Source organism: Carettochelys insculpta, chromosome 30 (assembly GCF_033958435.1).
Source record: "Carettochelys insculpta isolate YL-2023 chromosome 30, ASM3395843v1, whole genome shotgun sequence".
Lineage (NCBI taxonomy): Eukaryota > Metazoa > Chordata > Testudines > Carettochelyidae > Carettochelys > Carettochelys insculpta.
In genome coordinates, this window is record NC_134166.1 from 13,348,715 (window position 1) to 13,492,893 (window position 144,179).

At 47.6% G+C, this 144,179-nt stretch overlaps 2 protein-coding genes, 1 long non-coding RNA gene and 1 pseudogene across 47 annotated transcripts; 2 read left to right on the forward strand and 2 right to left on the reverse strand.

Annotated features, from left to right (window-relative positions):
* Positions 1 to 26,333: 26,333 nt before the first annotated feature.
* Positions 26,334 to 37,218, forward strand: LOC142003972 (uncharacterized). The gene is made up of 8 exons (XR_012642920.1): positions 26,334 to 26,357; positions 26,798 to 26,854; positions 27,937 to 27,960; positions 32,909 to 32,965; positions 33,357 to 33,380; positions 34,035 to 34,091; positions 35,306 to 35,329; positions 37,004 to 37,218. It is a non-coding gene; the product is annotated as an uncharacterized LOC142003972 (long non-coding RNA).
* A 9,045-nt stretch (positions 37,219 to 46,263) lies between these two features.
* LOC142003716 (uncharacterized) lies at positions 46,264 to 105,490 on the reverse strand. 45 transcript variants are annotated; one of them, XM_074980900.1, is made up of 30 exons: positions 105,427 to 105,490; positions 100,617 to 100,655; positions 98,484 to 98,516; positions 96,126 to 96,158; positions 94,748 to 94,780; positions 94,237 to 94,269; positions 92,561 to 92,593; positions 90,505 to 90,537; positions 89,042 to 89,074; positions 87,580 to 87,612; positions 85,524 to 85,556; positions 84,061 to 84,093; positions 82,599 to 82,631; positions 80,543 to 80,575; positions 79,082 to 79,114; positions 77,027 to 77,059; positions 74,974 to 75,006; positions 72,920 to 72,952; positions 70,866 to 70,898; positions 68,812 to 68,844; positions 66,758 to 66,790; positions 64,705 to 64,737; positions 62,653 to 62,685; positions 60,599 to 60,631; positions 58,545 to 58,577; positions 56,500 to 56,532; positions 54,447 to 54,479; positions 52,393 to 52,425; positions 50,337 to 50,369; positions 46,264 to 46,547 (listed from the first exon to the last, which is right to left on the reverse strand). In XM_074980900.1, the coding sequence occupies exons 4-30, from the start codon at positions 96,140 to 96,142 to the stop codon at positions 46,514 to 46,516; spliced, it is 876 nt and encodes a 291-aa protein (XP_074837001.1). In that variant the 5' UTR covers positions 96,143 to 96,158; positions 98,484 to 98,516; positions 100,617 to 100,655; positions 105,427 to 105,490; the 3' UTR covers positions 46,264 to 46,513. The 45 variants fall into 45 exon arrangements, with proteins under 45 accessions (XP_074837001.1, XP_074837009.1, XP_074837007.1 ...); XM_074980908.1 differs by lacking the exon at positions 90,505 to 90,537; XM_074980906.1 differs by lacking the exon at positions 87,580 to 87,612.
* A 21,547-nt stretch (positions 105,491 to 127,037) lies between these two features.
* Positions 127,038 to 128,405, reverse strand: LOC142003996 (chemerin-like receptor 1; annotated as a pseudogene).
* Positions 128,406 to 134,260: 5,855 nt separating this feature from the next.
* Positions 134,261 to 135,388, forward strand: C30H8orf90 (chromosome 30 C8orf90 homolog). The gene is made up of 2 exons (XM_074981417.1): positions 134,261 to 134,309; positions 134,616 to 135,388. Exons 1-2 carry the CDS (start codon positions 134,261 to 134,263, stop codon positions 135,386 to 135,388), a joined length of 822 nt encoding a protein of 273 aa, XP_074837518.1.
* Positions 135,389 to 144,179: the final 8,791 nt, after the last annotated feature.

Consider the following 144,179-nt stretch of genomic DNA (forward strand, 5'->3'; position numbering starts at 1 on the left):
TTCGGGCACCCATGAAATATCTCCAGAGGATGGTTTTCTGTCAACACACAACCTGCACTGTTGCTAGAAACCAAGCTAAGACGGACTCATTTCTCTGGCCCACCAGATTAGGGAGAGAAGTCAGGATAGGTCAGTCTATGGTTCTGATCGGGTGTGGCACTTCTTGAGTTACTCCATGACAAACCCCTGGTACCTTGGTAGGAAGCTGAACAATAATTGATAACGTTTCCTTTTACTGTAGCAGAACAACCAGTTCTGGTCAGTGGTAACTCTCAGAGCTCTTTGCTATCAGAAAATCATGCTTTGCCTGAGACATATCCTGCATCGCTGCTCACGAACACCAGAATCTTCTGCTGGCAAAACTGTCCAGACAATGACAATCCTGCCTGCCTTGGCTCCATCTGTCAGGTTGGGGCAACAAATTATGCAGCCTTGGGAAATCTGAGCTTTTCTGACAACTCTCTCTCGGTGTCTAAGCAGTGGATGAGAATAATGTTGGGTCCAGAGCCCCAGTTGATATAAATTTGCCATAGATTCATCACTGGAATCAAAGTGGCCAGGTTCCCACGGGTATAAATTGCCCAGAGAAGCACTGGAACAAACATGCTGCAACCCCAGATGTTATAAATTGTCCATTGACCCATTCGGTCAATGGAATGTCCATGAGAGCCCTGTAGGCATTGCCACAATACACATAATCAATATGCCCCTTCTTGCAGGGCTCCGGTAGCTTAAACACTGGCAATGTGGGTGACAACAACAAGAAGTCTTGTGGCACCTTATAGACTAACAGATATTTTGGAGCATAAGCTTTCGTGGGCAAAGACCCGCTTCCGCAGATGCATGAGTGGGGGGATGGTTTCAGAGGGGTATTTAAAGAGTGGGGTCCCAGTAAGAGGGAGGGCCAGAGCTGACAAGGTCTATTCAGCAAGGCGGAAATGGCCCAGTATCAACAGTACTTATCAAAAGAGAAAAAAACAAGTCAGACCAGACGTGGGATGTGAGCCTTTGTCAGAGTCTGATGTGGGTGACAGCAGTTTTGACAACAACAGCATAAGTACCTGAGTTTTTCTCTCCAGACCATGCAGCTGCACACACACCAGGTGAATGGACACCGTTCCAGCTAGTTTGAACTCTGGTGACATTTGTCTGCAACGATCACTGGTTGCATTTTTTCCATGTGGTGAAGGCAGCATGAAAATACCTCTCACTGGACTGGGCTTGTGAAAATCTCCAGAAGTTTATGGCTGGTTGACCAACACCCACAGTCCAGAGAGACCACATGCCAGGCAAGGCTTTTTGATGTCGCTCAGAAGACATATATGCTAGGAGCTACCTCAGTGGGTCCCCAGGTGAACACAAGTTTAAGCAGTTTATATGGGGTTGCCTTGGGTGATATGATGGTGTCAGCTCCACAGTACCTTTGGGCACCCACGAAACATCTTAGAACTATCCAAACATCTGCCGGGAAAATAACAAAGCAGGGCACAGATTACCCAACAAGTTCTGGGAATGCACTGGAGACAGGCTTTTTTTTTTTTTTTCCAAATGATGGATGAAGCTACTGGGGGAAAGCTGTTTTAAATTTGACTTTAACAAATAGGAAGGAACTGGCTGAAAATTTGAAAGTGGGAGGCAGCTTGGGTGAAAGTGATCATAAAGTGATAGAGTTCATGATACTAGGTAAGGGCCCATGGGAAGCGAGACTAAAAGGAAAAACAACTGAAGAGAGTTGGCAGTTTTTCAAAGAGACATAATTGAAGGCTCAAGAGCAAGTTACACTGCTGTGCAGGAAAGACAGAAAGGCTACGTCTACACGTGCACCCAACTTCGAAATAGCTTATTTCGATGTTGCGACATCGAAATAGGCTATTTCGATGAATAACGTCTACACGTCCTCCAGGGCTGGCAACGTCGATGTTCAACTTCGACGTTGCTCAGCCCAACATCGAAATAGGCACAGCGAGGGAACGTCTACATGCCAAAGTAGCACACATCGAAATAAGGGAGCCAGGCACAGCTGCAGACAGGGTCACGGGGCGGACTCAACAGCAAGTCGCTCCCTTAAAGGGCCCCTCCCAGACACACTTTCATTAAACAGTGCAAGATACACAGAGCCAACAACTAGTTGCAGACCCTGTATATGCAGCACGGACCCCCAGCTGCAGCAGCAGCAGCCAGAAGCCCTGGGCTAAGGGCTGCTGCCCACGGTGACCACAGAGCCCCGCAAGGGCTGGAGAGAGAGTATCTCTCAACCCCCCAGCTGATGGCCGCCATGGAGGACCCCGCTATTTCGATGTTGCGGGACGCGGATCGTCTACACGTCCCTACTTCGATGTTGAACGTCGAAGTAGGGCGCTATTCCCATCCCCTCATGGGGTTAGCGACTTCGACGTCTCGCCGCCTAACGTCGATTTCAACTTCGAAATAGCGCCCAACACGTGTAGACGTCACGGGCGCTATTTCGAAGTTACTGCCTGTGATGAAGTGGGGGATACCTGTGTGTGTGTGAGTGGCTCACAGAGGGTGTGGGGCTCCTGCTGAGGGTAACCTTGACGACCAGGTAACACCTTTGTACTGCAGACAAAGGAGGAGGTGGAGCCTGAGGGGTTTGAATTGGAACTGGGAGTTGGAAGCAGTTAGTCTGGGCTGGGAGAGAGAGACAAAGGAGGGGGCCAGGCCCCAGCTCTGGGGGCCCCGAGGGGCCTCCTCTCCCCAACATGGATTGGACTGGCTGTCTCTGCCGGCTGTACTGACTCCTCTGAACGATGCTGTGTCCTGTCGGCTAATAAACCTGCTGTTCTCCTGCTGAGTGAGAGACTCTCCTGCCTGCAGACAGGGTGCAGAGCATTGGGGACCCCAGAACCCCATCACACTGGTGTCAGGAGTGGGATGTTCTGCACCCCGAGGATGGAGCATCCAGCAGTAAGTGACCGGGGCCCCGGAAGAAGTGGGGCCTGCGAGACCCAGGTGTGCTGAAGGGCAGTGAGGTGCAGTTCCCCAAGGCGGAGGGGCCTGCGGCCGAACCCAAGCAACTGCGGTTGTGGTCCTCGAGAGGGGGTGTCGCACCTGAGGAGGGGTTACTCCTGGGAATCTGTTGGAGTCGGTCCCAGAAGGTGGAGGGGCCGAGAGCCCAACCCCCAGGAACAAGTGACCCCTGAGGAGGCTGACGCTGAATGAGTTCTTCCCAAGACAGTGTGCTCATGGTCCTTGAGAGCGGGTGTCACACTGAAGAAGGGGTTCCTCTGAGAGTCTGTTGGAGTCGGTCCCAGAGGGCGGAGGGGCCTACGGCCTAACCCTGGGCAGCTTGTGACCCGCAAGGAGCCTGGCACACTGAAGGGATTCTTCCAGGAAGCGTGGGGTGCAGAGGGCATCAGCCTGAGAGCCTGCAACCACGCTCAGCAACTTCGCTGTGAAGTGGCAGCACCTGGAAACTGAATCGAGATTAAAGAAGCTGGACAAGGCAGCGTGGATGTGCAGTGGCGGAGCTGAGGGCTGGGGAGAATCCTGCAGAGGTGAGCCTGGATCGGGGCAGGGAACCCTGGACTGCATGGAGCTCTGAACCAAGTGGCCTGCCACAGCTCAAGGAGGGAAGGAGCGATTCCAACCCATCATCTACTAGTGGCCAAGACAGACCTGCGAAAAGTTTTCCAGGCCTGGGCCGAGGAAGGTGCCTGTGTGTCTGTGCAGGAAAGCAGCTGATCCACTGGGAATGGCAAGTTGTCTGTGAGAGAAGCTGCTTCACCTTCTGTGTGTGTGTGGAGACCAGCCGGGGGGCTGGGACAAAGGAGAGAGTGTCTCCCATTGTCTGTCTGTGTTGAACAGCAGCAGCAGCCTGGGGAGAGAGCAGAGCCTGCGTTTGGAAAAGATGCCAATGAGGAAACTAGCCCATTGTCTGAGGAAGATTCCCCAGCCTGGGGTGGCTGGAGAAGGAACCACCAGAAAAGAGCATTCCAGTCTTGCAACCTCTGACATGAGAAGGAACATTCCAAACCTATTGTGTAGCATGGAAGGGGAAACTGAGGCACACAGCCATTGTGGTGGTCTGGCTAAATGCCAAGGATGGAAGCATTTGTACCTTCCGTTACTGGACTGTAACTGAATTCCAGACATTGGCTGGAGCAGCTGTATGGACTGGTGGTCAGATGGGGCAGGACCCAGACCACAAAAGACCTGTTTGATCTGTTGGTGCTGCAGCGAGACCAACCAACCCAAGGGAACTAAAGGAACTTGCCCGGCTGCATCACATGAAAAGGGCGAAGACCAAGCTCCTGACTTGGAGCCTCCCCCAGCAGGACTATGATGTGGAGGTGGTGCACATCGAGGGGAGAACAGAGGGTACAGCCAATGCCCTGTCACAAGGGGAGAGCCCCGAACTTCCCCAGGTCACCAGTTGAGTGACCCCGCTCAGTTCGGTCTGGAAGGGGGGAGAGATGTGATGAAGTGCGGGATACCTGTGTGTGTGTGAGTGGCTCACAGAGGGTGTGGGGCTCCTGCTGAGGGTAACCTTGACGACCAGGTAACACCTTTGTACTGCAGACAAAGGAGGAGGTGGAGCCTGAGGGGTTTGAATTGGAACTGGGAGTTGGAAGCAGTTAGTCTGGGCTGGGAGAGAGAGACAAAGGAGGGGGCAAGGCCCCAGCTCTGGGGGCCCCGAGGGGCCTCCTCTCCCCAACATGGATTGGACTGGCTGTCTCTGCCGGCTGTACTGACTCCTCTGAACGATGCTGTGTCCTGTCGGCTAATAAACCTGCTGTTCTCCTGCTGAGTGAGAGACTCTCCTGCCTGCAGACAGGGTGCAGAGCATTGGGGACCCCAGAACCCCATCACACTGCCGCTACTTCGAAGTAGCGTGCACGTGTAGACGCAGCTAAAGTGTGGCAAGAGACCACCTTGGCTTAACCAGAAGATCTTGAATGGCCTAAAAATCACCCATTAGGGGTGATGAGAATTTCCTATTTCCTCATCTGAGGATGACTTGTTCTCCTACACGTTGGATCGATGGGAATGAAGCGCCCCACAGGTGTTTTGGGAGACAATGTCATTTCTCAGAAGGGATCCTTCAGATTGAGAGGCAGTGCTTTGGTTTTGGCCCCTTTACTCAGAACTTGGGTAAACTGTGGCCGAACAAAGACAACCTGGCTGACTCCTTTGGTATCGGAGTAACTCTGCAACATGTCATCTGAGTGGGAAAAACATACGGCCTGTTTCCTGTAGACTAAATTAGGAGAATGAGATGTCTAGGAATAGGAAAACATCTTAGCTGTGAGGGGACCTCAGCAAAGCATAAGAGCTTAAGTAGCATTGGGGTGACATGTGACATTGCTGAATCCAGCACTGGAATAATGGGCCTTGTTGGAAATAGGACTGAAGGGTTCATATCCCTGTGCTGGCCCAGGGAGGAATATGAGATTAGGCTGGCCTCCTGGACTGATTTCTTCTGTGATTTCTCACGTCACTGGGTAGTACAATCTCTGGTACAGGAGCGACGTGCGGAACAGTACTCATTCCTAACGTCTCTTTCTCTTCTAGCAAAACAACCAGTTTTGGTCAGTGGTGAGTATCGCAGTTCTCTTTGATATCAGATTATTACGCTTTGACTGACTGCTATTCTGTATCCCTGCTCACAGACAGTGTTTGTTGGCAAAACTCTCAACGCATTTGTCATCCAGTACCCATTTTTTGGGGTTTGCTATAACAAATGTGAGGAATTGTGCTGTTGGAGCTTTGTCAAGGATTATCTCTTGGTTTCCAGCATTGGGTGACAAAGATGCTGGAGCCAGATCCTCACTTGATGTAAACATTCCATAGTTGCATTCCAGTCAACAGTGCCACATTCCCAATTATGTAAACGCTCCAGAGAACCTCAGGAATCAAAACACCACATCCCCCCAAGACATGAATTATGATACCTGCACTGAGTTGATGGAATATCTGCTGGAAACGTACAGGTTTTACAAGAATAGAGGTAATAAAATATTCCTTATCTTGCAGGGCTCTGGTAGCGTAAAAACTGGCAACGTGGGAGACGGCAGCTTTGATGACAACAGCGTAAGTATCTGAGATTTCTTCTCCAGGCTGCGTGGCTGCACACAACTGGGTGAATGGACCCTCTTTTAGCTGGTGCGATCCGTGGAAATCTTGCCTCAGAAAAACATTGGCTGAGCTTTCCCATCTTCTGAAGGCCGCATAGAAAGTCCTGCCAACCCACAGTGTGGATGAAAATCACCAGAGGCTTGTGGCAGGATGACCTGTTCCCTCTCAGTTGCAGAGAACCAGAGAGGCTGGCTAGGTGAACCTTTGCGATATCACGCAGAAGGCACTGTTGCTGGAAACTGCCTCAGTGGGTCCCTAGGTGAAAACAAATTTGCACGTCTTATATGAGCTTCTCAACTATGGTAGGATGGTATCATCTCCACAGTTCTGTTGGGAATACATGTGACATTATGCAACACAGTCTTTGAGAATCACTCATAACACATTGCACCTGGGAAATATTCCAAGGTGTTTTGGATATATCCCCATCCCCATTAGGAGGTAACAAGAGTTTCCTATGTCCTCATCCGAGGAAGACTTCTTCTCCAACACGTTGGATTGATGGGTATGAGATGCCCCACAGACGTTTGTGGCTGACAATGACATTTCTCTGAAGGGATCCTCCAGATTGAGAGGCAATGCATTGCTTTTGTCCCCGTTTCTAGGAACTTGGGTAAACTATGTTCGATCAAAGACAACCTGACTGACTCCTTTGGTATCAGAGTAAATCTGCAACATGTCATTTGAGTGGGAAAAACATACGGCCTGATTCCTGCAGACTAAATTAGGAGAATGAGATGTCTAGGAATAGGAAAACATCTTAGCTGTGAGGGGACCTGAGCAAAGCATAAGAGCTTAAGTAGCATTAAGGGAACATGTGACATTGCTGAATCTAACACTGGAATAATGGGCCTTTTTGGAAATAGGACTGACGGGTTTCTATCCCTGTTCTGGCCCAGGGAGGAATATGAGATTAGGCTGGCCTCCTGGACTGATTTCTTCTGTGAATTCTGACGCCATTGGGGGGTACAATCTCTGGTACGGGGGTGAGGTGCGGAACAGTATTCATTCCTAACGTCTCTTTCTCTTCTAGCAAAACAACCAGTTTTGGTCAGTGGTGAGTATCGCAGATCTCTTTGATAACAGATTATTACACCTTGACTGACTTGTATTCTGTATCCCTGCTCAGAGACAGCATTTGATTGCAAAATTCTCGAAGCACTTGTCATCCAGTACCCATTTTTCTGGGGGTTCCTATACCGAAGGGGCGCAATTGTGATATTGGAGCTTTGTCAAGGATTATCTCTTGGTTTTCAGCATTGGGTGACAAAGATGCTGAGGCCAGATCCTCACTTGATGGAAACGTTCCATTGTGGCATTCCATTCAACAGTGCCAGGCTCCCAATTACGTAAATTGTCCAGAGAACCTCAGGAATCAAAACACCACATCCCTACAAGACAGCTATTATGCGTGCCTGCACTGGGTTAATGGAATATCTCCTGGAACCTTACCGGTGTTACAAGAAAAGACAAAATAAAATATCCCGTTTCTTACAGGGCTCTGGTAGCGTAGACACTGGCAACGTGGGTGACGGCAGCTTTGATGACAACAGCGTAAGTATCTGAGATTTTCTCTGCAGGCTGCGTAGCTGCACACAACTGGGTGAATGGACCCTCTTTTACCTGGTGTGACCCCTGGAAAAACTTGCCTCAGAAAAACAGAGGCTGAGCTTTCCCATGTTGTGAAGACCTCACAAAAAGTCGTGCCCACCCACAGTGCCAGTGAAAATCACCAGAGGCCTGTGGCAAGTTGACCTGCTCCCCCTCAGTCCCAGGGTAGCAGAAAGACCAGCCAGGTGAATCTTTGTGATACATGCAGAAGACACTTCTGCTGGAAACTGCCTCACTGGCTCCCTGGGTGAAAACTAATTTCAGCATTTTATGCGAACTTGTCAAGTGTGACAGGATGGTGTCATCTCCACACTTTTGTTGGACATCCATGTAATATTTCGCAATACAGTCTTTGAGAAGCACTCATAATACATTGCACCTGGGAAATATTCCGAGCGGTTTGGGATACATCCCCATCCCCATCCCCATTAGGGGTGATGAGAATTTCCTATTTCCTCATCTGAGGATGACTTGTTCTCCTACACGTTGGATCGATGGGAATGAAGCGGCCCACAGGTGTTTTGGGTGACAACGTCATTTCTCAGAAGGGATCTTTCAGATTGAGAGGCAGTGCTTTGGTCTTGGCCCCCTTACTCAGAACTTGGGTAAACTGTGGCCGAACAAAGTCAACCTGGCTGACTCCTTTGGTATCGGAGTAACTCTGCAACATGTCATCTGAGTGGGAAAAACATACAACCTGTTTCCTGTAGACTAAATTAGGAGAATGAGATGTCTAGGAATAGGAAAACATCTTAGCTGTGAGGGGACCTCAGCAAAGCATAAGAGCTTAAGTAGCATTGGGGTGACATGTGACATTGCTGAATCCAGCACTGGAATAATGGGCCTTGTTGGAAATAGGACTGATGGGTTCATATCCCTGTGCTGGCCCAGGGAGGAACATGAGATTAGGCTGGCCTCCTGGACTGATTTCTTCTGTGATTTCTCACGTCACTGGGTAGTACAATCTCTGGTACAGGAGCGACGTGCGGAACAGTACTCATTCCTAACGTCTCTTTCTCTTCTAGCAAAACAACCAGTTTTGGTCAGTGGTGAGTATCGCAGTTCTCTTTGATATCAGATTATTACGCTTTGACTGACTGCTATTCTGTACCCCTGCTCACAGACAGTGTTTGTTGGCAAAACTCTCAACGCATTTGTCATCCAGTACCCATTGTTTGGGGTTTGCTATAACAAATGTGAGGAATTGTGCTGTTGGAGCTTTGTCAAGGATTATCTCTTGGTTTCCAGCATTGGGTGACAAAGATGCTGAGGCCAGATCCTCACTTGATGGAAACGTTCCATTGTGGCATTCCATTCAACAGTGCCAGGCTCCCAATTACGTAAATTGTCCAGAGAACCTCAGGAATCAAAACACCACATCCCCACAAGACAGCAATTATGCATGCCTGCACTGGGTTAATGGAATATCTTCTGGAACCTTACCGGTGTTACAACAAAAGACAGAAAAAAAATCCCATTTCTTGCAGGGCTCTGGTAGCGTAGACACTGGCAACGTGGGTGACGGCAGCTTTGATGACAACAGCGTAAGTATGTGAGATTTTCTCTCCAGGCTTCATAGCTGCACACAACTGGGTGAGTGGACCATCTTTTAGCTGGTGTGACCCCTGGAAACTCAGAAAAACAGAGGCTGAGTTTTCCCATGTTGTGAAGACCTCACGAAAAGTCGTGCCCACCCATAGTGCCAGTGAAAATCACCAGAGGCTTGAGGCAAGTTGACCTGCTCCCCCTCAGCCCCAGGGTAGCAGAAAGACCAGCCAGGTGAATCTTTGTGATACCATGCAGAAGACACTTCTGCTGGAAACTGCCTCACTGGCTCCCTGGGTGAAAACTAATTTGAACATTTTATGCAAACTTGTCAAGTGTGAGAGGATGGTGTCATCTCCACACTTTTGTTGGACATCCATGTAATATTTCGCAATACAGTCTTTGAGAAGCACTCATAATACATTGCACCTGGGAAATATTCCGAGCGGTTTGGGATACATCCCCATCCCCATCCCCATTAGGGGTGATGAGAATTTCCTATTTCCTCATCTGAGGATGACTTGTTCTCCTACACGTTGGATCGATGGGAATGAAGCGGCCCACAGGTGTTTTGGGTGACAACGTCATTTCTCAGAAGGGATCTTTCAGATTGAGAGGCAGTGCTTTGGTCTTGGCCCCCTTACTCAGAACTTGGGTAAACTGTGGCCGTACAAAGACAACCTGGCTGACTCCTTTGGTATCGGATTAACTCTGCAACATGTCATCTGAGTGGGAAAATCATACGGCCTGTTTCCTGCAGACTAAATTAGGAGAATGAGATGTCTAGGAATAGGAAAACATCTTAGCTGTGAGGGGACCTCAGCAAAGCATAAGAGCTTAAGTAGCATTAAGGGGACATGTGACATTGCTGAATCCAGCACTGGAATAATGGGCCTTGCTGGAAATAGGATTGATGGGTTCATATGCCTGTGCTGGCCCAGGGAGGAATATGAGATTAGGCTGGCCTCCTGGACTGATTTCTTCTGTGATTTGTCACGTCACTGGGTAGTACAATCTCTGGTACAGGACAGACGTGAGGAACAGTACTCATTCCTAACGTCTCTTTCTCTTCTAGCAAAACAACCAGTTTTGGTCAGTGGTGAGTATTGCAGATCTCTTTGATATCAGATTATTACACCTTGACTCACTTGTATTCTGTATCCCTGCTCAGAGACAGCATTTGATTGCAAAATTCTCAAAGCACTTCTCATCCAGTACCCATTTTTCTGGGGTTTCCTATCACAAATGTTCGCAGTTGTGATATTGGAGCTTTGTCAAGAATTATCTCTTGGTTTTCAGCATTGGGTGACAAAGATGCTGAGGCCAGATCCTCACTTGATGTAAACGTTCCATTGTGGCATTCCATTCAACAGTGCCAGGCTCCCAATTACGTAAATTGTCCAGAGAACCTCAGGAATCAAAACACCACATCCCCCCAAGACATGAATTATGATACCTGCACTGAGTTGATGGAATATCTGCTGGAAACGTACAGGTTTTACAAGAATAGAGGTAATAAAATATTCCTTATCTTGCAGGGCTCTGGTAGCGTAAAAACTGGCAACGTGGGAGACGGCAGCTTTGATGACAACAGCGTAAGTATCTGAGATTTCTTCTCCAGGCTGCGTGGCTGCACACAACTGGGTGAATGGACCCTCTTTTAGCTGGTGCGATCCGTGGAAATCTTGCCTCAGAAAAACATTGGCTGAGCTTTCCCATCTTCTGAAGGCCGCATAGAAAGTCCTGCCAACCCACAGTGTGGATGAAAATCACCAGAGGCTTGTGGCAGGATGACCTGTTCCCTCTCAGTTGCAGAGAACCAGAGAGGCTGGCTAGGTGAACCTTTGCGATATCACGCAGAAGGCACTGTTGCTGGAAACTGCCTCAGTGGGTCCCTAGGTGAAAACAAATTTGCACGTCTTATATGAGCTTCCCAACTATGGTAGGATGGTATCATCTCCACAGTTCTGTTGGGAATACATGTGACATTATGCAACACAGTCTTTGAGAATCACTCATAACACATTGCACCTGGGAAATATTCCAAGGTGTTTTGGATATATCCCCATCCCCATTAGGAGGTAACAAGAGTTTCCTATGTCCTCATCCGAGGAAGACTTCTTCTCCAACACGTTGGATTGATGGGTATGAGATGCCCCACAGACGTTTGTGGCTGACAATGACATTTCTCTGAAGGGATCCTCCAGAGTGAGAGGCAATGCATTGCTTTTGTCCCCGTTTCTAGGAACTTGGGTAAACTATGTTCGATCAAAGACAACCTGACTGACTCCTTTGGTATCAGAGTAAATCTGCAACATGTCATTTGAGTGGGAAAAACATACGGCCTGATTCCTGCAGACTAAATTAGGAGAATGAGATGTCTAGGAATAGGAAAACATCTTAGCTGTGAGGGGACCTGAGCAAAGCATAAGAGCTTAAGTAGCATTAAGGGAACATGTGACATTGCTGAATCTAACACTGGAATAATGGGCCTTTTTGGAAATAGGACTGACGGGTTTCTATCCCTGTTCTGGCCCAGGGAGGAATATGAGATTAGGCTGGCCTCCTGGACTGATTTCTTCTGTGAATTCTGACGCCATTGGGGGGTACAATCTCTGGTACGGGGGTGAGGTGCGGAACAGTATTCATTCCTAACGTCTCTTTCTCTTCTAGCAAAACAACCAGTTTTGGTCAGTGGTGAGTATCGCAGATCTCTTTGATAACAGATTATTACACCTTGACTGACTTGTATTCTGTATCCCTGCTCAGAGACAGCATTTGATTGCAAAATTCTCGAAGCACTTGTCATCCAGTACCCATTTTTCTGGGGGTTCCTATACCGAAGGGGCGCAATTGTGATATTGGAGCTTTGTCAAGGATTATCTCTTGGTTTTCAGCATTGGGTGACAAAGATGCTGAGGCCAGATCCTCACTTGATGGAAACGTTCCATTGTGGCATTCCATTCAACAGTGCCAGGCTCCCAATTACGTAAATTGTCCAGAGAACCTCAGGAATCAAAACACCACATCCCTACAAGACAGCTATTATGCGTGCCTGCACTGGGTTAATGGAATATCTCCTGGAACCTTACCGGTGTTACAAGAAAAGACAAAATAAAATATCCCGTTTCTTACAGGGCTCTGGTAGCGTAGACACTGGCAACGTGGGTGACGGCAGCTTTGATGACAACAGCGTAAGTATCTGAGATTTTCTCTGCAGGCTGCGTAGCTGCACACAACTGGGTGAATGGACCCTCTTTTCGCTGGTGTGACCCCTGGAAAAACTTGCCTCAGAAAAACAGAGGCTGAGTTTTCCCATGTTGTGAAGACCTCACGAAAAGTCGTGCCCACCCACAGTGCCAGTGAAAATCACCAGAGGCTTGTGGCAAGTTGACCTGCTCCCCCTCAGTCCCAGGGTAGCAGAAAGACCAGCCAGGTGAATCTTTGTGATACCATGCAGAAGACACTTCTGCTGGAAACTGCCTCACTGGCTCCCTGGGTGAAAACTAATTTGAGCATTTTATGCGAACTTGTCAAGTGTGACAGGATGGTGTCATCTCCACACTTTTGTTGGGCATCCATGTAATATTTCGCAATACAGTCTTTGAGAAGCACTCATAATACATTGCACCTGGGAAATATTCCGAGCGGTTTGGGATACATCCCCATCCCCATCCCCATTAGGGGTGATGAGAATTTCCTATTTCGTCATCTGAGGATGACTTGTTCTCCTACACGTTGGATCGATGGGAATGAAGCGCCCCACAGGTGTTTTGGGTGACAACGTCATTTCTCAGAAGGGATCCTTCAGACTGAGAGGCAGTGCTTTGGTCTTGGCCCCCTTACTCAGAACTTGGGTAAACTGTGGCCGAACAAAGACAACCTGGCTGGCTCCTTTGGTATCGGAGTAACTCTGCAACATGTCATCTGAGTGGGAAAAACATACGACCTGTTTCCTGTAGACTAAATTAGGAGAATGAGATGTCTAGGAATAGGAAAACATCTTAGCTGTGAGGGGACCTCAGCAAAGCATAAGAGCTTAAGTAGCATTGGGGTGACATGTGACATTGCTGAATCCAGCACTGGAATAATGGGCCTTGTTGGAAATAGGACTGAAGGGTTCATATCCCTGTGCTGGCCCAGGGAGGAATATGAGATTAGGCTGGCCTCCTGGACTGATTTCTTCTGTGATTTCTCACGTCACTGGGTAGTACAATCTTTGGTACAGGAGCGACGTGCGGAACAGTACTCATTCCTAACGTCTCTTTCTCTTCTAGCAAAACAACCAGTTTTGGTCAGTGGTGAGTATCGCAGTTCTCTTTGATATCAGATTATTACGCTTTGACTGACTGCTATTCTGTATCCCTGCTCACAGACAGTGTTTGTTGGCAAAACTCTCAACGCATTTGTCATCCAGTACCCATTTTTTGGGGTTTGCTATAACAAATGTGAGGAATTGTGCTGTTGGAGCTTTGTCAAGGATTATCTCTTGGTTTCCAGCATTGGGTGACAAAGATGCTGGAGCCAGATCCTCACTTGATGTAAACATTCCATAGTTGCATTCCAGTCAACAGTGCCACATTCCCAATTATGTAAACGCTCCAGAGAACCTCAGGAATCAAAACACCACATCCCCCCAAGACATGAATTATGATACCTGCACTGAGTTGATGGAATATCTGCTGGAAACGTACAGGTTTTACAAGAATAGAGGTAATAAAATATTCCTTATCTTGCAGGGCTCTGGTAGCGTAAAAACTGGCAACGTGGGAGACGGCAGCTTTGATGACAACAGCGTAAGTATCTGAGATTTCTTCTCCAGGCTGCGTGGCTGCACACAACTGGGTGAATGGACCCTCTTTTAGCTGGTGCGATCCGTGGAAATCTTGCCTCAGAAAAACATTGGCTGAGCTTTCCCATCTTCTGAAGGCCGCATAGAAAGTCCTGCCAACCCACAGTGTGGATGAAAATCACCAGAGGCTTGTGGCAGGATGACCTGTTCCCTCTCAGTTGCAGAGAACCAGAGAGGCTGGCTAGGTGAACCTTTGCGATATCACGCAGAAGGCACTGTTGCTGGAAACTGCCTCAGTGGGTCCCTAGGTGAAAACAAATTTGCACGTCTTATATGAGCTTCCCAACTATGGTAGGATGGTATCATCTCCACAGTTCTGTTGGGAATACATGTGACATTATGCAACACAGTCTTTGAGAATCACTCATAACACATTGCACCTGGGAAATATTCCAAGGTGTTTTGGATATATCCCCATCCCCATTAGGAGGTAACAAGAGTTTCCTATGTCCTCATCCGAGGAAGACTTCTTCTCCAACACGTTGGATTGATGGGTATGAGATGCCCCACAGACGTTTGTGGCTGACAATGACATTTCTCTGAAGGGATCCTCCAGAGTGAGAGGCAATGCATTGCTTTTGTCCCCGTTTCTAGGAACTTGGGTAAACTATGTTCGATCAAAGACAACCTGACTGACTCCTTTGGTATCAGAGTAAATCTGCAACATGTCATTTGAGTGGGAAAAACATACGGCCTGATTCCTGCAGACTAAATTAGGAGAATGAGATGTCTAGGAATAGGAAAACATCTTAGCTGTGAGGGGACCTGAGCAAAGCATAAGAGCTTAAGTAGCATTAAGGGAACATGTGACATTGCTGAATCTAACACTGGAATAATGGGCCTTTTTGGAAATAGGACTGACGGGTTTCTATCCCTGTTCTGGCCCAGGGAGGAATATGAGATTAGGCTGGCCTCCTGGACTGATTTCTTCTGTGAATTCTGACGCCATTGGGGGGTACAATCTCTGGTACGGGGGTGAGGTGCGGAACAGTATTCATTCCTAACGTCTCTTTCTCTTCTAGCAAAACAACCAGTTTTGGTCAGTGGTGAGTATCGCAGATCTCTTTGATAACAGATTATTACACCTTGACTGACTTGTATTCTGTATCCCTGCTCAGAGACAGCATTTGATTGCAAAATTCTCGAAGCACTTGTCATCCAGTACCCATTTTTCTGGGGGTTCCTATACCGAAGGGGCGCAATTGTGATATTGGAGCTTTGTCAAGGATTATCTCTTGGTTTTCAGCATTGGGTGACAAAGATGCTGAGGCCAGATCCTCACTTGATGGAAACGTTCCATTGTGGCATTCCATTCAACAGTGCCAGGCTCCCAATTACGTAAATTGTCCAGAGAACCTCAGGAATCAAAACACCACATCCCTACAAGACAGCTATTATGCGTGCCTGCACTGGGTTAATGGAATATCTCCTGGAACCTTACCGGTGTTACAAGAAAAGACAAAATAAAATATCCCGTTTCTTACAGGGCTCTGGTAGCGTAGACACTGGCAACGTGGGTGACGGCAGCTTTGATGACAACAGCGTAAGTATCTGAGATTTTCTCTGCAGGCTGCGTAGCTGCACACAACTGGGTGAATGGACCCTCTTTTACCTGGTGTGACCCCTGGAAAAACTTGCCTCAGAAAAACAGAGGCTGAGCTTTCCCATGTTGTGAAGACCTCACAAAAAGTCGTGCCCACCCACAGTGCCAGTGAAAATCACCAGAGGCTTGTGGCAAGTTGACCTGCTGCCCCTCAGTCCCAGGGTAGCAGAAAGACCAGCCAGGTGAATCTTTGTGATACCATGCAGAAGACACTTCTGCTGGAAACTGCCTCACTGGCTCCCTGGGTGAAAACTAATTTCAGCATTTTATGCGAACTTGTCAAGTGTGACAGGATGGTGTCATCTCCACACTTTTGTTGGGCATCCATGTAATATTTCGCAATACAGTCTTTGAGAAGCACTCATAATACATTGCACCTGGGAAATATTCCGAGCGGTTTGGGATACATCCCCATCCCCATCCCCATTAGGGGTGATGAGAATTTCCTATTTCGTCATCTGAGGATGACTTGTTCTCCTACACGTTGGATCGATGGGAATGAAGCGCCCCACAGGTGTTTTGGGTGACAACGTCATTTCTCAGAAGGGATCCTTCAGACTGAGAGGCAGTGCTTTGGTCTTGGCCCCCTTACTCAGAACTTGGGTAAACTGTGGCCGAACAAAGACAACCTGGCTGGCTCCTTTGGTATCGGAGTAACTCTGCAACATGTCATCTGAGTGGGAAAAACATACGACCTGTTTCCTGTAGACTAAATTAGGAGAATGAGATGTCTAGGAATAGGAAAACATCTTAGCTGTGAGGGGACCTCAGCAAAGCATAAGAGCTTAAGTAGCATTGGGGTGACATGTGACATTGCTGAATCCAGCACTGGAATAATGGGCCTTGTTGGAAATAGGACTGAAGGGTTCATATCCCTGTGCTGGCCCAGGGAGGAATATGAGATTAGGCTGGCCTCCTGGACTGATTTCTTCTGTGATTTCTCACGTCACTGGGTAGTACAATCTTTGGTACAGGAGCGACGTGCGGAACAGTACTCATTCCTAACGTCTCTTTCTCTTCTAGCAAAACAACCAGTTTTGGTCAGTGGTGAGTATCGCAGTTCTCTTTGATATCAGATTATTACGCTTTGACTGACTGCTATTCTGTATCCCTGCTCACAGACAGTGTTTGTTGGCAAAACTCTCAACGCATTTGTCATCCAGTACCCATTTTTTGGGGTTTGCTATAACAAATGTGAGGAATTGTGCTGTTGGAGCTTTGTCAAGGATTATCTCTTGGTTTCCAGCATTGGGTGACAAAGATGCTGGAGCCAGATCCTCACTTGATGTAAACATTCCATAGTTGCATTCCAGTCAACAGTGCCACATTCCCAATTATGTAAACGCTCCAGAGAACCTCAGGAATCAAAACACCACATCCCCCCAAGACATGAATTATGATACCTGCACTGAGTTGATGGAATATCTGCTGGAAACGTACAGGTTTTACAAGAATAGAGGTAATAAAATATTCCTTATCTTGCAGGGCTCTGGTAGCGTAAAAACTGGCAACGTGGGAGACGGCAGCTTTGATGACAACAGCGTAAGTATCTGAGATTTCTTCTCCAGGCTGCGTGGCTGCACACAACTGGGTGAATGGACCCTCTTTTAGCTGGTGCGATCCGTGGAAATCTTGCCTCAGAAAAACATTGGCTGAGCTTTCCCATCTTCTGAAGGCCGCATAGAAAGTCCTGCCAACCCACAGTGTGGATGAAAATCACCAGAGGCTTGTGGCAGGATGACCTGTTCCCTCTCAGTTGCAGAGAACCAGAGAGGCTGGCTAGGTGAACCTTTGCGATATCACGCAGAAGGCACTGTTGCTGGAAACTGCCTCAGTGGGTCCCTAGGTGAAAACAAATTTGCACGTCTTATATGAGCTTCCCAACTATGGTAGGATGGTATCATCTCCACAGTTCTGTTGGGAATACATGTGACATTATGCAACACAGTCTTTGAGAATCACTCATAACACATTGCACCTGGGAAATATTCCAAGGTGTTTTGGATATATCCCCATCCCCATTAGGAGGTAACAAGAGTTTCCTATGTCCTCATCCGAGGAAGACTTCTTCTCCAACACGTTGGATTGATGGGTATGAGATGCCCCACAGACGTTTGTGGCTGACAATGACATTTCTCTGAAGGGATCCTCCAGAGTGAGAGGCAATGCATTGCTTTTGTCCCCGTTTCTAGGAACTTGGGTAAACTATGTTCGATCAAAGACAACCTGACTGACTCCTTTGGTATCAGAGTAAATCTGCAACATGTCATTTGAGTGGGAAAAACATACGGCCTGATTCCTGCAGACTAAATTAGGAGAATGAGATGTCTAGGAATAGGAAAACATCTTAGCTGTGAGGGGACCTGAGCAAAGCATAAGAGCTTAAGTAGCATTAAGGGAACATGTGACATTGCTGAATCTAACACTGGAATAATGGGCCTTTTTGGAAATAGGACTGACGGGTTTCTATCCCTGTTCTGGCCCAGGGAGGAATATGAGATTAGGCTGGCCTCCTGGACTGATTTCTTCTGTGAATTCTGACGCCATTGGGGGGTACAATCTCTGGTACGGGGGTGAGGTGCGGAACAGTATTCATTCCTAACGTCTCTTTCTCTTCTAGCAAAACAACCAGTTTTGGTCAGTGGTGAGTATCGCAGATCTCTTTGATAACAGATTATTACACCTTGACTGACTTGTATTCTGTATCCCTGCTCAGAGACAGCATTTGATTGCAAAATTCTCGAAGCACTTGTCATCCAGTACCCATTTTTCTGGGGGTTCCTATACCGAAGGGGCGCAATTGTGATATTGGAGCTTTGTCAAGGATTATCTCTTGGTTTTCAGCATTGGGTGACAAAGATGCTGAGGCCAGATCCTCACTTGATGGAAACGTTCCATTGTGGCATTCCATTCAACAGTGCCAGGCTCCCAATTACGTAAATTGTCCAGAGAACCTCAGGAATCAAAACACCACATCCCTACAAGACAGCTATTATGCGTGCCTGCACTGGGTTAATGGAATATCTCCTGGAACCTTACCGGTGTTACAAGAAAAGACAAAATAAAATATCCCGTTTCTTACAGGGCTCTGGTAGCGTAGACACTGGCAACGTGGGTGACGGCAGCTTTGATGACAACAGCGTAAGTATCTGAGATTTTCTCTGCAGGCTGCGTAGCTGCACACAACTGGGTGAATGGACCCTCTTTTACCTGGTGTGACCCCTGGAAAAACTTGCCTCAGAAAAACAGAGGCTGAGCTTTCCCATGTTGTGAAGACCTCACAAAAAGTCGTGCCCACCCACAGTGCCAGTGAAAATCACCAGAGGCTTGTGGCAAGTTGACCTGCTCCCCCTCAGTCCCAGGGTAGCAGAAAGACCAGCCAGGTGAATCTTTGTGATACCATGCAGAAGACACATCTGCTGGAAACTGCCTCACTGGCTCCCTGGGTGAAAACTAATTTCAGCATTTTATGCAAACTTGTCAAGTGTGACAGGATGGTGTCATCTCCACACTTTTGTTGGACATCCATGTAATATTTCGCAATACAGTCTTTGAGAAGCACTCATAATACATTGCACCTGGGAAATATTCCGAGCGGTTTGGGATACATCCCCATCCCCATCCCCATTAGGGGTGATGAGAATTTCCTATTTCCTCATCTGAGGATGACTTGTTCTCCTACACGTTGGATCGATGGGAATGAAGCGGCCCACAGGTGTTTTGGGTGACAACGTCATTTCTCAGAAGGGATCTTTCAGATTGAGAGGCAGTGCTTTGGTCTTGGCCCCCTTATTCAGAACTTGGGTAAACTGTGGCCGAACAAAGTCAACCTGGCTGACTCCTTTGGTATCGGAGTAACTCTGCAACATGTCATTTGAGTGGGAAAAACATACGGCCTGATTCCTGCAGACTAAATTAGGAGAATGAGATGTCTAGGAATAGGAAAACATCTTAGCTGTGAGGGGACCTGAGCAAAGCATAAGAGCTTAAGTAGCATTAAGGGAACATGTGACATTGCTGAATCTAACACTGGAATAATGGGCCTTTTTGGAAATAGGACTGACGGGTTTCTATCCCTGTTCTGGCCCAGGGAGGAATATGAGATTAGGCTGGCCTCCTGGACTGATTTCTTCTGTGAATTCTGACGCCATTGGGGGGTACAATCTCTGGTACGGGGGTGAGGTGCGGAACAGTATTCATTCCTAACGTCTCTTTCTCTTCTAGCAAAACAACCAGTTTTGGTCAGTGGTGAGTATCGCAGGTCTCTTTGATAACAGATTATTACACCTTGACTGACTTGTATTCTGTATCCCTGCTCAGAGACAGCATTTGATTGCAAAATTCTCGAAGCACTTGTCATCCAGTACCCATTTTTCTGGGGGTTCCTATACCGAAGGGGCGCAATTGTGATATTGGAGCTTTGTCAAGGATTATCTCTTGGTTTTCAGCATTGGGTGACAAAGATGCTGAGGCCAGATCCTCACTTGATGGAAACGTTCCATTGTGGCATTCCATTCAACAGTGCCAGGCTCCCAATTACGTAAATTGTCCAGAGAACCTCAGGAATCAAAACACCACATCCCTACAAGACAGCTATTATGCGTGCCTGCACTGGGTTAATGGAATATCTCCTGGAACCTTACCGGTGTTACAAGAAAAGACAAAATAAAATATCCCGTTTCTTACAGGGCTCTGGTAGCGTAGACACTGGCAACGTGGGTGACGGCAGCTTTGATGACAACAGCGTAAGTATCTGAGATTTTCTCTGCAGGCTGCGTAGCTGCACACAACTGGGTGAATGGACCCTCTTTTACCTGGTGTGACCCCTGGAAAAACTTGCCTCAGAAAAACAGAGGCTGAGCTTTCCCATGTTGTGAAGACCTCACAAAAAGTCGTGCCCACCCACAGTGCCAGTGAAAATCACCAGAGGCTTGTGGCAAGTTGACCTGCTGCCCCTCAGTCCCAGGGTAGCAGAAAGACCAGCCAGGTGAATCTTTGTGATACCATGCAGAAGACACTTCTGCTGGAAACTGCCTCACTGGCTCCCTGGGTGAAAACTAATTTCAGCATTTTATGCGAACTTGTCAAGTGTGACAGGATGGTGTCATCTCCACACTTTTGTTGGGCATCCATGTAATATTTCGCAATACAGTCTTTGAGAAGCACTCATAATACATTGCACCTGGGAAATATTCCGAGCGGTTTGGGATACATCCCCATCCCCATCCCCATTAGGGGTGATGAGAATTTCCTATTTCGTCATCTGAGGATGACTTGTTCTCCTACACGTTGGATCGATGGGAATGAAGCGCCCCACAGGTGTTTTGGGTGACAACGTCATTTCTCAGAAGGGATCCTTCAGACTGAGAGGCAGTGCTTTGGTCTTGGCCCCCTTACTCAGAACTTGGGTAAACTGTGGCCGAACAAAGACAACCTGGCTGGCTCCTTTGGTATCGGAGTAACTCTGCAACATGTCATCTGAGTGGGAAAAACATACGACCTGTTTCCTGTAGACTAAATTAGGAGAATGAGATGTCTAGGAATAGGAAAACATCTTAGCTGTGAGGGGACCTCAGCAAAGCATAAGAGCTTAAGTAGCATTGGGGTGACATGTGACATTGCTGAATCCAGCACTGGAATAATGGGCCTTGTTGGAAATAGGACTGAAGGGTTCATATCCCTGTGCTGGCCCAGGGAGGAATATGAGATTAGGCTGGCCTCCTGGACTGATTTCTTCTGTGATTTCTCACGTCACTGGGTAGTACAATCTTTGGTACAGGAGCGACGTGCGGAACAGTACTCATTCCTAACGTCTCTTTCTCTTCTAGCAAAACAACCAGTTTTGGTCAGTGGTGAGTATCGCAGTTCTCTTTGATATCAGATTATTACGCTTTGACTGACTGCTATTCTGTATCCCTGCTCACAGACAGTGTTTGTTGGCAAAACTCTCAACGCATTTGTCATCCAGTACCCATTTTTTGGGGTTTGCTATAACAAATGTGAGGAATTGTGCTGTTGGAGCTTTGTCAAGGATTATCTCTTGGTTTCCAGCATTGGGTGACAAAGATGCTGGAGCCAGATCCTCACTTGATGTAAACATTCCATAGTTGCATTCCAGTCAACAGTGCCACATTCCCAATTATGTAAACGCTCCAGAGAACCTCAGGAATCAAAACACCACATCCCCCCAAGACATGAATTATGATACCTGCACTGAGTTGATGGAATATCTGCTGGAAACGTACAGGTTTTACAAGAATAGAGGTAATAAAATATTCCTTATCTTGCAGGGCTCTGGTAGCGTAAAAACTGGCAACGTGGGAGACGGCAGCTTTGATGACAACAGCGTAAGTATCTGAGATTTCTTCTCCAGGCTGCGTGGCTGCACACAACTGGGTGAATGGACCCTCTTTTAGCTGGTGCGATCCGTGGAAATCTTGCCTCAGAAAAACATTGGCTGAGCTTTCCCATCTTCTGAAGGCCGCATAGAAAGTCCTGCCAACCCACAGTGTGGATGAAAATCACCAGAGGCTTGTGGCAGGATGACCTGTTCCCTCTCAGTTGCAGAGAACCAGAGAGGCTGGCTAGGTGAACCTTTGCGATATCACGCAGAAGGCACTGTTGCTGGAAACTGCCTCAGTGGGTCCCTAGGTGAAAACAAATTTGCACGTCTTATATGAGCTTCCCAACTATGGTAGGATGGTATCATCTCCACAGTTCTGTTGGGAATACATGTGACATTATGCAACACAGTCTTTGAGAATCACTCATAACACATTGCACCTGGGAAATATTCCAAGGTGTTTTGGATATATCCCCATCCCCATTAGGAGGTAACAAGAGTTTCCTATGTCCTCATCCGAGGAAGACTTCTTCTCCAACACGTTGGATTGATGGGTATGAGATGCCCCACAGACGTTTGTGGCTGACAATGACATTTCTCTGAAGGGATCCTCCAGAGTGAGAGGCAATGCATTGCTTTTGTCCCCGTTTCTAGGAACTTGGGTAAACTATGTTCGATCAAAGACAACCTGACTGACTCCTTTGGTATCAGAGTAAATCTGCAACATGTCATTTGAGTGGGAAAAACATACGGCCTGATTCCTGCAGACTAAATTAGGAGAATGAGATGTCTAGGAATAGGAAAACATCTTAGCTGTGAGGGGACCTGAGCAAAGCATAAGAGCTTAAGTAGCATTAAGGGAACATGTGACATTGCTGAATCTAACACTGGAATAATGGGCCTTTTTGGAAATAGGACTGACGGGTTTCTATCCCTGTTCTGGCCCAGGGAGGAATATGAGATTAGGCTGGCCTCCTGGACTGATTTCTTCTGTGAATTCTGACGCCATTGGGGGGTACAATCTCTGGTACGGGGGTGAGGTGCGGAACAGTATTCATTCCTAACGTCTCTTTCTCTTCTAGCAAAACAACCAGTTTTGGTCAGTGGTGAGTATCGCAGATCTCTTTGATAACAGATTATTACACCTTGACTGACTTGTATTCTGTATCCCTGCTCAGAGACAGCATTTGATTGCAAAATTCTCGAAGCACTTGTCATCCAGTACCCATTTTTCTGGGGGTTCCTATACCGAAGGGGCGCAATTGTGATATTGGAGCTTTGTCAAGGATTATCTCTTGGTTTTCAGCATTGGGTGACAAAGATGCTGAGGCCAGATCCTCACTTGATGGAAACGTTCCATTGTGGCATTCCATTCAACAGTGCCAGGCTCCCAATTACGTAAATTGTCCAGAGAACCTCAGGAATCAAAACACCACATCCCTACAAGACAGCTATTATGCGTGCCTGCACTGGGTTAATGGAATATCTCCTGGAACCTTACCGGTGTTACAAGAAAAGACAAAATAAAATATCCCGTTTCTTACAGGGCTCTGGTAGCGTAGACACTGGCAACGTGGGTGACGGCAGCTTTGATGACAACAGCGTAAGTATCTGAGATTTTCTCTGCAGGCTGCGTAGCTGCACACAACTGGGTGAATGGACCCTCTTTTCGCTGGTGTGACCCCTGGAAAAACTTGCCTCAGAAAAACAGAGGCTGAGCTTTCCCATGTTGTGAAGACCTCACAAAAAGTCGTGCCCACCCACAGTGCCAGTGAAAATCACCAGAGGCCTGTGGCAAGTTGACCTGCTCCCCCTCAGTCCCAGGGTAGCAGAAAGACCAGCCAGGTGAATCTTTGTGATACATGCAGAAGACACTTCTGCTGGAAACTGCCTCACTGGCTCCCTGGGTGAAAACTAATTTCAGCATTTTATGCGAACTTGTCAAGTGTGACAGGATGGTGTCATCTCCACACTTTTGTTGGACATCCATGTAATATTTCGCAATACAGTCTTTGAGAAGCACTCATAATACATTGCACCTGGGAAATATTCCGAGCGGTTTGGGATACATCCCCATCCCCATCCCCATTAGGGGTGATGAGAATTTCCTATTTCCTCATCTGAGGATGACTTGTTCTCCTACACGTTGGATCGATGGGAATGAAGCGGCCCACAGGTGTTTTGGGTGACAACGTCATTTCTCAGAAGGGATCTTTCAGATTGAGAGGCAGTGCTTTGGTCTTGGCCCCCTTACTCAGAACTTGGGTAAACTGTGGCCGTACAAAGACAACCTGGCTGACTCCTTTGGTATCGGATTAACTCTGCAACATGTCATCTGAGTGGGAAAATCATACGGCCTGTTTCCTGCAGACTAAATTAGGAGAATGAGATGTCTAGGAATAGGAAAACATCTTAGCTGTGAGGGGACCTCAGCAAAGCATAAGAGCTTAAGTAGCATTAAGGGGACATGTGACATTGCTGAATGCAGCACTGGAATAATGGGCCTTGCTGGAAATAGGATTGATGGGTTCATATGCCTGTGCTGGCCCAGGGAGGAACATGAGATTAGGCTGGCCTCCTGGACTGATTTCTTCTGTGATTTCTCACGTCACTGGGTAGTACAATCTCTGGTACAGGACAGACGTGAGGAACAGTACTCATTCCTAACGTCTCTTTCTCTTCTAGCAAAACAACCAGTTTTGGTCAGTGGTGAGTATTGCAGATCTCTTTGATATCAGATTATTACACCTTGACTCACTTGTATTCTGTATCCCTGCTCAGAGACAGCATTTGATTGCAAAATTCTCAAAGCACTTCTCATCCAGTACCCATTTTTCTGGGGTTTCCTATCACAAATGTTCGCAGTTGTGATATTGGAGCTTTGTCAAGAATTATCTCTTGGTTTTCAGCATTGGGTGACAAAGATGCTGAGGCCAGATCCTCACTTGATGTAAACGTTCCATTGTGGCATTCCATTCAACAGTGCCAGGCTCCCAATTACGTAAATTGTCCAGAGAACCTCAGGAATCAAAACACCACATCCCCACAAGACATTAATTATGATACCTGCACTGAGTTGATGGAATATCTGCTGGAAACTTACAGGTTTTACAAGAATAGAGGTAATAAAATATTCCTTATCTTGCAGGGCTCTGGTAGCGTAAAAACTGGCAACGTGGGTGACGGCAGCTTTGATGACAACAGCGTAAGTATCTGAGATTTGTTCTCCAGGCTGCGGGGTTGCACACAACTGGGTGAATGGACCCTCTTTTAGCTGGTGCGATCCGTGGAAATCTTGCCTCAGAAAAACATTGGCTGAGCTTTCCCATCTTCTGAAGGCCGCATAGAATGTCCTGCCAACCCACAATGTGGATGAAAATCACCAGAGGCTTGTGGCAGGATGACCTGTTCCCTCTCAGTTGCAGAGAACCAGAGAGGCTGGCCAGGTGAACCTTTGCGATATCACGCAGAAGGCACTGTTGCTGGAAACTGCCTCACTGGGTCCCTAGGTGAATTCAAATTTGCACGTCTTATATGAGCTTCTCAAGTATGGTAGGATGGTATCATCTCCACAGTTCTGTTGGGAATGCATGTGACATTATGCAACACAGTCTTTGAGAATCACTCATAATACATTGCACCTGGGAAATATTCCAAGGTGTTTTGGATATATCCCCATCCCCATTAGGAGGTAACAAGAGTTTCCTATGTCCTCATCCGAGGAAGACTTCTTCTCCAACACGTTGGATTGATGGGTATGAGATGCCCCACAGACGTTTGTGGCTGACAATGACATTTCTCTGAAGGGATCCTCCAGATTGAGAGGCAATGCATTGCTTTTGTCCCCGTTTCTAGGAACTTGGGTAAACTATGTTCGATCAAAGACAACCTGACTGACTCCTTTGGTATCAGAGTAAATCTGCAACATGTCATTTGAGTGGGAAAAACATACGGCCTGATTCCTGCAGACTAAATTAGGAGAATGAGATGTCTAGGAATAGGAAAACATCTTAGCTGTGAGGGGACCTGAGGAAAGCATAAGAGCTTAAGTAGCATTAAGGGAACATGTGACATTGCTGAATCTAACACTGGAATAATGGGCCTTTTTGGAAATAGGACTGACGGGTTTCTATCCCTGTTCTGGCCCAGGGAGGAATATGAGATTAGGCTGGCCTCCTGGACTGATTTCTTCTGTGAATTCTGACGCCATTGGGGGGTACAATCTCTGGTACGGGGGTGAGGTGCGGAACAGTATTCATTCCTAACGTCTCTTTCTCTTCTAGCAAAACAACCAGTTTTGGTCAGTGGTGAGTATCGCAGATCTCTTTGATAACAGATTATTACACCTTGACTGACTTGTATTCTGTATCCCTGCTCAGAGACAGCATTTGATTGCAAAATTCTCGAAGCACTTGTCATCCAGTACCCATTTTTCTGGGGGTTCCTATACCGAAGGGGCGCAATTGTGATATTGGAGCTTTGTCAAGGATTATCTCTTGGTTTTCAGCATTGGGTGACAAAGATGCTGAGGCCAGATCCTCACTTGATGGAAACGTTCCATTGTGGCATTCCATTCAACAGTGCCAGGCTCCCAATTACGTAAATTGTCCAGAGAACCTCAGGAATCAAAACACCACATCCCTACAAGACAGCTATTATGCGTGCCTGCACTGGGTTAATGGAATATCTCCTGGAACCTTACCGGTGTTACAAGAAAAGACAAAATAAAATATCCCGTTTCTTACAGGGCTCTGGTAGCGTAGACACTGGCAACGTGGGTGACGGCAGCTTTGATGACAACAGCGTAAGTATCTGAGATTTTCTCTGCAGGCTGCGTAGCTGCACACAACTGGGTGAATGGACCCTCTTTTACCTGGTGTGACCCCTGGAAAAACTTGCCTCAGAAAAACAGAGGCTGAGCTTTCCCATGTTGTGAAGACCTCACAAAAAGTCGTGCCCACCCACAGTGCCAGTGAAAATCACCAGAGGCTTGTGGCAAGTTGACCTGCTCCCCCTCAGTCCCAGGGTAGCAGAAAGACCAGCCAGGTGAATCTTTGTGATACCATGCAGAAGACACTTCTGCTGGAAACTGCCTCACTGGCTCCCTGGGTGAAAACTAATTTCAGCATTTTATGCGAACTTGTCAAGTGTGAGAGGATGGTGTCATCTCCACACTTTTGTTGGGCATCCATGTAATATTTCACAATACAGTGTTTGAGAATCACTCATAATACATTGCACCTGGGAAATATTCCGAGCGGTTTGGGATACATCCCCATCCCCATCCCCATTAGGGGTGATGAGAATTTCCTATTTCCTCATCTGAGGATGACTTGTTCTCCTACACGTTGGATCGATGGGAATGAAGCGGCCCACAGGTGTTTTGGGTGACAATGTCATTTCTCAGAAGGGATCCTTCAGACTGAGAGGCAGTGCTTTGGTCTTGGCCCCCTTTCTCAGAACTTGGGTAAACTGTGGCTGAACAAAGACAAGCTGGCTGACTCCTTTGGTATCGGAGTAACTCTGCAACATGTCATCTGAGTGGGAAAAACATACGGCCTGTTTCCTGCAGACTAAATTAGGAGAATGAGATGTCTAGGAATAGGAAAACATCTTAGCTGTGAGGGGACCTCAGCAAAGCATAAGATCTTAAGTGCATTAAGGGGACATGTGACATTGCTGAATGCAGCACTGGAATAATGGGCCTTGTTGGAAATAGGAGTGATGGGTTCATATCCTTGTGCTGGCCCAGGGAGGAACATGAGATTAGGCTGGCCTCCTGGACTGATTTCTTCTGTGAATTCTGACGTCACTGGGTGGTACAATCTCTGGTACGGGGGTGAGGTGCGGAACAGTACTCATTCCTAACGTCTCTTTCTCTCCTAGCAAAACAACCAGTTTTGGTCAGTGGTGAGTATCGCAGTTCTCTTTATTTCAGATTATTACACCTTGACTGACTTGTATCCTGTGTCCCTGTTCACAGACAGCATTTGTTGGGAAAACCCTCTACGTACTTGTCATCCCGTACCCATTTTTCTGGGGTTTGTTTTAACAAATTTGCCGAATTGTGATGTTGGTGCTTTATGAAGGATTATCTCTTGGTTTCCAGTAGTGGATGACAAACATGGGCTACGTCTACACGTGAACGCTACGTCGAAGTAGCTTATTTCGATGTAGCGACATCGAAATAGGCTCTTTCGATGAATAACATCTACACGTCCTCCAGGGCTGGCAACGTCGACGTTGAACGTCGACGTTGCGCAGCACCACATCGAAGTAGGCGCTGCGAGGGAACGTCTATACGCCAAAGTAGCACACATCGAAATAAGGGTGCCAGGAACAGCTGCGGACAGGGTCACAGGGCTGGCTAGCGCTTCCGGGGCAACAGCTAGCTGCTCCCTTAAAGGGCCCCTCCCAGGCACATGCAGCCTGCACAGCACGCAGTCTGCAGAGCCATAGGCACGCACACACCTCGAGTGACGCATTCATGGACCCCCAGCAGCAGCAGCAGCAGCAGCAGCAGCAGGAGCAGCAGCAGCCAGAGTTCTACCCAGCCGCCCCTGCAGGAGCAGTGCTCGCACTGCTCTGTGCCATTCAGGAGGCAGCTGAGCACCTCCTTGCCATAGAGGAGGAGCTGCCCGCAGGGGAGGAGGATGCAACCCCCAACCCTGCAGCACCCCGCGCCCCCCCCGCCCCCGCCGCTGGCTGTGGAGCTACCCCACGAGCATCGACTGGTGGGAGCGGCTGGTGCTCGAAGAGTGGGACGACGACCGCTGGCTCCAGAACTTTCGCATGAGCCGGCAGACATTTCTGGAGCTATGCCAGTGATTCACCCCCGCACTGAGGCACCAGGACACCTTCACGCGGCATGCCCTCAGCGTCGAGAAACGGGTCGGCTTCGCTGTCTGGAAGCTGGCCACTCCAGACAGCTACTGATCCGTGGGCCAGCAGTTTGGCATCGGCAAGGCCACCGTCGGGGCTGTCCTCATGGAGGTAAGAGGACCCATGGGGGGAGAGGGAGGCAGCCCTGGCAGGGGAGGCGGGGGGAGGGGGACCCTGGCAGGGGAGGGCCACACACTCCCTGCACACCCCTCATTGGTGCTGTCCCATGTGCTTCCCCTGCAGGTCGTCCGCACCATCAACGCCCTGCTCCTCCACAGGCTCGTGAGGCTGGGGGACCCGGATGCCGCCATCGCGGGCTTTGCCACCCTGGGCTTCCCCAATTGCTTCGAGGCTCTGGATGGGACTCACATCCCCATCCGTGCCCCGGAACACAGTGGAGGACGCTACTTAAACAGGAAGGGCTACCACTGAGTGGTCCTCCAGGCCTTGGTGGACAGCTGGGGCCGTTTCCTGGACATTTATGTGGGCCGGCCTGGCAGCACCCACGACGCCCGGGTATTCCGGAACTCAGGCCTGTGCTGCCGGCTGGAGGCGGGGACCTACATCCCCCAGCGGGAGATCCCTGTGGGGGAGACCACCATGCCCCTCTGCGTCATCGCAGATGCGGCATACCCCCTCCGGCCCTGGCTCATGCACCCGTACACAGGCCATCTCTCTGCCAGCCAGGAGCGCTTCAACCAGCGCCTGAACCACACGCGCCAGGTGGTGGAGCGCACATTTGGCCACCTCAAAGGGCGCTGGAGGTGTCTCCTCACCTGCCTTGATGCGGGCCCCACCAACATCCCCCAGATTGTGGGCGCGTGCAGCGCCCTACACAACCTTGTGGAGAGCAAGGGGGAGGCCTTCTTTCAGGGCTGGGCTGTGGAGGCCGGCAGGGCCGATGTGCAGCCACCCGCTGCCCCCAGTCGCCAGGTGGACCCCGAAGGGACCCGGGTCTGGGAGGCCCTGCGGGCCCAGTTCGACGAGGCCGCAGGGTGAATGCTGGCAGGCCCCCCAATGCCCCCCCCCATCCTCCACAACACTCCCTGCCCCTACGCCCACACCACAGAGCACCCAAGAGCCCCCCGCCCCACTTTTCTTGTAAATAAAAGCGGACAGTTGTTCGTCAACTCAGATATCTTTAGAACTCTTATTATTATTATCAACAAAAGACTATTTACAGGGAAAATCTAACGTATATATATATATATATATATATATATATATATATATATATTATAAATAGGGATAAGATGAAAGGGGAAGACAAGGAAGGGGAGAACTATTTACATGGGGGGGTAAGGATCAGCATTGTAACAGGGGTCAAATATATAAACTATTTACAACAAACTAACTTAAAACTGGGGGGAATATATACAAATGGAGGGGGGGGGCCACGTCCTGGGCCCCACACCCCTAAAGTCCAGCACTGGGAATGGGCAGCCGGGATCCCCGCCTCGGCCTCAGCCCTGGCCGGGAGATATGGCCGGCGAGTGTCAGCTGGCCCCAGGTCCCCCTCGGCGGAAGGGCCCTCGGTAGCGGGTGGCGGTGCGACGGCGGACGGCGCAGCGGCTGGAGCAGCGGGTGGAGCAGCAGGTGGAGCAGGCAGGGCGGGCGCAGCGGCGGCCGGCGTGGCATGGGGGGCCAGGTAGTCCGCGATACGGTTGAAGGTCCGCATGTAGGCCCCCCATGCCTCCTGGCGTCAGGCCAGCGCCCGCTCCTGCAGCTGGAGGCGGCATTCCTCCACCCGCAGCCGCTGCTCGGCGACCTCCAGTGGCCGACGGTGGAGGGCCAGCAGCTGGGGGTCCGTCGCCGTCGGCTTGTGGTGCTGGGTCCGCTGTCTTCTCCGCCATGGGGCTGGTCAGTCCTCCGCTGAGGGGCTGGCCTGGAGTGATGGCCCCGGAGGGCTGTCCGGGACCACTGACACCTCGCTGGCACTCTCTGGTCCCTCCGATGGTGCAGCTGCGGAACACAGGAGGTGGGGAAGAAGAGTGGAGACAGCCGTTAGTGTGGGCCCCAAGCCATGGCCCTTGTCCCCCTACCCCTCTGCTGCAGGTTCCCTATCCCCGTCCCCGGGAGATGCTGCTGTGATGGGGTTCAGGGGTCCCCCTGCACTGCACCCCGTCCGCTGGCAGGAGTGACTCTCACTAAGCAGGTACAACAGGAGGTTTATTAGGCAACAGATGCCCAGTTTCTCACAGAAGCGACAGTACAGCAGTCAGAGACAGTCCTTCCAAGCTGTCCTGGGGAGAAGACCCCGAGGGGTGCCCCTCTGGGGTGTAGCTTTCCCCCTCCTCAGGCTGGCTGCCTTCTATCTCTCCCTTCCCTTAGCCTCTAACTGCCACCCCGCCCCATTCAAACCCAGCTCGGCTTCTCCCTCCTCTTTGTTCAGGGCAGAGGTGTAACCTGCCAGTTGTAGCCCCAGGGTCATCCTTAGCCACTGGGAGCTATTCAGCTTGTTTCTCATATCAAGCCTGAGTCTCGCATTTGCACTCCCCCAACTCCATCACATGCTGCTGCTGCTGCTGGGTGTCCCACCCCCTCCCCCCGGGGGACCCTAGAGGTTCCGCTCCCCCCAGCCCCGGGGATGGGGCATGGCACTGTCATGCTGGGGGGGGGGCAGGGGCTGATGCACTCTTCTGAGGGACATGCCACTGATGTCCTTGGGGCCATGGTCATCTGGGCATGTGGAGGGCCCTGGTTATATCTGTTACCCCCGCCCCTCAACCCTGGGGGTGTGCACCGGGGGGGTACATACCTGACGGTCCACTCCCACGGTCGGGGGACACCCGGGGGGCGGATGCCCGGGTGCAGCTCCTGGATGGCAGGACGATCCTCAGGCCAGTGTCGCTGGAGGAGGACTCCCCCTCCTCCTCCGGTGCCCCGGGGGTGGGCTCCTGAGGGGGCCCCCAGGGTGCGGGGCTTGCCTCCGGGATGGACTCTCCCTCCGGGGCCTGCTGGGGCTCCTCGGCCGAGGTATCAAGAGTGGCCGGAGGGGAGAAGGTGTGCTGGGGGCCCAGGATGTCCCTGAGCTCCCTGTAAAAGGGGCAAGTGACGGGGGCGGCCCCAGATCGTCCGGCCGCATCCCGGGCCCGGGCGTAACCCTGCCGCAGCTCCTTCACTTTACTGTGGACATGATCCGGAGTGCAGGCAGGGTGACCCCGGGTGGCCAGGCCCTCGGCCAGCCGAGCAAAAGCATCCGCGTTCCGCCTCTTGCTCCCCATTACCTGGAGCACCTCCTCTTCGCTCCAGAGCCCCAGCAGGTCCCGAAGCTCGGCCTCCGTCCAGGAGGGGCCCCGCTGCTGCTTCCCCGCCTGGCTGCTGGGCTGGGAGCCCTGGCTCCCCTTGGGGGCACTTAGGGGGCTAGCATGCAGCCATCGCAGCTGGGAGGCGTGTCTGGGGCAGCTGAGGGATGTGGAGGCCGGCCGCGTGTCTGGGCTGCTGCCTGCACATTCTCTCAGCTTCCTGCACAGGAAGGGAGGGGGCGGGGAGCTTTAAGAGGCCGCTCCACGTGGCCACCATCGAGCTCAGAGGCTGGAGAGAGCGTCTCTCAACCCCTCAGCTGATGGCCGCTATGGAGGACCCCTCAATTTCGATGTTGCGGGACGTGGATCGTCTACATGTTCCCTACTTCGACGTTGAACGTTGAAGTAGGGCGCTATTCCCATCTCCTGATGGGGTTAGCGACTTCGATGTCTCGCCGCCTAATGTTGATGTTAACTTCGAAGTAGCGTGCACGTGTAGACGCAGCTATGGTGGCGCCAGATCCTCACTTGATGTAAACATTCCATAGTTGCATTCCAGTCAACAGTGCCAGGTTCCCAATTATGTAAACTCTCCAGAGAACCTCGGGAACCAAAACACCACATCACCAGACGACATTAATTATCCATGTGTGCCCTGGGTCGATGGAATATCTGCTGGAATCTTACAGGTGTTAGAACCATAAATATAATAAATATTCATCATTTTGCAGGACTCTGGTAGCGTGAAAACTGGCAACGTGGGTTCTGGCAGCTTTGATGACAACAGTGTAAGTACCAGCGATTTTCCCTCCATCATGTGTGTAGCTGCATAGACATCAGGTGAACGGCCCATTTCATCTAATTTGATATGTGGTATAATTTGGCTACCAGGAGCATTGACCACATGTTCCCATTTGGCAACAGCATACAAGCTGAAGTGCTAGAGTGGGGTTGATGGGATACAACCTATGTCTATTGCATTGATGAGGCCAGCTCTGGACTCAATGGACTTTTTACGGGCCAGGACTCGGGGACCCTTTCCTTGGTTCCAACCTGAGGACAGATATTCAACTAAATTGGCTGGTTGGTCTGATCTGATGTGGCTGTCTTGAAACTACAACCTCTGCTACCCTGAAGGGTGTTTGAACACTGCATTCCTACCTTCTCTTTCTGTTCTAGCAAAACAACCAGTTCTGGTCAGTGGTGAGTATCAGCGGTTATCTCTCCTATTGGGCTATCACACTTTGCCTTGATTCTTTATTGCTGCTCACTAGCAGCCCAATCCTTTGTTGGCAAAGCTCTAGATACCCATGCTGTGGGGGAGGCATAGCTCAGTGGTTTCAGTATTAGCCTGCTAAAGCCAGAGTTGTGAGATCAGCCCTTGAGAGGGGCATTTAGGAGCCTGGGGTGTTTAAAAGAAAAGGGGGGACGGTGCTTAGTCCTTCCAAGAGGGCAGGGGACTGGATTCAATGACCTTCCAAGGTCCCATCTAGCTCTATAAGATGTGTATCTCCATATATCTATTTAAAACCTTTTATCCCTCCAGTCAAGTTTGGCATAAGAAAGGTGCAGAATTGGGATATCGCAGCTTTACCAAGAATTATCTCTTGGTTTCCAATAGTGGATGAGAATGATGTTGGGGCCAATCTGCAGTTTATGTTAATTTTGCCGTAGCTCTATTATAATCAATGGGACCAGGCTCCCACAGGTGTAAATTTTCCAGACAATAATTGAAATAAATGCACCACATCCATAGACACCAAAAACTGTCTGTTGTCCCATTGGGTCAATAGAATACCCTTTGGAGCCCTACAGTTGGTACCAGAATATACTTCATAAATGTTCCCCATCTTGCAGGAATCTGGTAGTGTACACACTGGTAACGTGGGTGCCGGCAGCTTTGATGACAATAGCGTAAGTACCAAAGATTTCCTCACCATGCTGTGTAGCTGCACACAATCAGGTTGGTGAATGGCTCCATTTCAGCTAGTTTAATGTCTGGTATCATTTGCCCGCAAGGAGCATTTGTGATATTTTCCCATGATGTAAAGGGAGCACGGAAAAAACTCCCACTCCACAGGGTTTATGAAAATATCCACAGATTTACAGGAGCTTCACCTCCTCTGGGTAGCATTGAGATTGGGTTACCTAAAGAGGTGGTGGACTCTCCATCCCCTAGAGCTTTTTAAATCCTGCCTTGACAAATCCCTGGCTGGGATGATTTAGATGGGATTGGTCCTGCTTTGAGCAAGGGGCTGGACTTAATGACTACTTGAGGTCTTTTCCAGCCCCAGGATTCTACGATTCTATGAGACATGCCAGAAGATGTTTTTTTTCATATCATGCCCAAAGCACGTCTACTGGGGTTCACCTCAGCAGATTCTCAGATGCACACATATTTGCAAGGCTTATGTGAAACTGCCAGGTCTGATGGGATGGTGGCATCTCCACAATTCCTTTGGGCACACATGAAATATCTGTTGAAGAAGGGCTTTGACATTGACCCACCATGCATTACGCATGGGAAATATTTACAGCATTTTCGGATACTTTTTATCTCCAATGGGGCGGCCTCATAAGAATTTTCCATGGCATCATGCGAGGATGACTTCTCCTTCTACAAGTCCACTACACAGGCATGAAGTGTCTCACAGCTCTTTTGGGCCCTCCTAGTTAATTTGTCATGAGGGATCCTTCCCTAATAACTGGAAATGCTTATCTCTTGGCAGCAGTCTTAGGAACTCAGGTTAGAGTGTGTTCCATCATGAACACCTTGGCTGACTCCTTTGCTGTTAAAGTTGATTCCTGTCATCTGAGTGGGAATAACACATGGTTTGACCCTTGACAACTAAAATAGGAGAACCAAAGGTCTATAAATATGAAAACTATTTAGCTGTGAGGGAATCTTAACTTAGCACAGGAGATAAAATGCTAGATGTTACTTATGTCTATGGCATTGGTGAAGTCACCCATAGAATACTGACCTTTTAGAAAATAGGATTAGAGGACCCATTCCTTTGTTCCAATCTGGGGAGGGACATGAGACTAGACTGTACTGACCTAATGTGGCTAGTCTGAAGTTACGACCTCTGAACACTATGCATTCCTATCTTTTCTTTCTTTTGTAGCAAAACAACCAGTTCTGATTGATGGTGAGTATCAGTGGTTCTCTTTGCTATTGGACTATGACACTGTGCCTCAAAAGTACTCTGTACCACTGCTCACTAACATCCCAACTGTTTGTTGGCAAAACCCTCTATATAAACTGGCATCCTGAGCACTTTTATCCCATCTATCAGTTTGGTGTAACAAATGTGCAGCAGCTCTGATTCTTATCCTGAGGAGTGAGGAAATGCCCAAACCTTGTGGGGTTAATCCCAGCACTGAGAGAGAAGGCCAGGGAAATTTTGATTGTGTGAGGCCAAGTCTACACTACAGATTTCTGCTGGCATAGTGGTATCCGTCTGGGGACTGAAGATGTTTGATAGACTCAGGGGGGTAGCTGTGTTAGTCTGTAGCTTCACAAATTAACAGGCTGTCCTCTAGTACAGTGGTGTCCAAAAGGAAGACACCCGGTTGCCACATGCCCCCCACCAGCCAGGTGATGCCCCCTGGCCAGGCCCCTTACCCCTCTCATCCCCACAGCCAGGCACCCTACCCTGCTGCCCCCCAGTGACTCACTGGAGCCACCCACTGGAGCTGCCCAGCCCCAAGCCAAACAGCCCCAAAAGTGGGTGCAGTGGCTCAGGTGGCAGCTCAGCGGGCTTGCGTGGTGGCTTCTTGGGCACCATGCAGCGGTGGCGGCTCGGGAGCTTGAGCACCATGTGGATGGCTTGGAGGCTGCATGGTGGGGAGCTCCTCAGGTGCTGTGCAGCTCTCGGAGCTAAGAGGCTTGGGACTGGGCAGCTCCAGCGACTCCTGAGGAGCTGCCATGCCACCGCGTGGCCCCCAAGCCAGCCACGCAGCACCCGAGCTCTCGAGCCACCAACACATGGCACCTGAGGAGCTGCTGCACAAGCCCCCAAGCTGCTATGGTGCTGGGCTGCTGCCCAGACCACTGCACCAGCCCACTGAACCGCATTCACCACAATATGCTTCCTCATTCACCACATGTGACAAACTGGGAGCATACTGGACACTGCCGCTCTAGCACCTAAAATACTAAAAAAATATTTATTTATTAGGTAATGAGCTCTCAGGGGTGAGACTCACTTCCTCAGATTTGGAAAAGACAATAAGAACCCAGGGTTTATATAATGGGAAATGGTGGAAGGAAGGAGGTCAAAAAACAGGCGGGGGAAGTTACCTGTCACTAGTAGGACCAGAAGAAGAAGCAAATTAGTAGGATGGGGGATGCACACATTTGCTTCTTCTATTGATCCAATCTATCAGTAAAAGAGTTTGCAAAAGGCACAGATGTAAAATGAACACAGCTGGGTGTGGATAGAAAGGGATGGAATCCCTCCAGGGTATGGGGGAGAGTACTTGTCTTAGGCTATGTCTATGCTAGCTTGGAAGATTGACCCGCTCAGAAGCAATCTTTCAGGGTACGATTTTGTACATCTGATTGGGATGCATGAAATTGACCTCTCAGACCTACTTGTGAGAAGTAAGTGAGGTCGACGGGAGAAACCCTCCCATCAACCTTCTTCAGTAAGGACGGCCAAGTAATCCGAGTGCAGATCTGTCAATTCTAGCTATGCAATTCCTGTAGCTAGAATTGTGTATCTGCAGTTGACTTACTTTGCCTCGTGTAGATGTAGCCTCATTCTCAGTGGGTTACTGGGACCATAACTGCTGTTTGTCATCTCTCCCTGGCCTTGCAGAACAGACAAATTTAATGTGACACACTGATGAAACTGGATTTGCTGACCACAGCAGCGATGCTGGTTATTACTCTTCCTCTGCTGGCACCTGACAACTCTCCCGGTCAATCAAATGCTACATCAGAATCATAAATCGCATTGATTGGGGATCTAAATGATTCCTGTGATGTTCACTGATTTAGGAGCCTTCTGACATAACAGAGAGCAAAGACCTCGTTCCATCTCTTGCCCTGGGGGACGGATGGCAAGAGCTGTGCAAAAATAAAACTAAAGGCTGATGCCCCAAAAGAGTTGTGACTTTGTTTTTTAAACCTTTCTCAGTAAATTAATTCTGCTTCCAGACCAGCATGGGATTTGCTCCATCCTTAGGGCATGTCCACACTACAGCTCTGTGTTGACCTATGTTAGTAATTAGTGCAGTGGCCAATATGCACGCTACCTTCCTTCTGTCAGCCATGCGTGCGCTCCCTAGGAGCACTTCCACAGACTAAGGTGGGGCAGTGTGTGGGACTGAGAGCCAGGGTTCCCAGTTCCATGCAGCTCCCCTCCAGGAGCCCAGCTGGAGAGGAGCTGCATGGAATGCATTGGAGAGGGTCCAGCGGAGGACAAACAAAATGAGTAGGTGGCTGGAGCACATGACCTACAAGAAGAGGCTGAGGGATTTGGGCTTATTTAGCTTGCGAAAGACAAGAGTGAGGGACGATTTGATAGCAGCCTTCAACTTCCTGAAGCAGGGACTCTAAAGAGGATGGAGTGAGGCTGTTCTCAGTAGTGACAGATGGCAGAACAAGGAGCAATGGTCTAAGTGACAGTGCGGGAGGTCTAGGTTGAATAGTAGGAAAAAACATTTCACCAGGAGAGTGGTGAAACACTGGAATATGTTACCCAGGCTACGTCTACACGTGCAGCCAACATCGAAATAGCTTATTTCGATGTTGCGACATCGAAATAGTCTATTTCGATGAATAACGTCTACACGTCCTCCAGGGCCGGCAACGTCGATGTTCAACTTCGACGTTGCTCAGCCCAACATCGAAATAGGCGCAGCGAGGGAACGTCTACACGTCAAAGTAGCACACATCGAAATAGGGATGCCAGGCACAGCTGCAGACAGGGTCACAGGGCGGACTCAACAGCCAGCCGCTCCCTTAAAGGGCCCCTCCCAGACACAGTTGCACTAAACAACACAAGATACACAGAGCTGACAACTGGTTGCAGACCCTGTGCCTGCAGCATAGATCCCCAGCTGTCGCAGAAGCAGCCAGAAGCCCTGGGCTAAGGGCTGCTGCCCACGGTGACCATAGAGCCCCACAGGGGCTGGAGAGAGAGCATCTCTCAACCCCCCAGCTGATGGCCGCCATGGAGGACCCAGCAACTTCGACGTTGCGGGACGCGGATCGTCTACACGGTCCCTACTTCGACGTTGAACGTCGAAGTAGGGCGCTATTCCTATCTCCTCATGAGGTTAGCGACTTCAACGTCTCGCCGCCTAACGTCGAAGTTAACTTCGAAATAGCGCCCGACGCGTGTAGACGTGACGGGCGCTATTTCGAAGTTGGTGCCGCTACTTCGAAGTAGCGTGCACGTGTAGACGCAGCTCCAGAGAGCTGGTGGACTCTTCATCCCTAGAAGTTTTTAAGTCCCAGGTTGACAAAGTCCTGGCTGGGAGGATTTAGTTGGGATTGAACCTGCTTTGGGCAGGGGGCTGGACTGGATGACCTTGTGAGGTCTCATCCGTCACTAGGATTCTATGATTTAAGCCTCTGGGCAGCAGCCTGATTGGGAGGAAGGAAGCAGAGGTAGCCCATCTCAAGACAGCCAACTGCTAACGAAAATAATACAGTGTCTGCACAGACACTGTGTCACCCTACCTAACCAACATAAGTGCTATGCCTCTTGGGTGCTATGCCTCTTGGGGAGTTAGGATGTCAGTGTAGTATGGGCCTTTCATTGGCAGAATAAAGTGTAGTGTGTACACTGACATAATTAGGTTCAGGTAAACTGCCTTATGTTGACCTAACTGTGTAGTAAGACTAAGCGTAAGGGGCAATTATGAACTTTAGGTAGGAGAGACACAGGGGAACAAGTTGCGCTCTCCAATATCCTCTCCTCTCCCTCGATTGGGAAACATGAAGGGAAGCACTGAGAAAAAATAAATAACTGAGCAAATCAGAAATCCAAGACAGCAGGAAAGAAAAGGGTCTGTAAACTGAACTACAAAGCAACAGCCACCAAGGCTGTGACTGGCAGAACACACGGCAATTCTCTTTTCAGGGTAGATGTTACAGCATATAATCCCCAGAGGTCTTATGCTGTCTCCTTGCACTCTGTAAAACAAACCCTTTCCTGAACAGATATTACAGTTTTTGTCCTGAACATCACATTGGCTTTCACTCCCATCAAAACAACCTAGAAACTGCACCTGTCCTGCTTATTCAAAGGACACAAGTTATGGCACAAACTAATACGCAGGCTTAATTTATTCTAAATTATTTTGGGCTTCAGTCCTTTTCAAAGGCTTCTCAGCCTCATCCTTCCCTGCTCTCCAGGCCTGGACTAGTGCTATCTATCCTTCAGAGGAGTAACACAAGCTTTTCAGAAAAAAGGCATTAAGGCAATATTTCAAAGAAGCCTAAAGGAGTTAAAGGAGCAAGACACCTTACTTCCTTCTGCTTGTCTGAGAATCCCAGCCTAGGGCAGTAGAACAATGTGTTTTGCAAAGCAAACAGGAGCACGGCTGCTGTTTGGATCACTGCAGGAGGAGCAATGTCGCACACTATGGGGAAAGAAAGGATATCTCCTTCCTGAGCCCCTCTCCTCTTTTCCTCACTCGCCTGGATTATGACAGCAAAAACAGCAATTCCTACACAACCTGTTAGGGAACATCTCCAATTGAGCGTCCCAGTCACCACACTGCAGTATGGAGACCCAGCAACTCCCTTCCAAGTTTTAAGAATAGGGCAAATGTTTTGGCCCAAGGACAACACCAAGATTCAGAAATTGTAGGGAGGGACAGGTAGGGGCCAGAGCCAGGCGTGGCCCACCCCTACTCCAATCAATTCCTTAGCTCTCTACTCCCTGATGACACACCTGGAAAACTGCCCCTTAACCAACACACCCCATTCAACATCACATATCCAATCCCTTTGCTCTCTGCCCCGACCATGCTCTAGGGACCCCTACCCTCTATCAAATCGCTCTGTTTCATGTCCCCTGGCTGCCCCCTGAAGAACTCCACCTTCTCCACAGCTCCACACTGCCTCCCCCCTGACCCTCCCTGGAACTCACCCTGATGCCCACCCCCTGACCACACCTCCCAGAGCACCAGAGCTATCACTGCTGCACCCATGTCACCTGACCAGAGCTGGAATCGCACTGCCCGGAGCTTCAGAGCTGGAGGCATTACAGCCATGCTGCCAAGCCACAGTTGCAGCCATGCCGCATGGAGCACCAGGTCAGGTGGAGCTGCAACTGTGTCACACAGCCAGTGAAACAAGTGTGCCACCCATGTTATGGGGAACCTGAGGCTGCGGGCAGAGGGAATGGAATGGGAGGGGCTGGGGGCTACCCTGCCTGGGTGGGAGCTTGGGATCTGGACAGAGGAGCCAGTGGGTCCGACATGGCCCATGAGCCATTGTTTGACCCTCTTTGCTTCTGAGTCTGAACAGAGCCCAGGCATGCCCCTGTCTTGAGGTCCTTATGCAGAACTTTTTGGGTGTTTCTCCTCTATCTAGCATGCCTTGTTAAGAGCTGCAATGCAATCCAGCCACCCAGCCCCTGGCATTGGTGCTACATCTTCAGCCTATCCTATATCTTAAAAACATCTTATGCCTTACGGTTATCAGAGGGGTAGCCACGTTAGTCTGCATATGCAAAGACAATGAGAAGTCCTGTAGCACCATATGTACTGACAGAATTACTGGAGCATAAGTGGACTCCGCACTGACTCCCACGACCAGCCTCATGCCCCAACTGCAACACTGGAGGGTTCACACCAGATCTCGCAGCCCCTGTCCCCATCCCCCAAGCTGCCTCCCAGCTGCAAGCTGTACACTGTCCATCCTCAGCAGGAAGGCCAAGTAGCACGAGTGTGGGCCAGAATACTGTGGAGGAGCAGGGTACAGCCATGCAAGCAGTGGTTTCTCCTTCAAAGCACTGCTTCTCTGCATCTGCCAGCTGTGCAGCTACGCCTGCCCCCCAAGTCCCCTTGGCTGTCACTCGCACTGCTTGTTGCCTCCTGGTGAACACAGGCTGGGCTGGGGGTGAGGTGGGAGGGTGTGGCTGTGAGATGAGACAGGGGACTGCCAGAGTTCATGCTGAGTCTGCAGAGGGGGTTACCAGGGGGAGGGTGCGGTGAAGTTGGCTACAGTTCTTTGGCCAGTACTCACACAGCATGCCACCATGTGCTTCTTGCCTGCTCTCCTGAGGCTGCAGTGAGCTTTCGTGCATATGTGTGGATGTTTGGAAGTCAGATGTTCGGAAGTCAGATGTTCGTAGTTTGGGGAGTGCTTGTGCACTGTTTTTTATCAAAGATTAAGGGATGACTTAATGACAATCTGTAAGTAGCTACAAGTGGACCCGATATTTAATATGAACTTTTCATCTATCAAAAGAACTTATAACATGATCCAACAGTTAAAACTTGTATCTAGACATATTCAGATAAGAAATAAGGTATGCATTTTTAACAGTGGAAATAATTAGCCAATAGAACAATTGTTCAAAAGGTTATGGTGGATTCTCCCTCCCAGGCAAATTTTAAATCAAGATTGTATCTTTATCTAAAAGATCTACTTTGGGAATTATTTTGCAGGAGTTTTATGGCCTGGGCTGTAAATGTGGTCAATCTAGATGAGTACAATTGTCCTTTCTGGCGTTGGAATCTATGACTAAGGTAGAAAGACCAATCATAGGGTTCTAAAGTGCTCCTGCCATTTACTTCAACATGGGAAATACACAGATCAAGCAGATCATATATAAAACCTGCAACATCCTGAAAACAATGCCCCTCACTCAGGCTCCCACAGGAGTCCTTTGGGGACCATCTGTGTTCAGCTAGACCAGGGTTTGGCAACCTGCGGCTCCAGAGCCACATGGAACTCTTTAAGGACTTCTTTATGGCCCTAATGCTATAATTGCAAAGTTTGAAAAAAAAACAAAAACAAAAACCACCACCACTCTCCTGATCATTTTGGTATTTCAGTAAATGTCTCAAAGCTGAACAACAAACAACTCATATCTAAATAGCAAACAATATGTGATCTCAAAACATTGGCTAGCTAATATGTGCAGTGTCGTGAGGTATGTGTGTGTGCTGTTTTTAAAATAGGGAGTTACAAAAAGCATGGTTTGATGTTAGTATTAAGGACCATCTCTTATTCACATGCATTGCAGCTCTTGAATTACTGAGTTTACCCAATCCAATGGCCAAAGATCAGAGACCAACTCCTGCCTTTTTAACTCTCCACTCCCCCTCAGTTGTTTCCTGGATCAGTCTTCTTAGAGCCTTCCCCATAAGCTTCCTCAAAGCATGTCCCCTCAGGCCGTACTTCCTAAATTTCCTCACAGAACCCCATGTGTCCCCTCAGGCCCTGCCCCCTCCCAGCCCCCCCATGTTTCCCCTTAGGCCCTGCCCCTAAGTCCTCTCACAGCCCCCTTAGTGTCCCCCCTCAGGGCCTGCCCCCATGTGTCTCACAGCCCCCCCCATGTGTCCCCTCAAGCCCTGCCCCTTCACAGCCCCCCAATCTGTCCACTCAGGCTCTCCCCCCTAAGTCCCCTCAGGCCCTGCCCCCTCACAGCCCCCTGTAGTTCATCACTGTGTTCCCGTTGGCTTCTAAGCCTCACAGCCCTTTGTGTGTCCCTGCAAGGTTCCCCCCCCACACTTTAACTCCTCTTCCCCCGTCTCTGAAACACGCCCCCATATAATTCCCCTGGTGCCTGCCCTCCACAGCCCTTCATCGCTCCCCACCCGCTCCCGCTCCCGACTCCCCCAGCCAGGGGCGCCCCGGGGGCAGGGGCGGGGGAGCACAGGCAGAGCGACCGTTCGAAAAGGCGGGAAAACAACGGCCGCCTTCGCGATGCTGGGGGGGAGGGGACACGGAACAGCCTTCCCCGCCAGTTCGGTCAGCGCGGGGGGCGCAAAGGAACAGCCCCCGCCTCGGCAGTCTCTGGTCTCCTGGTCTCCCCCAGCGGGGTCACTGCGGAGGGGTGACGGAACAGCCCCGTCCTGCCCTGCAGGGAGCCCTGGCAGAGAGGCCATTCAGCGGGGGGCGGGGCAATGGAAGAGCTCACTCCTTCCAGGCAGGCGGGAGCAGTAACAGAGGGAGGGGGGGGGGGGTGGAACAGCTCACTCCTTCCAGGCAGGCGGGAGCAGTAACAGAGGGAGGGGGGGTGGAACAGCTCACTCCTTCCAGGCTGGCGGGAGAAGGAACAGAGGGAGGGGCACTGGAACAGCAGCTTTCTGTTGCCTCCCCACTGCTCCCCTCAGAACATGGGGTAGGGAACCAGCTTCTTCCCTCTGTTCCTCTTTCTGTTAATGCATGAGGAGCAATGTGGGGGTTGGTGGGTGCTCCCCACCCCCCAAACTCGTGGGTGTCACCCCTGTTGCCCTGCTCTCATGGAGAGGGGGCACGATACCCTCTGAGTCGGGGGTTGAGGTTTGAGCCTCTTTCCCACAGAAAGGCATTATGGCATTGGAAAGCTTTTGGTCACCAGATCAACGCACCACCCGCATCCATGGCTGGACTCAGGACCAAGCCTCCACCCGCCATGCTCCATGTCTGGCCTGTGGTATCCAGTGGTCTATGTGGGACTGTAGTGTCTTGTCTCAGGCTTCAACAAAGAGGCTCTTTTAGCCTCCTTCCCCTGCCATCAGCATTTGGAGTGGAGGTCTGGTGTCAATGGCTGATTTCTGCATCCATTTAAAACATCTGGGCTCAGCATCTGGCCTGAACATCTGCTCTCAATGCCACCCAACTGCAGGCTGCATATTAACTCTCTATCCGCCATCCACGTCTGGCAGGTTTTTTAGATGCAGTTCTCGCTTTGGTCTCATTTTAACGATTTTGCTGAGTATCTGGTTTAATAATGAAAACTGGCTGAAGTGGCAGCATTCTTGCAGGTCTCTGGCACCTTCTGAGCTACAACATTAGTTTTTGGACTACTGTACACAATGGGTCAGCACCTATTATTTACACAATAACACTAAGTATGTCTGTACAGCCAATGTAAGTAAGTCTGTACAGAGGATGGGGGCTCGGCAACCTCTTGGTGGGTGTGTGTGCGCTCAGGATATGGGCTTCCCAGCTTCCCAGCAGGGGGGGACAGGGAACAGGGCAGCCACCCCACAGAGGAGCTTCCCTGCAGCAGGAGTTGCCTCACTGAGGCACGGGGTACCAGGCAACAAGGCAGCTGGCCCATGGCAGAGCTTGCTGGCAGCAGGGGCTGACACCATGGGGTGCCAGGGACCAGGGCAGCTTCCCCATGGAGGAGCTCCCCTGCAGCAGGAGCTGCTGCCCCAAGGCACAGGGCATCAGGTAACAGGGCAGCCTTACAACAGACGATCTTCTGGGCAGTGGGGGTGCTGCCCCAAGGCACAGGGTGCTAGGGAACTGGGCAGCTGCCCTGCAGAGGGGTTCCCTGACAGCCAAGGCTGCCACCCTGAGACCGTGGGAGCTGGGGAACAGAGCCCTGCAAAATATGCAACAATTTGCCCATTTTCTTAAAAAAGTTGGGACACCTGTGGGCAGCCTAAACAAGGGACTGTCCCGGGAAAAATGTCATTGCCACCAGTTCAAGCAGAGAGTAACTGCTGTAGGAGCTGGATGAGCAGAGGGAACCCGGCCTGCCTGAACACATATGGTCCCAAAAGGGCTCCCAAGGAAAGGGTGAACCAGAGTGAAGGGTATTGTGTTTAGTATATTTGTAGGTTTATATATGAATTTTTTGTGCTTAGGTAAAGTGAAATAGTGTGTTAGATTCCTGTGCAAAATCCATCTGTTGTATTTCACCTTATCCTGGGCCTTCTGGGAGAGCTGAACTGTAAGAACAAGGTCTTTGGTGGGATTGTGTAAGAGGGCATGTTTAAGCTCCAGTGGAGTCAGCTCAGCGCTGATTCCTGCAAATGGGCTGCATCGTCACAATTGCAACTCGAAGGAGGTAGTGCTAGATGGATGTCCCAGGAGTTTGCATAAGGACCCCAAAAAGGGCCTGTGTCTGGGTTCAGTTCCAATTTTGGAGGCTTGAAAGACATGCAAACCAGTGACTGGGTCCCCTCACAGCAATCTGGTGAAGCACTGAATCAGGGCTGTGACAGCTTCCTGATAGTCTGTGCAGAAATAGCCACTTCTGCTGTCACAGTTCAGGAGAGTCATGAGAACATGGAGTGGGCTTCTGGGAGAGCTACCACTTTTAGCTTTCTTTAGCCCTAGGTTGGGATTTTCAGGCAGACCAAAGGAACCAAGGGATCCAGCTCCTCTAGGATTCTTTGCAAATCCTGGTCCTAGTGTCTGGGAGAGAAATTTTGTATCTCAAATGAAGGCGAGAGAGTGACTGTCCAGACATAGTGAGATGAGCTGCATGAGACTCAAAATCCAGTGGAAGGGGCTGAAGCCCTTAATAATTTAGAATAAAACAAGCTGTTATATATTTGTGCTGTGACTGTAAGGAGGTGGGGCAGATGAGGCTGAGAAGCCAGTGGAAGGGACTGAAGCCCAAAATAATTTAGAATGAAGGAAGCCTTCTGATAAATTTGTGCTGGAGTCTATATCCTTTGAAGAAGCAACACTGAGGTGCAGTTTCTGAATTGTTTTATGGGAGTGGTTTCTTGTCTGATGTTGAGGCCAAAAGAGAGTAACTGTTGTAGAAAAGGATCATTTCATGGAGTGTAAGGAAGCACCTCAGTTTAGTTGGGGATTGTGTTCTGCATTCTACCCTGAAAGGAAAGCTGGCCATATGTTCTCACATTCACAGCCCTGAGAGTGGAGTCCTGTAGCTCAGTTTACAAATACTCTTCCCTCCTTTCCAAGGTGTGGGCTGTGCTATTCTTTATTTTTCCCAGTGTTGCTGCTTTCCTAGTTTCCCCACCAAAGGAAAGGGAGGAGTACTGGAGGACAGATTGTCTCACCTCCATATGGTGATCACTGCCTAGAAAGAATTGAGAATTGACTAATGGAAGTGTCAGACTCAGCATTGACAGTGGAACTAATCCTCTGCCAGCCTGGAAAAAGAAAAAACAACACTCACCAAAAGGTTTTTTGGGCATTTGTGTTTATTTTAAGTTTCGCAAAGCTCTTGCCATCCCCCAGGGCAGCTGTGGGGCCAAGGTTGGTGTCCATCTACCCTATTACATAAAAAAATCAAAAATCAATGGCTGTCACAGTAATCGGCCAGAGGCCCTATCAGTCTGATTGATTGTTTTCATTCAGCATTTGATTGGTGGAGAGTTGTCAGGCCGTAGCAGGGGAAGTGTAATCGCCAGTGATGTCATCAAAGTCAGTCAATCCGGTTTCATCACATTGGAGTTTTCCATGCCGCATTCTTAGACCTGGGGAGAGATGGAAAACAGACATTGGGATCCCCAAAAGCCACAGGGAATTGGAAGGAAGTTCGTGTCTTTCTGCCCCTGGGCAGTGTTCTACTTGCAGTGTTGTGCATGGCACAACAGTGCCCTTTGCAAACTGTTATTGATGGCACTGGAGGAGGAAGAGAGGGAGCAGGGATGGGAAAATGCGGGGCTGGAACTGAGCCCTTGGATTTGTCAAAGGCTGAGGGGTTATTCTAGTAGTTAAAACAGTCTCTTGGGGATCTAAGCTGCCCGTGAGATGGGCTGGTTCACACCCTTCTCCTACCCCTGCCGCTGGGTCAGTGCTCACCCTGACAGAGAGTTCATTCTCTCTGCCAGGGTATGATGTTTTGAGCACTGCACTGCACGTCCCAGCCTTACAGTCAGTGGGGGCAGGGGTGAGTGGACGAAGGGGGAAGAGAACCCTTTAGAGAGAAAAGAAAACAAACGTTATTGGTTTCCACTCAGGTCGTGGGTCCTTGGGACCAGGGTGGGGAGCTCCTGTCCAAAGCACAAATGGCTGAGCTGCTTGCATCACAGGAAATGTTTTTTGCTGTCCCAAAGGTTCTACTGATTCTACTGCAGCACAGGGCATTTGGCACCTTACAAAATTGAGGCCCCAGAATCCATACTTGAGCCTCAGAAATATGAGGCCTCCTAAATGATGGCCCACTTTGTCTCTTAGCTAGTGGCAGAAATGTGTAGTGGAACTGGCCAGTAAGCCATTGTCAGCCAATGAGGGCCTCTCTGTTTCTCCAGCACACAAACTACATGGACATGTTGAATCAGGGGTTTGGACAGCAGCTGCTTTTAATACATATAAACATGGTAACAGACGTAAAATGAGGCTGGGATGTTCAGCAGCTCCTTTCATACCATGAGTCAGCTCTGATTACAAGCCTCAGAGAAACAAGGACTGCCAGGGATCTCTCACTTAGCAGAATTGCTAACCCTGTCCACTAAAGGAATGGGCATCCATTGCTAAACGTGATTGGGGCAGCGTAGCAGACTCTAAAGCAAAGAGAATTTGCAGAACACACAGGCACAGCACCACCGGAGCTGCTGACCGCTGCTCTGACTCCAGGGCATCACTGCATCAGAAAGTGGTTATAATGAATAGAGATCACAGATACTCAACAAGCGGCCTACTTGCATAACGGGAGAATTAAAATGGCAAAGACCATCTGCATCACTTCTTAGACATCCCCATCAGACTCAGAAGCTCATTAACTCTGTATTTTCCCTCATTCTATCCATGTGTGTCTTGGCTATTCCAGCAGAACGCTGGGCTCAGGGTCCAGGCCTGCTAAGAGGTACTGAGATAGTATATAACATCGAGACAGGAAAGCAATTTTGAGTGCTAAGTGGAAGTGGATGTTTATCTGGATGGAAGCCCCCCTGTAAGGAAACAGAGCAGGGTCAGGAACTCATTTCTCCAATATCAATTCAAGGTAGCTGATTTCTCACAATGAAACTGGCAATATGATAACCAGCTGGTTCTGCACTAGGTATACTTCATCAGTGCCATTCTAGCAAGCACACCAGCATATTCTCCTCTGCAAGCAAAATGGTCATGTGTGGGCTACATGGCCTATGCCACATAGCTCCTAAGGGAGGTTCACCACCTTCCCAATTTATGTTCTCTAAGCCAATGGAGTCACCATTGAGTGTTTTGGGGGAATTGTCTAAAAGAGTTGTGTCAACGCTTTTTCCAAAAGGGTTAGAAAGATGAAATAAGAAAACTGAAATTGTATTTTGGTTGAGTTTTCATTCCTTCCACTGAGAATCAGAAAAAAGAGAAGAAGCTTTTCCATTAAAATGTATTTGTGTTTTGGAAAAAAAGTATTTCTCATAAAAGTGATAAGCTTCCAGGAAGTCTACATTTTTCTTGTTACAAACATTACTGAGCCTCCTGCTTGTTATTTTAGAAATTATCTAGGTTTGTAAGTCACGTTAAAGTGTAATGTACAACTGTAGATATTTTTGTTCTGTTACTGCACTCGAAACCAAAGTAATAAAAAATCAGTGCCTCCAACTACACTCTGTCCTGCTTCTTGTTCAATGACTAAAACAAAAAACAAAAACAAAAAAAATTGTTTATGGGAGATAATATTGCCTACTTCTTATTTACAGTGAGGGCTGACAGTGAGAACAGGCATTCACACGGCAATTTTATAGGTGCACTTGCAAGGATTTTACATGCCAGATACTGTACGCTAAACATTGATTTGCCCCTTCATGCTTCTATCGCCAGTCCAGAGGACAAGGCTGCATGCTGATTACACTTGTTCAACAATATGTGTTCATTCAATTAGTGATTGAACTCCTTGGGGCAGGGGGGAGAATAGCATGTCTCCTGCTCTCTGTTTGTCCCATTTGCTGCCGAATGTTCCATACTATTGCAATCTCAGATGACCACCATGCACATGTTATTTGTTTTAAGTACACATTCACTGAGGATTTGATAAAAGGCAAAGAAGATACCAATCTGAGATTTCCAAGGATAGCTTCAGCACTCACCCCAAGACTGAACAATCTGAATTCCCCACCCTCACCCCAATCTGAGAGGGATGTAGTGTGGGGCCTGCTTTTGTCAGTCTTAATAGAGAAGTACATGTGTGGAAACTAAAGAATCCAAACTACCAAAAAAGAAAATCTGGTGGAGTCTGGCTGAGCCAGTGAGTCTGAACATGGGTCAATCTGCATTTCTTTGCATCGTTATTGAGCTGAACCAGTCATCAGCATGGAAGCATGTCCTCTGGAGTGATTATAGAAGAGAGCCGGACAGCAAAGTAATTTGGAATAGTCACCCCTAACACATATGCAGTTGAACTCCCAGTCTTCAGTGAGGAAGAAGAACAGGATGAAAAAACTCCCTTCTCCAATATTATTTCAACGTAGCTGATTCCTCAGAATTTCTACAAAAAATAATATTTCAAGTCTTCTTGCAAATAGGACTCTGGGGAATCAACCAAGAAAACTCAAATCTGTTTTTTTCCTTTATTTTTCATGACTGTCATGAAATGATCAGAAAAAATGGAAATAAATGATTTCCAGTGAAATTTTCATTTTGAAAATAAATCTGTTTTCATTAAAAATAAAACTATCTCAAAGTGTCACTTTTTCACTTGCTCTGTGCTTTTCTCATTTGCACAGTGTTTGAGCTTCCTCTTCGCTGGTTCCAAAAAAGTTTCTACTCACAAAGCCCTGCTTCCCTCCCGCAACAGATGGAAACAGGGACAAAGGCAGCCCCAGTCTAAAGCTTAACTTTGCTTTTGTCATTTGTTTCTCCCATTTATGAGGCTAAGGTGTTCAGCAGGTGCTTTCATACCATGAGTCAGATTCGATTACAAGCTTGAGAGAAACAAGGACTGCCAGAGATCTCTCACTTAGCAGAATAGAACAAACCCGCATTCGTAGCACTTTAAAGGCTAACAAAATAATTTATTAGTTGATGTGCTTTTGTGGGGCAGACCAACTTCTTCAGATCTGGAGATACCACAGCAGCTGATCACCTAATAAATTATTTTGTTAGTTTTTAAAGTGCTCCATGACTGCTGGCTTGTTTTACTGGCATACAGACTAATACACCAACCTCTCTGTTATGAGGATAGCTGACTCTGCCCGTAACAGGCATGGGGCTTCCTTTACAATAATAAAGTGCTACTGGATTTGTTTTTCTTTTGATAGTATATAGATAAACACAGTTGTCTCTCTGTTACTTGAGATAATAAAAAACAATTGAAGAGCAAAGTAATTCTGAGTACTCACCTGTGGACGATTTCCACCTCCAGGCATGGCACCCTGTAAGAAAATAGAAGAGAGTCAAGCAACTCCCGTCTCCAATATCAGTTCAATATAGTTGGTTCCTCACACTGGCAACAGTTCTAGCTTGGGGGCTCTTTGCCAGCACAGTTCTGCCAGTATACAAGTTGCTTTTGGCAGGATAACTTACGCTACTCTGAAAGCGAAATGAGGCAACATCGATGCTGCCGTCCCTAAGCCTGTATCACCCCACGCTAGAGGATTCACAGGCTGATTGAGGCCTTGTTCTCACATTATACCACCTGATAGAAAATCAGGAAGCAAACAGGCTCATCTTCGAGTCAGTATCATGGCCTCTCTTCTAGGGATGTTTTAGCAGAGCAGTTTTCCACGAGGGGCTGAATTTTTCTCTCTGGTAGCAGTTACGCTTATTATTATTTGCCTTTTTTTTTTCATTAATTACTCTCGTCCCCCAGATTCTTTCCTCATTACTGAAGCATGTGAAAAACTACACGTGTCTTTGTGGGCTCTTTCAATGTAATATGACATTTCAGTTCTGTTTACAGAAATGGATCTTCGGAATCAAAGCTGTACAGATGTGGGTTTGCAGTATAGACGAGGCCTCAGACAATTCATACTCAACTATTCCAAAGCCTAGCAATCGTGACAAAAGAGTTCACTATCGGCCAGAAAGAAGGAGCCCTTTGAGTGCATCTTTCACAAAAAAAAATCATCATTATAATAGATAGTATCTTATTCATCTCATTGCTGTTATTTTTACGAGCTGCACTTAGGCGGGACTTTTTGAGAAGGACAGAAACAGAGAGCGGCAGATATAGATTGTGCCAGAGACCTCTCCCTTAGCAGAATAGAACAAACCAGCAGCCACGTAGCACTTTAAAGACTTACAAAATAATTTATTAGGCGATCAGCTTTAGTGGGGTAGACCCATTTCCTCAGGTCTGGAGATACCACAAAAGCTGATCACTTAAATTATTTTGTTAGTCTTTAACGTGCTATATGACCGCTGGTTTGTTTTATTGGAATACAGACTAACACGCCTACCTCTCTGTTAGCAGAATAGCTGACACTGCCTGTTACAAGAATGGGGCTTCCTTCCTAACCTGGCAAAATTATCGGGGCAATCTGGCAGACTCTAAAAGTTCAGAGAATTTGCAGCACACACAGGCAGAGCACCACTGGTGCTGCTAGACACTGCTCCGACTCCAGTGCAGCTAATTTGGTTTACTCTACTTTGTCTCCAACAAAGGGATCAGGATTTACAACCATTTAGAGTCTGTCTCATTGGCGTCCCTGGAATTATGAAGAGTTTACAAATGCTGGCATTGTGATCCCATGCACCATATAAGAGATCGAGATGCGTGTCACCCGTCGTAGATCTGCCCCTACTGATTTTTTAGAACAACACCAATTTATATCACCTGGAATTCTGCTGCCTTCTTACGATGAGGTCACATCTGTGCTACTTTTATATGTTCTCGCAGACACAGAGATTAAGAAGAATCCAGTGAGTAACAGCCTATGTTGTATATTACCCCATCAGGTAGCATGAAGAGAGAAAATGGGACTGCCAAGGTGGCTCATTTAGTAGAACTGCAAACCCTGCCTCTTAAAGGAATTGACTTCCAGATGTAACTTGGGTCTCTTCAAAGTGTCAGGACAAGGTAACACACTCTAAGGAGAGTGAATTCCCAGTAGTTACAGGCACAGCACGTCTGAACTTTCTAGTCACTGCCCAGCATCCAGTGGATGTACCTCAGTTTAGCCTGGAGCATAAACTCCAATAAAGAAATACTGATTTACACCCATTTGGAATCTGGCCCATTGACCCCAATGAAGCTGTAGATCACTTACCCCAGCTGGGCACTGTAATCCTTATATGCCTTCATTGGAGTGGGAAGCCCATTGGTTTGGGTTTTGTTCCACTCTTCCCACATGTGTCTGAGCTATTCCAGCAGCCCACTGGCCCCGGGGTCAGGCTTCCTCACAGTTACTGAGATAATATAAAACAACTGGAGAGCAAGTAATTCTGAGTACTCACCTGCGTACTATTTCCACCTCCAGGCGCGGGACCCTGTAGGAAAATAGAAGAGAGTCAAGCAACTCCCGTCTCCAATATCAGTTCAATATAATTGGTTCCTCACACTGGCAACAGTTCGAGCTTGGGGGCTCTTTGCCAGCACAGTTCTGCCAGTGTACAAGTTGCTTTCTGGAGGATAACTTATCCTACTCCGAAAGCGAAATTTGGCAACATCGATGCTGCCGTCCTTAAGCCCGTATACCCCCACGCTAGAGGCTTCACAGGCTGATTGAGGCCTTGTTCTGACATTATACCACCTGATAGAAAATCACGAAGCCAACAGGCTCATCTTAGAGTCAGTATCATGGCCTCTCTTCTGGGAATGTTTTAGCAGGGCAGTTTTTCACGAGGGGCTGAATTTTTCTCACTGGTAGCATTGACACTTATTATTTTTTGCCTTTTTTTTTCCATTAATTACTCTCCACCCCCAGATTCTTTCCTCATTACTGAAGCATGTGAAAAACTACAACTGTCTTTGTGGGCTCTTTCAATGAAATATGAGATTTCAGTTCTGTTTGCAGAAATGGATCTCAGGAATCAGTGCTGTACAGATGTGGGTTTCCAGTATAGACGAGGCCTCAGAGAATTCCTACTCAACTATTCCAAAGCCAAGCAATCGTGACAAAAGAGTTCACTATCGGCCAGAAGGAAGGAGCCCTTTGAGTGCATGTTTAACGAAAAAAATCAGCATTATAATAGATAGTATCTTACTCATCTCATTGCTTATTTTTACTAGCTGCACTTAGGTGGGACTTTTTGAGAAGGACAGAAACAGAGAGTGGCAGATATAAATTGTGCCAGAGACCTCTCCCTTAGGAGAAGAGAACAAACCAGCAGCCACGTAGCACTTTAAAGACTAACAAAACAATTTATTAGGCGATCCGCTTTAGTGGGGTAGACCCATTTCCTCAGGTCTGGAGATACCACAAAAGCTGATCACTTAAATTATTTTGTTAGTCTTTAACGTGGTATATGACCGCTGGTTTGTTTTATTGGAATAAAGACTAACACGCCTACCTCTCTGTTAGCAGAATAGCTGACACTGCCCATTACAGGAATGGGGCTTCCTTCCTAACCTGGCAAAATTATCGGGGCAATCTGGCAGACTCTAAAAGTTCCGCGAATTTGCAGCACACACAGGCAGAGCACCACTGGTGCTGCTAGCCACTGCTCCGACTCCAGTGCAGCTAATTTGGTTTACTCTACTTTGTCTCCAACAAAGGGATCTGGATTTACAACCATTTGGAGTCTGGCTCATTGGCGTCCCTGGAATTATGAAGAGTTTACAAATGCTAGGGTTGCGATCTCATGCACCACATATGAGCTCGAGATGCGTGTCACCCGTCATAGATCTTCCCCGACTGATTTATTAGAGCAACACCAATTTATATCACCTGGAATTCTGCTGCCTTCTTACGATGAGGTCACATCTGTGCTACTTTTATATGTTCTCGCAGACACAGAGATTAAGAAGAATCCAGTGAGTAACAGCCTATGTTGTATATTACCCCATCAGGTAGCATGAAGAGAGACAATGGGACTGCCAAGGTGGCTCACTTAGTAGAACTGCAAACCCTGCCTCTTAAAGGAATTGACTTCCAGATGCAACTTGGGTCTCTTCAAAGTGTCAGGACAAGGTAACACACTCTAAGGAGAGTGAATTCCCAGTAGTTACAGGCACAGCACCTCTGACCTGTCTAGTCACTGCCCAGCATCTAGTGGATGTACCTCAGTTTAGCCTGGAGCATAAACTCCAATAGAGCAATACTGATTTACACCCATTTGGAATCTGGCCCATTGACCCCAATGAAGCTGTGGATCACTCACCCCAGCTGGGCACTGTAATCCTTATATGCCTTCATTGGAGTGGGAAGCCCATTGGTTTGAGTTTTGTTCCACTCTTCCCACATGTGTCTGAGCTATTCCAGCAGCCCACTGGCCTCAGGGTTCAGGCTTCCTAAGAGTTACTGAGATAATATAAAACAACTGGAGAGCAAGTAATTCTGAGTACTCACCTGCGTACTATTTCCACCTCCAGGCGCGGGACCCTGTAGGAAAATAGAAGAGAGTCAAGCAACTCCCGTCTCCAATATCAGTTCAATATAATTGGTTCCTCACACTGGCAACAGTTCGAGCTTGGGGGCTCTTTGCCAGCACAGTTCTGCCAGTGTACAAGTTGCTTTTGGCAGGATAACTTATCCTACTCTGAAAGCGAAATGAGGCAACATCGATGCTGCCGTCCCTAAGCCCATATAGCCCCACGCTAGAGGCTTCACAGGCTGATTGAGGCCTTGTTCTGACATTATACCACCTGATAGAAAATCAGGAAGCCAACAGGCTCATCTTAGAGTCAGTATCATGGCCTCTCTTCTGGGGATGTTTTAGCAGGGCAGTTTTCCACGAGGGGCTGAATTTTTCTCACTGGTAGCATTTACACTTATTATTTTTTGCCTTTTTTTTTCCATTAATTACTCTCAACCCCCAGATTCTTCGTCATTAGTGAAGCATGTGAAAAACTACAACTGTCTTTGTGGGCTCTTTCAATGAAATATGAGATTTCAGTTCTGTTTGCAGAAATGGATCTCAGGAATCAATGCTGTACAGATGTGGGTTTCCAGTATAGACGAGGCCTCAGAGAATTCCTACTGAACTATTCCAAAGCCAAGCAATCGTGACCAAAGAGTTCACTATCGGCCAGAAGGAAGGAGCCCTTTGAGTGCATGTTGAACGAAAAAAATCAGCATTATAATAGATAATATCTTACTCATCTCATTGCTTATCTTTACTAGCTGCACTTAGGTGGGACTTTTTGAGAAGGACAGAAACAGAGAGTGGCAGATATAAATTGTGCCAGAGACTTCTTCCTTAAGAGAACAGAACAAACAAGCAGCCACGTAGCACTTTAAAGACTAACAAAACAATTTATTAGGCGATCCGCTTTAGTGGGGTAGACCCATTTCCTCAGGTATGGAGAGACCACAAAAGCTGATCACTTAAATTATTTTGTTAGTCTTTAACGTGCTATATGACCGCTGGTTTGTTTTGTTGGAATACAGACTAACACGCCTACCTCTCTGTTAGCAGAATAGCTGACACTGCCCGTTACAGGAATGGGGCTTCCTTCCTTACCTGGCAAAATTATCGGGGCAATCTGGCAGACTCTAAAAGTTCCGCGAATTTGCAGCACACACAGGCAGAGCACCACTGGTGCTGCTAGCCACTGCTCCGACTCCAGTGCAGCTAATTTGGTTTACTCTACTTTGTCTCCAACAAAGGGATCTGGATTTACAACCATTTGGAGTCTGGCTCATTGGCGTCCCTGGAATTATGAAGAGCTTACAAATGCTGGCATTGTGATCCCATGCACCATATATGAGCTCGAGATGCGTGTCACCCGTCGTAGATCTGCCACGACTGATTTTTTAGAACAACACCAATTTATATCACCTGGAATTCTGCTGCCTTCTTACGATGAGGTCACATCTGTGCTACTTTTATATGTTCTCGCAGACACAGAAATTAAGAAGAATCCAGTGAGTAACACCCTATGTTGTATATTACCCCATCAGGTAGCATGAAGAGAGACAATGGGACTGCCAAGGTGGCTCACTTAGTAGAACTGCAAACCCTGCCTCTTAAAGGAATTGACTTCCAGATGTAACTTGGGTCTCTTCAAAGTGTCAGGACAAGGTAACAGACTCTAAGGAGAGTGAATTCCCAGTAGTTACAGGCACAGCACCTCTGACCTGTCTAGTCACTGCCCAGCATCCAGTGGATGTACCTCAGTTTAGCCTGGAGCATAAACTCCAATAGAGCAATACTGATTTACACCCATTTGGAATCTGGCCCATTGACCCCAATGAAGCTGTGGATCAGTCACCCTAGCTGGGCACTGTAATCCTTATATGCCTTCATTGGAGTGGGAAGCCCATTGGTTTGGGTTTTGTTCCACTCTTCCCACATGTGTCTAAGCTATTCCAGCAGCCCACTGGCCTCAGGGTTCAGGCTTCCTAAGAGTTACTGAGATAATATAAAACAACTGGAGAGCAAGTAATTCTGAGTACTCACCTGTGGACGATTTCCACCTCCAGGCGCGGCACCCTGTAGGAAAATAGAAGAGAGTCAAGCAACTCCCGTCTCCAATATCAGTTCAATATAATTGGTTCCTCACACTGGCAACAGTTTGAGCTTGGGGGCTCTTTGCCAGCACAGTTCTGCCAGTGTACAAGTTGCTTTTGGCAGGATAACTTATCCTACTCTGAAAGCGAAATGAGGCAACATCGATGCTGCCGTCCCTAAGCCTGTATCGCCCCACGCTAGAGGCTTCACATGCTGATTGAGGCCTTGTTCTGACATTACACCACCTGTTGGAAAATCAGGAAGCCAACAGGCTAATCTTAGAGTCAGTATCATGGATTCTCTTCTGGGGATGTTTTAGCACAGCAGTTTTCCACGAGGGGCTGAATTTTTCTCACTCGTAGCACTTATTTTTCCTTTTTTTTTCCATTAATTACTCTCGTCCCCCAGATTCTTTCCTCATGACTGAAGCATGTGAAAAACTACAAGTGTCTTTGTGGGCTCTTTCAATGAAATATGACATTTCAGTTCTGTTTGCAGAAATGGATCTCAGGAATCAATGCTGTACATATGTGGGTTTCCAGTATAGACGAGGCCTCAGAGAATTCCTACTCAACTATTCCAAAGCCAAGCAATCGTGACAAAAGAGTTCACTATCGGCCAGAATGAAGTAGCCCTTTGAGTGCATGTTTCACAAAAAAAATCATCATTATAATAGATAGTACCTTACTCATCTCATTGCTGTTATTTTTACTAGCTGCACTTAGGTGGGACTTTTTGGGAAGGACAGAAACAGAGAGAGGCAGACATAGATTGTGCTAGAGACCTCTCCCTCAGCAGAATAGAACAAACCAGCAGCCACGTAGCTCTTTAAAGACTAACAAAATAATTTATTAGGCGATCCGCTTTAGTGGGGTAGACCCATTTCCTCAGGTCTGGAGATACCACAAAAGCTGATCACTTAAATTATTTTGTTAGTCTTTAACGTGCTATATGACCGCTGGTTTGTTTTATTGGAATACAGACGAACACGCCTACCTCTCTGTTAGCAGAATAGCTGACACTGCCCATTACAGGAATGGGGCTTCCTTCCTAACCTGGCAAAATTATCGGGGCAATCTGGCAGACTCTAAAAGTTCCGCGAATTTGCAGCACACACAGGCAGAGCACCACTGGTGCTGCTAGCCACTGCTCCGACTCCAGTGCAGCTAATTTGGTTTACTCTACTTTGTCTCCAACAAAGGGATCTGGATTTACAACCATTTGGAGTCTGGCTCATTGGCGTCCCTGGAATTATGAAGAGTTTACAAATGCTGGCATTGTGATCCCATGCACCATATATGAGCTCGAGATGCGTGTCACCCGTCGTAGATCTGCCACGACTGATTTTTTAGAACAACACCAATTTATATCACCTGGAATTCTGCTGCCTTCTTACGATGAGGTCACATCTGTGCTACTTTTATATGTTCTCGCAGACACAGAGATTAAGAAGAATCCAGTGAGTAACAGCCTATGTTGTATATTACCCCATCAGGTAGCATGAAGAGAGACAATGGGACTGCCAAGGTGGCTCACTTAGTAGAACTGCAAACCCTGCCTCTTAAAGGAATTGACTTCCAGATGTAACTTGGGTCTCTTCAAAGTGTCAGGACAAGGTAACACACTCTAAGGAGAGTGAATTCCCAGTAGTTACAGGCACAGCACCTCTGACCTGTCTAGTCACTGCCCAGCATCCAGTGGATGTACCTCAGTTTAGCCTGGAGCATAAACTCCAATAGAGCAATACTGATTTACACCCATTTGGAATCTGGCCCATTGACCCCAATGAAGCTGTGGATCACTCACCCCAGCTGGGCACTGTAATCCTTATATGCCTTCATTGGAGTGGGAAGCCCATTGGTTTGAGTTTTGTTCCACTCTTCCCACATGTGTCTGAGCTATTCCAGCAGCCCACTGGCCTCAGGGTTCAGGCTTCCTAAGAGTTACTGAGATAATATAAAACAACTGGAGAGCAAGTAATTCTGAGTACTCACCTGCGTACTATTTCCACCTCCAGGCGCGGGACCCTGTAGGAAAATAGAAGAGAGTCAAGCAACTCCCGTCTCCAATATCAGTTCAATATAATTGGTTCCTCACACTGGCAACAGTTCGAGCTTGGGGGCTCTTTGCCAGCACAGTTCTGCCAGTGTACAAGTTGCTTTTGGCAGGATAACTTATCCTACTCTGAAAGCGAAATGAGGCAACATCGATGCTGCCGTCCCTAAGCCCATATAGCCCCACGCTAGAGGCTTCACAGGCTGATTGAGGCCTTGTTCTGACATTATACCACCTGATAGAAAATCAGGAAGCCAACAGGCTCATCTTAGAGTCAGTATCATGGCCTCTCTTCTGGGGATGTTTTAGCAGGGCAGTTTTCCACGAGGGGCTGAATTTTTCTCACTGGTAGTATTGACACTTATTATTTTTTGCCTTTTTTTTTCCATTAATTACTCTCAAACCCCAGATTCTTTCCTCATTACTGAAGCATGTGAAAAACTACAACTGTCTTTGTGGGCTCTTTCAATGAAATATGAGATTTCAGTTCTGTTTGCAGAAATGGATCTCAGGAATCAATGGTGTACAGATGTGGGTTTCCAGTATAGACGAGGCCTCAGAGAATTCCTACTCAACTATTCCAAAGCCAAGCAATCGTGACAAAAGAGTTCACTATCGGCCAGAAGGAAGGAGCCCTTTGAGTGCATGTTTAAAAAAAAAAATCAGCATTATAATAGATAGTATCTTACTCATCTCATTGCTTATCTTTACTAGCTGCACTTAGGTGGGACTTTTTGAGAAGGACAGAAACAGAGAGAGGCAGATATAAATTGTGCCAGAGACCTCTCCCTCAGGAGAAGAGAACAAACCAGCAGCCACGTAGCACTTTAAAGACTAACAAAACAATTTATTAGGCGATCCGCTTTAGTGGGGTAGACCCATTTCCTCAGGTCTGGAGATACCACAAAAGCTGATCACTTAAATTATTTTGTTAGTCTTTAACGTGGTATATGACCGCTGGTTTGTTTTATTGGAATACAGACGAACACGCCTACCTCTCTGTTAGCAGAATAGCTGACACTGCCCGTTACAGGAATGGGGCTTCCTTCCTAACCTGGCAAAATTATCGGGGCAATCTGGCAGACTCTAAAAGTTCCGCGAATTTGCAGCACACACAGGCAGAGCACCACTGGTGCTGCTAGCCACTGCTCCGACTCCAGTGCAGCTAATTTGGTTTACTCTACTTTGTCTCCAACAAAGGGATCTGGATTTACAACCATTTGGAGTCTGGCTCATTGGCGTCCCTGGAATTATGAAGAGTTTACAAATGCTGGCATTGTGATCCCATGCACCATATATGAGCTCGAGATGCGTGTCACCCGTCGTAGATCTGCCACGACTGATTTTTTAGAACAACACCAATTTATATCACCTGGAATTCTGCTGCCTTCTTACGATGAGGTCACATCTGTGCTACTTTTATATGTTCTCGCAGACACAGAGATTAAGAAGAATCCAGTGAGTAACAGCCTATGTTGTATATTACCCCATCAGGTAGCATGAAGAGAGACAATGGGACTGCCAAGGTGGCTCACTTAGTAGAACTGCAAACCCTGCCTCTTAAAGGAATTGACTTCCAGATGTAACTTGGGTCTCTTCAAAGTGTCAGGACAAGGTAACACACTCTAAGGAGACTGAATTCCCAGTAGTTACAGGCACAGCACCTCTGACCTGTCTAGTCACTGCCCAGCATCCAGTGGATGTACCTCAGTTTAGCCTGGAGCATAAACTCCAATAGAGCAATACTGATTTACACCCATTTGGAATCTGGCCCATTGACCCCAATGAAGCTGTGGATCACTCACCCCAGCTGGGCACTGTAATCCTTATATGCCTTCATTGGAGTGGGAAGCCCATTGGTTTGGGTTTTGTTCCACTCTTCCCACATGTGTCTGAGCTATTCCAGCAGCCCACTGGCCTCAGGGTTCAGGCTTCCTCAGAGTTACTGAGATAATATAAAACAACTGGAGAGCAAGTAATTCTGAGTACTCACCTGTGGACTATTGCCACCACCAGGCGCGGCACCCTGTAGGAAAATAGAAGAGAGTCAAGCAACTCCCGTCTCCAATATCAGTTCAATATAATTGGTTCCTCACACTGGCAACAGTTCGAGCTTGGGGGCTCTTTGCCAGCACAGTTCTGCCAGTGTACAAGTTGCTTTTGGCAGGATAACTTATGCTACTCTGAAAGCGAAATGAGGCAACATCGATGCTGCCGTCCCTAAGCCCGTATAGACCCAAGCTAGAGGCTTCACAGGCTGATTGAAACCTTGTTCTGACATTATACCACCTGATAGAAAATCAGGAAGCCAACAGGCTCATCTTAGAGTCAGTATCATGGCCTCTCTTCTGGGGATGTTTTAGCAGGACAGTTTTCCACGAGGGGCTGAATTTTTCTCACTGGTAGCATTGACACTTATTATTTTTTGCCTTTTTTTTTCCATTAATTACTCTCAACCCCCAGATTCTTTCCTCATTACTGAAGCATGTGAAAAACTACAACTGTCTTTGTGGGCTCTTTCAATGAAATATGAGATTTCAGTTCTGTTTGCAGAAATGGATCTCAGGAATCAATGGTGTACAGATGTGGGTTTCCAGTATAGACGAGGCCTCAGAGAATTCCTACTCAACTATTCCAAAGCCAAGCAATCGTGACAAAAGAGTTCACTATCGGCCAGAAGGAAGGAGCCCTTTGAGTGCATGTTTAAAAAAAAAAATCAGCATTATAATAGATAGTATCTTACTCATCTCATTGCTTATCTTTACTAGCTGCACTTAGGTGGGACTTTTTGAGAAGGACAGAAACAGAGAGAGGCAGATATAAATTGTGCCAGAGACCTCTCCCTCAGGAGAAGAGAACAAACCAGCAGCCACGTAGCACTTTAAAGACTAACGAAACAATTTATTAGGCGATCCGCTTTAGTGGGGTAGACCCATTTCCTCAGGTCTGGAGATACCACAAAAGCTGATCACTTAAATTATTTTGTTAGTCTTTAACGTGCTATATGACCGCTGGTTTGTTTTATTGGAATACAGACGAACACGCCTACCTCTCTGTTAGCAGAATAGCTGACACTGCCCGTTACAGGAATGGGGCTTCCTTCCTAACCTGGCAAAATTATCGGGGCAATCTGGCAGACTCTAAAAGTTCCGCGAATTTGCAGCACACACAGGCAGAGCACCACTGGTGCTGCTAGCCACTGCTCCGACTCCAGTGCAGCTAATTTGGTTTACTCTACTTTGTCTCCAACAAAGGGATCTGGATTTACAACCATTTGGAGTCTGGCTCATTGGCGTCCCTGGAATTATGAAGAGTTTACAAATGCTGGCATTGTGATCCCATGCACCATATATGAGCTCGAGATGCGTGTCACCCGTCGTAGATCTGCCACGACTGATTTTTTAGAACAACACCAATTTATATCACCTGGAATTCTGCTGCCTTCTTACGATGAGGTCACATCTGTGCTACTTTTATATGTTCTCGCAGACACAGAGATTAAGAAGAATCCAGTGAGTAACAGCCTATGTTGTATATTACCCCATCAGGTAGCATGAAGAGAGACAATGGGACTGCCAAGGTGGCTCACTTAGTAGAACTGCAAACCCTGCCTCTTAAAGGAATTGACTTCCAGATGTAACTTGGGTCTCTTCAAAATGTCAGGACAAGGTAACACACTCTAAGGAGAGTGAATTCCCAGTAGTTACAGGCACAGCACCTCTGACCTGTCTAGTCACTGCCCAGCATCCAGTGGATGTACCTCAGTTTAGCCTGGAGCATAAACTCCAATAGAGCAATACTGATTTACACCCATTTGGAATCTGGCCCATTGACCCCAATGAAGCTGTGGATCACTCACCCCAGCTGGGCACTGTAATCCTTATATGCCTTCATTGGAGTGGGAAGCCCATTGGTTTGGGTTTTGTTCCACTCTTCCCACATGTGTCTGAGCCATTCCAGCAGCCCACTGGCCTCAGGGTTCAGGCTTCCTCAGAGTTACTGAGATAATATAAAACAACTGGAGAGCAAGTAATTCTGAGTACTCACCTGTGGACTATTGCCACCACCAGGCGCGGCACCCTGTAGGAAAATAGAAGAGAGTCAAGCAACTCCCGTCTCCAATATCAGTTCAATATAATTGGTTCCTCACACTGGCAACAGTTCGAGCTTGGGGGCTCTTTGCCAGCACAGTTCTGCCAGTGTACAAGTTGCTTTTGGCAGGATAACTTATGCTACTCTGAAAGCGAAATGAGGCAACATCGATGCTGCCGTCCCTAAGCCCGTATAGCCCCACGCTAGAGGCTTCACAGGCTGATTGAGGCCTTGTTCTTTCATTATACCACCTGATAGAAAATCAGGAAGCCAACAGGCTCATATGAGAGTCAGTATCATGGCCTCTCTTCTGGGGATGTTTTAGCAGGGCAGTTTTCCACGAGGGGCTGAATTTTCTCACTGGTAGCATTTACACTTATTATTTTTTGCCTTTTTTTTTCCATTAATTACTCTCAACTCCCAGATTCTTTCCTCATTACTGAAACATGAGAAAAACTACAACTGTCTTTGTGGGCTCTTTCAATGAAATATGAGATTTCAGTTCTGTTTGCAGAAATGGATCTCAGGAATCAATGGTGTACAGATGTGGGTTTCCAGTATAGACGAGGCCTCAGAGAATTCCTACTCAACTATTCCAAAGCCAAGCAATCGTGACAAAAGAGTTCACTATCGGCCAGAAGGAAGGAGCCCTTTGAGTGCATGTTTAAAAAAAAAAATCAGCATTATAATAGATAGTATCTTACCCATCTCATTGCTTATTTTTACTAGCTGCACTTTGGTGGGACTTTTTGAGAAGGACAGAAACAGAGAGAGGCAGATATAAATTGTGCCAGAGACCTCTCCCTCAGGAGAAGAGAACAAACCAGCAGCCACGTAGCACTTTAAAGACTAACAAAACAATTTATTAGGCGATCCGCTTTAGTGGGGTAGACCCATTTCCTCAGGTCTGGAGATACCACAAAAGCTGATCACTTAAATTATTTTGTTAGTCTTTAACGTGGTATATGACCGCTGGTTTGTTTTATTGGAATACAGACGAACACGCCTACCTCTCTGTTAGCAGAATAGCTGACACTGCCCGTTACAGGAATGGGGCTTCCTTCCTAACCTGGCAAAATTATCGGGGCAATCTGGCAGACTCTAAAAGTTCCGCGAATTTGCAGCACACACAGGCAGAGCACCACTGGTGCTGCTAGCCACTGCTCCGACTCCAGTGCAGCTAATTTGGTTTACTCTACTTTGTCTCCACAAAGGGATCTGGATTTACAACCATTTGGAGTCTGGCTCATTGGCGTCCCTGGAATTATGAAGAGTTTACAAATGCTGGCATTGTGATCCCATGCACCATATATGAGCTCGAGATGCGTGTCACCCGTCGTAGATCTGCCACGACTGATTTTTTAGAACAACACCAATTTATATCACCTGGAATTCTGCTGCCTTCTTACGATGAGGTCACATCTGTGCTACTTTTATATGTTCTCGCAGACACAGAGATTAAGAAGAATCCAGTGAGTAACAGCCTATGTTGTATATTACCCCATCAGGTAGCATGAAGAGAGACAATGGGACTGCCAAGGTGGCTCACTTAGTAGAACTGCAAACCCTGCCTCTTAAAGGAATTGACTTCCAGATGTAACTTGGGTCTCTTCAAAATGTCAGGACAAGGTAACACACTCTAAGGAGAGTGAATTCCCAGTAGTTACAGGCACAGCACCTCTGACCTGTCTAGTCACTGCCCAGCATCCAGTGGATGTACCTCAGTTTAGCCTGGAGCATAAACTCCAATAGAGCAATACTGATTTACACCCATTTGGAATCTGGCCCATTGACCCCAATGAAGCTGTGGATCACTCACCCCAGCTGGGCACTGTAATCCTTATATGCCTTCATTGGAGTGGGAAGCCCATTGGTTTGGGTTTTGTTCCACTCTTCCCACATGTGTCTGAGCCATTCCAGCAGCCCACTGGCCTCAGGGTTCAGGCTTCCTCAGAGTTACTGAGATAATATAAAACAACTGGAGAGCAAGTAATTCTGAGTACTCACCTGTGGACTATTGCCACCACCAGGCGCGGCACCCTGTAGGAAAATAGAAGAGAGTCAAGCAACTCCCGTCTCCAATATCAGTTCAATATAATTGGTTCCTCACACTGGCAACAGTTCGAGCTTGGGGGCTCTTTGCCAGCACAGTTCTGCCAGTGTACAAGTTGCTTTTGGCAGGATAACTTATGCTACTCTGAAAGCGAAATGAGGCAACATCGATGCTGCCGTCCCTAAGCCCGTATAGCCCCACGCTAGAGGCTTCACAGGCTGATTGAGGCCTTGTTCTTTCATTATACCACCTGATAGAAAATCAGGAAGCCAACAGGCTCATATGAGAGTCAGTATCATGGCCTCTCTTCTGGGGATGTTTTAGCAGGGCAGTTTTCCACGAGGGGCTGAATTTTCTCACTGGTAGCATTTACACTTATTATTTTTTGCCTTTTTTTTTCCATTAATTACTCTCAACTCCCAGATTCTTTCCTCATTACTGAAACATGAGAAAAACTACAACTGTCTTTGTGGGCTCTTTCAATGAAATATGAGATTTCAGTTCTGTTTGCAGAAATGGATCTCAGGAATCAATGGTGTACAGATGTGGGTTTCCAGTATAGACGAGGCCTCAGAGAATTCCTACTCAACTATTCCAAAGCCAAGCAATCGTGACAAAAGAGTTCACTATCGGCCAGAAGGAAGGAGCCCTTTGAGTGCATGTTTAAAAAAAAAAATCAGCATTATAATAGATAGTATCTTACCCATCTCATTGCTTATTTTTACTAGCTGCACTTTGGTGGGACTTTTTGAGAAGGACAGAAAGAGAGAGAGGCAGATATAAATTGTGCCAGAGACCTCTCCCTCAGGAGAAGAGAACAAACCAGCAGCCACGTAGCACTTTAAAGACTAACAAAACAATTTATTAGGCGATCCGCTTTAGTGGGGTAGACCCATTTCCTCAGGTCTGGAGATACCACAAAAGCTGATCACTTAAATTATTTTGTTAGTCTTTAACGTGCTATATGACCGCTGGTTTGTTTTATTGGAATACAGACTAACACGCCGACCTCTCTGTTATCAGAATAGCTGACACTGCCCGTTACAGGAATGGGGCTTCCTTCCTAACCTGGCAAAATTATCGGGGCAATCTGGCAGACTCTAAAAGTTCCGCGAATTTGCAGCACACACAGGCAGAGCACCACTGGTGCTGCTAGCCACTGCTCCGACTCCAGTGCAGCTAATTTGGTTTACTCTACTTTGTCTCCAACAAAGGGATCTGGATTTACAACCATTTGGAGTCTGGCTCATTGGCGTCCCTGGAATTATGAAGAGTTTACAAATGCTGGCATTGTGATCCCATGCACCATATATGAGCTCGAGATGCGTGTCACCCGTCGTAGATCTGCCACGACTGATTTTTTAGAACAACACCAATTTATATCACCTGGAATTCTGCTGCCTTCTTACGATGAGGTCACATCTGTGCTACTTTTATATGTTCTCGCAGACACAGAGATTAAGAAGAATCCAGTGAGTAACAGCCTATGTTGTATATTACCCCATCAGGTAGCATGAAGAGAGACAATGGGACTGCCAAGGTGGCTCACTTAGTAGAACTGCAAGCCCTGCCTCTTAAAGGAATTGACTTCCAGATGTAACTTGGGTCTCTTCAAAGTGTCAGGACAAGGTAACACACTCTAAGGAGAGTGAATTCCCAGTAGTTACAGGCACAGCACCTCTGACCTGTCTAGTCACTGCCCAGCATCCAGTGGATGTACCTCAGTTTAGCCTGGAGCATAAACTCCAATAGAGCAATACTGATTTACACCCATTTGGAATCTGGCCCATTGACCCCAATGAAGCTGTGGATCACTCACCCCAGCTGGGCACTGTAATCCTTATATGCCTTCATTGGAGTGGGAAGCCCATTGGTTTGGGTTTTGTTCCACTCTTCCCACATGTGTCTGAGCTATTCCAGCAGCCCACTGGCCTCAGGGTTCAGGCTTCCTCAGAGTTACTGAGATAATATAAAACAACTGGAGAGCAAGTAATTCTGAGTACTCACCTGTGGACGATTTCCACCTCCAGGCGCGGCACCCTGTAGGAAAATAGAAGAGAGTCAAGCAACTCCCGTCTCCAATATCAGTTCAATATAATTGGTTCCTCACACTGGCAACAGTTCGAGCTTGGGGGTTCTTTGCCAGCACAGTTCTGCCAGTGTACAAGTTGCTTTTGGCAGGATAACTTGTCCTACTCTGAAAGCGAAATGAGGCAACATCAATGCTGCCGTCCCTAAGCCCGTATAGCCCCATGCTAGAGGCTTCACAGGCTGATTGAAGCCTTGTTCTGACATTATACCACCTGATAGAAAATCAGGAAGCCAACAGGCTCATCTTAGAGTCAGTATCATGGCCTCTCTTCTGGGGATGTTTTAGCAGGGCAGTTTTCCACGAGGGGCTGAATTTTTCTCACTGGTAGCATTGACACTTATTATTTTTTGCCTTTTTTTTTCCATTAATTACTCTCAACCCCCAGATTCTTTCCTCATTACTGAAGCATGTGAAAAACTACAACTGTCTTTGTGGGCTCTTTCAATGAAATATGAGATTTCAGTTCTGTTTGCAGAAATGGATCTCAGGAATCAATGGTGTACAGATGTGGGTTTCCAGTATAGACGAGGCCTCAGAGAATTCCTACTCAACTATTCCAAAGCCAAGCAATCGTGACAAAAGAGTTCACTATCGGCCAGAAGGAAGGAGCCCTTTGAGTGCATGTTTAAAAAAAAAAATCAGCATTATAGTAGATAGTATCTTACTCATCTCATTGCTTATCTTTACTAGCTGCACTTAGGTGGGACTTTTTGAGAAGGACAGAAACAGAGAGAGGCAGATATAAATTGTGCCAGAGACCTCTCCCTCAGGAGAAGAGAACAAACCAGCAGCCACGTAGCACTTTAAAGACTAACAAAACAATTTATTAGGCGATCCGCTTTAGTGGGGTAGACCCATTTCCTCAGGTCTGGAGATACCACAAAAGCTGATCACTTAAATTATTTTGTTAGTCTTTAACGTGCTATATGACCGCTGGTTTGTTTTATTGGAATACAGACGAACACGCCTACCTCTCTGTTAGCAGAATAGCTGACACTGCCCATTACAGGAATGGGGCTTCCTTCCTAACCTGGCAAAATTATCGGGGCAATCTGGCAGACTCTAAAAGTTCCGCGAATTTGCAGCACACACAGGCAGAGCACCACTGGTGCTGCTAGCCACTGCTCCGACTCCAGTGCAGCTAATTTGGTTTACTCTACTTTGTCTCCAACAAAGGGATCTGGATTTACAACCATTTGGAGTCTGGCTCATTGGCGTCCCTGGAATTATGAAGAGTTTACAAATGCTGGCATTGTGATCCCATGCACCATATATGAGCTCGAGATGCGTGTCACCCGTCGTAGATCTGCCACGACTGATTTTTTAGAACAACACCAATTTATATCACCTGGAATTCTGCTGCCTTCTTACGATGAGGTCACATCTGTGCTACTTTTATATGTTCTCGCAGACACAGAGATTAAGAAGAATCCAGTGAGTAACAGCCTATGTTGTATATTACCCCATCAGGTAGCATGAAGAGAGACAATGGGACTGCCAAGGTGGCTCACTTAGTAGAACTGCAAGCCCTGCCTCTTAAAGGAATTGACTTCCAGATGTAACTTGGGTCTCTTCAAAGTGTCAGGACAAGGTAACACACTCTAAGGAGAGTGAATTCCCAGTAGTTACAGGCACAGCACCTCTGACCTGTCTAGTCACTGCCCAGCATCCAGTGGATGTACCTCAGTTTAGCCTGGAGCATAAACTCCAATAGAGCAATACTGATTTACACCCATTTGGAATCTGGCCCATTGACCCCAATGAAGCTGTGGATCACTCACCCCAGCTGGGCACTGTAATCCTTATATGCCTTCATTGGAGTGGGAAGCCCATTGGTTTGGGTTTTGTTCCACTCTTCCCACATGTGTCTGAGCCATTCCAGCAGCCCACTGGCCTCAGGGTTCAGGCTTCCTCAGAGTTACTGAGATAATATAAAACAACTGGAGAGCAAGTAATTCTGAGTACTCACCTGTGGACGATTTCCACCTCCAGGCGCGGCACCCTGTAGGAAAATAGAAGAGAGTCAAGCAACTCCCGTCTCCAATATCAGTTCAATATAATTGGTTCCTCACACTGGCAACAGTTCGAGCTTGGGGGCTCTTTGCCAGCACAGTTCTGCCAGTGTACAAGTTGCTTTTGGCAGGATAACTTGTCCTACTCTGAAAGCGAAATGAGGCAACATCGATGCTGCCGTCCCTAAGCCCGTATAGCCCCAAGCTAGAGGCTTCACAGGCTGATTGAAACCTTATTCTGACATTATACCACCTGATAGAAAATCAGGAAGCCAACAGGCTCATCTTAGAGTCAGTATCATGGCCTCTCTTCTGGGGATGTTTTAGCAGGGCAGTTTTCCACGAGGGGCTGAATTTTTCTCACTGGTAGCATTGACACTTATTATTTTTTGCCTTTTTTTTTCCATTAATTACTCTCAACCCCCAGATTCTTTCCTCATTACTGAAGCATGTGAAAAACTACAACTGTCTTTGTGGGCTCTTTCAATGAAATATGAGATTTCAGTTCTGTTTGCAGAAATGGATCTCAGGAATCAATGGTGTACAGATGTGGGTTTCCAGTATAGACGAGGCCTCAGAGAATTCCTACTCAACTATTCCAAAGCCAAGCAATCGTGACAAAAAAGTTCACTATCGGCCAGAAGGAAGGAGCCCTTTGAGTGCATGTTTAAAAAAAAAAATCAGCATTATAGTAGATAGTATCTTACTCATCTCATTGCTTATCTTTACTAGCTGCACTTAGGTGGGACTTTTTGAGAAGGACAGAAAGAGAGAGAGGCAGATATAAATTGTGCCAGAGACCTCTCCCTCAGGAGAAGAGAACAAACCAGCAGCCACGTAGCACTTTAAAGACTAACAAAACAATTTATTAGGCGATCCGCTTTAGTGGGGTAGACCCATTTCCTCAGGTCTGGAGATACCACAAAAGCTGATCACTTAAATTATTTTGTTAGTCTTTAACGTGCTATATGACCGCTGGTTTGTTTTATTGGAATACAGACTAACACGCCGACCTCTCTGTTATCAGAATAGCTGACACTGCCCGTTACAGGAATGGGGCTTCCTTCCTAACCTGGCAAAATTATCGGGGCAATCTGGCAGACTCTAAAAGTTCCGCGAATTTGCAGCACACACAGGCAGAGCACCACTGGTGCTGCTAGCCACTGCTCCGACTCCAGTGCAGCTAATTTGGTTTACTCTACTTTGTCTCCAACAAAGGGATCTGGATTTACAACCATTTGGAGTCTGGCTCATTGGCGTCCCTGGAATTATGAAGAGTTTACAAATGCTGGCATTGTGATCCCATGCACCATATATGAGCTCGAGATGCGTGTCACCCGTCGTAGATCTGCCACGACTGATTTTTTAGAACAACACCAATTTATATCACCTGGAATTCTGCTGCCTTCTTACGATGAGGTCACATCTGTGCTACTTTTATATGTTCTCGCAGACACAGAGATTAAGAAGAATCCAGTGAGTAACAGCCTATGTTGTATATTACCCCATCAGGTAGCATGAAGAGAGACAATGGGACTGCCAAGGTGGCTCACTTAGTAGAACTGCAAGCCCTGCCTCTTAAAGGAATTGACTTCCAGATGTAACTTGGGTCTCTTCAAAGTGTCAGGACAAGGTAACACACTCTAAGGAGAGTGAATTCCCAGTAGTTACAGGCACAGCACCTCTGACCTGTCTAGTCACTGCCCAGCATCCAGTGGATGTACCTCAGTTTAGCCTGGAGCATAAACTCCAATAGAGCAATACTGATTTACACCCATTTGGAATCTGGCCCATTGACCCCAATGAAGCTGTGGATCACTCACCCCAGCTGGGCACTGTAATCCTTATATGCCTTCATTGGAGTGGGAAGCCCATTGGTTTGGGTTTTGTTCCACTCTTCCCACATGTGTCTGAGCTATTCCAGCAGCCCACTGGCCTCAGGGTTCAGGCTTCCTCAGAGTTACTGAGATAATATAAAACAACTGGAGAGCAAGTAATTCTGAGTACTCACCTGTGGACGATTTCCACCTCCAGGCGCGGCACCCTGTAGGAAAATAGAAGAGAGTCAAGCAACTCCCGTCTCCAATATCAGTTCAATATAATTGGTTCCTCACACTGGCAACAGTTCGAGCTTGGGGGTTCTTTGCCAGCACAGTTCTGCCAGTGTACAAGTTGCTTTTGGCAGGATAACTTGTCCTACTCTGAAAGCGAAATGAGGCAACATCAATGCTGCCGTCCCTAAGCCCGTATAGCCCCATGCTAGAGGCTTCACAGGCTGATTGAAGCCTTGTTCTGACATTATACCACCTGATAGAAAATCAGGAAGCCAACAGGCTCATCTTAGAGTCAGTATCATGGCCTCTCTTCTGGGGATGTTTTAGCAGGGCAGTTTTCCACGAGGGGCTGAATTTTTCTCACTGGTAGCATTGACACTTATTATTTTTTGCCTTTTTTTTTCCATTAATTACTCTCAACCCCCAGATTCTTTCCTCATTACTGAAGCATGTGAAAAACTACAACTGTCTTTGTGGGCTCTTTCAATGAAATATGAGATTTCAGTTCTGTTTGCAGAAATGGATCTCAGGAATCAATGGTGTACAGATGTGGGTTTCCAGTATAGACGAGGCCTCAGAGAATTCCTACTCAACTATTCCAAAGCCAAGCAATCGTGACAAAAGAGTTCACTATCGGCCAGAAGGAAGGAGCCCTTTGAGTGCATGTTTAAAAAAAAAAATCAGCATTATAGTAGATAGTATCTTACTCATCTCATTGCTTATCTTTACTAGCTGCACTTAGGTGGGACTTTTTGAGAAGGACAGAAACAGAGAGAGGCAGATATAAATTGTGCCAGAGACCTCTCCCTCAGGAGAAGAGAACAAACCAGCAGCCACGTAGCACTTTAAAGACTAACAAAACAATTTATTAGGCGATCCGCTTTAGTGGGGTAGACCCATTTCCTCAGGTCTGGAGATACCACAAAAGCTGATCACTTAAATTATTTTGTTAGTCTTTAACGTGCTATATGACCGCTGGTTTGTTTTATTGGAATACAGACGAACACGCCTACCTCTCTGTTAGCAGAATAGCTGACACTGCCCATTACAGGAATGGGGCTTCCTTCCTAACCTGGCAAAATTATCGGGGCAATCTGGCAGACTCTAAAAGTTCCGCGAATTTGCAGCACACACAGGCAGAGCACCACTGGTGCTGCTAGCCACTGCTCCGACTCCAGTGCAGCTAATTTGGTTTACTCTACTTTGTCTCCAACAAAGGGATCTGGATTTACAACCATTTGGAGTCTGGCTCATTGGCGTCCCTGGAATTATGAAGAGTTTACAAATGCTGGCATTGTGATCCCATGCACCATATATGAGCTCGAGATGCGTGTCACCCGTCGTAGATCTGCCACGACTGATTTTTTAGAACAACACCAATTTATATCACCTGGAATTCTGCTGCCTTCTTACGATGAGGTCACATCTGTGCTACTTTTATATGTTCTCGCAGACACAGAGATTAAGAAGAATCCAGTGAGTAACAGCCTAGGTTGTATATTACCCCATCAGGTAGCATGAAGAGAGACAATGGGACTGCCAAGGTGGCTCACTTAGTAGAACTGCAAGCCCTGCCTCTTAAAGGAATTGACTTCCAGATGTAACTTGGGTCTCTTCAAAGTGTCAGGACAAGGTAACACACTCTAAGGAGAGTGAATTCCCAGTAGTTACAGGCACAGCACCTCTGACCTGTCTAGTCACTGCCCAGCATCCAGTGGATGTACCTCAGTTTAGCCTGGAGCATAAACTCCAATAGAGCAATACTGATTTACACCCATTTGGAATCTGGCCCATTGACCCCAATGAAGCTGTGGATCACTCACCCCAGCTGGGCACTGTAATCCTTATATGCCTTCATTGGAGTGGGAAGCCCATTGGTTTGGGTTTTGTTCCACTCTTCCCACATGTGTCTGAGCCATTCCAGCAGCCCACTGGCCTCAGGGTTCAGGCTTCCTCAGAGTTACTGAGATAATATAAAACAACTGGAGAGCAAGTAATTCTGAGTACTCACCTGTGGACGATTTCCACCTCCAGGCGCGGCACCCTGTAGGAAAATAGAAGAGAGTCAAGCAACTCCCGTCTCCAATATCAGTTCAATATAATTGGTTCCTCACACTGGCAACAGTTCGAGCTTGGGGGCTCTTTGCCAGCACAGTTCTGCCAGTGTACAAGTTGCTTTTGGCAGGATAACTTGTCCTACTCTGAAAGCGAAATGAGGCAACATCAATGCTGCCGTCCCTAAGCCCGTATAGCCCCAAGCTAGAGGCTTCACAGGCTGATTGAAACCTTATTCTGACATTATACCACCTGATAGAAAATCAGGAAGCCAACAGGCTCATCTTAGAGTCAGTATCATGGCCTCTCTTCTGGGGATGTTTTAGCAGGGCAGTTTTCCACGAGGGGCTGAATTTTTCTCACTGGTAGCATTGACACTTATTATTTTTTGCCTTTTTTTTTCCATTAATTACTCTCAACCCCCAGATTCTTTCCTCATTACTGAAGCATGTGAAAAACTGCAACTGTCTTTGTGGGCTCTTTCAATGAAATATGAGATTTCAGTTCTGTTTGCAGAAATGGATCTCAGGAATCAATGGTGTACAGATGTGGGTTTCCAGTATAGACGAGGCCTCAGAGAATTCCTACTCAACTATTCCAAAGCCAAGCAATCGTGACAAAAGAGTTCACTATCGGCCAGAAGGAAGGAGCCCTTTGAGTGCATGTTTAAAAAAAAAAATCAGCATTATAGTAGATAGTATCTTACTCATCTCATTGCTTATCTTTACTAGCTGCACTTAGGTGGGACTTTTTGAGAAGGACAGAAACAGAGAGAGGCAGATATAAATTGTGCCAGAGACCTCTCCCTCAGGAGAAGAGAACAAACCAGCAGCCACGTAGCACTTTAAAGACTAACAAAACAATTTATTAGGCGATCCGCTTTAGTGGGGTAGACCCATTTCCTCAGGTCTGGAGATACCACAAAAGCTGATCACTTAAATTATTTTGTTAGTCTTTAACGTGCTATATGACCGCTGGTTTGTTTTATTGGAATACAGACGAACACGCCTACCTCTCTGTTAGCAGAATAGCTGACACTGCCCATTACAGGAATGGGGCTTCCTTCCTAACCTGGCAAAATTATCGGGGCAATCTGGCAGACTCTAAAAGTTCCGCGAATTTGCAGCACACACAGGCAGAGCACCACTGGTGCTGCTAGCCACTGCTCCGACTCCAGTGCAGCTAATTTGGTTTACTCTACTTTGTCTCCAACAAAGGGATCTGGATTTACAACCATTTGGAGTCTGGCTCATTGGCGTCCCTGGAATTATGAAGAGTTTACAAATGCTGGCATTGTGATCCCATGCACCATATATGAGCTCGAGATGCGTGTCACCCGTCGTAGATCTGCCACGACTGATTTTTTAGAACAACACCAATTTATATCACCTGGAATTCTGCTGCCTTCTTACGATGAGGTCACATCTGTGCTACTTTTATATGTTCTCGCAGACACAGAGATTAAGAAGAATCCAGTGAGTAACAGCCTATGTTGTATATTACCCAATCAGGTAGCATGAAGAGAGACAATGGGAGTGCCAAGGTGGCTCACTTAGTAGAACTGCAAACCCTGCCTCTTAAAGGAATTGACTTCCAGATGTAACTTGGGTCTCTTCAAAGTGTCAGGACAAGGTAACACACTCTAAGGAGAGTGAATTCCCAGTAGTTACAGGCACAGCACCTCTGACCTGTCTAGTCACTGCCCAGCATCCAGTGGATGTACCTCAGTTTAGCCTGGAGCATAAACTCCAATAGAGCAATACTGATTTACACCCATTTGGAATCTGGCCCTTTGACCCCAATGAAGCTGTGGATCACTCACCCCAGCTGGGCACTGTAATCCTTATATGCCTTCATTGGAGTGGGAAGCCCATTGGTTTGGGTTTTGTTCCACTCTTCCCACATGTGTCTGAGCTATTCCAGCAGCCCACTGGCCTCAGGGTTCAGGCTTCCTCAGAGTTACTGAGATAATATAAAACAACTGGAGAGCAAGTAATTCTGAGTACTCACCTGTGGACTATTGCCACCACCAGGCGCGGCACGCTGTAGGAAAATAGAAGAGAGTCAAGCAACTCCCGTCTCCAATATCAGTTCAATATAATTGGTTCCTCACACTGGCAACAGTTCGAGCTTGGGGGCTCTTTGCCAGCACAGTTCTGCCAGTGTACAAGTTGCTTTTGGCAGGATAACTTATGCTACTCTGAAAGCGAAATGAGGCAACATCGATGCTGCCGTCCCTAAGCCCGTATAGCCCCACGCTAGAGGCTTCACAGGCTGATTGAAACCTTGTTCTGACATTATACCACCTGATAGAAAATCAGGAAGCCAACAGGCTCATCTTAGAGTCAGTATCATGGCCTCTCTTCTGGGGATGTTTTAGCAGGGCAGTTTTCCACGAGGGGCTGAATTTTCTCACTGGTAGCATTTACACTTATTATTTTTTGCCTTTTTTTTTCCATTAATTACTCTCAACTCCCAGATTCTTTCCTCATTACTGAAGCATGAGAAAAACTACAACTGTCTTTGTGGGCTCTTTCAATGAAATATGAGATTTCAGTTCTGTTTGCAGAAATGGATCTCAGGAATCAATGGTGTACAGATGTGGGTTTCCAGTATAGACGAGGCCTCAGAGAATTCCTACTCAACTATTCCAAAGCCAAGCAATCGTGACAAAAGAGTTCACTATCGGCCAGAAGGAAGGAGCCCTTTGAGTGCATGTTTAACGAAAAAAATCAGCATTATAATAGATAGTATCTTACCCATCTCATTGCTTATTTTTACTAGCTGCACTTTGGTGGGACTTTTTGAGAAGGACAGAAAGAGAGAGAGGCAGATATAAATTGTGCCAGAGACCTCTCCCTCAGGAGAAGAGAACAAACCAGCAGCCACGTAGCACTTTAAAGACTAACAAAAGAATTTATTAGGCGATCCGGTTTAGTGGGGTAGACCCATTTCCTCAGGTCTGGAGATACCACAAAAGCTGATCACTTAAATTATTTTGTTAGTCTTTAACGTGCTATATGACCGCTGGTTTGTTTTATTGGAATACAGACTAACACGCCGACCTCTCTGTTAGCAGAGTAGCTGACACTGCCCGTTACAGGAATGGGGCTTCCTTCCTAACCTGGCAAAATTATCGGGGCAATCTGGCAGACTCTAAAAATTCCGCGAATTTGCAGCACACACAGGCAGAGCACCACTGGTGCTGCTAGCCACTGCTCCGACTCCAGTGCAGCTAATTTGGTTTACTCTACTTTGTCTCCAACAAAGGGATCTGGATTTACAACCATTTGGAGTCTGGCTCATTGGCGTCCCTGGAATTATGAAGAGTTTACAAATGCTGGCATTGTGATCCCATGCACCATATATGAGCTCGAGATGCGTGTCACCCGTCGTAGATCTGCCACGACTGATTTTTTAGAACAACACCAATTTATATCACCTGGAATTCTGCTGCCTTCTTACGATGAGGTCACATCTGTGCTACTTTTATATGTTCTCGCAGACACAGAGATTAAGAAGAATCCAGTGAGTAACAGCCTATGTTGTATATTACCCCATCAGGTAGCATGAAGAGAGACAATGGGACTGCCAAGGTGGCTCACTTAGTAGAACTGCAAGCCCTGCCTCTTAAAGGAATTGACTTCCAGATGTAACTTGGGTCTCTTCAAAGTGTCAGGACAAGGTAACACACTCTAAGGAGAGTGAATTCCCAGTAGTTACAGGCACAGCACCTCTGACCTGTCTAGTCACTGCCCAGCATCCAGTGGATGTACCTCAGTTTAGCCTGGAGCATAAACTCCAATAGAGCAATACTGATTTACACCCATTTGGAATCTGGCCCATTGACCCCAATGAAGCTGTGGATCACTCACCCCAGCTGGGCACTGTAATCCTTATATGCCTTCATTGGAGTGGGAAGCCCATTGGTTTGGGTTTTGTTCCACTCTTCCCACATGTGTCTGAGCTATTCCAGCAGCCCACTGGCCTCAGGGTTCAGGCTTCCTCAGAGTTACTGAGATAATATAAAACAACTGGAGAGCAAGTAATTCTGAGTACTCACCTGTGGACGATTTCCACCTCCAGGCGCGGCACCCTGTAGGAAAATAGAAGAGAGTCAAGCAACTCCCGTCTCCAATATCAGTTCAATATAATTGGTTCCTCACACTGGCAACAGTTCGAGCTTGGGGGTTCTTTGCCAGCACAGTTCTGCCAGTGTACAAGTTGCTTTTGGCAGGATAACTTGTCCTACTCTGAAAGCGAAATGAGGCAACATCGATGCTGCCGTCCCTAAGCCCGTATAGCCCCATGCTAGAGGCTTCACAGGCTGATTGAGGCCTTGTTCTGACATTATACCACCTGATAGAAAATCAGGAAGCCAACAGGCTCATCTTAGAGTCAGTATCATGCCCTCTCTTCTGGGGATGTTTTAGCAGGGCAGTTTTCCACGAGGGGCTGAATTTTCTCACTGGTAGCATTTACACTTATTATTTTTTGCCTTTTTTTTCCCATTAATTACTCTCAACCCCCAGATTCTTTCCTCATTACTGAAGCATGTGAAAAACTACAACTGTCTTTGTGGGCTCTTTCAATGAAATATGAGATTTCAGTTCTGTTTGCAGAAATGGATCTCAGGAATCAATGGTGTACAGATGTGGGTTTCCAGTATAGACGAGGCCTCAGAGAATTCCTACTCAACTATTCCAAAGCCAAGCAATCGTGACAAAAGAATTCACTATCGGCCAGAAAGGAGGAGCCCTTTGAGTGCATGTTTCACAAAAAAAATCATCATTATAATAGATAGTACCTTACTCATCTCATTGCTGTTATTTTTACTAGTTGCACTTAGGTGGGACTTTTTGACAAGGACAGAGACAGAGAGCGGCAAATATAGATTGTGCCAGAGACCTCTCCCTTAGGAGAAGAGAACAAACCAGCAGCCACGTAGCACTTTAAAGACTAACAAAACAATTTATTAGGCGATCCGCTTTAGTGGGGTAGACCCATTTCCTCAGGTCTGGAGAAACCACAAAAGCTGATCACTTAAATTATTTTGTTAGTCTTTAACGTGCTTTATGACCGCTGGTTTGTTTTATTGGAATACAGACGAACACGCCTACCTCTCTGTTAGCAGAATAGCTGACACTGCCCGTTACAGGAATGGGGCTTCCTTCCTAACCTGGCAAAATTATCGGGGCAATCTGGCAGACTCTAAAAGTTTAGAGAATTTGCAGCACACACAGGCAGAGCACCACTGGTGCTGCTAGCCACTGCTCCGACTCCAGTGCAGCTAATTTGGTTTACTCTACTTTGTCTCCAACAAAGGGATCTGGATTTACAACCATTTGGAGTCTGGCTCATTGGCGTCCCTGGAATTATGAAGAGTTTACAAATGCTGGCATTGTGATCCCATGCACCATATATGAGCTCGAGATGCGTGTCACCCGTCGTAGATCTGCCACTACTGATTTTTTAGAACAACACCAATTTATATCACCTGGAATTCTGCTGCCTTCTTACGATGAGGTCACATCTGTGCTACTTTTATATGTTCTCGCAGACACAGAGATTAAGAAGGATCCAGTGAGTAACAGCCTATGTTGTATATTACCCCATCAGGTAGCATGAAGAGAGACAACGGGACTGCCAAGGTGGCTCACTTAGTAGAACTGCAAACCCTGCCTCTTAAAGGAATTGACTTCCAGATGTAACTTGGGTCTCTTCAAAGTGTCAGGACAAGGTAACACACTCTAAGGAGAGTGAATTCCCAGTAGTTACAGGCACAGCACCTCTGACCTGTCTAGTCACTGCCCAGCATCCAGTGGATGTACCTCAGTTTAGCCTGGAGCATAAACTCCAATAGAGCAATACTGATTTACACCCATTTGGAATCTGGCCCATTGACCCCAATGAAGCTGTGGATCACTCACCCTAGCTGGGCACTGTAATCCTTATATGCCTTCATTGGAGTGGGAAGCCCATTGGTTTGGGTTTTGTTCCACTCTTCCCACATGTGTCTGAGCTATTCCAGCAGCCCACTGGCCTCAGGGTTCAGGCTTCCTCAGAGTTACTGAGATAATATAAAACAACTGGAGAGCAAGTAATTCTGAGTACTCACCTGTGGACTGTTGCCACCACCAGGCGCGGGACCCTGTAGGAAAATAGAAGAGAGTCAAGCAACTCCCGTCTCCAATATCAGTTCAATATAATTGGTTCCTCACACTGGCAACAGTTCGAGCTTGGGGGCTCTTTGCCAGCACAGTTCTGCCAGTGTACAAGTTGCTTTTGGCAGGATAACTTATCCTACTCTGAAAGCGAAATGAGGCAACATCGATGCTGCCGTCCCTAAGCCCGTATTGCCCCACGCTAGAGGCTTCACAGGCTGATTGCGGCCTTGTTCTGACATTATACCAGCTGATAGAAAATCAGGAAGCCAACAGGCTCATCTGAGAGTCAGTATCATGCCCTCTCTTCTGGGGATGTTTTAGCAGGGCAGTTTTCCACGAGGGGCTGAATTTTTCTCACCGGTAGCATTTACACTTATTATTTTTGCCTTTTTTTTCCCATTAATTACTCTCAACCCCCAGATTCTTTCCTCATTACTGAAGCATGTGAAAAACTACAACTGTCTTTGTGGGCTCTTTCAATGAAATATGAGATTTCAGTTCTGTTTGCAGAAATGGATCTCAGGAATCAATGCTGTACAGATGTGGGTTTCCAGTATAGACGAGGCCTCAGAGAATTCCTACTCAACTATTCCAAAGCCAAGCAATCGTGACAAAAGAGTTCACTATCGGCCAGAAGGAAGTAGTCTTTGAGTGCATGTTTAACGAAAAAAATCAGCATTATAATAGATAGTATCTTACTCATCTCATTGCTTATTTTTACTAGCTGCACTTAGGTGGGACTTTTTGAGAAGGACAGAAACAGAGAGAGGCAGATATAAATTGTGCCAGAGACCTCTCCCTTAGGAGAAGAGAACAAACCAGCAGCCACGTAGCACTTTAAAGACTAACAAAACAATTTATTAGGTGATCTGCTTTAGTGGGGTAGACCCATTTCCTCAGGTCTGGAGAAACCACAAAAGCTGATCACTTAAATTATTTTGTTAGTCTTTAACGTGCTATATGACCGCTGGTTTGTTTTATTGGAATACAGACGAACACGCCTACCTCTCTGTTAGCAGAATAGCTGACACTGCCCGTTAGAGGAATGGGGCTTTCTTCCTGACCTCGCAAAATTATCGGGGCAATGTAGTGGACTCTAAAATTTCAGACAATTTGCAGCACACACAGGCAGAGCACCACTGGTGCTGCTAGCCACTGCTCCGACTCCAGTGCAGCTAATTTGGTTTACTCTACTTTGTCTCCAACAAAGGGATCTGGATTTGCAACCATTTGGAGTCTGGCTCATTATATGCCTTCATTGGAGTGGGAAGCCCATTGGTTTGGGTTTTGTTCCACTCTTTCCACATGTGTCTGAGCTATTCCAGCAGCCCACTGCCCTCAGGGTTCAGGCTTCCTAACAGTTACTGAGATAATATAAAACAACTGGAGAGCGAGTAATTCTGAGTACTCACTTGTGGACTATTGCCACCACTAGGCGCGGCACCCTGTAGGAAAATAGAAGAGAGTCAAGCAACTCCCGTCTCCAATATCAGTTCAATATAATTGGTTCCTCACACTGGCAACAGTTCGAGCTTGGGGGCTCTTTGCCAGCACAGTTCTGCCAGTGTACAAGTTGCTTTTGGCAGGATAACTTATCCTACTCTGAAAGCGAAATGAGGCAACATCGATGCTGCCGTCCCTAAGCCCGTATAGCCCCACGCTAGAGGCTTCACAGGCTGATTGAGGCCTTGTTCTGACATTATACCACCTGATCGAAAAACAGGAAGCCAACAGGCTCATCTTAGAGTCAGTATCGTGGCCTCTCTTCTGGGGATGTTTTAGCAGAGCAGTTTTCCACGAGGGGCTGAATTTTTCTCACTGGTAGCACTTACAGTTATTATTTTTTGCCTTTTTTTTTCCATAAATTACTCTCGACCCCCAGATTCTTTCCTCATTACTGAAGCATGAGAAAAACTACAAGTGTCTTTTTGGGCTCTTTCAATGAAATATCACACTTCAGTTCTGTTTGCAGAAATGGATCTTAGGAATCAATGCTGTACAGATGTGGGTTTCCAGTATAGACGAGGCCTCAGAGAATTCCTACTCAACTATTCCAAAGCCAAGCAATCGTGACAAAAGAATTCACTATCGGCCAGAAAGGAGGAGCCCTTTGAGTGCATGTTTCACAAAAAAAATCATCATTATAATAGATAATACCTTACTCATCTCATTGCTGTTATTTTTACTAGTTGCACTTAGGTGGGACTTTTTGACAAGGACAGAGACAGAGAGCGGCAAATATAGATTGTGCCAGAGACCTCTCCCTTAGCAGAATAGAACAAACCAGCAGCCACGTAGCACTTTAAAGACTAACAAAATAATTTATTAGGCGATCCGCTTAAGTGGGGTAGACCCATTTCCTCAGGTCTGGAGAAACCACAAAAGCTGATCACTTAAATTATTTTGTTAGTCTTTAACGTGCTATATGACCGCTGGTTTGTTTTATTGGAATACAGACGAACACGCCTACCTCTCTGTTAGCAGAATAGCTGACACTGCCCGTTACAGGAATGGGGCTTCCTTCCTAACCTGGCAAAATTATCGGGGCAATCTGGCAGACTCTAAAAGTTCCGCAAATTTGCAGCACACACAGGCAGAGCACCACTGGTGCTGCTAGCCACTGCTCCGACTCCAGTGCAGCTAATTTGGTTTACTCTACTTTGTCTCCAACAAAGGGATCTGGATTTACAACCATTTGGAGTCTGGCTCATTGGCGTCCCTGGAATTATGAAGAGTTTACAAATGCTGGCATTGTGATCCCATGCACCATATATGAGCTCGAGATGCGTGTCACCCGTCGTAGATCTGCCACTACTGATTTTTTAGAACAACACCAATTTATATCACCTGGAATTCTGCTGCCTTCTTACGATGAGGTCACATCTGTGCTACTTTTATATGTTCTCGCAGACACAGAGATTAAGAAGGATCCAGTGAGTAACAGCCTATGTTGTATATTACCCCATCAGGTAGCATGAAGAGAGACAACGGGACTGCCAAGGTGGCTCACTTAGTAGAACTGCAAACCCTGCCTCTTAAAGGAATTGACTTCCAGATGTAACTTGGGTCTCTTCAAAGTGTCAGGACAAGGTAACACACTCTAAGGAGAGTGAATTCCCAGTAGTTACAGGCACAGCACCTCTGACCTGTCTAGTCACTGCCCAGCATCCAGTGGATGTACCTCAGTTTAGCCTGGAGCATAAACTCCAATAGAGCAATACTGATTTACACCCATTTGGAATCTGGCCCATTGACCCCAATGAAGCTGTGGATCACTCACCCTAGCTGGGCACTGTAATCCTTATATGCCTTCATTGGAGTGGGAAGCCCATTGGTTTGGCTTTTGTTCCACTCTTCCCACATGTGTCTGAGCTATTCCAGCAGCCCACTGGCCTCAGGGTTCAGGCTTCCTCAGAGTTACTGAGATAATATAAAACAACTGGAGAGCAAGTAATTCTGAGTACTCACCTGTGGACTGTTGCCACCACCAGGCGCGGGACCCTGTAGGAAAATAAAAGAGAGTCAAGCAACTCCCGTCTCCAATATCAGTTCAATATAATTGGTTCCTCACACTGGCAACAGTTCGAGCTTGGGGGCTCTTTGCCAGCACAGTTCTGCCAGTGTACAAGTTCCTTTTGGCAGGATAACTTATCCTACTCTGAAAGCGAAATGAGGCAACATCGATGCTGCCGTCCCTAAGCCCGTATTGCCCCACGCTAGAGGCTTCACAGGCTGATTGCGGCCTTGTTCTGACATTATACCACCTGATAGAAAATCAGGAAGCCAACAGGCTCATCTGAGAGTCAGTATCATGGCCTCTCTTCTGGGGATGTTTTAGCAGGGCAGTTTTCCACGAGGGGCTGAATTTTTCTCACTGGTAGCATTTACACTTATTATTTTTGCCTTTTTTTTCCCATTAATTACTCTCAACCCCCAGATTCTTTCCTCATTACTGAAGCATGTGAAAAACTACAACTGTCTTTGTGGGCTCTTTCAATGAAATATGAGATTTCAGTTCTGTTTGCAGAAATGGATCTCAGGAATCAATGCTGTACAGATGTGGGTTTCCAGTATAGACGAGGCCTCAGAGAATTCCTACTCAACTATTCCGAAGCCAAGCAATCGTGACAAAAGAGTTCACTATCGGCCAGAAGGAAGGAGCCCTTTGAGTGCATGTTTAACGAAAAAAATCAGCATTATAATAGATAGTATCTTACTCATCTCATTGCTTATTTTTACTAGCTGCACTTTGGTGGGACTTTTTGAGAAGGACAGAAACAGAGAGAGGCAGATATAAATTGTGCCAGAGACCTCTCCCTTAGGAGAAGAGAACAAACCAGCAGCCACGTAGCACTTTACAGACTAACAAAACAATTTATTAGGCGATCCGCTTTAGTGGGGTAGACCCATTTCCTCAGGTCTGGAGAAACCACAAAAGCTGATCACTTAAATTATTTTGTTAGTCTTTAACGTGCTATATGACCGCTGGTTTGTTTTATTGGAATACAGACGAACACGCCTACCTCTCTGTTAGCAGAATAGCTGACCCTGCCCGTAACAGGAATGGGGCTTTCTTCCTGACCTCGCAAAATTATCGGGGCAATGTAGTGGACTCTAAAATTTCAGACAATTTGCAGCACACACAGGCAGAGCACCACTGGTGCTGCTAGCCACTGCTCCGACTCCAGTGCAGCTAATTTGGTTTACTCTACTTTGTCTCCAACAAAGGGATCTGGATTTGCAACCATTTGGAGTCTGGCTCATTATATGCCTTCATTGGAGTGGGAAGCCCATTGGTTTGGGTTTTGTTCCACTCTTTCCACATGTGTCTGAGCTATTCCAGCAGCCCACTGGCCTCAGGGTTCAGGCTTCCTAACAGTTACTGAGATAATATAAAACAACTGGAGAGCGAGTAATTCTGAGTACTCACTTGTGGACTATTGCCACCACCAGGCGCGGCACCCTGTAGGAAAATAGAAGAGAGTCAAGCAACTCCCGTCTCCAATATCAGTTCAATATAATTGGTTCCTCACACTGGCAACAGTTCGAGCTTGGGGGCTCTTTGCCAGCACAGTTCTGCCAGTGTACAAGTTGCTTTTGGCAGGATAACTTATCCTACTCTGAAAGCGAAATGAGGCAACATCGATGCTGCCGTCCCTAAGCCCGTATAGCCCCACGCTAGAGGCTTCACAGGCTGATTGAGGCCTTGTTCTGACATTATACCACCTGATAGAAAATCAGGAAGCCAACAGGCTCATCTGAGAGTCAGTATCGTGGCCTCTCTTCTGGGGATGTTTTAGCAGGGCAGTTTTCCACGAGGGGCTGAATTTTTCTCACTGGTAGCATTTACACTTATTATTTTTTGCCTTTTTTTTCCCATTAATTACTCTCAACCCCAAGATTCTTTCCTCATTACTGAAGCATGTGAAAAACTACAACTGTCTTTGTGGGCTCTTTCAATGAAATATGAGATTTCAGTTCTGTTTGCAGAAATGGATCTCAGGAATCAATGCTGTACAGATGTGGGTTTCCAGTATAGACGAGGCCTCAGAGAATTCCTACTCAACTATTCCAAAGCCAAGCAATCGTGACAAAAGAGTTCACTATCGGCCAGAAGGAAGTAGTCCTTTGAGTGCATGTTTAACGAAAAAAATCAGCATTGTAATAGATAGTATCTTACTCATCTCATTGCTTATTTTTACTAGCTGCACTTTGGTGGGACTTTTTGAGAAGGACAGAAACAGAGAGAGGCAGATATAAATTGTGCCAGAGACCTCTCCCTTAGGAGAAGAGAACAAACCAGCAGCCACGTAGCACTTTAAAGACTAACAAAACAATTTATTAGGCGATCCGCTTTAGTGGGGTAGACCCATTTCCTCAGGTCTGGAGAAACCACAAAAGCTGATCACTTAAATTATTTTGTTAGTCTTTAACGTGCTATATGACCGCTGGTTTGTTTTATTGGAATACAGACGAACACGCCTACCTCTCTGTTAGCAGAATAGCTGACCCTGCCCATAACAGGAATGGGGCTTTCTTCCTGACCTCGCAAAATTATCGGGGCAATGTAGTGGACTCTAAAATTTCAGACAATTTGCAGCACACACAGGCAGAGCACCACTGGTGCTGCTAGCCACTGCTCCGACTCCAGTGCAGCTAATTTGGTTTACTCTACTTTGTCTCCAATAAAGGGATCTGGATTTGCAACCATTTGGAGTCTGGCTCATTATATGCCTTCATTGGAGTGGGAAGCCCATTGGTTTGGGTTTTGTTCCACTCTTTCCACATGTGTCTGAGGTATTCCAGCAGCCCACTGCCCTCAGGGTTCAGGCTTCCTAACAGTTACTGAGATAATATAAAACAACTGGAGAGCGAGTAATTCTGAGTACTCACTTGTGGACTATTGCCACCACCAGGCGCGGCACCCTGTAGGAAAATAGAAGAGAGTCAAGCAACTCCCGTCTCCAATATCAGTTCAATATAATTGGTTCCTCACACTGGCAACAGTTCGAGCTTGGGGGCTCTTTGCCAGCACAGTTCTGCCAGTGTACAAGTTGCTTTTGGCAGGATAACTTATCCTACTCTGAAAGCGAAATGAGGCAACATCGATGCTGCCGTCCCTAAGCCCGTATAGCCCCACGCTAGAGGCTTCACAGGCTGATTGAGGCCTTGTTCTGACATTATACCACCTGATCGAAAAACAGGAAGCCAACAGGCTCATCTTAGAGTCAGTATCATGGCCTCTCTTCTGGGGATGTTTTAGCAGAGCAGTTTTCCACGAGGGGCTGAATTTTTCTCACTGGTAGCACTTACAGTTATTATTTTTTGCCTTTTTTTTTCCATAAATTACTCTCGACCCCCAGATTCTTTCCTCATTACTGAAGCATGAGAAAAACTACAAGTGTCTTTTTGGGCTCTTTCAATGAAATATCACACTTCAGTTCTGTTTGCAGAAATGGATCTTAGGAATCAATGCTGTACAGATGTGGGTTTCCAGTATAGACGAGGCCTCAGAGAATTCCTACTCAACTATTCCAAAGCCAAGCAATCGTGACAAAAGAATTCACTATCGGCCAGAAAGGAGGAGCCCTTTGAGTGCATGTTTCACAAAAAAAATCATCATTATAATAGATAGTACCTTACTCATCTCATTGCTGTTATTTTTACTAGTTGCACTTAGGTGGGACTTTTTGACAAGGACAGAGACAGACAGCGGCAAATATAGATTGTGCCAGAGACCTCTCCCTTAGCAGAATAGAACAAACCAGCAGCCACGTAGCACTTTAAAGACTAACAAAATAATTTATTAGGCGATCCGTTTAAGTGGAGTAGACCCATTTCCTCAGGTCTGGAGAAACCACAAAAGCTGATCACTTAAATTATTTTGTTAGTCTTTAACGTGCTATATGACCGCTGGTTTGTTTTATTGGAATACAGACGAACACGCCTACCTCTCTGTTAGCAGAATAGCTGACACTGCCCGTTACAGGAATGGGGCTTCCTTCCTAACCTGGCAAAATTATCGGGGCAATCTGGCAGACTCTAAAAGTTCCGCGAATTTGCAGCACACACAGGCAGAGCACCACTGGTGCTGCTAGCCACTGCTCCGACTCCAGTGCAGCTAATTTGGTTTACTCTACTTTGTCTCCAACAAAGGGATCTGGATTTACAACCATTTGGAGTCTGGCTCATTGGCGTCCCTGGAATTATGAAGAGTTTACAAATGCTGGCATTGTGATCCCATGCACCATATATGAGCTCGAGATGCGTGTCACCCGTCGTAGATCTGCCACGACTGATTTTTTAGAACAACACCAATTTATATCACCTGGAATTCTGCTGCCTTCTTACGATGAGGTCACATCTGTGCTACTTTTATATGTTCTCGCAGACACAGAGATTAAGAAGGATCCAGTGAGTAACAGCCTATGTTGTATATTACCCCATCAGGTAGCATGAAGAGAGACAACGGGACTGCCAAGGTGGCTCACTTAGTAGAACTGCAAACCCTGCCTCTTAAAGGAATTGACTTCCAGATGTAACTTGGGTCTCTTCAAAGTGTCAGGACAAGGTAACACACTCTAAGGAGAGTGAATTCCCAGTAGTTACAGGCACAGCACCTCTGACCTGTCTAGTCACTGCCCAGCATCCAGTGGATGTACCTCAGTTTAGCCTGGAGCATAAACTCCAATAGAGCAATACTGATTTACACCCATTTGGAATCTGGCCCATTGACCCCAATGAAGCTGTGGATCACTCACCCTAGCTGGGCACTGTAATCCTTATATGCCTTCATTGGAGTGGGAAGCCCATTGGTTTGGCTTTTGTTCCACTCTTCCCACATGTGTCTGAGCTATTCCAGCAGCCCACTGGCCTCAGGGTTCAGGCTTCCTCAGAGTTACTGAGATAATATAAAACAACTGGAGAGCAAGTAATTCTGAGTACTCACCTGTGGACTGTTGCCACCACCAGGCGCGGGACCCTGTAGGAAAATAGAAGAGAGTCAAGCAACTCCCGTCTCCAATATCAGTTCAATATAATTGGTTCCTCACACTGGCAACAGTTCGAGCTTGGGGGCTCTTTGCCAGCACAGTTCTGCCAGTGTACAAGTTCCTTTTGGCAGGATAACTTATCCTACTCTGAAAGCGAAATGAGGCAACATCGATGCTGCCGTCCCTAAGCCCGTATTGCCCCACGCTAGAGGCTTCACAGGCTGATTGCGGCCTTGTTCTGACATTATACCACCTGATAGAAAATCAGGAAGCCAACAGGCTCATCTGAGAGTCAGTATCATGGCCTCTCTTCTGGGGATGTTTTAGCAGGGCAGTTTTCCACGAGGGGCTGAATTTTTCTCACTGGTAGCATTTACACTTATTATTTTTGCCTTTTTTTTCCCATTAATTACTCTCAACGCCCAGATTCTTTCCTCATTACTGAAGCATATGAAAAACTACAACTGTCTTTGTGGGCTCTTTCAATGAAATATGAGATTTCAGTTCTGTTTGCAGAAATGGATCTCAGGAATCAATGCTGTACAGATGTGGGTTTCCAGTATAGACGAGGCCTCAGAGAATTCCTACTCAACTATTCCGAAGCCAAGCAATCGTGACAAAAGAGTTCACTATCGGCCAGAAGGAAGGAGCCCTTTCAGTGCATGTTTAACGAAAAAAATCAGCATTATAATAGATAGTATCTTACCCATCTCATTGCTTATTTTTACTAGCTGCACTTAGGTGGGACTTTTTGAGAAGGACAGAAAGAGAGAGAGGCAGATATAAATTGTGCCAGAGACCTCTCCCTTAGGAGAAGAGAACAAACCAGCAGCCACGTAGCACTTTAAAGACTAACAAAACAATTTATTAGGCGATCCGCTTAAGAGGGGTAGACCCATTTCCTCAGGTCTGGAGAAACCACAAAAGCTGATCACTTAAATTATTTTGTTAGTCTTTAACGTGCTATATGACCGCTGGTTTGTTTTATTGGAATACAGACGAACACGCCTACCTCTCTGTTAGCAGAATAGCTGACCCTGCCCGTAACAGGAATGGGGCTTTCTTCCTGACCTCGCAAAATTATCGGGGCAATGTAGTGGACTCTAAAATTTCAGACAATTTGCAGCACACACAGGCAGAGCACCACTGGTGCTGCTAGCCACTGCTCCGACTCCAGTGCAGCTAATTTGGTTTACTCTACTTTGTCTCCAACAAAGGGATCTGGATTTGCAACCATTTGGAGTCTGGCTCATTATATGCCTTCATTGGAGTGGGAAGCCCATTGGTTTGGGTTTTGTTCCACTCTTTCCACATGTGTCTGAGCTATTCCAGCAGCCCACTGGCCTCAGGGTTCAGGCTTCCTAACAGTTACTGAGATAATATAAAACAACTGGAGAGCGAGTAATTCTGAGTACTCACTTGTGGACTATTGCCACCACCAGGCGCGGCACCCTGTAGGAAAATAGAAGAGAGTCAAGCAACTCCCGTCTCCAATATCAGTTCAATATAATTGGTTCCTCACACTGGCAACAGTTCGAGCTTGGGGGCTCTTTGCCAGCACAGTTCTGCCAGTGTACAAGTTGCTTTTGGCAGGATAACTTATCCTACTCTGAAAGCGAAATGAGGCAACATCGATGCTGCCGTCCCTAAGCCCGTATAGCCCCACGCTAGAGGCTTCACAGGCTGATTGAGGCCTTGTTCTGACATTATACCACCTGATAGAAAATCAGGAAGCCAACAGGCTCATCTGAGAGTCAGTATCATGGCCTCTCTTCTGGGGATGTTTTAGCAGGGCAGTTTTCCACGAGGGGCTGAATTTTTCTCACTGGTAGCATTTACACTTATTATTTTTTGCCTTTTTTTTCCCATTAATTACTCTCAACCCCCAGATTCTTTCCTCATTACTGAAGCATGTGAAAAACTACAACTGTCTTTGTGGGCTCTTTCAATGAAATATGAGATTTCAGTTCTGTTTGCAGAAATGGATCTCAGGAATCAATGGTGTACAGATGTGGGTTTCCAGTATAGACGAGGCCTCAGAGAATTCCTACTCAACTATTCCAAAGCCAAGCAATCGTGACAAAAGAGTTCACTATCGGCCAGAAGGAAGTAGTCCTTTGAGTGCATGTTTAACGAAAAAAATCAGCATTATAATAGATAGTATCTTACTCATCTCATTGCTTATTTTTACTAGCTGCACTTTGGTGGGACTTTTTGAGAAGGACAGAAACAGAGAGAGGCAGATATAAATTGTGCCAGAGACCTCTCCCTTAGGAGAAGAGAACAAACCAGCAGCCACGTAGCACTTTACAGACTAACAAAACAATTTATTAGGCGATCCGCTTTAGTGGGGTAGACCCATTTCCTCAGGTCTGGAGAAACCACAAAAGCTGATCACTTAAATTATTTTGTTAGTCTTTAACGTGCTATATGACCGCTGGTTTGTTTTATTGGAATACAGACGAACACGCCTACCTCTCTGTTAGCAGAATAGCTGACCCTGCCCGTAACAGGAATGGGGCTTTCTTCCTGACCTCGCAAAATTATCGGGGCAATGTAGTGGACTCTAAAATTTCAGACAATTTGCAGCACACACAGGCAGAGCACCACTGGTGCTGCTAGCCACTGCTCCGACTCCAGTGCAGCTAATTTGGTTTACTCTACTTTGTCTCCAACAAAGGGATCTGGATTTGCAACCATTTGGAGTCTGGCTCATTATATGCCTTCATTGGAGTGGGAAGCCCATTGGTTTGGGTTTTGTTCCACTCTTTCCACATGTGTCTGAGCTATTCCAGCAGCCCACTGCCCTCAGGGTTCAGGCTTCCTAACAGTTACTGAGATAATATAAAACAACTGGAGAGCGAGTAATTCTGAGTACTCACTTGTGGACTATTGCCACCACCAGGCGCGGCACCCTGTAGGAAAATAGAAGAGAGTCAAGCAACTCCCGTCTCCAATATCAGTTCAATATAATTGGTTCCTCACACTGGCAACAGTTCGAGCTTGGGGGCTCTTTGCCAGCACAGTTCTGCCAGTGTACAAGTTGCTTTTGGCAGGATAACTTATCCTACTCTGAAAGCGAAATGAGGCAACATCGATGCTGCCGTCCCTAAGCCCGTATAGCCCCATGCTAGAGGCTTCACAGGCTGATTGAGGCCTTGTTCTGACATTATACCACCTGATCGAAAAACAGGAAGCCAACAGGCTCATCTTAGAGTCAGTATCGTGGCCTCTCTTCTGGGGATGTTTTAGCAGAGCAGTTTTCCACGAGGGGCTGAATTTTTCTCACTGGTAGCACTTACAGTTATTATTTTTTGCCTTTTTTTTTCCATAAATTACTCTCGACCCCCAGATTCTTTCCTCATTACTGAAGCATGTGAAAAACTACAACTGTCTTTGTGGGCTCTTTCAATGAAATATGAGATTTCAGTTCTGTTTGCAGAAATGGATCTCAGGAATCAATGCTGTACAGATGTGGGTTTCCAGTATAGACGAGGCCTCAGAGAATTCCTACTCAACTATTCCAAAGCCAAGCAATCGTGACAAAAGAGTTCACTATCGGCCAGAAGGAAGTAGTCCTTTGAGTGCATGTTTAACGGAAAAAATCAGTATTATAATAGATAGTATCTTACTCATCTCATTGCTGTTATTTTTACTAGTTGCACTTAGGTGGGACTTTTTGACAAGGACAGAGACAGAGAGTGGCAAATATAGATTGTGCCAGAGACCTCTCCCTTAGCAGAATAGAACAAACCAGCAGCCACGTAGCACTTTAAAGACTAACAAAATAATTTATTAGGCGATCAGCTTTAGTGGGGTAGACCCATTTCCTCAGGTCTGGAGATACCACAAAAGCTGATCACTTAAATTATTTTGTTAGTCTTTAACGTGCTATATGACCGCTGGTTTGTTTTATTGGAATACAGTCTAACACGCATACCTCTCTGTTAGAAGAATAGCTGACCCTGCCCGTTACAGGAATGGGGCTTCCTTCCTAACCTGGTAAAATTATCGGGGCAATGTAGCAGACTCTAAAAGTTCCGAGAATTTGCAGCACACACAGGCAGAGCACCACTGGTGCTGCTAGCCACTGCTCCGACTCCAGTGCAGCTAATTTGGTTTACTCTACTTTGTCTCCAACAAAGGGATCTGGATTTACAACCATTTGGAGTCTGGCTCATTGGCGTCCCTGGAATTATGAAGAGTTTACAAATGCTGGCATTGTGATCCCATGCACCATGTATGAGCTCGAGATGCGTGTCACCCATCATAGATCTGCCACGACTGATTTTTTAGAACAACACCAATTTATATCACCTGGAATTCTGCTGCCTTCTTACGATGAGGTCACATCTGTGCTACTTTTATATGTTCTCGCAGACACAGAGATTAAGAAGAATCCAGTGAGTAACAGCCTATGTTGTATATTACCCCATCAGGTAGCATGAAGAGAGACAACGGGACTGCCAAGGTGGCTCACTTAGTAGAACTGCAAACCCTGCCTCTTAAAGGAATTGACTTCCAGATGTAACTTGGGTCTCTTCAAAGTGTCAGGACAAGGTAACAGACTCTAAGGAGAGTGAATTCGCAGTAGGTACAGGCACAGCACCTCTGACCTTTCTAGTCACTGCCCAGCATCCAGTGGATGTACCTCAGTTTAGCCTGGAGCATAAACTCCAATAGAGTAATACTGATTTACACCCATTTGGAATCTGGCCCATTGACCCCAATGAAGCTGTGGATCACTCACCCTAGCTGGGCACTGTAATCCTTATATGCCTTCATTGGAGTGGGAAGCCCATTGGTTTGGGTTTTGCTCCACTCTTCCCACATGTGTCTGAGCTATTCCAGCAGCCCACTGGCCTCAGGGTTCAGGCTTCCTAACAGTTACTGACATAATATAAAACAACTGGAGAGCAAGTAATTCTGAGTACTCACTTGTGGACCATTTCCACGTCCAGGCGCGGCACCCTGTAGGAAAACAGAAGAGAGTCAAGCAACTCCCGTCTCCAATATCAGTTCAATATAATTGGTTCCTCACACTGGCAACATTTCGAGCTTGGGGGCTCTTTGCCAGCACAGTTCTGCCAGTGTACAATTTGCTTTTGGCAGGATAACTTATGCTACTCTGAAAGCGAAACGAGGCAACATTGATGCTGCCGTCCCTAAGCCTGTATCGCCCCATGCTAGAGGCTTCACAGGCTGATTGAGGCCTTGTTCTGACATTACACCACCTGTTGGAAAATCAGGAAGCCAACAGGCTCAGCTTAGAGTCAGTATCATGGCCTCTCTTCTGGGGATGATTTAGCAGAGCAGTTTTCCACGAGGGGCTGAATTTTTCTCACTGGTAGCACTTACATTTACTATTTTTTGTCTTTTTTCCCCACTAATTTCTCTCATGCTCCAGATTCTTTCCTCATTACCGAAGCTATGTGAAAAACTGCAGGTGTCTTTGTGGGCTTTTTCAGTGAAATATGGCATTTCAGCTGTTTTTGCAGAAATCTATCTTAGGAATCAAAGCTGTACAGATGTGGGTTTCCAGTATAGATGAGGCCTCAGACAATTCATACTCAACCATTCTGACTCCAAGTGGTCGTGACAAAATAGTTCAGCATTGGGCAGAAAGAAGAATCAGTTTAAGTGCATGTTTCACAGAGAAAATCATTAGAATAGATAGTACCTTACTTATCTCATTGCTGGGACTTTTTGACAAGGACAGAGAAAAAGGGAATGGCACGTATAGAGTGACTGTGAATAGCCAGGTATAAAGAAACCCCTGAAAGTCCACAATTTGAAACATGGGACTATTTTTTTGGCTTGATTTCCTGTCAAGAGAGAAACAAGGACAGCCAGGGAATCTCTCACTTACTAGAATTGCTAACCCTGCCCATTAAGGGAATGGGCTTCCATTGCTTAACCTGATCAGGGCAATGTAGGAGACTTGTGAAGCAAAGAGAATTTGCAGCACACCCAGGCACAGCACCACCGGAGCTGCTGACGTCTGCTCTGACTCCAGTGCAGCTACATCCATTTGCTCTGGTTTATCTCCAACAGAGAGATGTGGATTTTCACCCATTTGCAGTCTGGCTCATTGACACCTTTGGAATTCTGTGTAATTTATACCGGATAGGGATCTGTGCCCACTCAGTGTGTATGAACCTCTAGATGAGTGTCATCAGTTGTTCATCTGTCCCCACTGATTTTATTGCAGCAACACCAATTTATGTCACCTGGAATTATACTCCCCTTATAAAGATGAGGTCAGTTTTGTGATACTGTTATATCCTGTCTGAGGTATACCGATTAGCAGGATTGCCAGCCACTCAGAGCACATGTTACGTATCACTCCATCAGAAAGTGGTCACAATGAACAGACATCACAGGCACTCAATAAACTGTCTGCTTGTATAATGGGAGAAATGAAATGGCGAAGACCACCTGGATTAATTCTTAGACATCCCAGTGAGTCTTGGAAGCCCATCACTCTGTATTTCCTTCACTCTTTCTGTGTGTGTCTTGGCTCTTCCAGCAGAATGCTGGCTCAGGGTCCAGGCTGGCTAAGATACAGAGATAATATAAAACACATGGACAGGAAAGCAATTTTGAGTACTAACCAGAGGTGGACGTTTAGCCGGACGCAATACCCTCTGTAAGGAAACAGAGAAGGGTGAAAAACTCGTTTCTCCAATATCAATTCAATGTAACTGATTCCTTACAATGAAAATGACAATAGCATTACCAGCCAGTTTTGCACTAGGAACACTTTAGCAAAGCTGTTCTACCAGCACACTATTGTGATCATTGCATGTTCTCTTCTGTAAGTCCAATGGGGTCATGTGTAGACTACACAGACTATGCCACATAGTTCCTAGGGGAGATTCACCACCTCCCCCGTTGATGGTCACTAGGCAAATTGAGTCACCATTGGCAAAGACCACCTGGATTAATTCACAGACCTCCCTGTGTGACTCAGAATCTCATTAACTCTGTGTTTTCCCTCACTCTGTCTGTGTGTGACTTGGCTATTCCAGCAGAACCAGGCAGGAAGAAAAGGTAGCCAGGCAGGCTAACAGGTACAGAGATAATATAAAACACATGGACAGGAAAGTAATTTTGAGTACTAACCGGAGGTGGACGTTGAGGTGGACGCGAGGCCTCCTGTAAGGAAACAGAGCAGGGTGAAAAACTCGTTTCTCTAATATCAATTCGTCGTAGCTGATTCCTCACAATGAAAATGTCAATAGCGTTGCCAGCTGGTTCTGCACCAGGAACACTGCACCAGCACTGTTCTACACTCCTGTGATTATTGCATATTCTCCTCTGCAAACCAAATGGGATCACTGTACAGTATGCAGCCTACACCACACAGCTCCTGGAGTAGATTCACCACCTCCCTGAATGAAGGTCACTAGGCCAACCCAATCACCATTGTGTGTTTTAGGGAATTTCTAAAAAATGATGGGTCAACACTTTTTCCTAAAGAGAGGTTGGAAAGTTCAAATAACAAAAATGAAACTGTTTTGGTTGAGTTTTTGTTCCTTCCACTGAGAGTCAGAAAAAAGGGAAGAAACTTTTCCATTAAAATGTGTTTGTATTTTGAAAAAAATATATTTTCTCATAAAAGTGGCAAACCCCCCAGGTTCTACATTTTTCTTGTTCCTAACATGAGTGGGATGTTGTTTTAGAAATTATCTACATTTGAAAGTCATGTGAAAGTGTAACTTACAAATATAGATATTTTTATTCCATTATTGCTCTCAGAACCAAAGCAATATAAAAGCCATTGCCTGCAATTACACTCAGTCCTACTTCCTGTTCAGACAATCAGTAAGAAAAATATATTTGTTTGTGGAAGATAATGCTGCCCGCTTCTTATTTACAGTGTCAGCTGACAGACAGAACAGGTAGTCACCTGGCAACTTTGTAGCTGGACTTGCAAAGATTTTACATGCCAGATATGCTAAACGTTCATGCGCCCCCATCATGCTTCTGTCGCCATTCCAAAGGACAATATTTCAAGCTGATGACACTTGTTCAAAAACGTGCATATTTGATTGGTTACTGAATTCCTTGGGGGGAATTGCATGTGGCCTGCTCTGTGTTTAACCCATTTTCTTCCATATGTTGCACGCTATTGCAATCTCGGATGGTGACCCTGCACCTTTGATTTAAGAACACTGTCACTGTGGATTTGACAAAAAGGCAAAGAAGGTGCCAATGTGAGATTTCCAGGGATGGCTTCAGCACTCATCCCAAGAGGGATGTCATGTGGAGCCTACTTTCAGAAGGTTTAAAAGAGAAGCACTCTAGTGCAGACACTACAGAATCCAAACCACCAAAAAAGAAAAACTGGTGGAGTGTGGCTCAGATGATGAGACTGAACATGGGTCAGTCTGCATTGCTTTGGATCGTTATTGAGCAGAACTAGTCATCATCATGGGAGCTCATCCTCCAGAGTGATTATAGAAAACAGATGGACAGCAAAGTAATCTTGAATACTCACCTCTGACTGGTCTCCATTTGAACTTCCCTCCTCCTGTAAGGAAGTAGAGTAGGATAAAAAATTCCCTTCTCTGGAATCATTTCAATGTAGCTGATTCCTCATGATAGTAATAGATTAACCAGCTGATTTTATGCTAGGAGAGCTTTGCCAGTACAGCTGTATGAGGACAGCAATGTATTTTTACTGGTATTGTATATTCCCCTTGGAAAGGGAAATGAGACACTGTCTACAATAAAGGGCCTGTGCCCACCTAGGCCCGAGAGTAGAGGCTGCATGTGCTGAGATAACAGCTTGTTCTGACATAATGACATCACCTCCCTGTCTGATGTTCAGGAAGCTGACAGACTCACCTTCTGTCCATTTACCAGCTTCCATGCCGGGGATTTTTCAACATTGCTTCTAACAGATTTTCCAGATCTGAAGAAGTGGGTCTATCCCACAAAAGCTCATCACCTAATAAATCCTTTTGTTAGTCTTTAAATTGCTACAAGAGTGCTTATTGATTTTGTTTTCCTGGAGGGGGTGAATTTTTCACACTGGTCACTCATACACCTTTATTTATACACAATTATTTATTAGGTAATGAGACTTTGTTGGTTAGATCCACTTCTGAGACTATTTCAGATTGTTAAAGAGACTGATGGCCTTTCTCGATGAGGGAGGTCAGAGTTGATTTATCTCCCTGCGTAATATGGCTGTGTGTTGTCCCTAGAGTTTCTGAATGTAACCTAATGGTATGTAACCTAATTGTTTCTTTCTTTTTTCTTCTTTGTGCATTAATTCCCCTCCTCTTTGCATCACTACTGAAGCCATGTGCAAAGCTCTCCTCGTCTTTGTGGGGTATTTCAGTGAAATACTACATTTCCACTCTGTTTGCACAAATGGATCTTAGGAACCAAAACTATAGGGATGTGAGCTTCCAGTAAAGAAGGGGCCTTGGACAATTCAAACTCAGCTACAGGGAATGCTAAGAGATCATGCCAGAACACTTCCTCATTGGGTGGAAAGACAAAGGGGCCTTTTTAGTGCAGATTTCTTCATTATAATACAAAGTGTTAATCCTAGCAGTGCTTTCATTTATATGGCACTGCTTCTGTCTCAGCTAAAAATAGAGACAAGAAGAACCACAGCCATGTGTTGGAGCTTAATCTTGGCTTCTGCTTGTTTTTCCTGATTATTATATCTACATTGAATCTGGAGGGTTTAGCAGCTCTATCCGTAACAAGTTGTGTCTGATATTACAACCCTGATTGCCAAAGTCAATGCCTAGATCGCTAACAAACAAACAGCCCTGTAGCACCTTAAATACTAACACATTTATTTATTAGGTAATGAGACTTTGTTGGTTAGATCCACTTCTGAGACTATTTCAGATTGTTAAAGAGACTGATGGCCTTTCTCAATGAGGGGAGGTCAGAGTTGATTTATCTCCCTGCGTAATATGGCTGTGTGCTGTCCCTAGAGTTTCTGAATGTAACCTAATGGTATGGAAAGGTCCTAGAATCATAGCCAGCACTACGACTACCAATTTTTAAAGCAGCACCTGTGACTCCAGATTCTGTAATGTGACAGCTCTGGTCTTGGTCTGGTTTCCCATGGTGACAGATGAGGATTGGAAGAGAAGCTCTCCATGTCAACAGAAGAGCTCTTTCTGCCAATACAGGCACAGCCCCACGTCCCCAACTCATCTTCAGTGTGGCAGAGAATCACCCTCCTCTTGGTGTCGTTCCCTCCGTACTGGGGATTCTCCAGCATTGCTGTGTTGCTCGGGCAGGTGATGTGTTTCACTGCTGCCTGATACAGCTGTGCAGGCAGAGCTCTGGAGTGCAGACCAGGCTCAGCAATACCAGCTGTAGCCCAGGCTGGCTGGCTGCAAGTGCGGTTTCTTTAGGCATTTTCCCTGGCACGGCTGTCAGTGAGGAATCAAACTGCCTACACCCCGCACTGCTAGACATCTGACATTGGGGAGAAAAGCTGTGGGGTCAGATCTAAGCAGCCTGGTAGGTGATGACAGTCAAAAGTGCTGGTGGGGGGGCTGCCCTAGCTCTGCCCCCGCCCACACCCACACTCCATCCACTCCTTCAAAGCTCCACCTCCACCCACCTTCCCCCCATATTCTGTCCCCTCCACCACATGGGACCTGGCTTTGGCCATCCACCTCTACTCTAGCGCCTCTTGTAGTATGTCACGGAATGACTGATGGGGTGGGGAAATGCCAGGGGAGAGCGAAAGGCACTGGTTATATCCCTATGTGTCTGTGCTGCTCCACCTAGCCAGTAGTCTCAGGATCTGGGCTCGCTAAGAGGTGCTGATATATTTAAAAGTAATCTACCTGTACACTCAATCCTGAGTACTCACCTCAGAAGAATATGGACCTAACCTTGAGTCATCCTGCAAGGAAATAAGAGCAGGGTCAGGTAACTCCAAACCTTCTCCAATATTATGTAATGCACCTGATCCTCCCAATGACAATAGCTTTACCAGGCCAAGTCTGTAGCAGGTGCGTATCGCCTGTGTAGCATATTGCTCCCACGACAGAATACAATTATGTCTACCCTGTACAGCACAGCTGTAGAGTAGATGAACTCATCACAGTAACGGAGACTCTGTCTTTGCCAGCAGTGCTTCCATTGTTGGCAGCAGCCCTTCTCCTGGCAGGGCCTCGCTTCCCTTGGGACAAGAACAGCAGTGAGGAGATCGGCAACTATAATGCTGAGTTTCCTCCCAGCTTCCATTCAGTCCTGGGGGTGGGGGCTGGGGCTGGGGCGGTAGGGAAGGGGAGCAGGGGATTAGCAGCTGTGTTTATGCCATGTGTCATATTTGGCAAACCCAACCTCTGGATTCTCAAAGAACCCAACAACCTTTGTTAATCCTGAGGGGTCGGGGACATTGTGTAAGTCCTTACGCATTACTAGAAGACTTACCTAGTGTTGCTTGGGTCCTTCAGGGTACTGGCTAGGGGGATTGGGGAGTGCAGGAGTCAGGACAGGCTGGGAATATGGAAGGCTCAGGGATGGATTCTGAGGGTGTGGGGGGTGCAGAATTCAGAGCTGGGGAGTGAGGAGGGACTCAGGGCAGGTGGGTGGGAGGTGCAGAAGGCAGAGCAGGGGGTTGGGAGGTGTGGGGAGGGTACAGGAGGGGATGGGGGTGTGGGAATCAGGGCAGGGAGTTGGGAGGTGAAGAGGGGACTCAGGGCAGTGGATGGCCAGCTTCCTCCCCAGATGCACGTAGCCGAGCCAACGGCTGCTCCCTGGTACTTGCCAGGGCAGTGAGGGCCATGCTGGCCTTCTGGCAGCTCCTGCCTGGGACAAGACAGTTGGTGGGGGACTTGCTGATGGCCTAGGGCTGCCCCCCCTGCAGCCATTCATTAGTATAACTCTCCTTGTTATCACACGCTTCCCTTTCCATTTGATAAGAAACAATCTCATTCCAGGCACATCCCCTTGTCCAGGACAACCAAACCCTGACCTCGCTTTAACTTACAGTAAGAGGAAGCTGAAGACAAAGTTTGGTGGTCCTAACTCTTAGGATGAGTTAAATGGACTCACAGACAGATGGACAGACACACAAACTTCCTCAAAAATACGCCAGGAAGCTGCTTAGTGTCCCTAGAGTTTCTGATTGTAGAGTTTCTAGTGTGGAAAGGGGCTGTAACCACAGCTGCCCCAGGGACCATCACGTTCCAAAGTAAGGCCTGAAATGCCTGACTCTGAAACGTGGCAGTTCATTCACTGGGTCTCCTCTCGCATCAGGAGAGCGAATACAACAGCTAAGGATCATCCGCCCTTGAACGTGGCCTTTGCCTCTTAGATGTAGCAAACTAATGTAGCCGATTCTTAAAGCATAATGAATCTGAAGTGTGCAGAGGCACAGCACTAGAAACTAACTGCTGCCCTGACTCCAATGGAGCTAACCCAGTTTACACCAGTTGAGCACTTGGTCCATTAACTCCAACAGAGTTAATATAAACATATTTGGAATTCGACCCCTGACTCCAGTGGAACAATACGTTTACCACCAGCTGGGTATCTGGCGCTGTTGGGTTTCCCGGAGTGACGGCAGTTTACAACACCTGGGACTCTCTTCCTTGTCAAGAGGAGCCCTTGTATATAATTCCCCTGGTGATACTGTTATCCTCATTCCCAGGGATGCAGAATGACAGGATTCTCAGGGTACACAGCTCACTGCATGGATGACACCACCTGCGAAGTGGAGCCTAATCATGGTGGTAGAGAACAGGGCCCAGAGAAACCTACCAAAGTAGTTCCTAGTACGGTCAGAGAATTTGGCAGAGAAATGGTGAAGAACACCTAGACTAACTCTTTCCTGGCCCCTTAGGATGTGGAAGCCCTTTGCTTCGTCTTTTCCCCCAAACCTGGCACATCTGTCCATGCAATTCCAGCTCCTGCCCATGCTCTGGACTTGGCATTGCTAAAAGGAACTGGGCTAATATTAAAGACACTGACAGCAAACTGCATTTTGAATACTCACAGGCACAGGCCCATCATTCCTTTCATCCGAGCCGGACTTCTGCAAAGAAATAATTGGGAGTTACTTGATCCTGTTTTTTCTCTGATGTTATTTAAATGTGGCTGATTCCTCACATTGGCCATTGCTTCAGCAGGCCAGGTATGGATCAGGAGCATTCTGCCAGGACACCTGTACACACACACTAATGTGTTTATACTGGTTCAAATTATCCCAGCCCTTCTCCTTCCCCAGCAGGAGAACAGGCTGTGTCTACCCTGTGAAGCCTGAAAAGTGAGAGGCTGCAGTGTGGATGCTGTGCGTGCCAACAGAAAGACTTCTCCTGCCAACATACCAACACCACCTCCCCGAACAGCAATCAGAGAGGTGATAAAATCACTCTCCAGTCAGTGGAGTTACAGCTACACTGAGGATTTTCCAGTGTTGCAATGACACCGAGAGATGTGATTTTTTCACACTCCAAGCTGACATAACTCTACTGCCAGAACTTTGCTGTGTTGAGAAGGCCACAGGCAAAACCCCAATTTTGCTGGTTATTGCCATGTTTGCCCCAGTGGCTTTGGCCAACACAGCCACCTGCATCAAGGATTAAACCTCTTTATACCCCCTGGCAACACAGATGAGACCTGTCAACCTGGCAACAGCAAGTTCTGGGGTTGGAAACATTGCTCCTGCCCTTCCTTCCCAGTGCTGGGGGTAAGCTCCAGAAACTAGAATTGGGGAAGCTGCTTCCTGAGTCACTTCAGGAGATGAATTACAGCTGGTCAAAATCTTTCCAAATTAATTTTTTGTGACAAGTTTTTCCAGGTTTTTGACAACAGCAGAGATGAAAAATTTTTCCAGGTTTGTATTTTCATTCCCTTCCATCTCTTTTTTTTTTTAATAGTCATTTGTGTGCCTTTGGAAAATTAGAAATTTTAATCATTTTGCAAAAACTTTTGAAATAGTTTCTAGAGAAGTTTTTAAACTAAGAGATGAGGGAAAGCCGATTGGTGCAGAGGAGCATGTGGATTGGACGGAAACTTATCTTAGAGGAGAATCCATTGACAGAGATTCTCTAGGTTTTAGACAGAAACAGAGGAGGGGAGATGACATCATATGCACCAGATCAGACAGGAAACACTCACGTATGAAAGAATCTAATACATCAGGGAAGGGCAGACAAATAAACGGTGACAATTGTTTAAAGTGCTTCTACACAAATGCTAGGAGTCTAACTAATAAGGTGGGTGAACTAGAGTACCTTAAAGGAGGAGATGGATATAATAGGCATCACAGAAACCTGGTGGAATGAGGGCAATCAGTGGGACACAATCATACTGGGATATAAAATATATCAGAAGGACATAACTGGTCATGAGGGTGGTGGAGGGGCACTGTATGTGAAAGATAATGTAGAATCAAATGAAGTAAAAATCTTAAATGAATCAAAATGTTCCACAGAATCACTATAGATGGTAATTCCATTCTCTAATAAGACTATAGCAGTAGGGATATATTATTGACCACCTGATCAGGACAGTGATAGTGACTTTGAAATGTTAAGGGAGATTAGAAAAAAAAACCTCGATAATAATAGGGGATTTCAATTATCCCCATATTGACTGGGTGCATGTCACCTCAGGAAGAGATGCAGAGATAAAGTTTCTCAATGCCTTAAATGACTGCTTCTTGAAGCAGCTAGTACAGGAACCCACAAGGGGAGAGGCAATTCTTGATTTAGTACTGAGTAGAACACAGGATCTGATCCAGGAGGTAACTGTTATAGGACCACTTGGGAATAGTGATCATAATATAATAACATTTAACATTCCTCTGCATTTAACATTCCTCAGCAGTCCAACACTCTGGCATTTAATTTCAAAAAGGGGAATTACACAAAAATGAGGAGGTTAGTTAAACATAAATTAAAAGTTACAGTGACTAGAGTAAAATCCCTGCAAGCTGTGTGGAAAATTTTCAAGGCCACCATAACAGAGGCCTAACTTAAATGTATACCCCAAACGAAAAAGCATAGTAAGAGACCTAAAGAAGAGCCACCATGGCTTAACAACCATGTAAAAGAAGCAATGAGAGATTAAAAAGGCATCTTTTAAGAAGTGGAAGTCCAATCCTAGTGAGGCAAATATGAAGGAACATAAACACTGCTAAATTAAGTGTAAAAATGTAATAAGAAAAGCCAAAAAAGATTTTGAGGAACAGCTAGCCAAAAACTCAAAAAGTAACAGCAAAATGTTTTTTAAGTACATTAGAAGCAGGAAGGCTGCTAAACAACCATCGGGCCCCTAGATTATCGAGATACAAAAGGAGCAATCAAGGATGATAAAGCAATTCCGGAGAGACTGAATGATTTCTTTGCTTCAGTCTTCACGGCCGAGGATGTTAGGGAGATTCGCAAACCTGCACCGTCCTTTGTGAGTGATGAATCTGAGGAACTGTCCCGGATTGAAGTGTCATTAGAAGAGGTTTTGGAACAAATAGAAAAACTTAACAGTAACAAATCATTGGGACCAGATGGCATTCACCCAAGAGTTCTGAAAGAACTCAAATGTGAAATTGAGGAATTATTAACTGTGATTTGTAAACTATCCTTTAAATCAGCTTCTGTACCTAGGGACTGGAAGACAGCCAACATAATGCCAATATTTAAAAAGGGCTCTAGAGGCAACCCTGGCAATTACAGACCGGTATGTCTAACGTCAGTACCAGGTAAATTAGTTGAAACAATTGTAAAGAATGAAATTGTCAGACACATAGAAGAACATAATTTGTTGGGCAAAAGTCAACATGGTTTCTTTAACATGGAAATCATGTCTTACTAATCTATTAGAATTATTTGAAGGGGTTAACAAACATTCAGACAAGGGGGATCCAGTAGATATAGTATACTTAGATTTCCAGAAAGCCTTTGACAAAGTCCCTCCCCAAAGTTTCTTGTGTAAATTAGGTTGTCATGGGATAAGAGGGAAAATCCTTTCATGGACTGAGAACTGGTTAAAGACAGAAAACAAAGGGTAAGAATAAATGGCAAATTTTCTGAATGGAGAAGGGTAATGAGTGGCATTCCCCAAGGATCAGTCCTAGGACCAATCCTATTCAACTTATTCATAAATGATCTGGAGAAAGGGGTAAGTAGCGAGGTGGTAAAGTTTGCAGATGATACTTAACTGTTCAAAATAGTTAAGATGAAAGCAGGCTGTGAAGAACTTCAAAAAGATCTCACCCAACTGAGTATTTGGGCAACAAAATGGCAAATGAAATTTAATGTGGATAAGTATAAAATAATGCACGTCAGAAAAAGTAACCCCAAGTACACATTCAATATGATGGAGTCTAATTTAGCTACAACTAATCAGGGAAGAGATCTTGAGGGTATTGTGGATAGTTCTCTGAAAACATCCATGCAGTCTGGAGCGGCAGTCAAAAAAGCAAATAAGATGTTAGGAATTATTAAAAAAGGGATAGAAAATAAGACAAAGAATATTTTACCACCCCTTTATAAAACTATGGTATGCCCACGTCTTGAATACCATGTATAGATGTAGTTTCCTCACCTCGAAAAAGATATTCTGGCATTAGAAAAGGTTCAGAAAAGGGCAACTAAATGATTAGGGGTTTGGAACGGGTCCCATATGAGGAGAGGTTAAAGAGACTGGAACTTTTCAGTTTAGAAAAGAGGAGACTGAGGGGGGATATGATAGAGATTTATAAAATCATGAGCAGTGTGAAGAGGGTGAATAAAGAAAAGTTATTTACTTGTTCCCATAATGAAAGACTAGAGGACACCAAATGAAATTAATGGGTAGCAGGTTTAAAACTAATAAAAGAAAGTTCTTTTTCACACAGCACACAGTCAACCTGTGGAACTCCTCGCCAGAGGAAGCTGTGAAGGCTAGGACTATAAGAGTGTTCAAAGAAGAGGGAGATAAATTCATGGAGTTTAGGTCCATAAAAGGCTATTAGCCAGGGGGTAGGAATGTTGTCCCTGGCCTCTGTTTGTCAGAGGTTGGAGATGGATGTCAGGAGACAAGTTGCTTCACCATTGTCTTCAGTCCACCCCCTCTGGGGTACCTGGCACTGACCACTGTCAGCAGATGGGATGCTGGGCTAGACGAACCTTTGGGTCTGACCCAGTAATGGCTGTTCATATGTTCTTATTTGTTAAATTTAAAAATAAGATCTGAAAATGTTTCCGTAATTGCTTTGAAACCAATGTTTGCGTTTCAATTTATGTATTGTTTTTCTTGAAAATTCTTATTTTGAAAAAGTCTTTTTTTTAAACAGATGGAATTTCAAGGGAGACATTTCAACTGACTTTTGTTGGTTCTCTTCTGAGAAATGGCTCAACCTCCTATTTGTGATTTCCAAAATTTTAGTGGCTGGAGAAAGTTCTCTGCACAGTCTGAAATATTCATCAGTTTTGGGAAAATAGATCAAGTCACTTCTGCTTGAGCTACCAAAGAACGAGACTCTAGTCCTCTGATCACAGGGATATATCTTGGCCTACTGTGTAAGGGAAGTGGCGTAATAAGTCGTGTGATCAGTGATAGTTTCTCTCTTTCTCCATCACACAACCAACTTGGAACTATGTGTACACATCGAGTCTCAACTTTGGAACAAAATATGCTGTGGAGATAAATAAGCATAACGACAGATCTAAAGATCTTTCTTAATAAGTGAGGGAAACCCTTTAACTTCCACTAGGCATTCCTGCTACTCCACCAGTTCAAACTCAGCACAGCTCCAAGACACTGTCCGAGAACAATAAAGACGAGACATTTCAGAGCCTATTTCACACAAAAAACATGGTTACCTTTCCTGCCTGGTGCGCATTGCTTCTCTCCAGGGAAAGAAGGGTGATGAGGAGAACAGCAGCTACAATGTGGAGCTTCATTTCGGCTTCTGTGAGGTTCTTCCCAGTCCAGATGCCGCCAGCATGCAGCTAGTGGGTTCAGCGGCTGTATTTATACCATGTGTTCTAGGTGACGTTACAAGCTTGTTTGCCTAACACTAAATGCAGAGATTGTTGAGGAGACCAATCACCACGATAACACAGAAAGGTCAGCCACGTCACTGATCACCCCAGTGCATCCTGTAGAATCTGGTTTTGTTTCCGGAGGCCAGGAGCCAACTTCAGCTCAAAGAACAAACTATTGTTCTCCCTAAGTTAGTTAACAAAGCGACATATCTTTTCCTGTTTGGCATGCAGAGGCAAAACGTGGCTTATCGCCCTCCTCACCCCAGTCCCCACTCCAATGGCTTCTCCTAACTAATTAAATATCCCACCCTTACTCCTGCAGCCTCTCAACTTCTCCTGGGCCCTATGGCCTGTTCCCCTGAATGGGCCATGTGATTGATCTTAACCTGCTCTCTCACACCCAGCACCACTGGTCTGTCCAGTAGAACCAACCAGTTTGTTTCCCTCTCATTCGTGCCCAGATTTTGTAGCCTGTAATTCCTGCCTCTTTATGGTCTCAGAGAGATTAGAAACCAAGGCCGGCCACACATACTGGAGATGTGTCTACCATGTGTATGTACATTGCCCCCTTAGCTGACACATGTGACAATCTGTTATATACTTTACTTCCCAACACGCCACCCCCCCACCACAGCAGGGTAGTGTTACTGTCTTCCATTTAACAACGGGCAGTTCAGGCACTGAGTGACCCAATGTCTTACTCGAGGTCACACAGGGACCTGTCGCAGAGCAGGGAATTGAGCTCTAACCACTGGGAAACACTTTCTGCAGTGGCTGAATGTCAGAAGCCACCCCTGCAGGCATGAGCATAGCCAGTTATATAGCCAGAGGCATTCCCAGGCATGCTCAGACGTCTTTCACAGCAGATACACCGGGAAGACTGCTGTCCCTGGCTGTACCTGGCTACTGGCTTGCTACCTGACCATGGTATCGCAAGAGAAGGATGGAGCAGCAAAGAGGGGAATTGTATGGAGCCCCATGCCGCAGGGGGCGCTGCAAAGCTCAGTTACCTGCCTCATCCCCAGCCAGTGGGCTCAGGCTTTGGGTAGTACAGTGAAATGTAAGTCCACAAATTTTATCATAATCAGTTCATTTTGTAACTATCCGAGCAGACGTTCCCAGCGTCGTTAACTGAGGTAACTTTTTGAAAAGGAATGAAAAAGGGACGTGCTTTGTCTCGATGATTGTATTTTTCACAAATGAAGAAACCAGAATGGGCGCCCAGTGGGGAGGAGGGGTAGGGAGCAGGGGGCTTAGGGCAGGGGGCTGAAGGCTGGGGGTGGGGTGAAGCATTTAGGGCAGGGGTCTCATGATGGCAGGCTGGGAGATGAGGGGTACCGGGGACTCTCATGGCAATGAGGTTGATGCTGACACTACAGCAGCTCTTGTGGGCTGGTGCAGCACTCCCTGGCCAGCAGCTCCTCCGGGGAGGGGGATCTTGGGCTGTGTGCTTGTTGGAGGGGGTTGGGGTTGGCCCTGTCCACCAGCTTTCCCTCAGGCCTGCAGCTTCTCTAGAAGGTCTTTGCTTAGGTAGCGGCCACCCAGTTCCTGCAGCCTGTTGGGGGCAGAGCAGCGCTATGCGAGATGACCCAGCCTCCAGCTCCCTCCTCCAATCTCCAGCCTGCTTGGTGAGGAAGCACACCCCGGACATAAGGAGCCAAACAGGGGATCTCTGGGCTCTGGGGACTGCCCCCCAAACCCTACAGCTGTCTGTCTGTCAGGGGAACCAGGCTCTGAGGGCTGCAAACCACCATGCCCCCATGGTCTGTAGGCTGTTCAAGAGTCGGTGTGACTCTGGGAGCTGCCCCTCTGGGAGCCTCCAGTGACCCCCATTCAGCCTGCAGGCTGTGGGGAAGGGCAGGCTCCGAGGGGCTGCCTCCCCTCCAACTGCTCCCCTGTGGCCTGCAGGCTGTTTGGGTGGGGAGTCATGAAAGCTCATCACCTAATAAATTATTTTGTTAGTCTTTAAAGTGCTACTGGAGTGCTTTTTTGTTTCACTCATGATTTTATACACCTCATCATATCATAGCATCTTAGAATCCTAGGACTGGAAGGGACATCAGGAGGTCATCCGGTCCAACCTCCTGCTTCAAGCAGGACCAACCCCCACTAAGTCATCCCAGCCAGGACCTGGTCAAGCCGGGGTTTAAAAACCTCTAGGAATGGAGAATCCACCACCTCTCTAGGCAACACATTCCTGAGCTTCACCAGCCCTCCTGGAGAAAGAGTTTTTCCTAATAACTCCTCTCCTTCTGTAACTTCAGACCATTGCTCCTTGTTCTGCTGTCTGTCACCACTGACAACAGTTTCTCTCCATCCTCTTTAGAGCTCCCCTTCAGGAAGTTGAAGGCTGCTATTAAATCACCCCTCAGTCTTCTCTTCGGCAAACTAAACAAGCCCGAATCCCTCAGCCTCTCCTCATAGGTCATGTGCTCCAGCCCCTTAATCATTTCCTTGCTCCCCCCCTCAGTCTCCTCTTTTCTAAACTGAAAAGTCCCAGTCTCTTTAGCTTCTCTTCATAAGGGACTTGTTCCAACCCCCTAATCATTTTATTTGCCCTATTACCTGCCAGCAGTGCGTGTATGTGTGGGGCAGGGGAGAACTAGCTGAGACACAGCCTCTCTGTCCTCCTCAGGCAGTGTGAGCAGAGTGCACAGACGCCATGCAGCCTCTGCGTCTCCTCTCCTCCCCATCGCCCCCCTCCCCAGGGCTGCTGGTAACGGGGTGTTTAAATAATCTGATTAAAGAGCCTACATACCTCCTGCAGATGGCTCTTTAAACAGACAGCCCCTGCTGCTTAAAGAGCTGTCTCTTTAAAATTCAGGTCCCTGCTTTGCAGCATAGGGGACAAGTAGCCTGTTTTTAAAAAAGGTTGGGACGCTCCCCAGGGACACTCCCGGTTGACACAGGATGGATGGTCACTCTACTGATATCACAAATTGCCATCACCCTACGGTTCTTGCACTTACATGCGTTTGCCTCCTTGGTCACATGGCGGCCACGACTTACATTTTCCCCAGTGTTCAGCTACATTTTCACTGCCTGCAGCATTGACTAGCATCAGTTTAGACCCCCGGCAAACATCAACAGGTATCTGGGTCCTTATGCTGGTGGACCCAAGAACAGAACACTCTAGCAGGCATCCGATTCATCATACCCAACCCGCCTGTCAAATTACAGCGGATGCTTCACTTCTCAGCTGGGGAGTGCATTGCCAATAGCATCACGTCCAAGGTCGATGGACCAGGGACAAGCAGAGGTTACGTATCAACAACCTCCTTGAGTTATGCACTGGTTTCAGTGCTTGCAAGCATTTTCTGCTTCACGTTCAGAACAAGACCATCCAGATCCTCACAGACAACACCACGCTGATGTTCTATATCAATTGTCAGGGAGGGCCCTGGTCACAATCCCTTTGTGCAGAGGCCATAAAGCTTTGGAACTGGTGTATTAGTCGTAACATCGTTCTCATGGCATCATACCCGCCAGGCATGAGCAACACACTCGCAGGTTTCCTATGTCTCCACTTCTCCCTGGACCACGAGTGGGAGCTCCACCACGAAGTGACCCAACTTCTCTTCTCGATGTAGGGCCAGATGGCTGCAGACCTCTTTGCAACCCAGGAGAATTCCGAGCGCCGTCAGTGAGGGGCATGTCTCTAGGGGAAGCCTTCCTCCTCTCATCTCCTCTAGGTCTCCCCACCCGTTCCTCTGATCACCAGAGTCCTCAGGAAACTCCAGACAGACGGAGCATGAACCATCCTCATTGCTCCAGCGTGGCTCTGACAGATCTGGTTCCCTTCACCCGCTCACCTATCTCGCTGTCCTCTTTCCCTGCTTCCCAGCCATCTGGACCTGCTCTCCCAGAACAACAGTTCTGTGCCCCGTCCCAGGCCGCACACCCTGCATCGGACGGCCTGGTTTCTCCCTGGATCCCAGAGCACGCATGTCACTCCTCCCCACTAGTGGGCGCTGTGCTCTTGCAGAGAAGTGCACGGGGTTAGCGCATGCACTGCACCACTCAACGCTGCTCAGAAAAAGTCTCTGTGCTGCACTGCTAGGTGAGCCCAACACCTACCACGGAGCACCCACAGGGACTCACAGCTCAGAACCATTGTTACTGCGCAAAGTGAGTAACTTCTCTGTCTCTGACCTGTAGAAAGCTGAGCTGTTTCGTGGGTACTTTCCTAGCAATTGCTAGACCACGTGTCTGTCCTTTCTAGGCACAGCAGGGGAACTGTGGGAAGTCACTGGAGGACTAGCTGAACTGTGTAGGCTGTGTCCACGCTACAGAGGCGTCACGTTAATAGCTCTCCACGCTCAGGCTAAGGGGTTCTGTGCCTAAACGTGATTGAGTTAGGGGCAACTCTCAAGTCGTAAATTAACCCCAGAGGCACTGAGACCACTGACAAGGGCAAAAGAAGTCTCTGCTCCACAACCTTAGCTCGGAGCCAGCTGGCTTTTAGCTCACACCATAGAGGCACGTGGCTTTCACTCCTGAGGTCACAGGTTCATTCCCCCTTGCTGATGACCTGGGTCCCTCAGCCTTACGACAACGTGAGTGAGCTTTGAAATGAAGACAAGCCCGTGTAACTGAGCATCACGTCTGCTATGTTTGCACAGAGCCTAGAGCAACAAATCACCAAGCTGCCTATACGCAGGTGTTAAACAATAATGAAACAATGAGGTGCCAGCTGATTGGCTCAGGGGTAGGAGGGGCTCTCTCATTACTAACTCTCTGCAGTATTGTGAGAAATGCACTTTCCCTCCTCCACAAAGCTCCTTTAGTTAGTTAGGGTTGGTTCTACCCAACATCACAGCATGACTCAGCCCTTTGAAGACAAAAGAACATAAGAACAGCCAAAGGCGTATGTAGCCCCATGTCCTGTCCTCTGACAGTGGCCAATAGCAGGTGTCCCAAAGGGAATGAGCAGAAGAGGTGATCACCAGGTGATCCATTGTCTCTTGCCCGTTCCCAGCTTCTGGTAAACAGAATGGGAGGATCCCAACCTTGCCCATCTGGCTAACAGCCATTGGTGGTGTGGAAACCATCTTGTATAGGAGCCATTTCACATCCCTTACTTCTGCACGCACAGGAGCCTGTTCTTTTCTTGACCTGTTTGGGAATGTCTGAGAGGATGAGCTCCATGGAATGCGTTAATGAACTGTTTGGAGTTGGGGATCCAGCTCCCCGGTACCTGTTTTTCCCTGCTGATAACGGTTTCTCTTTGGAAAGTGATTTACGATTCTCTACCTAATTGCCTCTGACACTGGGCTTGTTTGTGGCAGGGTATAAAATACTAGAGTTAGCTGCATCAAGCAGCCTTGCTGGACCTGGTTTTACTAGTGTCCAGTTTGGCTCATCTGTTGCCTTATTGAATGCAATAAAGTTGAATGTTAGCCGCCTAAGCACAGAGAAGTCTTTTGCTTCAACAATGGGCTTATCCTCCATGTATTTATCTATTTCTTTTTTTAATTCTGTTATAGTCTTGGTCTTTACAATATTCTCTTGCAAGGAGTTCCACTCGACGGCTGGATGTTGTGTGAAAAATACTTCACTTCATATCCCTAGTCATTCTTGTTACCCTTTTATGAACCTTGTTCAATTCCAATCTATCTTTTTTTAAAGATGAGGTGGCTGCATCTGCACTCAGTATTCAGGATGTCAGTGTCTTATGGAGGCAATAGCAAGGCAATATGATACCTTCTGTGTTATTCTCTAGCCTGTTCCTTGCTATTTCCAACAACGTGTTGGGGGTTTGCTTTTGCTTTTTTGAATATTGCTGCACACTGAGTGGATGTTTTCACAGAAATGTCCACAATGGCTCTCACGCTTTCTTGAGTGGGACCTGCTGATTACAACACTAGCATTTTGTATGAAAATTTAGAATTATGTTTTCCAAAGCACTTTACTTTGTATTTTTCAGCATTGAAGTTCATCTATTTTGTTGCCAAGTTGTCCCGTTTTGTGAGATCCTTTTGAAGCCCTTTGCAGTCCCCTTGAGACAACTATCTTGAGTAGTTGCGCACCATCTGCTAATTGTGTCCCCTCACTGTTTATCCCTTTAAATGGTGGTGCCCTGCCTTGCAGCGTGGTTGGGAGATAAAGCATAGGAAAGATTGTCAGATGCTTCAGCTAAGGGGGCCATATTTGTACCTGGGGTAGCCACATCTCCTGTGTAAGGGGCCAGCCTTGGTTCATAATCTCAATGAGACCATAAAGGGTCAGGACTTGAAGGCTACAAAATCTGGACAATGGTAAGAAGGAAACACAGACTGATTGGTTCTACTGGACTGACCAGTGGTGCTGGATGTGAGGGATCAGGTTAAGATCAGACTTGTTGCCCCTGTAAGGGAGCAGGCCATAGGCCCGAGAGAAATTGAGAATGGGATATTTGATGAGTCAGAAGAAGCTGAGGGCATAGGGATTGGGGCGAGGAGCGAGATAAAGCAGGTTCTGCCTCTCCATGCCAGAAAGGAAAATATACATTACTTTGATAACTAACTGAGGGAGAACAATAGTTTATTCTTCACGCTGAAGTTGGCTCCTGGCCTCTGGAAACAGAAATCAGAGTCTACAGGATGCGTTTGAATGATCAGTGACGTGGCTGAACCTTCCGTGTTGAACATGGAGATTAGTCTCCTCGGCAATCTGGGCCCTGGGTTTGAGAAATCAAGCCTGTAATGTCACCTAGCACACATGGTATAAGTACGGCTGCTGAACCCACTACCTGCATGCTGGGGGCATCCGGACCTTAAAGAACCTTGCAGAAGCCATGATGAAACTCCAGATTGTGGCTGCTGTTTTCCTTGTGACCCTCCATTCCCCAAAGAGAAGCAATGCGCATGTGGCCGCACAGGTAACAATGTTCTACGTGTGCTGTAGGATCTGACATATCTCCTCTTTTGCCCCATTCAGAAGTGAATTGGTCTGGGACAGTGTCTTAGAGCTGTGCTGTGTTTGAACTGGTAGAGTAGCAGGAATGCCAGAAGAAGGTTAAAGGGTTTCCCGCACTTATTAAGAAAATTCCATAGGCGTATTATTATGCTCAGATATTGCCACAGCGCAGTTTGTTCCAAAATTCAGATTTGATATGTACATACGGTTCAGAGTGGTTCGTGTGCTGGAGAAAGGAATAAACTATCATTGAGCATGTGATTTATATGCCTTTTCCCTTACACAGCCAGCCAAGATCTGTCCCTGTAGTCTGTGATGTCAGGGGCAGAGGATCAGGTCTCATTCTTTGGCAGCTCAGGAAGAGATGCCTTCTCCTTTTTTTCCCCAAACTGCTAAATATTCCACACTGTGTAGAGAACTTTCTCCATCCTCCTTTTGCTGTAATTTTGGAGATCACAGATAGGATGCTGAGAACAAACGAACGCCAGTTGAAGAGTCTCACTTGAAAATCCTTCACTTTTAAAAACAATTCTTTTGTTTTTTCAAAATGAAAATGTTTGTGGAAAAGGTCATATGAATTGAAACCCAAACACAAAAAAATGCTTCGACTTTCGATACGCCCTTTGCTCTGTGATTTTCAAAGCAATTACGGGAACATTTTCAGATATTACTTTTTAATTTAAAAAATAGAAATGATTTCAAAACTTTTTGCAAAAATGATTGAAATTTCCAATTTCCCAAAGGCTCACAAACAACTATTTGAAAAGAGTAAAAGTGGCAGGAGGGGAATGAAAAGGCAAACCTGGGAAACTTTCTGCTGCTGTCATTCACGTGGACAACCTCATCACAAAAATTCATTTGGAAAGATTTTGACCAGCTTTAATTCATCTCCTGAAGAGACTCAGGAAGAACCTTCCCAATTCTAGTCTCTGGAGCTTACCCCCAACATGTGGAAGAAAGAGTAGGGGAGATATTTCCCACTCCAGAACTTGCTGTTGCCAGGTCAATGGATCTCTGCCCTCCAGCTATGCTGGTCTGGGGTATGAAGATGTTCAATTCTGGACTGACATGGCTGTGCTGGCCGACGCCGCTGGGGCAGACACTCCTATTGTCACGCCGAACGCTTCCTGATAGAGTAATACACAACGTGAGCTGTGTTCACTGGAGATCCTGTTAACCTCTGTACCTGAGACAGAACATAACAACAGTATCACATAGGTGAGCTCATCTTTGCAAGGGAGCAGAATTCCAGGTGACATAAATTGGTGTTGCTGCAATAAAATCAGTGGGGGCAGATGAACAACTGGTGACACTTTTCTAGAGCTCACATACAGTGAGTGGGGACAGATCCCGATCCGGCGTAAATTATACATAATTCCAGGGGTGTCAATGAGCCAGACTGCAAATGGGTGAAAATCCACATCTCTGTGCTGGAGATAAACCAGAGCAAATGGATGTAGCTGCACTGGAGTCAGAGCAGACGTCAGCAGCTCCGGTGGTGCTGTGCCTGGGTGTGCTGCAAATTCTCTTTGCTTTACTAGTCTGCTACTTTTATCATTAGGCTCTGACAATGGCTCACATCCCCTGTCTGATCTGACTTGTTTTTTCCTCCTTTGATACCTGCTGTTGATACTGGGCCATTTCCACCTTGCTGAATAGACGTTGTCAGCTCTGGCCCTCCCTCTTACTGGGACCCCACTCTTTAAATACCCCTCTGAAGCCTCCCCCTACTCGTGCATCTGATGAAGCGGGTCTTTGCCCATGAAAGCTTATTCTCCAAAATATCTGTTAGTCTCTAAGGTGCCACAGGACTTCTTGTTGTTCTCGAAGCTACAGACTAACACGGCTCCCTCTGATACTACTTTTATCTGATAATTTTGATAGGTCAGGTTGAGCGAAGGAAGCCCATTCCCTCCTTGGCAGGGTTAGCAATTCTGCTAAAAGACAGATCCCTTGCAGGCCTTTTTTTTCAGTCTTGTATTCAGATCTGATTCATGGTATGAAAGGACCTGCCTCATTAATGGGAGAAACAAATAGGGAAAGCAAGTTTAAGCTTCCGACTGCCTGACAATGGCTTACTGGCCAGTTCCCTTACACATTACAGCTACGGAGAGATAAAGTGGTCACTCAGGGCCTCTCTGTTTCTCCAGCACACAGACTTCTTAGAACTATGTGAACACAGTGAATCAGGGATTTGAACAGCAGCTGCTTTTAATACATCTAAACACAATAACAGCATCACCCAGCAGAGAGAGTGAACTCTGTCACTGTGAGAACAGACCTTCTTCTCAGCAGGATCTCCCTGCTCCGGCCAGCTCTCTCCAATGGCCACCACCCCAGCAGTCTCCTAGTGTCTCTCGGGAGATCTCTCCCTGCACAATTCTCTTCCCCAATTGCCAGAGCTTCCACTGTTTCCTGCTCAGAGCTCAGACAGCTCTCTGCTAGCAATTCTTCGCTGCCCTCCTGCTCTCCTTCCTGCCTCCGTTCTCAGCTACTACCTAAGTCTTCCTAGAAGCCAGGTTCTCTCCATCAGACTCCACTGGGAGGCATGTAACTGGTTACAAGTGAACTGGACTCATTCCCTCATTAATGAGCCAGTCATCTGGTGACAGCATAAAAATGGGGTATTGTTACTAATGCCGCCATCAAACTGGGGCGTTACCAAAGGAAAAGGTGGAATCTCCATCCCTTTGAAGTGGTCAGTCAAGTCTTGGGTAAAATTTAAATAAGCAGCTGAGTGAGGTGCCTCCCAGGTGTGTGCAGAAATCTCTGGGTCAAGTCAGCAAACCAGCTCAGGCGGGGCAGGCTGAGCCAAGAAGCAGAGGGCTGGTTCTAGACTGAGGCTTCCAGGGGATGTTGCTCAGCGGGGGGCAGAACCCAGAAGCGAAGGGGCCTGAGGCATGGAACACTGCGCGGAGCCCTCTCGCAGAAGCCCTGAACTGAGGGAGAATGGATGGAGAGCCACCAAAGGCGTGGCAGCCCTAGAAGACGGACGTAGGCCCAGCACCACCAGTGGCCCCACCGATCAGGTCCTTCTTCTGCCACCTGCGCCTCCCACCCCACAGTGATCAGCAGCTGGGCCACCCACCGGCGGCGCTGGGGGAGAGTGCGAGGAGCAGGGGGCACTCAGCGGAGGGGCAAAGCTGGGGCAGGAGGAGGCAGAATGGGGGTGGAGTCTCGGAGGAAGGGGCAGAGTGGGGGTAGGTCCTGGAGTCGAGCAGGGGTGACTCGCAGGAGGTGGCTAGTGTGTGGAGGGGCTGGAGAACTGATGCATTTAACCTGCCTTGATTTCTCACCCCGGCCAGTGCAGACCTCCTGTGTGTCCCTTGTCATTGGCCAGGCCCTGGGTGCTGGTTCCTAACTCTACTCCAGCATCTGAGCTAGCAGACACTGTCAATGAATTCGGACGGGCACGGTACCTGCCCTTACAGCCCGAGGTCCTGCGGTTCAGTAATCCCAAGGAGCACCTGTGGGGGAATCTGAATTGCTGGGAGTGTAAAACTGAGGATGCCCTCTTCTAGCCAAGGGGAACTGATCAGTGAACAGAAGAGACAATACCCTTCTAGTGCATATCTCCGTATCTTTCAAAGAGGGGAGCAGGGATCTGGCTGCCAGAAGGTGGGTCCCTGGTATCTGCAATTAAAGTCGGCTCTCTCCGATGGAGAACTTGACCCAAGTAGCTTTGTGCCTCAGGAAAGCCTCCGTCTCACTGCCACGCCGAGCTCTGTTCTCTCCTGGCAGAACACACCCCATAGCAGCAGCACTGGCTTTGCGACACCTTTCCTTTCCGCAACCACCAGCAGCTGCGACACCAGGAGATTCATGCACCACGGATCAGGAGGGAGCAGGGCAGAGGCCTCCTCTCTCCAGCACTGGCCTGCTCCCTTCAAACACCAAAACGGTCTTCCCCCTTCGCCCACTCACCCCTGCCCCCACTGACTGCAAGGCTGGGACGTGCAGTGCTTAAAACATCATCCCCCAGCAGAGAGAATGAACTCTGTCAGGGTGAGCACTGACCCAGCGGCAGGGGTAGGAGAAGGGTGTGAACCAGCCCATCTCACGGGCAGCTCAGATCCCCAAGAGACTGTTTTAACTACTAGAACAACCCCTCAGCCTTTAACAAATCCAAGGGCTCAGTTCCAGCCCCCCATTCCCTCACCCCTGCTCCCTTTCTTCCTCCTCCACTGCCATCAATAGCAGTTTGCAAAGGGCACTGCTGTGCCATGCACAACATTGTAAGTAGGACGCTGCCCTGGGGCAGAAAGAAACCAACTTCCTTCTGCTAGTGAGGAGGGGAGGGAGAGCGCAGTGGTTTGAGCCTGCAAAAACCCAGGGTTATGCGCTCAGTGCTTGACGGGGCCATTTAGGGGTCTGAGGCAACTAGAGTTAAAAAAAAAAAAATCTGGTAGGGTTGGTGCTTGGTCCTGCCAAGAGGGCAGGGGCCTGGACTCCATGACCTCCCAACATCCCTTCCAGTTCTGCGTGATGCCTGAGGGCTCTCGGCTGATTCCCCGTAGGTTTTGGGATCACGAGGGCTGTTTGTCATCTCTCCCCAGAACGCGGAATAAATAACTCCAATGCGATGAAACCAAATTGGCTGACTTTGATGACATCACACCAGCGATTACACCTGCCCATGCTACTGCCTGACAACTCTCCTTCCATCAAACGCAGGATGAAAAGAATCACTCAGAAGGACGGGGCCTCTGGCTGGTTACTGTGATATTGATTTTGGTCCTTTTTGATGTAACTGGGAACGGTGAGACCTGGAGCTCGGTCCCACAGGTGCTCTGGGGGAGGTGACAGCTTTGCAAAGTGTAAAGAAAAACACACAAAGAAGCCGTTTCAATAGTGGTTTTTTTTTACTTTTTAGTAAATTAAATTTCCTTCCTGGTTGGCAATGGTCCATTCGTCCATTCTCAAACTCTTGCAGGCAGTGATTGCTGTACGGGGGTGGTAAGGGAGACAATCTGTTCTCTAGTGTTCTTCCCTCTCCTTCAGTGGAGAAACCGGGAAAGCAGCAACACTGGGAAAAATAAAGAAAAGAATGATCCACACCTTGGAAAGGAGGGAAGAGTATTTGTAAACTGAGCTGCAGGACTCCACTCCCAGGGCTGTGATTGGGAGAACATGGGGCAAGTGCTGCTTTCAGGTAGAAGTTCCAGCACATAATCCCCAGCTGAATGGAGGTGTTTCCTTGCACTCCCTGAAACGATCCCTTTCTACAACACTCTCCTTTGGCCTCAACATCAGACAAGAAACCACTCCCATAAAACAATCCAGAAACTGCTCTTCTTTGCCGCTTCCTCCAAAGACACAGATACCAACACAAACTTACAAGACGGCTTCCTTCATTCTAAATTATTTTGGGCTTCGGTCCCTTCCACTGGCTTCTCAGCCTCATCTGCCCCATCTCCTTGTGTCTGCCTAGTCACCCCTGCCCTGTCATGCTGGGTACAAAATCTTTCCCCAGAAGGCCTGGGGTTGGGGATTTGCGAAGAATCCGAAAGGAGTTAGAGGAGCTGGATCCCTTGGTTCCTTTGGTCTGCCTGAAAATCCCAACCTAGGGCTAAAGAAAGCTAAAAGTGGTAGCTCTCCCAGAAGCCCACTCCATGTTCTCATGACTCTCCTGAACTGTGACAGCAGAAGTGGCTATTTCTGCACAGACTATCAGGAAGCTGTCACAGCCCTGATTCAGTGCTCCACCAGATTGCTGTGAGGGGACCCAGTCACTGGTTTGCATGTCTTTCAAGCCTCCATTGTCTGAACCTCAGACCCCAACACTGGCTCTGTTGGGCTCCTTATTCAAACTCTTGGGATTCTCATGAAGCACTCCCTCCCGGGAGCCGCCACTGTGTGGAGATGCAGGCCAGTAGCAGGAAGCAGGGCTGAGCTGACTCCTCTGCTGCCCTTATTGCTTAAACATGCCCTCTCCCAGAATCCCACCAAAGACCTGAGCCTTACAATGCAACTCTCCCAGGAGGCCCAAAATAAGGTGACGCCTAAGAGACAGACTTTGCATAGGAATCTAACACACTATTTCATTCTATTTTAAGCACGAGAAATACAGAGAAAGGACAGATCTTGTATAAACTCGCAAAAATCCTAAACACAACACCCCTCCCTCTGGTTCATCCTTTCCTTGGGAGCCCTTTCGGGACCATCTATGTTCAGGCATCAGGCTCCTGAAGCAGTTGCTCTTTGCTTGAACTGCTGATAACAGCCAACCAGCTCAAAGAGATCAGCTCCTGCCTTTCTCACCTTCCAGTCCACAGCAGCTGACTCCTGGATCTCCTTAGGCAACTTCATTGCCAGGGGACCGCTCCCCTGAACAGAGCCATCCTCCAGGCTGGGAGGCAGCGTACTCTCTAGGCTGTTTGCATTTGAATAAGGGACCGTCCCAATTTAACGTGCCGTATCATTGCACGATGGAATTTCAGGATCCCGTGGCTACGAAGAGATCACAGAGAAGACGTCTTGCCCCCAGACTGACAAGGGAGTTTCCAGTCTGATCCAGAGACATCGAGAGACTCTCACTGAATTTATAAACCATACGAACAGATTCTGAAATCACCCAGAAGCCAAGCCAAAAATGTTCGTACCAACGCTAGATCCACTCTGAAATTTTAGACGAAGCAGGCGAAGCCCAGGCCTGCACACCGTGGCTCTGTGCCCCGCAGCTACCCAGAGGTTTATTAGTTAGCAACTAACTTTGCACAGAGAAGTACAACTCGTTCAGCTCTGCCATGATTGGAGGCTTCTGTCGGAGACAGTGTGGTCCATATTCTTTACGGGAACATGCTTGGGAATATGTTTCGGAATATGAATGTGCGATGCACATGTACCCATAACTATCGCTGGAAAGCTTGTAGCCTCTGCATGGCTACGTCTGTGCTAGAGAGTTTTGTAGACAAAATGGGTTTTGCAGACAAACCTTGCAGACCATCTGTGCACAACACGTGTTTTGTCGACAAAAACTGTCGACAAAACAGTTGTGTCAATGCTCCGGGGGGCCCTTTTGTCTACAGAGCAGCTTAAAAGATTGACCCACTTGCATGTGTAGACGTGATCTGTCAACAGAAGTTTTGTCCGGCCATCTCTTCCAACAGTAGCTTCTGCAGACAGATGCTTCTAGTGTAAATGTAGCCTGTGTCTATCCTATTTGTGTGCCTGTGCCATTGCAGTATCTGAAATTAAGACTATTGACTGTAGACACATCATCAACGTGATCGTGTTGGGAAAAGCCTATTTGCTGCCCATCGGGAACGAAAAGGCCAGAAGACAACTGTTTCTCTTCATATCATATAAAGCTGGAAGGGACCTCAAGAGGTCATAAAGTCCAGCCCCCTCCGCAGGACCAAGCACCATCCCTGAGAGACTTTTTAGTTAATCTATTTGCCCCAGACCCCTAAATGGCCTCCTCAGGCATTAAAATCACAACCTTGGGTTTACAAGGCTCATGCTCAAACCACTGTCTCCACTGTGGGGCTTTTCAGCAGTAACTTAGTTCAATGTTCTAACTTCGAAATAAGTTATTTCTGAAAAGAGCGTTCGCACAGCAGGAGCATATCGAAATGCAGAGTTCACATCTGAGAGCCCAATTTGGAAGTAAGAGCAGTGGTGGGACACCCCCCTGGAGGCCAATCAAGTCATAATGACCTCTGCCTACTGTGAACCGAAAGTCGTGGACAGGTTGTGGGCTGTGAACATTTGTACTAAAAATACCCACGACTGAAGCTTAATTGCTACAATCATCATTCGCAGACACTGAGAAGTTCTGTGGGTCGGACGCATATGACAAAGTCGGTCTTTGCTCACAAAAGCTTATACTCCAAACTATCTCTCAGGCTATAAGGTGCCACATGACTTCTCGTTGTTTTGGCTGATACAGCCTAACACGGCAACCTCTCTGGTATTCTTGCACAAAACAAAAAAAGCAGTCCAGTAGCACTTTAAAGACTAACAGAATAATTTATTAGGTGGTGAGCTTTTGTGGGACAGACCCACTTCTTCAGACCACAGCCAGACCAGAACAGACTCAATAGTTAAGGCACAGAGAACCAAAAAAGTAATCAAGGTTGACAAATCAGAAAAATATTAACAAGGTGAGCAAATCAGAGAGTAGAGGGGCAGAACTGGGGGGCGGGGGGGAGTCAACAATTAGATTAAGCCAAGTATGCAAAAGAGCCCCTATAATGACCCAGAAAATTCACATCTCGGTTCAAACCACATGTTCCTGTGTCGAACTTGAATATAAAAGAGAGTTCAGAAGCCTCTTTTTGCAGACTGCTGTGAAAATTCCTCTTCAGTAACACGCAAACTTTTAAGTCATTAACAGAATGGCCCACTCCATTAAAATGTTGACCGACTGGTTTGTGAATCAGGAGTGTTCTTATGTCTGTTTTGTGCCCATTAATTCTTTGTCTAAGAGAGTTTGAAGTCTGTCCAATATACAAAGCATCTGGGCACTATTGGCACATGATGGCATATATGATGTTAGCTGAGGAACAAGAGAATGTGCCCGTGATTCTGTGAATAACCTGGTTGGGTTACTCTCTGATTTGCTCACCTTGATCATTTTTTTTCTGATTTGTCAGCCTTGATTACTGTTTTTGGTTCTCTGTGCCTTAACTATTGAGTCTGTTCTGGTCTAGCTATGGTCTGAAGAAATGGGTCTGTCCCATGAAAGCTCACCACCTAATAAATTATTTTGTTAGTCTTTAAAGTGCTACTGGACTGCTTTTTTGTTCCGATAGTATGTAGACTAGCACAGCTTTCTCTCTGTTAATATTCTTGCATATTGTGGCTTTCTCTGCCTTCTAGCGGCTAGTCCACATACAGCATTTTATGAGCCCTCCACTGCCTGCAAACTAAGAAATCGTATTATCGTAAGCCCATGGGCTTTTGGAGCCAGAGTTGCTGGGCCCACTCAAAGCCAGTGGCGTTGCGTTGCAGGTACATTGTGCAGCCTGTCTGTGGCCCTCAATGAATGACTATTTAGTGTAGGGTCCGTTAGCTCAGGGTCTCTTAGCTCAAAGCCAGCAGCTGATTCAAACTCCAGCAGCCAGTGAGTGACAAAGAGCCCTCTCTGTGTAAACATAGGGTGCAATAAGGTAAGAATTGCTTAGATAAACTGGGGTGCAGCAGTAACCTCCTTCATGGCTCTGGTACATAGAGACAACAATAATCATGTCACCTATGAGGATTCACTAATCATCTGCAGGGCTCAGGTCTGGTTTGCCAGTGTGATTTTCTGCTCCAAAAGTGGATGTTCTGTGGCATATTTGGCCCTAAATTCATAGCCACTTTCAGGCATCTACAAGATGGGAGTCCAGGAGAGAAAATGTTCAAGTTATCATTCCAACAATTACACTGAGATTGTCTGGACAGCAATAAAGATTGTCGCTTAAGGGGCTCCGTGAATAGTAATTTGTACTTACAAGGGATCGTCATGCAAATCAGGCATTTTAACCTGCCTGCAGTGGGGCAGTTCCCCCGCAATGGGAGAAGGAGGCGGTAAAGCAGGCCTGAGTGTTGCCTGATTATAAACTATGTATAGTGAGACAGATCAGTGGTTCCCAACCTTTTCACTAGTGTAGACCCTCAATCACACCCCAGACCATTCGCATCAAAGCCAATTCTAGCCACCCTGTACACTGCATTAAATGAAGAGAAACCCACAGCATAGATTTTTCAGACTGCAATTCATAACATTATCGGAAGATATTTAATTCAAAAATAATAATCGACTGTAACTTTGCAATTCATGTAAAACTTATTTGCTATAATCACTTTTATTTATCTTTTTTTTTTTCACAGACCCCCTGCAATGCCCTCACAGACCCCCAGAAGTCTGCAAACCTCAGGTTGGGAACTGCTAAGATAGATTGCTTCTGAATTTCCAGTTACTGCCTTTAGGGTTGACAGATCCTCTGTCCCAGGCTCAGGCCCAATATTTAATTATTCTATGATTGGGATCCCTGAGGTGAACCGTTGCAACACTCACACTAGAAGAACACTTGTACATTGACTAATCTAGTTTATTCATACATGTAACACAGTCACAGCCTCCCTTCCCCAACTTCACAAGATAGACGGGGGATGCACATCTGTGGTTCCATATTCTCACACCGTTCCTGCAAGAACAACCTGAAGCGTTTTCCATCACCTTCCCCATCACCATCCACTTTTATACTGTGGCAACGCTGATGTTGTTAAAATTTGAGCCATATCCAGTAGGGGACGTTTCCTTTTCTCTTCATTTGTTATTTCCTCCCCTTACTAACGGGGAAGCTTCCTTTTCCCATAGGTCAGTCTATCATTGATCTGAACTTTATCATCAGTTGGTGACCCTGGGCCTTTTGTGGTTAGTTCTCTCATTTGTTATTTCTGCCCTACCCAGTTATTCAGCCTGGTCTTAATGAGTTCTTTTGGGTGTTTCCAAATAATATGCACTGCTAAGTTAAAGGGAATTCTTGGAAGCCCCTGTGCCGCTGAGGTTTGCTTTAACAAGATGTGAGGGTCACAAATATATGCCCTTTGATTTTGCTGAGTGACTGATACTGGCATGTATGTGCTGGCTTTGCCTCAGTTCCACGCATAGGATATGGCCTGTCAGTCCCTTGCATTACAGCCAAACTGACATTATAAGCCTACTGTAACTTCTTATAAAAAACATATAAACAAAACATAAGGAAATAATAGCTCTGCATTTCTATGGGCAAGCCAGCAGCTATGCCCTACAGGCTACAAGGTGGAGGCTGTGCAGAGCCCTCCAATTAGAAGAGGGCTTATTGGAGGGGAGATGAGTTGCTGCAGCAGCCAATCGGGGTCAGCAGGGGGGATATATAACAGGCGCTCAACAGAACAGGGTCAGTCTCTTCCTAGAGGACAAAGGAGATGGACTGGCTGCTGGAAGAAGCACCCTGGCTAGAGCTGTGCTGGGCAGGGTCAGGGGAGCGAGAGGGAGCTCAGGCCTGATGGGCTCACAGATGGAAACCCCGATACAAAGGCTCAGAGGTTGCTAGGTCTACAGGGCACATGGGAAAAGGCAGAAAGCTGAAGGAAAGGCAGTTGGTGGCTGCCAGCTCTAGGTCCTTGACTTGAATTGCTTGCTGTGCTACAGAGCTCTTGTGGGACCCTAGGCACATCACACAGACTCTCTGTTTGCCATATGCGCAATGAGGGTAGTAGCACTTCCCTGCCTCATGATTGTGGTGACCTTCCAGGTACTCTGGTACCAGGGGCCACGTAAGTACCTGAGCCAGAGCTGCATAAAGTGAGTGGGTGGAACCAATACTACTGGCTGTTTGGTCAATATTTGTTTGGTTTAGCACAGGTGTGTTTTAGTTCTGCGATTCCAGGTCAGTTTCGGATGACAGAACAAAAGGCTTATCTGAAAGGAGAGACGAGCCTCCACATGGGTTTCAGGGTTGAACTGACTCAGATGGAAATTCCACCATGGGTCAAACGACGCATCTTTCTGGTGTGGTCAAGGCCTGAGATTCTGCGCCTCTGTTTTCTCTCTCTGCCCCACCCCAGGACCAATCTGAATACAACAGAGCGTCCGTGGCCCCTTTGTCTTGCTGTACACAGCCCCTTTGCAGCCTTGCTCTATGGACACAAGAGCCTTTGTGAAAACGCTTCCACTCCTGGCAGCCTGTTCTCCCTATCTACCCTGTTCACGTCCGGCAGGCGCTAATCTCATGCTGATAAGATACATGGGTTTTGCTTCCGGCTCTTAGCGACTGACTGGTCCTATTTTTAGAAGCCCAGTAAACTACGTGTCCAGTCGATTGGCAACAAGATCCTGTTTAGAATCTGAGCAGGCAGCACCCCAAAACGAGCTGAGCCGTTTTCCTTCCAGTGGCAGCGACGCAACAGGGATAGTCCAACTCAGCCACCAGAGAGGAGGTTTCTCAGGCCACATCTACACTGCTACATTAAGCGGACCTCACGGATGTCAGCAAACAGCCGCCGCAGATAGTAAATTAATCTGTTTGTATATTTGGCTCCTTATGTCAGGGGGATGCGTCCTCACCAGGAGCTCTTGTATCAATTGTGGGGTATAGTGGGATGGCTCCTGAAAGCCGGGAAAAGCTGGTCTAAGCAACACAGTGTCTCCGGCGACATTGGGTCAACCGCCCCAGAGCTGCTGTGACTGCACCACCCGGGGAGTTGCCGGCCAACAGTGGTGGGGAGAGGCTCTTCTGTCAGTGGGAACCAAGTTAAGCAAAGAGGCTCACCCGGCTCGGTTGACGCAAGGCGGCCTGTGTTTGCTCGTAGCCCAGCTTCACCCTAAAAGGCCTTGCAGTGGGAGGAGCTCAGGATGACGCCTGCTGATTCCCCACTGTCCGCTGAGACTCTTTCGAGATCCTAGCAGGCTCTGCAGCCCCTGGCACCCTGCTGCCCCAGTGAACGCCAAGTACCGGCCCTTTCAGCACTGACCGGGTAATTCCCTGGGGGTCGGTGTGGTACCGAACTGGGTGGCATCACCACAGAGCCCAGGAAACCATCTAGGAAACTGGATCCTGGACCTGGTTTTGGTTAGTATTATCTGTACGAGAGGCCTGGATGCAGCTCCACTGACAATGGAAGCTGGGCTGGAAGAAAGTTCTAGACAGAAGCTTATCGTAATACCCATCCAAAGTGTAGGGGCTGAGCCCATGCTGGCTGGGGGAGGGGCTGGGGATATGGCTGGCGCAGCGCGGGGAGCTGCTCCATTGGGGAGCTGGGCCAGGCCCAACACTGGGTGGGGGAGGAGCTGGCATGGTGTGGGGGGTCTCCATTGGTGCGGGGGCAGGACCAGGCCCCATGCTGGCCAGGGACGGGGCTGGAGCTGGCATGGTGCGGGGGAGACGAGGCGGGGGGGGACTTCGTTGGGGCCGGGGGCTGGGCGGGGGAGGGACTGGGGTTGGCACGGTGCGGGGGATGGGAGGGTGGCTGTGCTGCGGGGGCTGGGCTGGGCAGGTGAGATCTGGCTCCCGTTGTGCCAGGTGGTACGCACACGAGTGTGAGACAGTCCCTGCCCCGGCTGAGATCCGGGCCCCGTCGCGCTCAGCGCCACAGTGCAAGACAATGCCAGCCCAGGTGGGATAATTCCCGCCATGTGTACAGGCAGCACCTGCATCACCTCCCCCCAACATCCTCCTGTCAGCCCCATTTAATTTTATCCACACAGCTGCCCAGCCCGAGTTCCTTGCTCCACACCACCCTGTGTGTCATTGCAGACCAGGTGGCAGCTCCACTCGGATCGCCTACTTTTGGGCCTAGCGTGGTTAACGTCGTTTCTGCACCGGGTGCTGGAGCGCGAGGTGCTGGGCAGGCAGAGGGCACATCCTCATGACAAGCCAGCCCGCTGGGCGGCGATCGATCCAGTGGCAGCGGATTGATCCCCTCCGATGGACTGCCCGGCGCTCTCCCACCAACTCCCTGCAGCGATAAGCAGCTCTAAGCAGGTCAGCTTCAGTGGCGCTGTTCACGTAGCTGAAGCTGTGCTGCCTCGGATCGCTCTCCTGCTGTAGTGGGACCTGCCCAGCGTGAGGCAGGCTGGGCCCCTGCTGAGATCAGGTCCCCATGGTCCCAGGAGACAGCACAAGGCATTGTCCCTGGCCTGACTGAGCTGTGGGCCTTGTACAAAGGATTGCACAGATGGGCACGGCCCCAAAGAGTCGAGAGTCTCAAGCAGCAGTTCTACTGGAGGGGGGAACCCCCCCCCAAAGTGGATCATGAAACCATTTTAATGGGGACACCAGCTGGGACCTGGAGGCTGAAGCCGAAGCCCGAGCTCCACCCCCAGCAAGAGCAGCAGGCTCGGGCTGTAAACCCCTCTCCTTCCGCTGGCGGCAGCAGGCTGAGTGAAGGAAGCTGCAGGACTAGCCTCTGTTAGGCTTGAGTTTGTTCTCACTCGGTGGCCATCCCCTCTGAACCCCGGGGGATGCTGCTAGTGCGGAACATTCCCACCCAAAAGCCACAGGGCTTTGTTTCAAGAGAGCGTCACTCAAGAAGATTCCTTCCTTGTCCCAAGGAAATCACCACAGTGGTTCTCCCCCAGGAAGCGGTGTTGGGGTTGAGCCTAAAAACACAGCTGGGAAGCGAGCGTCAGAGAATGCTACCGATCAGCATCGAAGCAGCGCAAGGCCTTTTGAGCACGCTTGGTCTGATCAGCTCAGTGGGAAGACTCCCATCACCAGGGCTGCCAGCCCACAAAATTTCATTTATGGACAAAATGGGAAAAATTTATGAACAGACAAAATTTTTATGGGCACAATTTTTATACTCTATGAAGAGAACATCAATGGCCAAAAGTGAAAAGGGATTGTTGTCATTCATACTTCAGAAGAACAATGCGCTATTTCACTCATTTGCATTTTAGTCGGTCATGGCAGGATAATGTAGATGATAACGTCACATGGATCACGCGATTCACATTATGTCACCTCAACCATTGAGCTAAATGAGCAACTCAAATGTCCAGTTTCCGCTGCTGCACAGTAAAACGGCTGAAGCAGCAGAGAAGAAATTGAACTGCTCTAGAGTAATTGCTGGGTTTTGATATTTTATTGCACTTTCACGAAATTTGCAGACACCTCAATTTTTTTTTTTTTACAGACTTTACGGACACGTCCGATTTCAGCTGATCTTTTTAAGGGCTATCTGTAAATTTACTGATGGTTGGCAGCTCTGGCTCAGGCCCGTGATCAAGTGCCCCAAGCACTGCAAGCCCAGCAGTTGCTGCTGAAAAATACTGATGTGAACGTAGACACCTTTGTGTGCCCTGATCCCCCCACCAGCATTAGCAGGGACTGACCCCAGAATCTTCAGCACCCTGCTTTGAGTGCAGAGGCGTCCATGCTTGTTAGCAGTAGTAGGCTGTTATCTTCTTGCACTGTTCAATTGCAATAGGGGGACACAACACGCCTCGGAAGCTTGTAATCTTGAGCTCACAAACACATTGTGAATGGATCCCATCTCCCTTTGAACGTTCCTCCCCTGTTCTGCTGCCTCTTCTTCCAAGTGGGCAGCATTTCACCGGCAGGCCAGGTACTCCTGGTCCATGCAACGGAAGACAAGGGGAGCGAGGCTGCTGTTAAAATAGACCATACCATAAGCAAAGAAGACGCCTATGTCGAGGGACTTTTTCGTCGCTGGAGGTAGCGCATCACCAGAGAGCTGCAGGAAATTGATGACATGATAAGGGAGCCAGCAGAGGTAAAAGGTCAGAGTCCAGAGAAGAAGGACTGGGAAGGGCTTCCAAGATGGAGTGGGATGGCTTCTGCTCAGCCTGGCAGCTAAAAAAATGTAGCCAGTGAGGATCAAAGCTAATGGTATCAGGAAACCAACCAGGAAGTGGGTAGTGACGCTGGCCTCTCTTTCAGCAAGAGGCTCTCGTGGACACTGTTCCAATGGCCAGCGGTGACTTTCCTTTCAGGAGACAAGCCCATGGAATCCCAGAAATCAGGGTACTGAAAGCTGAATGCCAGGAACAGGATCCACACCACCAGAATAACTACAGAAGTCAGGTGGGGTGACCTGTGGGTCCAGGACCACACGGGGTAGGCCAGGGAGATGCAGTGATCTGCGTTCATGACAGCGAGGAGGAAAACCTTAGTGAACATGTTGAGTGAGGTGACGATAACGGTCAGCTTATGCACCATGCTGCCCAAGGGCCAGTGAAAGCTCACAGCTATGGGAATAAACCTGAAGGGTAGGACGGAGGTGAAGATATAATCAGCTATAGCCATGTTCAGGAACCACATGGCGGTGACGGTCTTCTTCACCTGGAAGCCCATGAAGAAAATGATGTACGCATTTGCCACGAGGCCCAAGAGGAAGACCAAGCTGTAGACCACCAGGAAGATGATGTGAGTGAAGTGCATGGGAACAGCATTGTAAATTGTGAATAAGTCCTGCTCCATATGGTGGCATGTGGGTGGAGATTCAGGCAGTGCCGATCTTGTACTGACCAAACAAAGAACAAATATCATGTCCCTGAAAAGCTTATCTTCAGGGGCGCTGAGAGCCATTGAACCAAATTGCAAACCTTGCAGACGGTGGGACCCACTTCAGGCCAGGGGGCACAGCAGCCCCCACAGCACCCCTATTTTCAGCACCAACATGAAAGGTTGTGGGTTCAGATATCAAGTTGTACATAACACGTGCAAACTCTAGCTTAGCTCTGTTAGTGACTCTAGAAAGTGCCCCACTAAGTGCGAATTGTCCGTCTGCTCTGGAGTTTGCAAACACATTTATTAGACTAATCTGGCTCATAGAAGTTCTTGGGCATTTTTCATCAAAATGATTTTTGGTGAAAAACAGCATTTAGGTGGAAGTTGAAAGATCTAGAAAAACATGCCAGTTTCGATAAAAATTTCCCTTTTCAAAAGAGAGTGAAGCATGTCAATGTTTCTATTGAGTTACATTTCAGTGGAATGTATTGATTTGTATTTAAAAGTGACATTCGTTATTTTGCATATGGAAAGGTCAATTTTGAAAGGTCCAAATATTTGACATGACCTAAATCAAAGCCAAAAAAAATAATCCGAATTTTCAGTCCTGGGAAATAGTGGTTGTTTTTGTTTTCAAAACCAGTGAGGAATACGACGGCACCTGAGGAAAACACCCATTTGGCCTGGCATCTGGCCAAGTGGGTTTTACCCACAAAGGCGTACGCCGGGGTGAGGAACCAAAAACCTCACTCGTGGTCCCCAACTGTATGGGGGCCAGGGCTAGGAGGTCTGCGCAATAAGGAGAGGGAGGGTGCAGGAGCGGGCTGAGGGCGGGGAATCCCGGCAGGAGGAGGTGCAGGAGCGGCTGGGGCTGCAGAAGGGTTTGGGGCGTGGGTCTGGAGGGGAGGGGTCTAGATGGAGTCTGGGAGGGAGGGGACAGGAGCAGGCTGCAGGTGGGGAGTTGAAGGGAGCACAAGCGTGGCCAAGAGACAGGAAGTCTGGGCAATGCGGGTGTAGGTTACCTGCTCCCCCCAGATGCACATAGCTCTGCGCCTCCCTCCTGCCCAAGCATCACCCTCCACTGCTCTGACTGGCCAGAAATCTGACCAATCAGAGCAGTGGGAGGAAGCCTCTGGGCAGGCTGCCAAGGCCACCGCTACCCCCAACCCCCTTCTGGGAGAACAGCTGTGACCAGCTGCGGAGCCCCCAGAGCTGCTTCCTGCCCCCCAGTAGAGCCCACAGTCAAAGCCAGACCCAGCTTGCCTGATCTGGCCTGCCAGGCTCAGGGCTCCAAACCCTCCACCCTGCTGCGGGCTGGGCCTCAGGGTGCAGATCCGTCCAAGCTGCGCTCTGGATCTGGATCATGGGCTGGGGGTCCCCACCCCAGCTTATGCCCCAGTAAATCTGTTAGTCTTCAGGATGCCCCAGGACTCCCTGTTGGTTTTGCAGCCACAGACTAACCCGGCTACCGCGGAGACGTGTTTCTATTGTCTTTTGATCCAGCCTGAAATTCGGTTTAATGGTCACAGAGCGTCCTGAGACATGAAAGATTTTATTCTCACCCTGCTCCGCCGGCAAATTATGTTCCACTCAGCCACCCAGTCAAGCTTAACCTGCCAGCCTCATGCTGGGGCTCTGAGCATCTGCAGGATTGATAAATGCCTCTCCCGCCACTGCAGAAATGTGCAGCGTCTCCTTGGCAGCCCAGGAGCCAGCAGAGTGCTGAGCCGTTCACAGCCATTGGTGCTAACATTTTAAAACCCAGTTTGTTCAAATATACCCCAGTCCTGTGGGCTTACCCGGTGTCTCAATCTTCTCCGTGGGGTGGGTCAGACTGTCAGAGAGACCATCTGACACACACCTGCCTGCTCATTGGCCCTCTCCAGGGGAAAACTCCCCTCCAATCTTCTCTCGCCTCCCCTGCCCTGTATCCCCTCCCATTTCCAGTCACCAGGCCCCACCTGCCCGCTAGTCCCCCACTGCCTGGTTCTCCCTGCTCTACCACTGATGGCTTCATACAGCCACTGTAGCTGCTTCCAGTAGTTGCTATCTCCGAAAACATTCCAAGGGCTTCTAGTGCTACCAGCAGATCGAGCAGCTGGACGTGAAATTAATGGGGATCAGGTTTAAAACTAACAAAGGGAAGGCTTTCTTCACGCAGCGCATGGTCAGCCTGTGGAACTCCTCGCCACAGGAGGCTGTGAAGACCAGGTCTTTAACAGGGTTAAAAAAAGAACGAGATAAATTCATGGAGAATAGTAACAAAGAGGAAGCCGGGCTAGTCTATACACTATCAAAACAAAAAGCAGTCAAGTAGCACTTTAAAGACTAGCAAAATGGTTTATTAGGTGAGCTTTCGTGGGACAGACCCACTCCTTCAGACCATAGCCAGACCGGGCTTGTCTGCATACTTGGCTCAATCTAATTCTTGACCTTCCCCTCCACTCTCTGATTTGCTCACCTTGATTATCTTTTTCTGATTTGTCCTCCTTGCTTACTGTTTTTGGTTCTCTGTGCCTTAAATATTGAGTCTGTTCTGGTCTGGATATGGTCTGAAGAAGTGGGTCTGTCCCATGAAAGCTCACCTAATAAACCATTTTGCTAGTCTTTAAAGTGCTACTTGACTGCTTTTTGTTTTGATAAATTCATGGAGGTTGGGTTCATCCATGGTTATTAGCCAGGATGGGTAGGAACGGTGTCCCAGGCCCCTGTTTGCCAGAGGTTGGAAATGGATGTCAAGAGAGGGCACATTTGGTGATTCCCTGTTCTATTCACTCCCTCTGGGGCACCTGGCATTGGCCACTGTCGGAAGACAGGACACTGGGCTAGATGGACCTTCGGTCTGACCCAGGATGGCTGTTCTTATGGTCTTACGTAAGTAAGATGGGGCAGCAACATGTAAACCAACCAGCTTCTGTTGCCCCACCAGCAAGGGCTCCACAGTGATCCACACTCAAACGAACATTAGGTTGGACATTAGGGAACACCCTCCTGTCCGGGTGGTTAAGCCCTGGAGTAAATTGCCGAGCGAGGTTGTGGAATCTCCATCACTGAAGATATTTAAGAGCAGGTTCGATAGCTGAATGTCAGCAACGATCTAGACTCTAGATGTTCCTTGATCCTGCCGCCGGGGCAGGGCACTGGACCTCTCGAGGTTCCTTCCCGTTCTAGTGTTCTGCTTCTATGATCTGAGGCCGGGTTGAGGGGTATGGGACTTTCTTACCGGCGTGTTAGTGGGACGTGCCTTCTGAGAGTTAATCTCTGCCCAGGACCAGGTCCCTCACAGTCTCTGCAGCCTGTGTGGGCTGACTCTGCCCTGGGCAGGAAGCGGTTCTTCTGTAAGGGTGCGTCTATGCTAGCCGGCTACTTTGAAGTAGCCACCACAACGTCGAAATAGCACGCGTTGCATCTACATGTGCTGAGTGCTATTTCGACGTTGAAACTGGCGTTAGGCGGTGAGACGTCGAAATTGCTATTCCCATCCGAAGATGGGAATAGCGCCCTACTTTGACATTCAGCGTTGAAGTAGGGCATGTGTAGATGATCTGCGTCCCACTACTTCGAAATATCAGGATCCTCCACGGTGGCCATTAGCTGAGGGGTTGAGAGATGCTCTGTCCAGCCTCTGCGGGGCTCTACGGTCACTGTGGGCAGCAGCCCTTAGCCCAGGGCTTCTGGCTGCTGCTGCTGCGGCTGGGGGTCCAAGCTGCATGCACAGGGTCTGCAACTGGTTGTTGGCTCTGTGTATCTCATGCTGTGCAGGGCAAGTGTGTCTGGGAGGGTAAGGGAGCGGCTTGGGGCTTTGCTGGCCCCTTATTTCGACGGGGAACGCTTGTGTGTGTGGACGCTCTACATTTCCTTCTGGGGCGGCTCCTTTTGATGTTCCCCGTTGCTACTTCGACGTGGAACGTCGACGGCACCAGCCCTGGAGGACATGTAGACGATATGCGTCGAAGTAGCCTATTTCGATTACCTTACTTTGAAACAGGCTACTTCGATGTAGTGTGCAAGTGTAGACGTAGCCTAAGTTTCTAAAGGGGAAGGAGGGGGTGTTTATGGCTGAAAGATGTGGAAGGATTGGTTTGAGTGGTCTCTGCTGAGCATTGCAGACAAGCAGATGTCTGGAGCATGTGTGATACTAAATATTAACGGTCCCTTTTCCACGTATCCGCAGCCCTGAGCTGCAATCCCCTCCTCCAACCAATAAACACTGTATCCTTCTGTCACAGGGCCAGTGCTCCTGCCACAGCTCAAGGGGAGGGATGCTGGCCTCTGAGGTCCCTCTGGGGATGCTCAACCCTGTGTACGTGCTCTGCTGGGAAAGACTGGGGGGGCTGTGTGCCCCGCCCCTGCTTGATATCCCCACAAATCAGCCCAGGTGACAGGACCTGGACTTGTAGTCAATAGCAGAACCCTTCTTCCACTGGGCAGTCAGGCCTAATGGCCACAGTCACTATCAACGCTTACCCCCAATGAGCAGCATGGCCTAGTGGGCAGAGTCAATAAATGCCACAGGACTACTTCTTGTTGTTTTTGGTGTCATCTTCCTCACTCTGTCATGAGTCCAAGGGCTGCAATGGAGGAATCCTGAGATGTTGGTCTGCTGCCAAGCGTCTGGAAAAGAACCAAGGGGCTGCCACTCTATCCAAGCGGCAAAGAATCCCCGTGACACACACACCGTGGCATGAAGAGTGAGCGCTTGTCTCAGGAAGATCAGTGGGGAGTGTGTTTTACACGTGTTGAAAGCCAATATCAAGTACACGCAGCAGCACTGCCGTGGGAAGGCTGCAGACAGACTAGGTTTGCTACCAAAGAGCTTGTTTAAAAATTCTCCAGAAGCGTTCCAAGTGCTGTCTGCAGGGCGTTTGCGGGAGTTCAGTGTTTTGTACTGGTCTCACTCTCTGCCCCTACCCGGGAACTGTCTGCACTTGTCTTCAAGGTAACAGAGCCATAGCCATGCTAGTCTATGAAGAAGTGGGTCTGTCCCATGAAAGCTCATCATGCAATAAATTATTTTGTTAGTCTTTCAAGTGCTACTGGATGGCTTTTTTGTTTTTTTAGAGAGGAAGCCGGGCTAGACTATATACTGGCATAACAGAAAAGCCGTCCAGTAGCACTTGAAAGACTAACAAAATAATTTATGAGGTGATGAGCTTTCATGGGACAGACCCACTTCTTCAGACCAGAGCCAGACCAGAACGGACTCAATAGTTAAGGCACAGAGAACCAAAAACAGTAATCAAGGTTGACAAATCAGAAAAATATTACCAAGGGGAGCAAATCAGACAGCAGAGGGGCAGAAGGAGCGGGGGGAAGTCAAGAATTAGATAAAGCAAAGTATGTAAAAGAGTCCTTATAATGAGCCAGATAATTGCCATCCCAGTTCAAACCACATCTTAATGTGTCAAATTTGAATATAAAAGAGAGTTCAACAGCCTCTCTTTCCAAACGGCTGTGAAAGTTCCTTTTCAGTAAAACACAGACTTTCAGGTCATTAAGAGAATTATTTTGTTAGTCTTTAAAGTGCTACTGAACTGCTTTTTTGTTCTGTCTTCAGGGTGTGACACACAAGAGCCCTGAGGTTTAACTCTCCCTCATCCTTTCTGCAAAGCCCCAGCTCCAGCAAGGATTTCAACTGAGCTGCAAGCCAGAGAGCTGCGTAATTGAGTTATACCTCAGCAACCCTGATCCTGTTATGTGTTCATGTCCTAAGCGATCACCTCCCCTCTCGTTTCTCCTGTGATGTCACCCCCGAGCCCCTGAAGTTTCCCAGGTGACCATAATAAACAAATCCCTGGAGGTTCTGCTGCAGCGTGTGGCCAATGATGGCTGCCTCAGCCCCAGGGCAGTTCAGTTCCTCACCTCAGAGCCCAGGTACTCAATGGAAAACACAGGGGATGGGAGGGACCTGGTTGTTTCACGAAGGGGCTGAGAAGAGGTGATGGTAGAATAACATGCAGGCTGGCTGGCTCGCTCTCTTAGCGGAGATAGACCATCCCATGTTCCAGCCATCCAAGACCTTCCCAATCTGCCACCTCATCCGGCATCCCTGCTGCTGTCTCTCTGTCACCCCATCCTTAATCCCCAGCCTTTACCACTCCCAAGCTGGTCGCCCCTCCATACAATGCTGCCCGTTCCGTAGTTGCTCCTCCCTGGGACGCCCACCTTATTGTTTTGCAGGTAACAGAGGGAACCCAGCAGCTCCTGCCTCCGCCATCACCTCCAAGTCCAAGGGAGGACAAGGAGGGAGCGGCCAACAAGAATTCCTGCCTCCTCCACCGCCCATCTTCACCCAGTCAGCACTGCCAAGCCAAAGTCCAGGGCTTATCTACAGCCTGCTGAATGGCGCAGCGTCCTTGCCCTCCGGGCTGGTCCAGACCCTGCCTGGGTCCTTCCCAGATATCTACGACGGAGACACCAAGAAGTGGGAAGAGCATTTCCACGGCATACAGAGGGCCTACAAGGAATTTGGCAAAGACGATGACTTTGCCATCCGGGTGCTGACCGAGGACTTCACCCTGCCGTTCCCGTTCACCTGGCCGGCTGACGGAGAGGCAGCTGCACCGCCGTCCTATGACCCCACCGACTTCGACTTCTTCCTGCACCCGGGCAAACCTGTGCCTCGGATTTTGCAGCCGCTGCACGCCACCACCCAAGCCTTCTTCAAGAAGAGACGTCTGGAGCAGCTAGCCCTCAGTTATGCCAACCAGGCTTCCCAGAGGCCACCGGCACCAGCCGCCACTCCCCCACTGAGGACAGACATTGTGGTGATCGCCAGCCTGCCGTGTGCGAGCACCTCTGCTGTTCCTGGAGAACCCACCTTCCTCCTGCAGGACAGCAAAGGCCTTAGGAACATCCACCCTGCCTCCGGGACAGACTCCAGCCCTGTCTCACTACTGCTAGGAAGTCCCAGGGTCCTCACGCCGAACATAGTCCAGGAAAACACGGAGTAAGGCTCCAGATGTGTATGAACCCAAACACTGCCCATCTCAATACTCCAGATGTTCACAAACCCTCCGCATCCCCCATGTGAACATTCAATAATATTCTAGATGTTTATGAACTCCCCACAGTGCCTGGCTTAATGCTGCAGATGTGCATGGATTGCAGGGCTGACCATCCAAATGCTCCAGCTGGCTTCCACCCCCTCCACAAATCCCACGACAACACTCAGTAATGCCTCCTCTGGGTGTGAACCCCAGCACTGACCAGGACACACTCCGATGCTCCAGCTGGTTTGGAAGCCCTGAGCTGGCCACTCGTGTTCTATCTACATTGCAAAAAATGGTGCTACAGCAGCAAGTCACAGAGCCAAGGTCAACCGAGTTGGCTCCTGGGGCTTGTGCTACTGAGCTAAAAGTAGCAGTGTAGATGTTCGACCCAGGACGGAGCCCAAAGAGACCCCTCCACACCAGGGTTTCAGAGCCCACACTCCAGCCTGGCCTGAAACACCAATCCAGCTACTTTTAGACGTGTAGAGCAAGTCTAAATCAGTTGGCCCAAGCTCCATGAGTCACTGCTGCTGGTATCTTTTTGCCCCCGATGTTGGTTGTCTAGCTGGGTTCTGTGTGTCACAGCATGTGTGTAGGCTGATTCCGCCCCGCTCTGGCATGGTTTTCTTTTTTGACTTCTCACTTGTGTGGCCCCTGACTGATTTTCTTCCGGTTCAGTGGCCCCCACCCCTTGCTGCAAGGCATTCTTTCCAGTATAAATACACAGCTCTGAAAACCCAACCCTACATACATTTCACAACCACAATGGCAACTGGTTCTCAGCAGAGACCTCACAACATCATCCTTCAGTGAATTATTCTGCATATACTTGCCCCCAGGATCCCTCTCCCTCCTGCCCGCCTGGTGCCATCTGCCAGCTGGTGCAAGGAAGGTTCGGTGTCACAGCCAGCCGTTCCATCAGCCCTGTACAGGCAATGGTGGACAGGGCACTCAGGGAAAGACTGCACAGCCAAGTTATTTCAAAATAAGGGCCACTGTTCTGACATAACCCTGGCAGCGTCTACACAACACAGCCGAGATTTCAAAATAGCAGTCGGCTGATTTCAAACGGGGTAAACCTCATTCTATGAGGAATAGCGCCTATTCTGAAATAGGACAGAGAGGGAGCCATGCTAGGTCCATAGACTATCAAAACAAAAAAGGCCATCCAGGAGCACTTGAAAGACTAACAAAATAATTTATTAGGTGATGAGCTTCCGAAGAAGTGGGTCTGTCCCACAAAAGCTCATCACCTAATAAAGTATTTTGTTAGTCTTCAAAGTGCCACTGGACGGCTTTTTTGTTTTGAAATAGGTATTTCCCAATAGGGGCTGTGTAGAAAGGAAATAGGGGCTCTCTCAACTGAGCTATTCAGGAATATCTTCTTCCGAAATAATTCTGCTGTCTAGACATAGTATTTCAGATTAGCTCTCCTGAAGGTGTGCTTCTAGGAGATCTCATGCAAAATAGCCTCTGCTGTGTGTAGAAACACTATTTCAGAATACGTTTTGCTTATTCCAGGGACTCCCTGTAGTGTGGATGCCTTATTCTGGAACAGCTTATTTTGGAATAATAACCCCAGAATAAACTATTCTGGAATAAATTTGCTGTGCAGACGTACCCTGCGAGTCTGTCTCCTAGAGCTCCATTGGGATCAATTCATAGACACTCCAAGCCAGAAGCGACTGTTATGAGCATCTAATCTGACATGCCCAGTCCAGGCCAGAGAATTGCCCCAAAATTCCCGGAGCAGAGGTGTTAGAAACACAAAATTGTCAGTTCTGGTAAATTGGCCTGGGGGTGAATTCCTCATATGGTTACAAATTGACACATTATTTCGAGTCTGAATTTCATAGAATCAGACTCACAACACTAGAACGGGAAGGGACTTCAAGAGGCCATCAAGTCCAGTCCCCTGCCCACACAGCAGGACGAAACACCATCTAGACCATCCCCAGTAGATGTCTACCTAACCTGCTCTTACATATCTCGAGCGATGGAGATTTCACGACCTCCCTAGGTAACTTATTCCAGTGTTTAACCACCCTGACATTAGGAAGTTTTTCCTAGTGTCTAATCTAAACCTCCCTTGCTGCAGTTTAAGCCCATTGCTCCTTGTCCCGTCCTCAGAGGCCACTTTTTATGTGACTCCTTTTTGATTTTGAGATCATGCAAGATCTCCTGGCTAAGCCAAGGTGGTTTTTACCAGACTCTCATCCCGTGTTAAACGAGTACTTTACTTACAAGTATTCGCTTGAACGAGGGACCCATACTTACCTTTGTTCATTAGATGAGTGAACTCCTCCTGCTAATACGAGCTTTCCTCCCTCCCTGCAGCTCCAAACCGCCGCAGCCTGACCGCCCCCACTGGCCCCAACCTGCCGCAGCCTGACAACCCCTGTCCCCACTGGCCCCACAGACCCAACCCACCTCAACCTGACCCCCCCCGCCAGCCCTGTGGCTCCAACCTGCCACAGCCTGACCCCCACCCCCACCCCGCCAGCCCCGCAGACCCAACCTGACGCAACCTTCCCCCCCCGCCCTCGCCAACCCTGCAGACCCAACCTGATGCAGCCTGTCCCCCCCGCCAGCCCCAAACTGCGGCAGCCTGACACCCCGCCCCCACCAACCCCATGGCCCCAAACCACCGCAGCCTTAACACCCACCCCACAGACCCAATCTACCACCAGGTTTTAACCCTTCCTCCTGTTCATGGCCCCAAACTGCCCACAGCCTTTAACCCTCCCCAACCCCCCCAAACCCAAGGTTCACTCACCTTTCAAAAGCAGTGACACTTGCTGCCGCTCCTTCACCAAGTTAGGAGCACTGGGAACCAATCAGAGACTCTTACGTGTATTTTAATGGGAATTTAGTGTCCCTCTTACGAGTTTTCGCCTATGAGCAGGAAGTTGGGAACCAGTTGTGCTCGTACAGTAAGGGATGAGTGTACTTTCTATCTTTCCTATGCAGCGGCATAGTTTGCTTTTGGGCCCTTAATAATGTCCCTTTGAAATACTGCCAACTCTCCTCCATTGTTTTCTCTTAATCTTGCTGCCCATGGGACCTTACCTATCAGCTCTCTGAGTACGCCAAAATTCGCTTTCCTGAAATCCACTGTCTCTATTTTGCTGTTCTCCCTTTCACTATTTCTTAGAATGATAAACTCTGTGATGTCACGATCACTTTCTCCCAAGCTACCTTCCACTTTCAAATTCTCAACGAATTCCTCCCTATCTGTTAAAACCAAATCTAGAATGGCTTCTCCCCACTAGCTTTTTCCACTTTGTGAAATAAAAAATTGTCATCCATGCACTCCAAGAACTTTCCGGATAGTCTGGGCCTCGCTGTGTTAGTTTCCCAACATGTGGGTGGATAGTTGAAGTTCTCCATCACCGCCAAATCCTATGTTTTGGATAATTTTGTTAATTGTTTAGAGGAAATCTCATCCACCTCTTCTACCTGGCTAGATGGTCTGTCGTAGACCCTTATCATTGTTTTCTACCCCTTTTAACTTAGCCCAGAGACTCTCAACATGTCTGTCTCCTGCATCCATCTCCACCTCAATCGAGGTGTGCACAATTTTACATATAAGGCAACACCTCCTCCCTGCAAAAGCAATGAGGGGTCCTGTGGTACCTTATAGACTAACAGAAATGTATGAGCATAAGGTTTTGTGGGCAAAGACCCACTTCGTGAGATGCAGGTAGTGGAAATTTGCAGAGGCAGGTATAAATAGGCAGGCCAGAGCAAGGCTGGAGATAACGCGGTTAACTCAGTCAGGGAGGGTGAGCCCTACTACCAGCAGTTGATCTGGAGGTGTGAACACCGAGAAAGGAGAAACTGCTTTTGTATTTAGCTAGCCATTCACAGTCTTTGTTTAATCCTGAGCTGAGGGTGTCAAATTTGCAGATGAAATGCAGCTCAGCACTTTCTCTTTAGAGTCTGGTTTTAAAATTTTTTTGCTGTAGGATAGCTACTTTTCAATCTGTTACTGTGTGTCCTGGGAGATTGACGAGCTCTCCTACAGGCTTTTGTACATCGCCATTGCTGATATCTGACCTGTGTGCATTTATTCTTTTCTGTAGGGACTGTCCAGTTTGTCCAATGCATATAGCAGAGGGGCATTGCTGGCACACGATGGCATATATTACATTGGTAGATGTGCAGCTGAATGAACCTGTGATGGTGTGACTGACCTGGTTAGGTCCTGTGATGGTGTTGCTGGTGTAGATATGTGGGCAGAGCTGGCACCAAGGTTTGTTGCATGGGTAGGTTCTTGAGTTAGAGTTGCTGTGGTGTGGTGGGGTGTGGTGTGGTGGGTGTGCTGTTTACCCTGCCTGGCCTTCCTGAGCAAGTTGTACCCTTCCATACCAACATTGGCAATTGCGCATATTATCCCACCAAGTTTCGGTGATACCAGTTATGTCATAGTTGTGTTTGTTTATTAAGATTTCAAGTTCTTCCTGCTTATTACCCATGCTTCTTGCATTTGTATACAGGCATGTAAGATACTGATTTACCTTTGCCTCCCAGGTCTGCCTAGTCCCTCTTTTTTCTCTCCTATTATAGCCCAGGACCCTGCCCATTTCCAACTCAAGTCCTGGCTCTCCAGGGTTTGTACTTACCTGTGGGCTTTGGTCACCTGTCCCTATTGAACCTAGTTTAAAGCCCTCCTCACTGGGTTAGCCAGTCTTGATGCAAATACATCCTTCCCGTTCCTGGAAAGGCGAATTCCCTCCCTGCGTAGCAGTCCTTTATGGAACAGCATCCCCTGATTAAGGAAGCCAAAGTGCTCCTGGTGACACCGTCCTCACAGCCAGGCATTCAGCTCCAGGATGCACCTGTCTCTGCCTGAGCCCCTACCCTGGACAGGAAGGACTGAGGAGAACACCACCTGTGCTCCCACCTCCTTCACCTGCACTCCCAGAGCCCTGTAATCAGGCTTGATCTGCTCAAGGTTACACCTGGCAGTGTCATTCGTGCCCACATGGATGAGCAGAGTGGGGTAGTAGTCAGCAGGACATGTAATCCTCGACAACACCTCCGTAACATCTCGGATACGGGCCCTGGCAGGCAGCGCACCTCCTGGGATGACATGTCAGGGTGACAGATGGGTGCCTCCACCCCCCTCAGAAGAGAGTCTCCTACCACCACTGTCCTACGTTTCTTTCTCAATCGTGGTGGCAGCAGACTCCCAGCCTTGAGGGTACAAGGCTTCTCTGATTCTCCTGTAGGAGGTGATTCTTTATCTCCTGTATCTCCTATATCCAGAACAGTGTCACAGTTTCCCAGTACCACAGTGGGAGGGTTGGGAGCAGGAGTGGAGCTCTGCCTGCTGCTGGAAGTGACCAGCTGCCAGTGTCCTCCCAAGCATCTCCACCAATGGTGTGCCAGTCTTCGTGGTGGGACAGCTACCTTAACCTCAGCTGTCTCCACATGAATACTGCCCAGGCATTGCTCGTGGAGTCTAATACTCCTAAGCCTGGCTACCTCCTCCTGAAACTCCACCACCTGCTTCCTGAGAGCTTCTACTGAAAAACACCCACATTGGATGGTATCCCCAGCCTGGACTTCAGTAGGTGGGAATTGCAAGTCACAGTCCCTGCAAAACCACACCAGGGTCTGGGTAGAGGCATCCCTGGTCAGGTCTGTCTGACAACAGGCACAGGTGGAGGAGACAGAAGCAGCGCTGGCACAGGTGTTGTGGGTCTTGCTAACCATAGTGCTATCCCTCTGCCAAACTCCTGCCTACAGCCTCCTGTCCGCTTCACTTCCCTGATCACTCTCACTCTGGCTTTATAAACCTCAGTCAGGCCTCCCCCTCCTTCGTCACACAGGGGAAGGCTGATCCTGAGGCTGATCAAAGGCAGTCAAGGGAACAAGGGATCAGAAAGATTCCAGCCCTCCCAGACACACAATCCCAACCTCCACAGTAACTGAAACTGACATCACCTGCTCTCAGAAATCAAAATGTAAACAGTTCGGCAAACTCGACCTGCTAGTTTGGGATACAGTTTTTGATATAAAGTTGTAGAGAATGCAGGAAGGAACTAGCTCCTTTCTCTACTCCGCCTCCAAACTCCCTCCTGTTTGCTATCACCTGGCTGCTTACTAGCAAGCTTTATAGGCTCTGGCCTTCCTCATTGGTAGCCCCACTGCCAGCTACAGCTCCACCCGAGCAGAGGGTCTAGATTTCAAATTCCAACTGGCAGCCTCAGCACATGGCTCTCCAAACACACACACAAACAACCAAGCCCAGTACACAGTCACAAGTAACCCCCCAGCACAAACACACAGACTGCAGACTGCCACTTACCTTGAGGTCCTGCTCACCAGGACAGCACCGGTCTCAAACTCCCTCCTGTTTGCAACCACCTGTTCACAATTTGTTTAGCTTCAGCTCCCAACCCCTAGCTCAGGTCATTACATCTTCCTGTGCCGGACCAGACTTGACTTATGTGACTTGTACTCTGTCCTGGGACAAAACTTCCAGCTGGCCGCAGGAGCGTCCCGTTGCTGGACCAGAGCCCATTCAAGTCACCATTTTTCTTTGTTAAGCTAATCCCATCTGTCGCTCCAGGGCAGGATTTTGGATCCTTTAGTCATCTCAGGCTCTTCTCTGACCCCCCTCCATTGTATCAACAACCTTCTTGAATGGCGGTGCCAGGATTGCAGCCCCGGCGCCAAACAGAAGTAACACAAGCTGAAGAAGAGCTCTGGGGATGCTGGAACATTTGCCGTGCTACAGCCCACGCTGGGCGGGCAAAAGATATAAATAAACTCACGCGCCTTGTCAAAGCTGGAGGGATCCAGACCCGGCAGGCATCATAGGCAGGGGAGAGCAGCGCTTTCCTGAACTGCCTCACCTGGTGCCGGCCACGCTGTATCCGAGGCCCCAGGCTGATTATGGGTGGCACAGCTCCTTTGTAGGATGAAAAACATGTGCCCCAGCCCTGTGCTCTGTGTGTGTCCTTGGTGGGTGGGTGAGAGGGTCGGTGTGTGTGTGTTCTGCGGAGGGGCTGTGCTCCTCTTCGCTGGGGGAACACTGCCCTCTGCTGGATGGAAATGCGTGTGTTGTGTCCCCACCCCTGCTGGAGCTGTGTGTGTGTCCTTGTGCGTGCGTGTGTGTGTGTGTGTGTTGTGGGGGGAGGGGGCTGTGCTCGGCTTTGCTGGGGGAACGCTGCCCTCTGCTGGATGGAAATGCGTGTGTTGTGTCCCCACCCCTGCTGGAGCTGTGTGTGTGTCCTTGTGCGTGTGTGTGTGTGTGTGTGTGTTGTGGGGGGAGGGGGCTGTGCTCGGCTTTGCTGGGGGAACGCTGCCCTCTGCTGGATGAAATCTCTCCATTTTGAGTCACTTGATCAGATTTTATAGGAGTCGCCAGTTGTGCAAATGATGCCAAAGCGTAACAGACCCAGGCTCTTTGGATGTCTGCACAGCGGCCTTACTGTGAAACCTCCTATTATTCAAAATAACGCTGCTGCACGCACAAATGCATTTCAAACCAGCACTGAGCTAGTTCGAAATACAGCATCTACACACAGAGCCCGTTTTGAAATACAGTCAGCAAACGCACTCAGGCTTATCTGGAAATCTCCCCATTCCCCGTCTACACCGAACCTATTCGCACATAGGCACTGGTCCTTGCGCAATGAGGTTTACCAGTTTCAGAGTAAGCCAACCGCTATTTCAAGGTATTTCCAAATATCTGTTAGTCTCTCAGGTGCCACAGGACTTCTTGTTCTCAAATAGCAGCTGTTATTTCAAAAGAACTGTGCTGGATCTCTGTATGAGCAGCATCTAGTAGTAGTAGCAGCATCCTTCAGTCTACGTAGACTATGGATCGCACCTTTCGTAGTGCCATTTGGAATCATCATTTGCAGAGAGTCGACTGTGACTGTGAAGGCCCACACGAGAGTGACGGTGCATGTGTAGTGGGTGTCTGGCAGGTCCTTACTGTGCTTTCTGTGGGCTCGCTTCTCCTCTGCGAGCTGTCTGATCCTCATCTCACCCTTCTGAAGGCCCTTGTGTAGTTCCTGCCTCCATCTGCTGCGATCGTCTGCCAGCTCCTCCCAGCTGTCTAGCTCGATGTCTGCCTCCCTGAGGTCCCTCTTGCAAACATCTTTGCAGCGCAATTGGGGGTGTCCGGGAGGTCTTTTGCCAGCAGCATCTATCCAACCTGATATGTGTGTGTGTGTGTCTCTCTCTCTCTCTCTCTCTCTCTCACACACACACACACACACACACACACACACACACACACAGAGAGAGAGAGAGAGAGAGAGAGAGAGAGAGGAGAGCAGAGCAGAGCAGACAGCCCAGACTCGTGGCCTGAGCCAGAGACAGACAGGCAGAAAGCCCCAGCCCTCAGCAGCTGGTTCTGTTTCTTCCCAGCCTTACCTTGCAGCACACCCATGCAGCCGTCTCAGGTCAGGCTCAGCAGGACAGCAGCTGCACGGGACTGATTTTGCTGATAGAGAAATACAGCACCTTGGGTGGGGCACAGCTGGGTGTTGAACAGGTGCAGATCAAGGACTCAGTCGCCCAGTGCAGGAATGCAGTTGGCTCTGGGGAGGGATATGAACCTGATGTAACAGCTGTGGGGCAAAGATACACAAATGCCTCAAGATTTTCCATGCAAACATGGAACAGAGAACTCTGCGGCTTTTCAAAGGCTGCACATGGTACTCTGTCAAGTAAGTCCCCGGGAAACCTTTCAATCCCCTGCGAGTTTTTTACTCTCCAGAATTTCTTC

What these genes read in the sequence shown, in the direction of transcription:
- LOC142003716 (XM_074980900.1), bottom strand. An exon ending in CACCTCAACGTCCACCTCCG is followed by an intron (nt 94,270 to 94,747) that starts GTTAGTACTCAA and finishes GTTTCCTTACAG; the next exon opens with AGGGTATTGCGTCCGGCTAA. An exon ending in GTGGTGGCAATAGTCCACAA is followed by an intron (nt 87,613 to 89,041) that starts GTGAGTACTCAG and finishes ATTTTCCTACAG; the next exon opens with GGTCCCGCGCCTGGTGGTGG.
- C30H8orf90 (XM_074981417.1), top strand. Translation starts at nt 134,261, where the DNA reads ATGGCTGCCTCAGCCCCAGGGCAGTTCAGTTCCTCACCTCAGAGCCCA. An exon ending in TTCCTCACCTCAGAGCCCAG is followed by an intron (nt 134,310 to 134,615) that starts GTACTCAATGGA and finishes ATTGTTTTGCAG; the next exon opens with GTAACAGAGGGAACCCAGCA.